General features: G+C 42.5%; 1 protein-coding gene, 1 long non-coding RNA gene, 1 other non-coding gene and 1 pseudogene across 5 annotated transcripts in view; 2 read left to right on the top strand and 2 right to left on the bottom strand.

Moving 5' to 3' along the window:
* Window positions 1–42,066: 42,066 nt before the first annotated feature.
* On the bottom strand, window positions 42,067–42,139 carry TRNAM-CAU (transfer RNA methionine (anticodon CAU)). Its single transcript has one exon. It is a non-coding gene; the product is annotated as a tRNA-Met (tRNA).
* Window positions 42,140–51,977: 9,838 nt separating this feature from the next.
* DDR1 (discoidin domain receptor tyrosine kinase 1) lies at window positions 51,978–131,245 on the top strand. 2 transcript variants are annotated; one of them, XM_034421578.3, is made up of 18 exons: window positions 51,978–52,505; window positions 88,553–88,665; window positions 95,050–95,152; window positions 97,404–97,632; window positions 98,326–98,473; window positions 99,633–99,735; window positions 101,218–101,404; window positions 101,995–102,241; window positions 106,895–107,047; window positions 107,166–107,323; window positions 110,239–110,437; window positions 115,308–115,418; window positions 115,862–116,100; window positions 119,035–119,162; window positions 122,551–122,751; window positions 124,570–124,804; window positions 125,539–125,688; window positions 126,797–131,245. In XM_034421578.3, exons 1-18 carry the CDS (start codon window positions 52,201–52,203, stop codon window positions 126,935–126,937), a joined length of 3,150 nt encoding a protein of 1,049 aa, XP_034277469.2. In that variant the 5' UTR covers window positions 51,978–52,200; the 3' UTR covers window positions 126,938–131,245. The 2 variants fall into 2 exon arrangements, with proteins under 2 accessions (XP_034277469.2, XP_034277470.2); XM_034421579.3 differs by lacking the exon at window positions 115,308–115,418 and having other exon boundaries at window positions 52,128–52,505.
* Window positions 87,191–89,656, bottom strand: LOC132711618 (uncharacterized). The gene is made up of 2 exons (XR_009622427.2): window positions 89,573–89,656; window positions 87,191–87,357 (listed from the first exon to the last, which is right to left on the bottom strand). It is a non-coding gene; the product is annotated as an uncharacterized LOC132711618 (long non-coding RNA).
* A 4,427-nt stretch (window positions 131,246–135,672) lies between the features above and the next one.
* The window catches only part of LOC117668032 (zinc-binding protein A33-like), a 29,152-nt pseudogene continuing 20,645 nt past the window's right edge, over window positions 135,673–144,179 (top strand). The window contains exon 1 of the transcript XR_015732706.1: window positions 135,673–135,830. The product of XR_015732706.1 is annotated as a zinc-binding protein A33-like (transcript). The remainder of the gene's footprint in view (window positions 135,831–144,179) is intronic.

The raw sequence follows: 144,179 nt of genomic DNA, 5'->3' as shown, positions 1-144,179 counted from the left end.
CGGTTCTTGGTAGCCATGGTGTGGCTTGGTAGGCGTGGCAGGGGAAGGATATTGCAAAATCTCCATTCCCACCCCACTCTGGGACTAGCCAGAGGTGGTATTTGCTGGTTCTCCAAACTACTCAAAATGTCCGCTACCGGTTCTCTGAACTACTCAAAATGTCCGCTACCGGTTCTCCAGAACCTGTCAGAATCTGCTGGATTTCACCCCTGCTGTGACCAGCTCAGTATACAGGTTGTCCTCCATTTACAACAGTTTGCTTAGTGACTGTTCAAAGTTACAACGGCACTGAAAAAATGTAACTTATGACCATTTTTCACAGTTACAATCTTTCCAATATCCCCATGTAATCAAAATTCAGATGGTTGGCAACTGGTTCATATTTATGACCATTGCTCTGTCCAAAGATCACGTGATCTCCTTTTGTTGAGAAGAAAAGTCGATGAGGAAGTCAGATTCATTTAACAACCAGATTATTAACTTATCAACGGTAGTGATTCACTTAACAACAGAGGCAAGAAAAGTCATAAAAAGAGGCAAAATTCGCTTAACAAATGTCTCACTTAACAACAGAAATTTGGGGCTCAATTGTGGTTGTAAGTTGAATTCTCCCTGTACTCTTATAATTGGTTTCTGGGAGATCTCTCAGTGCTCCTTTTAGGGCCTGGAAAAAAAGGCAGAATATCAATCTAAATCATAAAATTTATGTCTTTACTTGACAACCACAGCGATTAGATTTCAGCCTCTGAAACCTGATCTCCCATATTTAACATTTGACATTCAAGGGCTGTTAGTATGTGCAGCGCCTGGGGAAATCCAATGGTCAAACAGCTGGGGGAACAATTTGTGGGTAGAATTTTCTTCTATTTTTTTCTTCTCTAGGAAATGTTTCATTTTGTTGAACGACAGAATGACTGACTCCAAAGTGGAGTAAAAAGCTTGGAGGTGAAAAATATGTATTGGTTCCAGAAATGCCTTTTTCCGGGCACAAAGTTTTGGTCTAGTGGTTAAAGCACCTGGCTAGAAACCAGGAGATTGTGGGTTCTAGTCCTGTTTTAGTCAGGAAAGTCAGCTGGGTGACTTAGGTCAATTACTAGGAGATTGCGAGTTCTAGTCTTGCCTTAGGCATAAAAACAGGCTGGGTGACTTTGGGCCAATCACCTGGAGATTGCGAATTCTAGTTCCACTTTAAGTATAAAAGCAGTTTGTATGACTTTGGGCCAATCACTCTCTCTCAGCTCAACTCAACGCACAGGGTTGTTGTTTTTAGGAAAATAAAAGGAGGAAGAAGCAATGGGTGGAAACTAATCAAGTAGAGAATCAAAACTAAGGAGAAATTTCCTGACAGAACAATTAATCAGCGGAACAACTTGCCTCCAGAAGTTGTGAATGCTCCAACACTGGAAGTTTTAAGAAGATGTTGGACAGCCATTTCTCTGAAATGGTATAGGGTTGTCCTGCCTGAGCAGGGGGTTGGACTAGAAGACCTCCAAGGTCCCTTCCAACTCTGTCTATTCTATTCTATTCTATTCTATTCTATTCTATTCTATTCTATTCTATTCTATTCTATTCTATTCTATTCTATTCTATTCTATTCGGTATGTTTGCCACCTTGAGTTTTTTAATGAAAATAATGAAGGCGGGATATAATTAACAACAATAATAATTCCATAGATTTCCTTGCCATGTTCCTGCATCTAAATGTCTTTTTAAACGTCTGGTCTCACTCCTTTTCTGTGAGCTTAGTTCTCTCTCTCTCTCTTCTCTCGTTTTCTTTCTCTCTCTCTCCTTATTCCCCATTCCCTTTGAGCTATATTTAACCACATGAAGCCTCTTCACTTTACAAGAGATAAATTATCTGGTTTTAGCAGTCGCCTCCTCACTCTTGATCCCTGCCCAGCTCTTGTGAGAGGTTGAAGAGGTAGGCTGGGATGCAGATGGAGACCGGAGTGTGGGAGTTGTGGGTGGGTGGAGGAGGAGACATCCAACTGAATTCTAGAGAAAGGTGGCTATGCCTTTATTTTCCCATTTCCCTTCCCTCAAAAGATAATCCCCCTGGGAAATCAGAGTTTCCATTCCAAACCAAAAAACACTCCTTCAGCTGGCAGTCCAGAGCCTGGATTGGGTCCTGCACCATCACTCTTCTGCATTTAGAGAGGAAGAGGAACTGCAGAAAATGGAGGGAGGAGGAGTTGTTTCTGTTGCTCAGAGTTGTGTGTGTGTGTGAATGTTTGCATGTGCATAGTCTCCGAGGCCCTGTTGGCTGTTTCCAGTGGCTCTCAAGGTCATTTTTTCCCCCTTTTTCTCGAAGGAGTTGTCATGTTAGCTTAAAAACGACCAAGAGTTTTATGACTCCATCGAGGGTTGCATATTTATGACTGCATATGCTTTCCTGGACTGTAGCCCAGGATATTAGCTATATGGGGAGTTCTCCTAAATTAAAGCTATGGATGGATTCATATGTTACCATCATACAATGGCATTTTTATAGAGGCAGTTTTTTTCTAGTGGTTAAGACTCCAGGTGACTGTGAGTTCTAATCCCGCTTTAGGCATGAAAGCTGGATGGGTAACTTTGGGCCAATCGCCAAGAGAGTGTGAGTTCTAGTCCCACCTTAGACATGAGAACCGGATTGGGGACTTTGGATGGGTGGCCAATCACGAGGACACTCTGAGTTCTAGTCCCGCCTTAGGCATGAAGGTCTAAGGCACGAAAACTGGATAGGTGACTTTGGGCCAGTCATTTTCTTTCTGACCAACCCACCTTACAGAGTTGTTGTTGTGGGGAAAACAGGAAAATTAAATATTAGTCATGTTCACTGCCTTGAGTCGCTTATAAAAATTATAAAAGTGGGATATAAGTAAAATAAAATTTACATGGGGCTCTCTACATGGGGCTCCCCTTGAGGAGCACCCGGAGGCTCCAACTGGCACAGAGTGCGGCCGCGCGGATGGTTATGGGAGCGACATGGCGTTCCCATGTAACACCCCTCCTGCGCGAGCTGCACTGGCTCCTGGTGGTCTTCCGTGTGCGCTTCAAGGTCTTGGTTACCACCTTTAGAGTGCTCCATGGCTTAGGACCTGGTTATCTACGGGACCGCCTGCTGCCACCAGTAGCCTCCCACCGGCCAGTATGCTCTCATAGAGAGGGGCTCCTCTGGGTGCCGTCGGCCAAATAATGTCGACTGGCGGCCCCCAGGGGGAGAGCCTTCTCTGCGGGGGCACCTACTATCTGGAATGAGCTCCCCCTGGAGATACGGAGGATCCCGGATCTACGCACCTTCCGCCGCGCTCTCAAGACATTTTTATTCCATCAGGCTGGCCTGGCGTAATTTTTCCCTTTTTTCCCTTTTTAAAACGCAAATTTTAATTCATTTTTAATTTATTGGGGTGTTTTAAATCTGTCTTTGGCCAAATTGTTTAATTCGGTTTTATTCTGTTTTTAAATTTTGTATTTATGTGTTTTTATCTTGTGGCTGTTCACCGCCCTGAGTCCTTCGGGAGTAGGGCGGTATATAAATCAAATAAACTATAAAACTATAACTATAAAAAAAATGGATTCGAAAAAAGGAGTATCAAAGAAAAAATTGCTTTTCATTTGTGTGTATGTAGACTAGGAACTGGTCAGCAGGAAGCCCGTTACCGAAATAGGCTCTTTTGAGGTGCGTATATATTCTATCCCGTTGCATTAAACTGAAAACATTTTTTAAACATTAAAAATAGCTGAAATCTGTGAGGTCATCAGATCTCACAGGATGTTCACAATTTGAAGTGAGGTTATAGAAAAGCTTGTAACTTTGCTCCACCCCTTGAGATATTAGCAATTTGGTGTGACATTTATGAGATTTTGAAGCAAGGTCACTGAAATCAAAGAGACATGTGGGGAGATATTTTTGTGGGTGAGTGTCGTAGTTGTGTGTTTGTGCATGCCTTCGAGTCCCCACAGCTTGCTTGGCAAGAGTTTCAGAAGTGGTTTATCACCGCCTTCTGCCTATAAACGGAAAGCTGAAATAATAAGCCAGTTATGTATAGTGGTTAGGGGGCTGGCCTAGAAACCGGGCGACTGTGAGTTCTAGTTCCACCTTCCGGTGGGAAGCCAGCGCAGGGTGACTTTGCGCCAGTCGTTCTCTCTCTCTCATCCCAACCCACCTCACAAGGGTTGTTGTGGGGAAAATAGGAGGAAGAAGGAATATTAAATATGTTCACCACCTTGAGTTATTGACAGCAGTAGTAAATAAATAGTATTATTTGTTTTAATAAAGTTGCCAAGGTTGAGAAACTCTGGGCTAGAGGCTTCCTCTGACGTTAGCTTGAATATTGCATGCTCAGCTCTAAAAGGTAGAAAGGTAGAACGCTGTTACCTTCCCACCAAAGGTGGTCCCTATTTTTTCTACTTGCATTTTTTTTTTACGTGCTTTCAAACTGCTAGCTTGGCAGAAGCTGGGACAAGTAACGGGAGCTCACCCTGTTACGCGGCACTAGGGATTCGAACCGCTGAACTGCCGACCTTTCGATCGACAAGCTCAGCATCTTAGCCACTGAGCCACCGCGTCCCTATATACTCAGCTCGACCCTCCAATAAATGGGGGACTCAGGAACCAGTGGGGACAGCATCATTCCCCCCTCCCAGCATCGGCTGCCCACAGACAGGGTCTCTTTCTCACCAGTAGAGAACCAGTTTGGAAGGCACCCCATTTCTGCTTCCCAACAGGGAATACTCCCCCCTCCCCTTTGTGGGGCCTGTTCCAGTTTCGCTGTCCTCTTCTGGCCTTCAGTCAGGCATCGTCTTGGCTTTTCCACCCCTTGTCCTCTGCCTCCCCAGACCTTAAATTAGTCACACCCCCAAGCCAAGCCAGGCCTAACAATATCTCCATTGTCCTGCCTCCTTTCTCATCCCCGTTGCAGACGCCTCACCCAGCCATCGCTTGGCAGTGCCCTCGGCTGGATCTCACCCCTTTTTCTGTGCCAAAGAGCAACAGGGAGGGAGGGGTTGCCAGGCAAGGAATCTGGGCACCTTGCCCTCTCCTGCCTGGGCTGCTGCTGGCAAGGTCCCTTCGCAGGGGAGTGTCTGGTACAAGACAAAGCAAGGCAAATGGGAGAAACGATTGCCTGACAAGTTAACTCTCTGCTGCCCTGGAATGCCCCAATCGAGGTACGTTAGAGCAAGAAAGCAGGAAATAGTCCTCTATTTACGACCACAATTGAGCCCCAAATTTCTGTTGCTAAGTGAGGCATTTGTTAACTGAGTTTTATTCCATTTGACGATTTTTCTTGCCACGGTTGCTAAGTGAATCCCTCCAGGTGTTAAGTTAGTAAAACGGCTGTGAAGTCAATCTAGCTTCCCCTTTGACTTCGCTCATCAGAAGGTCGCAAAAGGGGATCACGTGACCCTCCCGGGACAATGTAATGTTCATAAATATGACCCAGTGTCTGAATTTTGAACACATGACCATGGGGATGCTGAAACGGTCGTAAGTGTGAAAGACGGTCATCAGGCCCTTTTGTCAGTGCCGTTGTAACTTCTAATGGTCACTAAACGAACTGTTGTAAACCGAGGAGTACCTGTAGCACTTTGCAGCTCAGCTATTGCCTTGCCAACCGAAGCTGCACTTGTGAGATTGCCAGGTTTCCCCACTGCAAAGGGAAGGTTTGATTCCTTGCCCAAATTCTGGAGAGTCAGACAGGTGGTCAAATGGGGGATACGTACCAGTGGTCAGTTGCTACCCGTTCGGCCCGAATTGACCAAACTGGTTAGTGGCAGTGGCGCCCGCCTGGACGTCTCTGTGCATGCACAGAACCAAACCGGTAGCAAACGAAATTGAAACCCACTGCTGGTACATGCCAGTGGTGGGTTACCCCCAGTTCGCACCGGTTCTATAGAACCTGGAGTAAAACCGGCGGGAGGCTCCACCCACCGACCCGACATCATCACAATGCTTCTGCGCTTGCGTAGAAGAGTGCGAGCGCGTGCAAGCAAAGCAAGCACGTGTGCACGGCCCCGTTGCGAATCGGTAGTAAAGGTAAGTAGAACCCACCCATGATACGTACCATCTATCATGCTAGCCGATGGTTTGTCGCTTAATTATGGTTGGTTGCAGTTGGTTAAATTCACACCCACAGCTGAATAGAATAGAATAGAATTCTTTATTGGCCAAGTATTATTGGACACACAATAAGAATAAGAATAAGAATAATTTTATTTCTATACCGCCCTTCTCCCGAAGGACTCGGGACGGTGTACAGCCTATTAAAAGCACAAGACAAACATCAATTAAAATAATTTAAAATTATTAAATAATTTGGCTCAATTTAAAACCCCAGAAATTTATCTTGGTGCATACGCCTTCGGAGTACATAACAGAAAAGATACATTCGTCAAGAATCATAAGGTACAACACTTAATGATAGTCATAGGGAAACAGTCAATATAAATCTTAAGGATACCAGCAACAAGCTTACAGTCAGACAGTCATTAGTGGGAGGAGATGGGTGATAGGAACGATGAGAAGATTAATAGTAGTGCAGACTTAGTAAATAGTTTGACAGTGTTGAGGGAATTATTTGTTTAGCAGAGTGATGGTGTTCGGGAAGAAACTGTTCTTGTGTCTAGTTGTTCTGGTGTGCAGTGCTCTATAGCGTCGTTTTGAGGGTAGGAGTTGAAACAATTTATGTCCAGGATGTAAGGGGTCTGTAAATATTTTCACAGCCCTCTTTTTGACTCGTGCAGTATACAGGTCCTCAATGGAAGGCAGGTTGGTAGCAACTGTTTTTTCTGCAGTTCTAATGAAGAAGTTGAGCCTGATTTATTAACCACAAAGCTTGGATTCCTGCAGTTCACTTCACCCAAATTAAACAAATGGCATTCTTGCAAGCATTAAGTGGGAAGGAAGGTGCTTCCTGGACCAGGAACAAGTCCAGATGGTGAGGCTTAGGATAAGTAGTCCTCGACTTACAACCGTTTGTCTAGTGACTGTTCAAAGTTACAACGGCACGGAAAAAAGTAACTTATGATCATTTTTCACACTTATGACCGTTGCAGCATTCCTATGGTCACGTGAGCAAAATTCGGACGCTTAGCAACTGCTTCATAGTTATGATGGTTGCAGTATCCCAGGGTCATGTGATCACTTTTTGCGACCTTTTGACAAGCAAAGTCAATGGGGAATGTTAAGATTCACTTAACAACTGTGTTACTAATTTAACAACTATGGCGATCCACTTAGCAACTGTGGCAAGAAAGGGTCGCAAAATGGAGCAAAACTCACTTAGCAACTGTCTTGCTTAGCAAAATAAATTTTAAACTCAATTGTGATAGTAAGTCGAGGACTATCTGTAGAAGAAAAAGAGATTCTGTACCTTTAATAACTTCATAGAGGAAGGAATTTCAGTGATCTTCATGGACCGGCATCTCTCTGAACTGCCTTTTGTTTTAAAAAAAGATATATTGAAAGTTTATATTCCTTTGCATTGACTTATTGTATCCGCTGATCCGTAAACAGCTTGGGTTGAAAGGAGGCCTTAGAAGAATGCCTGGTCTGGATTTTCTGGCTAAATGAGTTGCATCAAACTCTTATTTCAAAAATTAGTAGAGTGGGAGTACATAATATTTATTTTTTCATTTGTTTTCTCTGGCAGGACTCTTTTGTATTTTAGTTTATTTTAATTCAGATCCTGCTTGCCCTTTCAGGTTTCTCATCATTTTATCCTCACCACAACCTTGTAGAGTAGGCTTAGTTAAGTAGCGATCAGCCCCAAGCCAGTTTTGATTGCTCTTAGTGGAAGACAGGGATATTTGCAAACTATGGTAAAAAAAAAAGTCAGGATAGCTGCTACGATTATGCTGTCAAAAGACATAGCAGTTTTACTTGGTGCCTTATTTATTTATTTATTTATTTATTTATTTATTTATTTATTTATTTATTTATTTATTTATTTATTTATTTATTTATTTATTTATTTATGCTTTAATTTATATGCCGCCCTTCTCTGAAGACTCAGGGCGGCTTACAATGCGTTAAGCAATAGCCTTCATACTTTTGTATATTTTATACAAAGTCAGCTTATCGCCCCCACAATCTGGGTCCTCATTTTACCTGCCTTAGAAAGGATGGAAGGCTGAGTCAACCTTGAGCCTGGTGGGATTTGAATTTGCAGTAATTGCAGGCAGCTGGTGTTAATAACAGCGCATTAGTCCCCTGCGCTACCAAGGCTCTGTATTTCATGCTGCTTTAATTGCTTTTAATTGTTTTATGATGTAAACTGCCCAGAGAATGGCTGGATCACTATGGCATCTTTGTTAACTGTGGACTTCAACACCCAGAATTCCTGAGCCAAACATGCTGGCTCAGGAATTTAACAGAATAACAGAACAGAATAACAGAATTGGAAGGGACCTTGGAGGTCTTCTAGTCCAACCCCTGCTCGGGCAGGGAGCCCGATACCATTTCAGACAATTCTGAGAGTTAAAATCCACAGGTCATAAACGGGCCATAGTTGGCCATCCTTGGCTCAGAGTCACTTGTTGAGATGAGCGGCTATCGAAATTGAATAAATGAAAACAAAATGAGTGGAGTTTTGATGGCATCTTTGTAGTCGCCATCTTGGCTTTTTTTGACCATACCCTGTGGATGACTTTCATGGAAGATGAGTGAACTGGAGACAGAAGGCACCAGAGAATTGACTGAGGGCTCACTAAAGCCAAAGGTTTTACTATGGGGTTTTTAATATAAATTATATACATACATTTATGTATTTTATATTTTTAACTGGTTGTTTTATTGTTGTGAGCCACCCTGAGTCCTCGGAGATAGGGCGGCATATAAATTTTATTAAATAAAATAAAAATAAATAAAATATGTCAGTGACAAGTTGTCACACCAGCTTCCTAGTTTGAATTCTGCACGGTTATTTCACCTTTAGAAGGTTTTCTGAAGGGGCTTCAGCAAGCCAAATGGAAATATGGCCTCTCGCCTTGAGGCCGAAGTTTGGGGTTCGAAAAAGAGATCAGTCTGTGCACAGGTGTTCCACCATGTTCCTACATTATCACATCCTTCTAACTGCTTCCTTATCAAGGTCCAAAAACCAAGAAAGACAAGCTGGGGTTCCTCTGAGCAGTTTCCTTTATTCTTCTTCACCTTCTTTATTCTTCTTTTTCAGTCTGACCTAAGCATAGTACATAAAATTATCTGCCACAATGTACTTCCTGTCAATGACTACTTCAGCTTCGACCAGAACAATACACGAGCACACAATAGATACAAACTCAAGGTAAACCGTTCCAAACTCGATTGCAGAAAATATGACTTCAGTAACAGAGTGGTCAATGCCTGGAATGCACTACCTGACTCTGTAGTTTCTTCCCCAAACCCCCAAAACTTTAACCTTAAAATGTCTACTGTTGACCTCACCCCATTCCTAAGAGGTCTATAAGGGGCATGCATAAGTGCACCAGCGTGTCTACCGTCTCTGTCCTAATATTCCTTTTTTACTTTTCATGTATTCAAATTATGTTTATACTTTTACCTGTTATCTTATATATGCTTGACAAAATAAACTTATGACTTATAGACAGAAATCAACAAATAGACTACTTACATCATTATGCGTATACGGTGCACTGAAAAAGCTCCTAGCGAGGAGCCGTTTCAACACTCTTTCTCCCACAGAAACTATCTAAACTTTGCTGTCTCCTGTTCCTCTGGAATGTATACCCTCCCTTCTGGGAATCTGGATTACTGGAAGACCAAGGGTGAAAATCTATTTGAATTGTTGCTGGGCATGAAATTATTCTGACTTTCAAATGCCTTGTTGGCTACTTGTCTGTGGTACTTAGCTAGAGCAAGGTAGATGTACCAAATTATTTATTTGTTTGTTCGTTTGTTTATCGATTTGTTGATTAATTTGTATGCCACCCATCTGTTTACCAAACAACTCTTGGCAGCACCAATTATATTAGTGATGGAGATTGAAACAACCTAAAAGAGCAGGATGGGGACAGATCATCCTAAAGAAAGTCTATCTTTGCATTTGCCAAGAATCAACATTAACTTGATGACAGTCAGTCAGTCAATCAATCAATCAGTCAGTCAATCAATCAATCAATCAATCAGAAGTTCTGTTTGAGAATCCAAACGTGTTATGCTCCTGACAGTCACTATTTTGAAAAGTTTCTATTACACATGGCTATTTTGAAAGCAGTTAGCAAGGGTAGTGTTCTAAGCACAATCTGAGAATCATTTACTGAATATAGTTGTGTTTTTTTTTTTTGGGAAAAAAATTATTTTTTAAACAAATATAAAAAAAACAAATAAAAAACCATCTTAAATTATACATACAGTGTGTCGGTTGGTTACAAGTCTTTTGTGTGTCTTCACCTTATTCATGTGTATCCATACATTTATTATCCTGATTAATCATATATTTAACTATGGCTGTTTCTTCCCACGTTTCATACCAAATATTCTAAAATTGAATTAATTTATATTATACCATTCATATCATCCACTTAAATAGGAGGAAACATCCTATCTAGATCCGTTCCAGTCGGGTTTCAGGTCTGGGCACAGCACGGAAACGGCATTGGTCGCGTTGGCGGATGATCTCTGGAGGGCTCGGGACAGGGGTTACTCCTCTGTTCTGGTCCTATTAGATCTCTCAGCGGCTTTTGATACCATCGACCATGGTATCATGCTGCACCGGCTGGAAGAGTTGGGGGTGGGAGGCACCGTGTTGCGGTGGTTCTCCTCCTTTCTCTCCGACCGGTCGCAGTTTGTGTTGGCAGGGGGGCAGAGGTCGACCTCGAGGCCTCTCATTTGTGGAGTGCCGCAGGGATCGGTCCTCTCGCCCCTTCTGTTCAACATTTATGTGAAGCCGCTGGGCGAGATCATCCGTGGCTTTGGGGTGAGATACCACCAGTACGCTGATGACACCCAGCTGTACATTTCCACCCCAGGCCACCCCAACGATGCCCTTGAAGTGATGTCCCAGTGCCTGGAGGCTGTGCGGATCTGGATGGGGAGGAACAGGCTCAGGCTCAACCCTTCCAAGACTGAGTGGCTGTGGCTCCCGGCATCCCGATATAGTCAGTTGACTCCATCACTGACTATTGGGGGCGAGTCTTTGGCCCCCACTGAAAGGGCTCGCAATCTGGGAGTCCTCCTGGATAGGCAGCTGTCTTTGGAGGAACATCTGACGGCTGTTACCAGGGGGACCTTTTATCAGGTTCGCCTGATTCGCCAGTTGCGGCCCTTTCTTGATCGGGATTCCTTGTGCACAGTCACTCACGCCCTCGTCACCTCTCGCCTTGACTACTGCAACGCTCTCTACATGGGGCTCCCCTTGAAGAGCACCCGGAGGCTCCAGCTGGTCCAGAATGCAGCAGCGCGGGTAGTGATGGGAGCAACATGGCGCTCCCATGTAACACCGCTCCTGCGCGAGCTGCACTGGCTCCCGGTGGTCTTCCGGGTGCGCTTCAAGGTGTTGGTTATCACCTTTAAAGCGCTCCATGGCATAGGGCCTAGCTATCTCCGAGACCGCCTGCTGCTACCGACGACCTCCCACCGACCCGTGCGCTCCCACAGAGAGGGCCTCCTCAGGGTGCCATCAGCCAAACAATGTAGGCTGGTGGCCCCCAGGGGGAGGGCCTTCTCTGTGGGGGCTCCTACCCTCTGGAATCAGCTGCCCCCGGAGATAAGAAGAATCCAGGACCTCAATGCCTTCCGTCGTTCCCTGAAAACCCATCTTTTTCAACAAGCCGGGTTGGCCTAAGAAGAAATTTTTAAAATTTTAAAATTTTTAAATTCTTTTAATTAGTCTGTGATTCTTAACTTTCGGGCCAAAATTTATATATATTTTTAAATGTTTTAATATTTGTATCCTATGTTTTTTATCTTGGCTGTACACCGCCCTGAGTCCTCAGGGAGAAGGGCGGTATATAAATTGGAAAAAAAAAAAAAAAAAAAAAAAAAAAAAATCGTTCCAATAATAGTACATCTTTATATTATATTTTATATAATTCTACATTACTTGTATTAGAAAAAACATATTTCATTTCCATATTTTTTTATCTAACCATTGGTAAAATAAGTCCCATATCTTATAATATTGTTTATCTTCTTATTCTTTAATTTCAAATGTCAATTTACTCATTTCAGGACATTCCATTACTTTCTTAATAACTTCTTCTTGCTTTGGAATTTTCTCATTTTTCCAATTTTTAGCAAATACAATTCTAGCCGCTGTTAATAGATTCACAATCAAATATCTCAATTCTCTATTGTATATTTCAGGTACAATCCCCAATAAAAAAAATCTCTGGTTTAAAGTCTATATGCTTTTGTGTCATTTTTTCCACCCACATGGATTTTAGTCCAATATCTTTTAGCTTCTACATACGTCCACCACATATGGTAATATGAGCCCAGTATCTGAATTACCAAATATAGTTTGAGCCCCTGCATTAAAAGTGGTATATATCTTTAAAAGATGGGGAAAAAAATACTCAGTTATGAAAAAAAAATGTACTAAGTAATGATTTTTGTCTCTTGTTTTGGCAACTTGAAATGTACCTCAGTAAGACATCATGGTAGGTAGGTAGGTAGGTAGTTAGGAAGGAAGGAAGGAAGGAAGGAAGGAAGGAAGGAAGGAAGGAAGGAAGGGAGGGAGGGAGGGAGGGAGGGAAAGAAAAAGCGGAGGAGGAGGAGGAGGAGAAGAAGAAGACAGCACAAAGAAAAGAGATGAAGTTCCTTTTAGCTTTCAAGTGCATGATTCATTTTTGTTAGCTCCTTGCGCCTATCATTTTCTCTATTTCTAATTGGTCTGCATTGCTTTCATTTATTTAGGAACAGCACACACATCAAACAGAGGGCGCTTGATGCTGGCCAAAATGAAATTATGCAAATAGCCTTTAAAAATAAGAATGTGACTTTTTGACCTTTTAACATTTTCAACATTCATAATTTTATTACGCTGGGGAAACCAAAGACTGCGGGTGAGTTTTCCAAATGTCACTTTTTAAATTTGGTTAGGGTGGAGATTTTTTTTTTTTTTAAGAAAAAATCTTCATGCTTTATGGGTCCCTTGTAAAGAAAGCCTGCTTAAATATCGACATTGTTCCGTTTGTTTTTCACTCTCTCTAGGGAAGCCTTCTCCACTCTGAAATATCAGGCTGATGCAAACAGTGGGGTTATTGAAAAGGGAGAGAGCCAGGGTGGCAGGCAATATTCCATCCCAGAATTTTAATTTGGGTTGAAAAGTCTCTGATTCAGTGGATTGTCAGCGTATCTTATTTCTTGCTGCATGGTTTTTCTGAAAGAATCCTGACTGCATGAATGGAAACATCTTGTTTTGCAGGCAAACACAAAATCTCTTTAATTGCACCAGAGACGGAACTCGGCGCCTCGATCTTCACCGTAATACCATCATAAATTTTTTATCACGTCAAGAAATGAGCTGATGAAAGAAAGTGTAATAAAAAACATATTAGAATGTGCGGAGATGGATAGATTGACACTGAAGATAAAAGAAAAGGAAGAAGCAGAATACTTTTTAACATGGGATATATTTTACCAATGGTTAACTAGCAAAAACAGAGGTTAGAATTTAAACAGAATTCAAAGAGATAATAAAAATTTATATTGAAAAGATTGCAAGATGGACAAACTAATTGTTTTATTATTTTATGATTAATATCGATATGTTTATTAAGATGACTAGTATGATTATGGTTATTGTTGTATCTTTACTTAAAATTAATTAGCCCCGGACAACAAACTGTTCGGATAGACATGGAATTTTTTATATTTTTAATGAAAAAATGTACCAATAAAACATATATTTTTAAAAAAAGAAAAAGAAATGAGCTTTCAGAGTTGCTAATCCTGACGGTCCTGAAAATGATTTGTCTTCATGTCTTCTATAGAGCTCAAATCTTGTGAGCAACCCTTGGCTAATTTGGAAAAAAATTAAGCAGAATCTGACTGAGTTAATACTGTTGAGTTGAGCTTTTCTCCTAGTGAGTGAGAAAATTCATTTCTCGTTTAAAGGCCTGGAGAGTAAAACATACGACGAACGGTTGCAGGATTTGGGTATGGCTCAGAAGTGAGTTTCAGCAGGTTCTGACCAGTTCTAGAGAACTGGTAGTGGAAAATTTGAGTAATTCGGAGAACCAGTAAATACCACCTCTGACTGGCCCCACCCCCATCTATTCTCTGCCTCCCGAGTTGCAGCTGATTGGGAGGAAAAGAGTATTTTGCAGTATTCTTCCCCGGAGTGGGGAGGGAGGGAATGGATCTTTTACAGTATCCTTCCCCTGGAGTGGGGTGGGAATGGAGATTTTATAGTATCCTTCCCCTGCCACACCCACCAAGCCATGCCCACCAAGCTATGCCACGCCCACCAAGCCACACCCACAGAACCGGTAGTAAATTTTTTTGAAACTCATCACTGGTTTTGCTGTTCTAGAGAAAAGAAGGACTAGGGTGACATGATATCAGTATTTCAGTATTTGAGGGGCTGCCACAAAAAAGAGGAGGTCAACTTATTTTCCAAAGCATCAGAAGGCAAGGCAAGAAACAATGGATGGAGACTAACCAAGGAGAGAAACAACATGGAATTAAGGAGAAACTTCCTAACAGTGAGAAAAATTAACCAATGGAACAGAAGTTGCCTTCAGAAGTTGTAGGTGCTTCATCACTGGAGGTTTTTAGGAAGAAACTGGACAGCCACTTGTCTGAAATGGCAGGGGGTTGAACTAGAAGACCTCCAAGGTTCCTTCCAGCTCTATTCTGAATTGATTGAATTGATTTTCATGGACAAAATAGAAGTGGTTTGCCATCAACTTCTTCTGAGATATGTTTTCGACTCTCCAATCTCCCATCCCATTACTAACCTCATCCAATTCTGCTCAACTTTTTTGAGATGAGCATATATAGTTGGTTTCTCTTGATCTTCTTGGACCTTTGGAGAGAATTAAGTCCTGTTTGTCATATCTTGGAGGTAAAATCAGGATCTTGAAGATGATGAACAAAAGGAGCATTGATTCCTTTGAACTTTGGTGTTGGAGAATACCACGAAGAGTTTTTTTAAAAAAATAAAACAAATAGATTGTTGAACAAATCAACCCCACGTTTTTACTCCAGGCACAAATTATCCTACTTAAAGACACATTATGGGAAGACCTAACTTTCTGGAGAAGGCTGTCATGCTGGGAAAGGGAGAAGGAAAGTGAAGAGGATGACTAGCAGCAAGATGGATGGAATAGTAGTGATGGATGCACCATTGGAAAGCCTGAAGGATCATCATGTGGTTGCTAAGCATTGACACCAACTTGATGGCATATACACTAATCAATTTACCAAAGTCAGATTTGGCTAGATTTAGTTGTCAGGATGACCAGAGATAAGGACATGCCCCACTTCCCTTTGATTAGCAATCTTGTCTACTGCAGCTTTTTCTTTTCTTTACCTGTGTTTGCTCTTTCCATCAACATGAATGTCCTTTATATACCTCCCACCTCCAACAACTAAAAGAGAGGACAGCGGACCACCCACCCTTTTATTTGGGGAAGGATTGTTTGCACAACTGCACATGAAATGACATCAGTGGGGAATTTTAAATGCAGCGGTGTTTGAAGTTCAGAGGTTATCTTGCATTGTTATTACCAGTATATTGGTAGAAGCCACTTGAGTGATAGGAAGGGGTAGGGCAGAGTATAGAGTATAGAATGATGGGGGGGGCGGGAGGGAGGGAGGGAGAGAGGGAGGGAGAGAGAGAAGGAGAGGAGGAGGAAGAGGAGAGGGAGAGGGAGGGAGAGAGGGGGGAGAGGAATAGATTGATAGATCAATAGATCGATCGATAGATAGATAGGTAGATAGGCGGGCGGGTGAGAGGATAGATAGATATGGATAGATGGATATATCTATATCTAGATAGATAGATCAATAGATAGATAGATAGATTGAATAGATTGAATAGATAGATAGATCAATAGGTAGATAGGCAGGCGGGCGAGAGGATAGATAGATATGGATAGATGGATATATCTATATCTAGATAGATAGACAGACAGACAGACAGATAGATAGATAGATAGATAGATAGATAGATAGATTGAATAGATAGACTAGATAGATAGATAGATAGATAGACAGACAGACAGACAGACAGACCGATCGATAGATAGGCAGGCTGGCAGGCATGCAGGCAGGCGAGAGGATAGATAGATAGATAGATAGATAGATAGATAGATAGGCAGGCAGGCAGGCAGGCAGGCAGGCAGGCAGGCAGGCAGGCGAGAGGATAGATAGATATGGATAGATGGCTATATCTGTATCTGTATAGATAGATTAGATAGATCAATAGATCGATCTATAGGGATAGAAGCAGTGGTGGGATTCAAGTAATTTAACAACCGGTTCTCTGCCCTAATTATTTCTTCCAACAATCAGTTTGCCAAACTGTTCAGAAAGTTAACAACCGGTTTTCCCGAAGTGGTGTGAACTAGACAGACAGGCAGGCAGGCAGGCAGATAGGCAGATAGACAGACAGACAGATAGACAGACAGACAGACAGACAGAGAAAAGAAAGAGAGAGAGAGCAAGAGAGAGCATGAGGAGATTTTAAGATTGGGAAGATTGTTTGCTCTCCTACCCTAGGGTTATCTCTAGCATACATCCCCCAGTGTCTCGGGGAGAAGGCTTTCTCATCATCTGCTGCCTGTAGCCTGATTCTTTCAACTGGGACTTTCCACCAACAAAGCATCTGCTGTACTACTCAGTTAGCGCTCAGATTCAATTGCTTTGATTGGCCTTGGATTAACAGCGCGTGCCTTTCATAAACCCTTTCCTTTCACTCATTCATTTGAACGAGAAAGAGATCAGATGACTCCATCACAACACGTGGTGTCCTTCCCACGCACTAGTCTTTCTCCCTAAGATCCAGGTTAGATCCATTTGTTCCTTGCTGGAAATTCCCATAGCTGGTCCATTGAACAGCTCTAAAAACTGCAGGAGTTTCCAACCTTGGCAACTTTAAACCTGGCAGACTTCAACTCCCAGAAATCCCCAGCCAGCAAAGATGGCCTGGGATTTCTGGGAGTTGAAGTCCGCCAGGCTTAAAGTTGCCAAGGTTGGAGACCCCTACTAAAAAGGACACTAACACTCTTTTGAAAGGTTAGGAATTTATTGGGTTTTGTATTTGAGGTGTTATTTCTGTACACCGCCTGGAGTCGCCGTGAGTGAGTTGGGCAACCATACAAGTGGTTCTCAACTTACGACCACAACTGAGCCCAAAATGTCTCTTGCTAAGCAAGACAGTTGAGTGAATGTTGCCTCATTTTACGATCTTTTTTGCCACCGTTGCTAAGTGCATCAACTGCAGTTAAGTTAGTAACACCGTTGTTAAGTGACTTTGGCTTCCCCCTTGACTTTGCTCATCAGAAGGTCGCAAAAGCGGATCACGTGACCCCAGGAGATTGTCATAAATACGAGTCAGTTGCCAAGAACCTAAATTTTGACCATGTGACCATGGGGATGCTGGATGGTTGTAAGGGTAAAAAACGGTCATAAGTCACTTTTTCCAGTGCCGTTGTGACTTTGAACAGTCGCTAAATGTACTGTTGTAAGTCGAGGACTATCTGTATAAATTTTCTAAATTAAAAAAAACAAAACAGTGACACATTCTTGAAGATCTAGAGATCATATTTCAAGATCCTACCTTCTTTGCAACTGCACCAGGAAAGAATAACAGAATAAGTTCGCTGGAAGGGACCTTGGAGGTCTTCTAGTCCAACCCCTGGCTCAAGCAGGGGACCCCATACCAATTTACACAAATGGTTGTCCAATTTCTTCTTAAAAACTCCTGTGATGAGGCATCTACAACATCTGGAGGCAAGTTGTTCCGCTGATTAATTGTTCTCACTGTCAGGAAATTTCTCCTTAGTTCTAGGTTGCTTCTCTCCTTGTTTAGTCTCCATCCATTGCTTCTTGTCCTGCCCTCAGGTGCTTTGGAGAATAGCTTGACCACCTCTTCTTTGTGGCAGCCCCTGAGATATTTGAACATTGCTATCATGTCAACCAGTGATGGGTTCCTACTGGTTCACATCGGATCAGGCAAGCCGGTAGTGGCGACGGCAGGCTCCGCTCACCCGCCCGGACACTTCTGCGCATGCACAGAACAGTGGTGGGTTCCTCCCGGTTTGGCCCAACCGGTTCTGCCCCCCCCCTCGGGCCCCCCTCCGTGTTATTCTTACCTTTTATTTGGCCCCACCCCCAATCTATTGCTGTCTCCTGAGTCCCAGCTGATGGGCTATAAGGAAAAATTGTTTAAACTCTTGCCACTGGGCTTCAAAGGGCCGCCCTACAGCTGATCAGTGGTAAAAGGCAGTTTGATGGTAGACCGGTGCCTCCAAAAACAAATGAGTAGACCGGTGCCTGCAAAAATAAATGGGTAGACCAGTGCCTGCAAAAATACATGAGTAGACCAGTGCCTGCAAAAATAAGTGGGTAGACCGGTGCCTCCAAAAACAAATTCGTAGACTGGTACAGTTCTGCAAGCAGTTAAAAGCCTGGTAGACTAGTATCTCTTCTAAATCCTAAAGAATTGTCACATGACCATCAAGCTACACCCACAAAATAAGTCACGCCCACAGAACCGGTAGTAAAAAAATTTAGAACCCAACCCTGGTGCAGAAGCGCTGCGTGCACGGGCAAACTAGTAGCAACAGGATTTGGAACCTGTCCCTGATGTCATCCCTAGTCCTTCTTTTCATTAAACTAGACATATCCAATTCCTGCAACTGTTCTTCATATGCTTTAGCCTCCTCCATTCTTAAGGAACCCAGCCTCTCAGCTCTAGTTCCCTTTTTTCCCTCTTCTAGAAAGCCCTGGTCTCCTTTCCATTTGGCCCCCGTAATTTTGGCCATCCTGAATGGAACATCCGGGTGTCAAGTCCTTCCAGCATTCTTTCCCCTTGCTTGCAGTGTGGCAGATTCCACTCGAGGGGACCTTGAGCGTCCGCTGCCTCTCCCCCTCTTGAAATTCCAGCTTCTGTCTCTTGCTCTCCCCTCCCAGCTGCTCACTGAGTCATCACCAGTTAATCCAGCAGGAGACGTCTAGACCTGCCCCGCGGAAAACTTTGCTGCTATTAAATAAGTCATTTGGGGTTGATGTTTTACCTGCTGGGCCTGCTGCTGGTGCCTGGAGGGGCAGGAAACCTGGGGGGGCGGGGAATGGAATTTTTATAGAGCAAAACACCCATCTATTCATTTTGAGGACTGGGGTGCTTTGCAGGTTGGGAGCAAGAGAGATCCTTCCGCCATTTTCTGTTTTTGTTTGATTGTTTACAAGCAGACAGGTATGCATTTTGGATTAGGGCCCTGTGTTAGAGATAGAAAAAAGCAATTAATTACATGCCCTATAATGTATAATATAAATGTATAATATAAATATTGTAGGAAGTTAGCACCCACCCCTCTCCTAGAAGAATGAAATATTTTAGAAAATATTAAAAAGGCAGAATATTATATTTCCCTGGATAAGAAATGGAGAAACATGTTTTAAAGACAAAGCAGCTTCCTGCTTCCCCCCACCTTTGTCAATGGGCCATTAAGGCCTCAGCCAAACTCACTTATTCTCCCCCCCTACCCCTTTGTCAATGGACCTTCATCTGCAACACAATAGGACCCATCTAGCAACAGAAACTCTGTCAGGAAATTCCTCCTTAGTTCTAAGTTGCTTCTCTCCTTGATTAGTTTCCATCCATTGCTTCTTGTTCTACCCTCAGGTGCTCTGAAGAATAGTTTGACTCCCTCTTCTTTGTGGCAACCCCTGAGATAGTGGAACACTGCTATTGGAACACTACATGACCCGGGACACTGCAACTGTCATAAATACAAATCAGTTGCCAAGTGTCCTAATTTTGATCATGTGACCATGGGGATGCTGCAACAGTCATAAGTGTGAAAAATGGTCATGTCATTTTTTTCAGTGGCTTTGTAATTTTGGTCATTAAACAAATGGTTGTAAGTCGAGGACTATCTCTAAAGGTGTTCCTCAGCTTCTTGTCCTTATTTCCAGATTGAATCTCTCTCTGATGAGCTTCCACCCATTGCTTCTCCTCCTGCTCTCAGGTACTATGGAGTGTAAATTGACACCTTTTTCTCTATGACAATCCTACAAGGATTGGGAGATTGCTTTCATGTTCCTCGTAGAAGCAGATTCCTTAACAATGTCATTCATCTCAGTGTTTCCATGTAGATTTTAAACCTGAACTGTTTTTATTAGGTGTAATATCAGAAAAACTTGATAAGAAAAGTATGTATTTAATATTACATGTCTTAACAGCGGCGAGGATGTATATTCGCACAATATTGGAAAAATGAAGAAACACCGCGAGACAAAGAGATAATTAAGAAGATACTAGATTGTGCCAAAATAGATAGATTGACATTGAAAATTAAACAGAAAGAAGACACAGAATATTATCAAACATGGAATCTGTTGTGACCCAGGCCCAAGTAGGTATTATCAGACGCAAACAGTTCGAAACGAACAGACTATTAGAACAGCTGAGAATTAACTCATTCTCAGTGTAGTCCAAACTAATTCAAAACAAATTCTTCATTACACAAATTTTTCAGCCTTATCACCAACCTTGGTCTAATTGGGCAACCTGCCAAAGGCTTTTCTTGGCAAAAGTTCAGAAGCAGAAGACACCGACAAGAAATAAATGCAGCAAATAAAAGACAAGAAACAAATCTATCAATGTTGTTTTCCGACAAAGAGCCCAAGAGCCGTCGATGGTCTTTTAAGCTTTATGGGAGGGGCCAATCATCTCTTGGCCCAACTCCCGAGTCGTCCTTTTTGCTTCAGCTGTTCTTGCCTCCTGGCAGCTCTTCTCATGCATGCACTAGGAACAGGCTCCTCCTGTTCCTCTGCCTCTCTGCTGTCAGCCTCTGGAGGCTCCGGAGTCCACACATCACTCCCAGATGGCCCTGGCCCCATCTCTGCCTCTGATACAGAGCCTTCATCCGGGCCTTCCCCAGCCTCCAGGACTGGCCCATTGTCCTCCCCAGCCTCCTCACTGTCCAACTCAGCTGCCAGCTCCTCAGGCTGCTGGCGGACCACAACAAAATCTATTTTATCAGTGGTTGGAAAAAAGGAGTGGAGATTAAGAATGTAATCTATATTGCTAAGCAAACTAAATATTCAGACAACATGATGTTTATTAAGCACTAAGAAATGTAATTAATAGAAAATCAATTTAAAAAAAAAAGAATGTAATTCATCCTTTTTTTCTTTTTTACAACACACAACTGTGTCCCAATGTTCAGTTCGGAATTTAGGGCTCTCAACACTCAAAAGAGTTAGATAGGTGCTTAAGGATTGTCTAACGAAGCCCAAAGAAATGCATTTCTGTGCCAACACAGACCAAAGATCCATCAAGCAAAACATTTCTTGAGAACTAGCAGGAACAGATTCCAGGAAAGATTACAATAGGTTTATTCATCTTTCTAACTTGCATCAGGTGGTGAGGATCAGAAAATCTACATGCTTTTCCAGAAAAAGATTTTTTTGAACACAGTAAGGGCTACTATCAAAACAAGCCATGGGCCCAGTTATTTTTTCTGTTGTGCTCTGAACTAATTGCCAGGAATTCAGTTCAATTGTTTGGCCTTGAAATAATTGTTCCATATATTGAAATATAGGTAGTCTGAGATTACCCAAAGTTTCCATTGCTAAGCAACAGTTGGTCAGTGAGCTTTGTCCCATTTTATGACCTTTCTTGCCACAATTGTTAAGTGAATCACAGTTTCTTGCCACGATTATTGTTACTAACACGGTTGTTAAGCGAATCTGACTTCCCCATTGATTTCGCTTGTCAGGATCACTGGCAAATGGTGATCTTGTGACTGGATCACATGACTCCAGGATGCTGAAACTGTCATAAAGAAAAATCCAGTTGCCAAGCGTCCAAATTTTGATCACGTGACCCTGGGGATTTGTTCTGACCTAGGCTTCCTGATATAGTAAAAAGCACACAATTAGTCCCCAAACTCCCTTTTTCTATTTTAATGGCTGTGAATTCCTTTCATTCACAGCACATCACCAAGAGTTTATAAATAGTCCAACAGAAATCTGCCACAGTCCTTCAGATAAGGCTGGTAAACACCCACCTTTATCTTCTTTGACACGCTGCCAAAGACCTAATAGGCAATTATCTTAGCAAGGCCACACGGAAACACAGTCAAAATGGAGCTTCAAAGTACAAACCAACACCATCCACAACATTGCTTCCTGCAAAGGCCCATGTACCTTTGCTCTTCCTTTATGTCTTATGGGAGGGGCCAATCATCTCCAAGCCTTACTCCCGAGTCGTCCCTTTTGTTTTAACTGTTCTTGCCTTCTGGCAGTTCTGCGCATGCGCGCACTGGGAACAGGTTCCCAATGTTCCTTTGCCTCTCTGATGTCCAACTGGAGGCTCCGGAGTCTGCACATAACTCCCAGATGGCCCTGGCCCCATCTCTGCCTCCGACACAGAGCCCTCGTCTGAGCCTTCCCCAGACTCCAGGACTGGCCCATGTTCCTCTCCAGTCTCCTCACTGTCCGACTCTGCTGCCAATTCCGTAGGCTGCTGGTGGACCACAACAGGATTCTGCAATGGCCATAAGTGTGAACAGTAGTCATAAGTCACTTTTTGTAGTGACGTCGTAACTTTGAACGGTCACTAAATGAATGGTAGCTCAAGGAAAACCTGTACACTCCATCCCCAAAGCAGCCCAGGTGGCTGGATAGCTTGTTGCTTGGATGAAGCCAATCTCTCTTAACCTGATTCAGATTATTTTCTGGCTTGCTTGGAGAGAAGAAATACATGTTTGGTAATAAAAGCTCTTCCTTCCTTAAAACCTTTTGGGCAGGGCGATGATCCCACAGCTTTGGCTTGTTTTTATTTCTGACCTTTCTTCTAATTAGATATCTCGGGAATTAAAAATAAAAAAACAGAATCTTGGAGCCATCTGTCTCCAAACTAGACATCCCATGTTCTTCTCTAGGTGCGTTTTTTTTTAATGCACACTGCAGTCTAAATATCAATATTTCCATTATACGTCTTGCAGCTTATAGTTCCTGATGGACGTGTGGTTTAATTTTGAGACTTTTATTTTTAAGCCATTGATGAACTGATCTAACTACAGTGATTTTCTTGATGCCAAAGTACATAAAACCGGCTTTCCCATCTTAGCGCAGCTATGATGACTGCTCCCAGCTAGCTTGGCCAAAGATGCTCAATCTCGTTCAATCTAGCTATTTGAATTTTTAAAAGTGATTTTTTTTTATGAAGCCATTTTTGTTTACATGAAGTTGTAGTTGTTCTATGTTAATGCTGTTGTAGGAAGTTAGCACCCACCCCACTCCTACCTTGTTTCCCTGAAAATAAGACATCCCCTGATAATAAGCCCAATCAGGCTTTTGTGCGCAAGTGCTAAAATAAGCCCCCTCCCCAAAATAAGCCCTCCCCAAAAATATTTAAACGCAGAGCTGGAAATCAGGTAAGATGGCAAGAGGAGCCCAATCTTGCTCCATGTGCCCCACAATAATAAGACCTCCCTGAAAATAAGGCTGTTGCAATATTTTTAGGATCAGACTCAATAATAATATTTAGAGTTAGAGATTCAAATATATTTCTCTTTAATTATAGTAGGCATTCTATATTCACTGAATATTCACAGATAGAAGCAAGGAAAATGGCGAAGGTGGCTCCTTATATATACAAAGGGTGGAGCCAAGAGTAGGAGTGGTGAATTATGAATACATTAGGAAACAAAGAATAAGTTAACCCCTGATATCCCATATATACATTATTTACACATTAGGGAATAAGGCATTTACATCTGACAAATCCCCCTCTAAATGCCGGTTCGCTATACAACACCAATTACATTCTGATTCAGGACAATATAATACATACAATCTGGAAGTTAAGTATTTGTGCTGTTTAGAAGGTAAAGGCTTCGTCAATATGTCAGCTAATTGTTCAGAGGTATCGCAATGTACTGCTTTGATAAATCCATCTTGGGACAGTTGTCTCACATGCTTAAATTTTATATCTATATGCCTGGATCTTTGTCCAATGGCATCGGATCTAGATATTTCAATGGCCGCTTTATTATCTTCATGCATAACAAAAGGCAAAGCAGGTTTTTTCCAAACATCTGAAATTAAATCATTAAACCATACAAGGTTATTTGCAGCTTTAGATAAACAGACATACTCCGCTTCTGTGGTTGAAGTGGCTACCAATTCTTGTTTACCAGTGTACCAGTAAACTGGACAGTCATTTAACAGAAAAATATAACCAGAGGTACTTTTTCTGCATGAAGTATCTCCAGCCCAATCCGCATCTGCGTAACATGTAAGTCTTGGTTCTTTGTTATCACTAGGTTCTAATACTAGACAAAAGTCCAATGTACTTTTCAGATATCTTAAAATTCTTTTGACGGCTTCCCAGTGATACATTGTTGGTTTACTAACGTGCCTTGATAATAAATTGAGTGGTAATGCAATATCTGGTCTGGTCCAATTAGATATATAAAGAAGTGAACCTATTACTGATCTATAGAATGTATTATCCTTGAATTCAGGGGAAGATTCAATAGTATTTCTAAGGAAATCAGTTTGCATAGGAGTGTCGCAGGGTTTGGCATTGTTTAAATTACATTTGTTTAGAAGTTCAATAATCTTATCTTTCTGAGTAAGTTTGAAACCCTTTCTAGTTTTGTTAATTTGAACACCAAGGTATTTGTTTATTTTACCTAGAGATTTCAACGAGAAATGTTCATTTAACTTGTTTACAAAGATTTCTCTTCTCTCTCTGTGTTTTCCTATATATAAAATATCATCTACGTAAATCAATACAAACTCAACGTGATCATCACTCTTTTTGACAAAGAAACAGTTATCAGCAGTGGTAGCTTTGAAATCCATGGTTTTAAGTACTTTTACCAAGCAATCGTACCATCTTTTGCCAGATTGCTTTAATCCGTATAAGCTCTTGTTCAATAGCCAAATTTCATTTTTATTAGTGTATTGACTGTGAGGTGCTCTTACGTATATCTCCTTATCTAGTTTTGCGTGTAGGTACGCAGTCTGTATGTCATATTGGAATACATCAAGATTGAGTGTGGATGCTACTACTAGAGCTGTTTTAACACTCTCTGTTCTTACTGTGGGGGAGTATGTGTCAGTATAGTCCTCCGGATATTTTTGTGCATAACCTTGTGCAACCAATCTAGCTTTGTATAAGGTATTGCCTCCTTCTAGATTCTTAATTTTATAAATCCACCTGGTACCAATAATTGTTTTATCTTTGGGTGCAATCGCAGGTGTGAATACATTTAATCCTTGTAAGCTCTCCATCTCCTTTTTCATAGCTAGTTCCCATTTTTCTTTTTCCTCACGAGGTAGTTTTAATACTTCCTCATATGTATTAGGTGTTATTTGTTCACCATCCATATGCATTATGTAATCTTTGTATTTATTTGGTATTTGATTTCTGTTGTTCCTAATAGTTCTTTCTGGTTTGCTATGGTAGTCATGCAAATATCTTGCTTCCTTTTTTGTTAATGTGTCTGTCTTTATTTTGTGTTTACTATTTGTCCATGTTTTGTTTTTGTTTTTGCCCCTGTTAATATTTTGATTTTTTATCGTCCCTTCCTCACTAGATTTGATATCCTTGCATTTGTTCGGAAATATTTCATTAAGATGTAATTTAGACCAGTTGGCCTGTTCATGGAACACAGCTGTTCTGGAAACTATAAATTTATTATTATTATCAATGAATCTGTACCCTTTGGTGCCAGTTTCATATCCCATAAATCTTAATCTTCTGGATACGTTTTCTCCCTTTCTCCTTAATTGTTTGGGTATGTGTACGTCTGCAGTGACCCCAAATATGTGCATGTGTGCTAATTTTGGTTTCCTATTATACATCACCTCATATGGTGTCTTATTCACAATACTGGACCAGGTTCTATTTTGAGTGTAATTTGAATAATGTAGGGCTTCTGACCAAAATTGTTTGCCTAAACCAGCATCCTCTAATGTGCATCTAATCATGGTTTGTAGTGTGGAATTTTTTCTCTCTGCAATCCCGTTTTGGAACGCAGAAAATGGACTAGATGTGTAATGTAACATCCCTCTATCCTTTAGCCATTGGGAGAATTCCTTAGACATGAATTCACATCCCCTATCTGTCATGATTTGTTTTATTCTGATATTATGTTGTGTTTCTATGCGTTTATAAAATTCCTTAAATTTTTGAAAGGTTTCATCCTTGTGTTTTAATGTGTAAACAAAACCATAGCGACTATAATCGTCTACTATTGTTAGGAAGTAACGTTTTCTATAAGTGACTGATGGAGTTAATGGACCAACTAAGTCCATGTGTACTAAGTCAAAAATTTTGTTAGTAGATCTGGTGGATTTTTTTGGCCTGGGACTAGTTTTTAATTTAGTAGATTTACATACTGAGCATTCCAAATAATTTTCACAATTTTTTATTTTGACACCTTCTGCGTGTTCAATCATTTTTTGTACTACAGGAAAACTTGCATGTCCTAACTTCCTATGTAAGATATGAGCACACTCGTCATGTATTGGTTTACCTATTTTTGGTTTTTTCTCATTGTGTGTATCTGTGTGATCATGAGATATTTTGCATTCATCATTGTCACTGTTACTAATATTTTCATCATCTGCCTCAATGCAATCTTCCATATTTGAATCAATATTATGTAACCATCTTTCTTTTGTTATCAGATAGGGTAGGCCTCCTTTAATCATCACAGTGCCTACATTAGTTTTATTCTTCTCTAAAGTTGCTTTTCCCTTTGAGAAGACTATATTGATGTCAGAATCTCTGCTTAATTTTATGACACTTAGTATGTTATGAGGTATTTCTGGTATTAACAATACCCCCTCTATTTTTCCTAGACCAGGCAAGGTCACATTCCCTCTGCCTAGTACTTGAACTTTTTCTTGGTTAGCTACTTTTATTACAAACTTATCTTCTGTAAACGAAGACAATATATTTTTGTTATTAGTGGTGTGATTAGTTGCTCCAGAATCAATAAGCCAATTATTGTTCTCATTTGGTTGCGTTTTGGTGCTATCTTGTTTATTTAGTCCATTCAGTGAACCAGATTTTCTCTCTTTTGAATTTTCTCTGCCCCCTCTATTTTCTCTGTAATTTGGTGGGCTTCTATATTTATGTCTGTCTGTGGAAGACTGTCTATAATTGTATTTATTCCTATATTCTGACCTATGTCTTTCTTTTGAGATTTTGGGGCAATCTCTTCTATTGTGTTCTCTGGATCCACAATTGTGGCATTTAAAGTTTTCATTATATTTTTCTTGAAAAGCTACCTTCCTAAAAGGTTTGTGTTCTGTGTGATTGCTATAACGATTTTTTCTTGAATTGTCTTCTGCTATCAATTTGTTAGATAGACTTTCTATTGACAAATATCCTAGATTGATGGTGTCTAAGTGTGACATAAAACTATCCCATGATGAATCAAGTGAGTTGATAATAACACTTTTCATTGTTTGATCTGAAATCACTTCCCCCCTCAAATGCAGCTCAGCTCTTATTTTGTTTAAAGATATTAAATGCTCACTTATGGAAACCCCTGGTTTTACTCTGGAAGAAAAGAAGTCCTTAGACATTCTTGTGGTGGTTGCTACACTATCGCTGTGAAACAAATTAAACATGCATTGAATTATTTCTGAGACAGTTAGGTTTGGTTTGATGCTATGATACATTGCAGGAGACACGCTAGATATTATTAAGAAAAATGCCTTATGGTGTAAACAATCTATTTTTAAAGTCCAAGGTCTTCTTGGGGGACTAGTGATAAAGAATAGTAAATTTTCTTTCATAAAGACAACCTGAAGTTGTTGATACCATTCTTGTAAATTAATGCCATCAACTCTAAGTTTTGGGAAGTCATTGGGTAAGTTACCCACATTATTTTGTCCATTACTTACAACCTGAGGCAGTCCGTGGTCTCGTAAGTGTAGAAAATTGCAAAACGGCATGGGAATGCTCGCAACGAGTCTGCGCGGTTCTCTGGCCAGTTCAAGTCTTTCCGGACCGTCTACGTAGTTTCGCACATGCGCGTTGTTCATTTCTTCTTTGACGTCGTCGTGGAAGGTTCTCTCCATTGCAGCTCGCTCGCTTCGTTCCTCTTCAGACGAGTCGGTCTCTGGCTCGGTCTTAGGAGTTCTGATGGCGGCGGCTGTTCTTTTCTTTCTTTTGGGTGCGTTGGCACTTGCTTCGGTCTGCGGTGTAGGGCGGAATCGACATGGCTCTCTGGGCTCGGGCGTCGTCGTTCTTGAAGTCAGGATGGGAGCGTGCAGGTCTTGGAGCATCGGCTTGTTCGCTTGCTTCTTTGTTGGCGCTTTGGAAATTTTTAATTTTGGCCCGAATGCGGCAAAAAGCGTCTTCATTGCTGACTTTACTTGGGATTTCGTTAAGTCGTTCTCATTTTCTGATTCTGGCTCTTCCGAGGAATTTGAATCCTCCTTTTCACTTTCGTTGTCTGATAACGTTTTTGGCGCCAGAAATTTTGAACTGAGCATTTTGATTGGCTCTGCTTCGCTCACTTTGGAGGCTTGTTGAAACCAAGATGGCTGCCATTCAAAATTTCGCGCGGGATCACATCTTTTCTTTTTCATAACGACTCTCTCTGTAGTCACATCACTCACAGTTTTTTGGTCTTTGGGTTTCTCTTTAGCGATGTTTTTCTCTCTCGCTGCTCCGCTGTTCTTCAGCATTTCTTGGAGGTTCGCGATGAGGCTTTCATCATTCTTCTGGCTTTTTAGAATCTTTAGTATCTCTGACCTGAGTTCGTTGTTTTCTATTTCGATTTCTTCCTGGCCATCATTTTCATTTATTAGTTCTTCTTCTTCAGTGGTATATTCTTTGGATTCTCTCGAAATCGCGTTTGTGGATTCGTTGATTATTTCTTGTTCAGTTTCTATTTCTTTGCTGTAGGCCCTGGTGTTGGGCCTATCTTTCTTAGACATTTTAAGGTATTTATTGAGTCAATTAACCATCCTCTGCTACCAGTTTGTTGCAATATTTTTAGGATCAGACTCAATAATAATATTTAGAGTTAGAGATTCAAATATATTTCTCTTTAATTATAGTAGGCATTCTATATTCACTGAATATTCACAGATAGAAGCAAGGAAAATGGCGAAGGTGGCTCCTTATATATACAAAGGGTGGAGCCAAGAGTAGGAGTGGTGAATTATGAATACATTAGGAAACAAAGAATAAGTTAACCCCTGATATCCCATATATACATTATTTACACATTAGGGAATAAGGCATTTACATCTGACAAAGGCCAAGCGCTTATTTCTGGGTTTTATTTTTGGGGAAACACAGTAGGAAAATGAAATATTCTAGGAAATATTAAAAAGGCAGAATATTATATTTTCCCTAAAGGAGAAACATGTTTCTAAAGACAAACTCAGAGTCTCAGCTCCCTGCCTTCCCCAGCAGATATTTTTGTGCCAACCTATCTACAAGACAAAGGCTGGGCCAGCTTATCTACAACACAAAAGACATGGCCCTCAGGACATGATAGGATTAGCCCTCACTCAAGATCTAAACCAGGACAAAGCCATTAAGCCATAATAGGAATTGTCCAAAGCCACTTCATTACATCATCACCCAGCAAGATTCAACCAGGCCTGGGCATGGCCCCATAGTTTAGTTTAGTTTAGTTTATTTGATTTGTATACCGCCCTACTCCCGAAGGACTCAGGGCGGTGAACAGCCGACAATAAAATACATAGATACACAAAATTTAAAAACCAGATAAAATCAAATTAAATCATTTTGGCCCAGACAGATTAAAACACTCCAATAATTTAAAAACAGATTAAAATTTAGATATTTAAAAAGGGAAGAGATTAGGCCAAGCCCGCCTGATGGAATAAAAAGGTCTTCACAGCGCGGCGGAAGGTGCGCAGATCCGGGATCCTCCGTATCTCCGGGGGGAGCTCATTCCAGATAGTAGGTGCCCCCACAGAGAAGGCTCTCCCCCTAGGGGCCGCCAGTCGACACTGTTTGGCTGACGGCACCCGGAGGAGTCCCTCTCTATGAGAGCCTGGAGGAGTCTGACAACCAATCAGAGTACATTTCTTACACAGGAACAGGAAGCCCCAAGGCAGGGCCCAAAAGAGGATATAAATCTCTCTCCCTCTCTCACCCATGTGCTATTTTTTGGCCAGGACCTCAAATACGTGGTCCTGTCCACCATTAAACCATCTTTCCAAGCAATCTCCATATTTCCAGTGTCTTTCTCCCCACTTGGAACTGAACCCAGATGGACATTTCTTCCAACACTGTAATTTAATTTAATTAATTTTATTCATTCTGCAGGATCCAAATTGGGTTGGTCACCACAAGCAGAAGTTTTGTCTTCTGAGTTATCGGACTCGTGCTGGAGTCCATCCTCAGGGAACTTCTCTTCAGCAGAGTATGTGCTGTTCTGTATGTGGTATCCATATGGTGCCTGTAGTATGTGGCTTTATAGATGTTAATTGGGGTATGGTGATGGCTGACTTTTAAATCATTGGCTGTCATTTGCTTGTGCTGTCCATCCCTCACCTTCTGAGTACTTGATAAGCTGGGAGTAAATCAGCACTCCTGTTGGCTGACAAGGAGCCTGTTTCCCAGGTTTCAATCACTTCCCTGCAGGGGTGAAATTCAGCAGGTTCTGACAGGTTCTGGCGAACTGGTAGCGGAAATTTTGAGTAGTTCGGAGAATCGGCAAATATCACCTCTGGCTGGCCCCAGAGTGGGGTAGGAATGGAGATTTTGCAATATCCTTCTCCCAGGAGTGGGGAGGGGATGGAGATTTTGCAATATCCTTCACCCAGGAGTGGGGAGGGAATGGAGATTTTGCATTATCCTTCCCCTGCCACGTCCACCAAGCCACACCACGCCCACCAAGCCACGCCCACACAACCGGTAATAAAAAAAATTGACTTCCACAACTGCTTCCCTGGCTGTTTTTGTGCCTGCTCATCCAACAATCTTAGTAGCTGCAAAATTGAATGTGTGTCCTTGTTCATTGCAATGTGAGGCTACCAATGAGTGCAGGTCTCCTTGTCTGACCCACTCGCTTATATTCTTGCAATCTGGTGGTTAGCTTCCTCCCCATTTGTCCTACATAGTCACAGGGGCAATTCCATGCAGGGAATCCAGTAGATTGCATTCATTCTTATTGTTTGTACTATTTATGGGAAGATATAAATCCAGTAAATAACAATTCTTTATAATGAAGCATTTCCATTCTGCCACTCTTAACTCCCTCCACATAAAACCCTTTTAAAAAATCCAAATATTCTACTGTTTCACCCAATTCATTCATTATAGATGCCACTTTCTTCCCTTCTCCAAATATGCTTTGTGTGAGATGGCAAATCAAAGTTTAATTGCTAGAAATGTAATTGATACCATAAACCAACTTTCCCTAACTTGGACCTGTGCACTTTCTTGGGGTTACCAGTGCCAAAAATCCTGTTCCTGCCCTTGATTTTATAATAGGTTACATAATATCCTGCTGAAAACTCTTGTAAAATTTTCAATGCAATAAAATATGACCCACCATTTCAAGGTCAATGCCATTAAAGGGACAAGATATTTATGTTTTAATTGTTTACTAGCACTGATGATGTTACCTAGTTTGGATAATAAAACATCTGCAAGAAAACAACCAAGCTCAGAGAGTACCAAGGACATCTCATTCAACCCTGAGCTACAAATACTCTCCTTCATTGGCGAACTGATCCTTCTGGACCGCATTGTAAACTCTGAGGTTGCCTCCTGGTTGGGCCTGCATGTTCCCATCTTGTTATTTACAATCACTTTTTTTGAATTTCAGAAAATCACTGCCTACGTTCCCTCTCATCTTCTTTACACCAGGCTGCACCTGTCCTGTCCTTTCAGCTTTTCTTCCTGATAATCATGTATTCTAAACCAGCAATTATCCGGATTGCTTAGTTTCAAATCCTTTCCCCCGCTTAAAAGGCCACATTAGACACAATAACAGGAAATAGGTAACAGGTTTTTCCCAGCTTTTTTTTTTTCTAAATATAAAAGTAGGCTTCAGAAGTTACCTGTTGCCACTTGTTTTCTTGTTTTCGTCCAAATTGGGGTGTAGGATGGGATGGTTATCTTAGGCAGCCAATTTTTGCACAACAGGAAAGGAAAAGGCAGCAAAACATCATTTCCATTCGTCATACGGGTAGTCCTCGATTTACGACCACAATCGAGCCCTACATTTCTGTTGCTAAGCGAGACAGTTGTTAAGTGAGTTTTGCCGCATTTTACCAACTTTCCTGCCACAGTTATTAAGTGAATCACTGCAGTTAAGTTAGTAACTCTTTGGAAGCAAAATGATACAGATAATCTTCAATTTACAACCACAGTGGACCCCCAAATTTCTGTGGCTAAGCAAGGCAGTTGTTAAGTGAATCACTATAGTTGTTAAATTAGTAATGTGGTTGTTAAGTGAATCTGGCCTTCCCATTGATTTTTCTTATCAGAAGGTCGCAAAAGGAGATCGTGACCCTGGGACACTGCAACCGTCATAATCTTCTGAATTTTGTCTGAATTTTGATGACGTGACGATGGAGATGCTGCAATGGTCATAAGTTTGAAAAATGGGCATACGTCACTTTTTTCTGTGCTGTTGTAACTTTGGAGGGTCACTAAATGAACTATTGTAAATTGAGGACTATCTGTATCTCCTTAGAATCATTCTTATCGACTTTCATTTTTTTATCGATGGTTTTTTTTAAAAAAATTACTCTCCTGGCAGAGAAAGTGCCTTTGTTGAGACTCTTGAAATCTTTACAAGACCATTTTTTTTTTTAATTTGATTTATATGCCGCCCTTCTCCGGAGACTCAGTTACAGTGCGTTAAGCAATAGCCTTCATCCTTTTGTATATTTATACAAAGTCAGCTTATTGCCCCCACAACTGGGTCCTCAATTTACCTACCTTAGAAAGGATGGAAGGCTGAGTCAACCTTGAGCCTTGGCCTCTGGACGAACGATAGCAGTTTATCCACACTCTATCAGAGACTCCTGGAGTTTGGTTTTAGAAAAAGATGATTCATTGTAGTTGTTCTTAAAAAGGAGCCTCTTGATCATTAGCAGTGTAAAAGCAGACAAACAATTCAGTCAAAACAAAGATAAAATCTACATCTGAGCGAATGATAAAAACGTAATTAAAAAACCAGCAATTGAAAAAATAAACTGTCAAACCATCCATCCATTTGTATCAGGGAAGAAAAAATAAAATAAAACTCCCACCAAAGCCTAGACCAGATTTTTGTCTTATGATCTCATCCCATTATTTCCCTCTTAATTATCAGACTGGAACATCAATTTCAGAGACCAAAGAGACAACACATTGCATTGAAGGTATTTCTCTGCAGACATCTTCTCTCTCCCTCCCTCCCTCTCTCTCTCGCTCACACACAAACCATACACCCCTCTGACTCCTTATGACTCTTTTTAAGCATAAGTCACTATCAGAAACTGTGGCAAAGATGGGTTCCTTTCACTACTATTATTTCCAACCAGCATGAATGGTTTTCTTAGTTTCTAGTTGCACTTTTACAGGGTGTCAGTCAGGGGTGGGTTCTACTTACTTTTGCTACCGGTTCGCAACGGGATCGTGCGTGTCAGATATAAATGCCTTATTCTCCAATGTGTAAATAGTGTACAGACAGGATATCAGGGGTTAACTTATTCTTCACTTCTTAATGTATTCATAATTCACCACTCCCACATATAGCTCCACCCATTGTATATATAAGGAGCTACCTACACCATTTCCCTAGCTTCTATCTGTGAATATTCAGTGAATATAGAATGCCTAATGTAAATAAAAGAATATATAGTTAAATCTTTAACTCTCGTTGATCTTATTGAGTCTGATCCTGAAAATATTGCAACAAACTGGTAGCAGAGGATGGTTAATTGACTCAATAAAAAGCTTTAAAATGTCTAAGAAAGATAGGCCCAACACCAGGGCCTACAGCAAAGAAATGGAAACGGAACAAGAAATAATCAACGAATCCACGAATGCAATTTCGAGAGAATCCGAAGAATACACCACTGAAGACGAAGAAATAATTGATGACCAGGAGGAAATCGAAATAGAAAATAACGAACTCAGGTCAGAGATATTAAAACTATTAAAAAGCCAGAAGAATGATGAAAGCCTCATCGCGAACCTCCAAGATATGCTAAAGAACAGCGGAGCAGCGAGAGAGAAAAACATCACCAATGAAAAACCCAAAGATCCAAAAATAGTGAGTAATATGACTGCGGAGAAAATCATTACAAAGAAGAAAAACGATGATCCCGCGCAAAAATTTGAATGGCAGCCATCTTGGTTTCAACAGGCCTCCAAGATGAACGAAGAAGAGCCAATCAGCAAGCTCAATTCAAAATTTCTGGCGCGAAAAATATTATCGGACAACGAAAACGAAAAGGAAGATTCAAACACCTCAGAAGAATCAGAACCAGAAAGCGAGGAAGATCCAACAAAACACCAAATAAAATCAGCGATGAAAACGCTCTTTGCTGCATTTGGGCCAAAACTGAAAATTACTAAAAAGACACCAAAAAAGCGAACGAGCAAGCCAATGACTCAAGACCTGCCCGCTCCCATCCTGACTACTAGAGCGCTGACGCCGGAACCCAGAGAGCCCTGCCGATACCGCCCTACGCCGCAGACCGAAGCAAGCACCAACGCTTTCAATAGAAGAGGAAGAACAGCCACCGTCGCCAGAACCCCCAAAGTCGAACCAGAGACCGACTCATCTGAAGAAGAGCAGAGCGAGCAAGCCGCAATGAGGAGAACCTTCCACGACGACGCCGAAGAAGAAATGGGCAACGCGCATGCGCGAAACTACGCTGACGATCCGGGAAGACATGAACAGGAGAGAAGATCATGCAGACTCGTAGCGAGCATCCCCATGCCGTTTTGCAATTTTCTGCATTTACGAGACCACGGACTACCTCAGGTTGTAAGTAATGGACCCAATAATGTCGGAAATTTACCCAGTGACTTCCCAAAACTAAGGGTTGATGGCATTAATTTACAAGAATGGTATCAACAGCTCCAGGTTGTCTTTATGAAGGAAAACTTACTGTTTTTTATCACTAGTCCCCCAAAAAGACCTTGGACACTAAAAATAGATTGTTTACACCATAGAGCTTTTTTCTTAATAATATCTAGTGTGTCTCCTGCAATGTATCACAGCATTAAGCCAAATTTGACTGTTTCAGAAATTATTCAATGCATGTTTAATTTGTTTCACAGTGACAGTGTAGCCACCACCACAAGGATATCTAAAGACTTCTTTTCATCTAGGATAAAACCAGGGGTTTCCATAAGTGAACATTTAATATCTTTGAACAAAATAAGAGCTGAACTGCATTTGAGGGGGGAGGTGATTTCAGACCAAACAATGAAAAGTGTCATTATCAACTCACTTGACCCATCATGGGACAATTTTATGTCACATTTAGACACAATCAATCTAGGGTATTTATCCATTGAAAGTCTATCTAACAAATTGATAACAGAAGATAATTCTAGAAGGAATCGTTCTAACAATCACACAGAACATAAACCATATAGGAAAGTAGCTTTCCAAGAAAAATATAGTGGAACATTTAAATGTCATAATTGTGGATCCAGGGAACACAATAGAAGAGATTGCCCAAAATTCTTAAAAGAAAGATATAGATCAGAATACAGAAACAAATACGATTATAGACAGCCTTCCATAGAAAGGCATAGATATAGGAGCCCACCAAATCACAGAGAGAATAGAGGGGGCAGAGACAATTCAAAGGATAGAAAGTCTGGTTCACTGAATGGATTAAATAAACAAGACAACACTAACACACAACAAAGTGAGAACAATAATTGGCTTATTGATTCTGGAGCAACTAATCACACCACTAATAACAAAAGTATATTGTCTTCATTTGCAGAAGATAAATTTGTAATTAAGGTAGCTAACCAAGAAAAGGTTCAAGTATTAGGTAGAGGAAATGTAACCTTGCCTGGTTTAGGAAAAATAGAGGGGGTATTACTAATACCTGAAATACCTCATAACATATTAAGTGCCATAAAACTAAGCAGAGATTCTGACATTAACATTGTCTTTTCAAAAGGAAAGGCAACTTTGGAAAAGAATAAAATAAATGTAGGCACTGTGGTGACTAAAGGAGGACTGCCTTACCTAATAACAAAAGAAAAATGGTTACATAACATTGATTCATATATGGAAGATTGTATTGAAATAGATGATGAGAATGTTAGCAACAGTGACAATGATGAATGTAAAATATCTCATGATCACACAGATGCACACAACGATAAGAAGCCAAAGATAGGTAAACCAATTCATGATGAGTGTGCTCACATATTGCATAGGAAGTTAGGACATGCCAGTTTTCCTGTAGTGCAAAAAATGACTGAACACGCAGAAGGTGTTAAAATAAAGAATTGTGAAAATTATCTGGAATGCTCAGTATGTAAATCTACAAAACTAAAAACTAGTCCCAGACCAAGAAAATCTACCAGATCAACTAACAAAATTTTTGATTTAGTACACATGGACTTAGTTGGTCCATTAACTCCATCAATCACTTATAGGAAACGTTACTTCCTGACAATAGTGGACGATTATAGCCGCTATGGATTTGTTTACACATTAAAACACAAAGATGAAACATTTCAAAAATTTAAAGAATTTTACAAACGCATAGAAACACAACACAACATCAAAATAAAACAAATTATGACAGACAGAGGATGCGAATTCATGTCTAAAGAATTCTCACAATGGTTAAAAGACAAAGGAATGTTACATTACACATCTAGTCCATTTTCTCCGTTCCAAAACGGGATTGCAGAGAGAAAAAATTCCACATTACAAACCATGATTAGATGCACATTGGAAGATGCTGGCTTAAGCAAACAATTCTGGTCAGAAGCCCTACATTATTCAAATTACACACAAAATAGAACATGGTCCAGCATTATAAATAAGACACCATATGAAGTGATGTATAATAGAAAACCAAAATTAGCACACATGCATATATTTGGAGTCACAGCAGACGTACACATACCTAAACAATTAAGAAGAAAGGGAGAAAATGTGTCCAGGAGACTCAGATTTATGGGATATGAGACTGGCACTAAAGGATACAGATTCATTGATAGTAACAACAAATTTATAGTTTCCAGAACAGCTGTGTTCCATGAACAAGCTAACTGGTCTAAATTACATCTTAATGAGATATTCCCAAATAAACATGAAGATACAAAATCTCATGAGAAAGGGACTATAGAAAAACAAAATATCAACAAATATAAAAACAAAACCAAAACTTGGACAAATAGCCAACTCAAAATAAAGACAGATACACTAACAAAAAAGGAAGCAAGATATTTGCATGATAACGATAGTAAACCCGAGAAAATCATTAGAAACACCAGAAATCAAATGCCAAATAAATACAAGGATTATGTAATGCACATGAATGGTGAACCAACAACACCCAATACATACGAGGAAGTGTTAAAACTTCCTCACGAAGAAAAAGAAAAATGGGAATTAGCAATGAAGAAAGAGATGGAAAGTTTACAAGGACTAAATGTATTTACACCTGCATCTGCACCTAAAGATAAGACAATTATTGGTACCAGATGGATATATAAAATTAAGAATTTAGAGGGAGGAAATACTCTATACAAAGCTAGATTGGTTGCACAGGGTTATGCACAGAAATATCCAGAGGACTATACTGACACGTATTCCCCCACTGTAAGAACAGAGAGTGTCAAAACAGCTCTAGTGGTAGCTTCAGCACTCAATCTAGATGTATTCCAATATGACATACAGACTGCGTACCTACACGCAAAATTAGATAAAGAAATATACGTGAGAGCACCTCATAGTCCATACACAAACAGAAATGAGACTTGGTTGTTAAACAAGAGTTTGTACGGGCTAAAACAATCTGGTAAACGGTGGTATGATTGTTTAGTAAAAGTACTTAAGACCATGGACTTCAACGCTACCACTGCTGATAATTGTTTCTTTGTCAAGAGGGGTGATGATTACATTGAATTTGTATTGATTTATGTGGATGACATCTTATACATAGGAAAACATAAAGAAAGAAGAGAAACTTTTGTAACTAAACTAAATGAACATTTCTCATTGAAATCTTTAGGCAAGGTAAACAAATACCTTGGTGTCCAAATTAATAAGACAAAAAAGGGATTCAAACTTACCCAGAGAGATAAGATCATAGATCTTTTAAATAAATGCAACTTAAACAATGCCAAACCTTGTGATACCCCTATGCAAACTGACTTTCTAAGGAATTCTGATGAATCTTCTCCCGAGTTCAAGGACAATACATTCTATAGATCAATCATAGGTTCACTCCTTTACATATCTAATTGGACTAGACCGGACATCGCTTTACCACTCAATTTATTATCTAGGCATGTCAGCAAACCAACAATGTACCACTGGGAAGCTGTTAAAAGAATTTTAAGATATTTAAAAAGTACACTAGACTTTTGTTTAATGTTAGAACCTAATGATATTAAAGAACCAAAGCTTACGTGTTATGCAGATGCAGATTGGGCTGGAGACACCTCATGCAGAAAAAGCACATCCGGTTATGTATTTCTCTTAAATGACTGTCCAGTTTACTGGTACACTGGTAAACAAGAACTAGTGGCTACTTCAACAACAGAAGCGGAATATGTTTGTTTATCCAAGGCCGCAAATAATCTTGTATGGTTTAATGATTTAATTTCAGATGTCTGGAAAAAACCTGCTCTGCCTTTTGTTATGCATGAAGACAATAAAGCAGCCATTGAAATATCTAGATCTGATGCCATTGGACAAAGATCCAGACATATAGATATAAAATTTAAACATGTGAGACAATTATCTCAGGATGGATTTATTAAAGCAGTGCATTGCGACACTTCAGAACAATTAGCTGATATATTAACGAAACCTTTACCTTCTAAACAGCATAAGTACTTAACCTCTAAGTTGTATGTTTTGTATTGTCCTGAATCTGAATGTAACTGGTGTTGTATAACGAATCGGCATTTAGAGGGGGATTTGTCAGATATAAATGCCTTATTCTCCAATGTGTAAATAGTGTACAGACAGGATATCAGGGGTTAACTTATTCTTCACTTCTTAATGTATTCATAATTCACCACTCCCACATATAGCTCCACCCATTGTATATATAAGGAGCTACCTACACCATTTCCCTAGCTTCTATCTGTGAATATTCAGTGAATATAGAATGCCTAATGTAAATAAAAGAATATATAGTTAAATCTTTAACTCTCGTTGATCTTATTGAGTCTGATCCTGAAAATATTGCAACAGTGCGCATTTGAAGCTTTGCCTCTTTTCTACAAATGAAGCTTAGATGTGATGTCACTTTTGTCATTTTGGGCATCTCTGCTCTGAAGTTGATTGGGTAGGGAATGGGTGTTGTGCTTCGCCAGCAGCCTGCGGAGCTGGCAGCGGAGTCGGACAGCGATGAAGCTGAGGAAGAACATGAGCCAGTCCTGGAGTCAGGGGAAGGCCCGGATGAGGACTCTGCATCGGAGGCAGAAATGGGGCCACAGCCACCTGGGAGTGATGTGTGGACTCCGGAGCCTCCAGAGGCTGACAGTAGAGAGGCAGAGAAACAGGAGGAGCCTGTTCCTAGTGCACGTATGAGAAGAGCTGCCAGAAGGCAAGAGCAGCTAAAGCAAAGAGGACGACTTAAAAGGCTTAAAAGACCAGCAACGGCTCTTGGGCTCTGTCAGAAAACAACGTTGATAGACTTGTTCTTGTCTTGCTGCACTTATCTCTGGTCAGCGTCTTCTGCTTCTGAACTTTTGCCAAGAGAAGCCTTTGGCAGGTTGCCTAATCATACCAAGGTTGGTGATTAGACTGAAGAATTTGTGTTATGAAGAATTTGTTTTGATTTAGTTTGGACTACGCAGAGAATGAGTTAATTCTCAGCTGTTCTAATAAAATCTGTTTGTTTTGGAACTGTTTGCATCCAATACTACCTACTTGGACCTGGATCAGAACAATGGGGGGAAGGACTGACTAATCCATCCAAGGATTATTTATTTAGTTAGTGTATGGTATATCATACATGGAGTAGCAATATTTATTAATATTTCTTCTAGATTAGTAAAACACAATAAGATATAAATGTTAAAAAGATCTAGCTAGCTATTATTAATCTATGTTCAAATACCAATGTCTAGGCCATTTAACCATTGAAGTGTGGCATGGTTTATATTTTTAAAAAAAAAATCAAACGCTGGACCATTATACTGTATACCTCAGCTTACAGCTGGTCACAATGGGATCTATAGTTTGACATGGGTCCCGGCAGTCACACTGAGGGAAGGATACTACGTCTGGTGACATAAGGTATTTTGTTGCGAGCAGAAGAGTGGAGCACTTTTCTTGTGAAATATCTTTGGACACGCTCAATTGTATTAATGTCCGATATGCAGTGCGGGTTCCAGATAGATGAGCTGGATTCAATAATTGGTCTAGCAAATGTTTTGTATGCTCTGGTTAGTAGTGCAATATTACCGGAGAAGAAACTACGCAAGATTAGGTTTACAACTCTTAATGCCTTTTTGGCGATGTTGTTACAGTGGGCTTTGGCACTTAGATAATTAGATATGAGTACTCCAAGATCCTTGACAGAGTGAGGGTCATCTACAAGGCCGTGTCCACTCAGCTTGTATTTTGTGTTCTCATTCTTTTTGCCAATGTGTAAGACAGAGCATTTGTTGGTTGAGATTTGAAGTTGCCAATTGTTTGACCATTCTGACACAAAGTCTAGGTCTTTTTGAAGGGTAGCAGCATTGTTGGTGGTGTTAAATAATTTCACATCATCAGTGAAGAGAACGGAGTTGCTTATAATATGATCACAAAAGTTATTTATGTAAAGTATAAAGAGTGTTGGTCCTAGAACGCTGCCTTTGGGGACACCACTGTTAACAGGTGCAGGATTTGATAGGGCACTCCCTATTTTGACCACTTGTCTGTTTAACAGGAACGCAGCTATCCAATTATGTAGGGGTCCAGAGATGCCATAGGATTTTAGTTTTAGAAGTAGTTTGTCGTGTACCACTGAATCAAAGGCTTTACAGAAGTCTATGTAAATTACATATATTGCTTTGCCCTGATCGAGTTGTGTAGTCCATATTTTTTTGCAGTGTAGAAGTTGTAGATTACGGGATAATTTTTTTCTGAAACCAAATTATTTGTTAGAGAGTCGATTGTTTGTTTCTAAGTGGAGGGTAATGGATTGGTTTATGATTGATTCCATGACTTTGCAGGTGACGCAGCATAAAGAGATTGGTCTGTAATTTTCAACTAGGCTGGGGTCTCCCTTTTTGAAGATAGGGATGGCTGTGGCTAGTGACCATAGGTTGGGTAGGGAGCTGGTCCTGGAAGATTTTTAAAGATTATGCTTAGGGGTTCAGCTATGGTGGAGGAAAGCTTTTTTAAGCAGTATGCAGATAGTCCATTAGGTCTGATAGATAGAGATGGTTTTAGGCTGCATAATGCCTTTTCAACATTATCTTCTGTGAAATCTATTTGTGTTAGATCGTTGTGATTATCTATGGTATGACTAGGAAATGTTGGGCATGAGCCATTGCTGTTTACAAAGACTGAGCCAAAAATGTGTTAAAGAGGTTGGCTTTAATCCTATGCTTCATCATAGGATAATAAGGATAAGGATAATTTTATTTCTATACCGCCCCTCTCCCGAAGGACTCGGGGCGGTGTACAGCCAGGTAAAAACACAATACAAATATCACAATTTAAATTTAAAAATTATTAAAAGTATTACATCATTACATTCTTTACCGTTTAAAGGAAAAATTCTGCCCTCTCTGAGGCTCGAACTCAGGACCTTCAGATTATGAGACTGACGCGCTGCCTACTGCGCTAAGAAGGCACATATATTGCATCATCTTGATTTTCCTTAGAACAGAATAAAAATTGGGATAGTATGAGTTTTTGTCCAGCCTTAGGATCGAAGCCAGCTGGGTGACCTTGGGCCAGTCAGAGTCTCTCTCTCTCTCTCTCTCTCTCTCTCTCTCTCTCCCTTCCTCCCTCTCTCTCTCTGCCTTTAGAAGATGACAAGAGCAATCCATTCCCAAAATCTGCCAAGTACTGTACATTTCAGGGACTTGTTCAGGCAGTCACTGGGAGTAAGCACTGACTCATACACATTAGATTAGTGTTTGTGTCAAACTACACTATATAATCTGTGCAGATTCAGTACAGATTGGAAGTTTCATGAATAGAATAGAATAGAATAGAATAGAATAGAATAGAATAGAATAGAATAGAATAGAATAGAATAGAATAGAATAACAGAGTTGGAAGGGACCTTGGAGGTCTTCTAGTCCAACCCCCTGCTCGGGCAGGAAACCCTACACCACTTCAGACAAATGGTTATCCAACATCTTCTTAAAAGCTTCCAGTGTTGGAGCATTCACAACTTCTGGAGGCAAGTTGTTCCGCTGATTAATTGTTCTAACTGTCAGGAAGTTTCTCCGTAGTTCTAGGTTGCTTCTCTCCTTGATTAGTTTCCATCCATTGCTTCTTGTCTTGTCCTCTGGTACTGTGGAGATAATAGCTTGACTCCCTCTTCTTTGTGGAAGCCCCTGAGATATTGGAACATCATGTGTCTTCTTCAAACTGGTATCCTCCATACAAGCTGAGCTTGGCCTTCAGAAAACTGCTATGGAGAGAATGTGAGGAACGAGGAAGGGGGATAATGTAATACCAGTTTTTTGTTTCAAAGTTGGCAACTTTAAGAGACTTCAACTCCCAGAAGTGACTGCGGGAATTCTGGGAGTTGAAGTCCACTTAAAGTTGCCAAGTTTGAAACAGTCAGACATACATGCAATTTAAGCAGAAGTAATTACACAAAGTGATAAACCACTACAAAAATCGGGTGATTGACAACCACCAACTGGAAATCTGGACTTGTTGAGAAAATATGGGTCCTTTTATATTTGCATTACAGATAGTCCTCGACTTAACAACCATTTGTTTAGTGACATTTGAAGTCACAACGCCACTGAAAAAAGTGACTTAATGACTAATCCTCACACTTATGACCATCGTAGCATTCCCCGTGGTCAAAATTCAGGGGCTTGGCAACTGGCATGCATTTACGACAATTGCACTGTCCTGGGATCGTGTGATCTCCTTTTGTAACCTTCCTGGCCAGCTTTGACAAGCGAAGTCAATGGAGGAAACCAGATTTGCTTAACAACCAGATGATTCGCTTACCAACTGCAGTGATTCATTTAACAACAGTGGCAAAAAAGGTCATAAAACGGGGCACAATTCACTTAACTGTCTTGCTTTGCAACGGAAATGTTGGGCTCAATTGTGGTTGTAAGTCGAGAACTACTTGTGCTACGTTCAGAAGACCGGAAGTATCTGGTACAGTGCAATGATCTGGAATTTTCTGTACTTTTTTATGTATGTATTTATTTATTTGTCAAGCATGTATTTTATGACAGATACAAGTGTAAACATAATTATAAATATCTGATCAGAATCTACTTAAATGCCGCTTTGAATTATGGATTGAAGCTGGAATGAATGTTTGGAATTATCTGCAACTGGCACTTATTTGCAAAGATACAGACGGAGCCTAAAGGAAGTTTGCATAGATTAAATACTCCTGCCTTATTAGCAAACAAAGTCTGCTCCATTCCACTTCAGAACCCAGGAGAAAGCTTGGCACACCTGTGTCTTTTTCCAGTGTTACCCCCCCAAAACCGTCTCTTGTCCCCTTAGCAGGGCCTCTGTTGCGAGCCAGTGAGGAGTGTGGGAAGGGGAGGGGAGAGATGCTCCCCCATCCATTTATTTGACTCCCGTTGTCAAGGACCCGCTGTTGAAAGCAATCAGCTGATCTTCCCAAGAAAAGGGAAGGCGCTTGGTGGGGTTGCTAGGCTGCGCTCCTTCTTTGCAAAACTCCAGCAATAACTTCGTAGTAGCAGAATTCCTTGCCCAGGGTGGGGGAACCCACAGAATTTTATGGCGCCTTAAAGAACAACAACTGTATTATCACGCAGATGTTTGCGAATCAGTCTGTTTCAGCTGCAATGCAAAACTGGGAAGATTCATATATCTGCACACAAATTTGTCTTGCAGGCTTACTTATTGTTCACTCAACCGTGAGTTGCCTAATTAATTCCATTTTCTAGCTTCACTTACCATCCTGAACTACAAATTAAGCACCCTGTTGAGTCTATATCAGGGCTGTTTTAACAGCATTATGGGCCCCCAGGCAAAGCAATGTACTGGGGCCCCTACCACAACTATTCACAGGAGCAAAAATGTAAATGGTTGATAAAATTAAACATATATTTGCATGTTAGTATTAATTTAAAAAATGCAGTAAAATGTAATAAATACGTTGCTGTATTTATATGATACAAGGTGCATGAGCCAAGGTGGCGCAGTGGTTAGAGTGCATTACTGCAGCTACTTCAGCTGATTGCTAGTTCAGCAGATCAGCGGATCAAATCTCACTGGCTCAAGGTTGACTCAGCCTTCCATCCTTCCGAGGTGGGTAAAATGAGGACCCAGATTGTTGGGGGCAATATGCTATTTAGTATACTGTCTTTGGTGTAAGCCGCCCAGAGTCCTTGGAGAGTGGGCGGCATAGAAATACGAATAATAAAATAAAATAAATTGAAGGGTTAACATACACAGATGTATGTTGCCCCTATGCTTGTAGGGCCCACGGGCAAGTGCCCATTAGGCCCATGCGTTAAGACAGCCCTGGTCTATATAACACGCTAGGCTCAACTGTGGTTAGTTACTTCTGTGGAACCCACCATAGGGTTCATGTCCAGGTAAGAGTAAGGTTGCATCCTGGTTTAATGTGTGCTTTCTTATTTCCTGCTTTCTGGAAGAAGCCACTTCATAATACCCACGTATGAAAAAGAGATGGTGGGAGAGAGGAAGTCCTGCAATATCTTATAGTATAACTGATTTATTTTTGTCTTTTCTGTTAATATATCTCCCTGTCACAGTGGTGAAATCCAAATTTTTTTTACTATCAGTTCTGTGGGCGTCGCTTGGTGGGCGTGGTGTGGCTTGGTGGGCGTGGCAGGGGAAGGATACTGCAAAATCTCCATTCCCACCCCACTCCTGGGGGAAGGATATTGCAAAATCTCCATTCCCACCCCACTCTTGGGCCAGCCAGAGATGGTATTTGCCGGTTCTCCGAACTACTCAATTTTTCCGCTACCGGTTCTCTCAACTTCTCAAAATTTCCGCTACCGGTTCTCCAGAACCTGTCAGAACCTGCTGGATTTCACCCCTGCCCTGTCAGGGAATATATGGAGAGAGAGGAAAGGAGATCTAACAGCAGTTAGAACTATTAATCAAATGGAACAGCTTGCCTTCAGAAGTTGTGGGTGCTCCATCACTGGAGGTTTTTAAGAAGAGACTGGACAACTATTTGTCTGAAATGGTGAAGTCCCCTGCTTGAGCAGAGAGTAGACTAGAAGACTTCCAAGATCCCTTCCAACTCTGTTATTATGTTCTGTTCAGAGAACCGAGGCCCAATTGCTACTGGCCCTTTCAGGCTGACTCCCCACTCACTCGGCAACTTAATCTGGTCAGGTTGCGCTCTTCTGATTTTGGGTCTATGTCCATTTATTCATCTTGGAAACTATCATGGATTCATTCGGAAAAAGGAGCATGACACACAGAAGATCTGTATTTGTTTTATATTAAAGACTATCTGTATCTAAAAGACAGGGAGGAAAAGGATGCAACCCCCCATTTCCCTCATGCCAGTTGGATTTACAACCCTGGGCAGGAAAATTCCCAGAGGATGATTTTAAAAAAAATCTCAGAGGGTTGCTACAATGGTATGATTAAAGCTCCACCTATTTTTTCTGCTCGTATGACAGATGTCAAGGTTCCAAGTAATACACCCATCCCAAACAGAACTCCAAGGCAAATAGTCGTCTTGCTTCAAGTCCTACAGCACAGCCACAATGCTAAATTGGCTGGACATTTTGGCTACTTAAAGACAGCCAGGCGACAATTTTGGTGGCCAAAGATGAAAACAGAAATTTGATTGCATTGTTTCAGCTCCCATCTTGATATTTTTGATTATACCACACAGACTTTGGGATTTCCTTGTTGTCTCCCATCCAAAGACAAGAAATCCAATCCTGGCCATGTTTTGCGGTGAGTCATGGTTAATTCGACGCTGTCACTTTGCTGGACCTATGTGACACTAATCGTCTGGTGTCCATTAATCTACCTCTCAGATTGGCTGAAAGGAAGGTTTTGAACTGGGCAAATGCTTTTGTACAGTAATTTTTAATTGTGTCCCACTAACTTTCACTCTTCACCAATTCTGTATCTTCCAGTCCAGAGAGGCATAGCATCAATTCCAGGATGAGAGCAGGATCTAACTCACTTCTCAAGCCAGGAAACAAGGGGTTTTAAGTATAGCATGACTCACTGTGATGTCCCAGATGCATTACTTTTGGCCCAAAATTAAGAGTAACATTTCTGATTGAAAGTTGCAGGCGTCCCACTCTGAAAATCATATTCCCCCAGAGGAAAAAAATGAATTCTATTTCTTGGCCCAGACCAAAAAAAACCACATTAAAATTATTGCTTTCCTCTTCACACTTGAGAATTGTTTTAATAAAAAATGCAAGTAGCATTCACAATGTTTTTTTTTACTACACGTTTGTGTATATGTGTAGGACCATCAAAGGGACCATCTCTGGTCTGGATGTAACATTCTAACCCAATACTTTAAGATAAAGACTATTTAAAATGGCTAACCCTAACCATCGCTTGGTAATTAAGGTGCAATTTGCTCAATTCACACAGCATACATAAATCGAATAAACTGAATAAACCATGCTAGCTTAGCTTGAAGCCCAACCCCAGGCAATGATTTTAGTGTACATTCTGCATGGCGTTACCACCCTGCGTCCCATTCTTTGTCTAAATTGGTGTCTTGTGCCATGGACACTTTACTGAATTCACTGTTAGCTATAATCTTTGGCAATTCCCAGTTCACCAGGGGTAATTTCATTGCCATTAAGACACTGTGTTCCTGCACAAAAGATTAATGGCATCAGGGAGTTTTATTGGCGTTCTTCCTCATGCCTTCTCTAAACATCCTGTGTATCAGGGAAGGAAATCTTCGATCCTCCAGACAGGACTGAACTACAACTCCCAGAATCCTACCGGTGGGGGTTATAGTTCAGCAATACCCAGGTCAGTTTCCCAGCTCACTCTTCAGTGCAGAAATATATTGCTTACAAACATCACAAGTAATAAATGGGCTGGGTGACTGTCCCTAGGTCACCTAGACAGTTTTCATGCCAATGGCAGGAGTAGAACTCAGAGCTTCCTGGTGATTAACCTGGCTCAGTCAGCTTCATGCCTAAGGAAGGATTAGAACTCCCTGTCTCCTGTTTCCAAGCCAGCACCTTAACCACCAGACCAGGGGTCTGCAACCTTAAACACTCAAAGAGCCATTTGGATCCGTTTCCCACAGAAAAGAAAACACCGGGAGCCACAAAACCCTTCCCGTGCCTGACTGTTTCTTGAGCTGCCACAAAACTAGCATATGTAGTTGAATTAAACGTTCTGATTTCTTCTGAAACTTTTCTTTTCTTGGATTTATCCATGATTGGCCTACCGGGATTGAAAAGCTCAATAAATCACGTGCCAGTGGGTGTCGCACATTGGCAGTTGTGACCATATTTTCAGTGACAGGGAGCCACAGCAGAGGGTTGAAAAAGCCACATGCGGCTCCAGAGCCGCAGGTTGCTGACCCCTGCACTAGACCAGTATTGGTGATCCTTTTCGGCACTGAGTGCCAAAACAGGAGCCCTCGCGCGGGGGTGAGGAACACCGGAAACCAGAAGAGCAGCTCCCTGGCGTGCATGTGCGGGAGCGCCGGAAACCCGAAGGTCAGTTCCTCAGTGTGAGCTTCCAGTTTCTGGGGTGCACATATGTGCCGGTCACCTGGTCTTCCTGTTTCTGACGCGCACGAAGACTAGCTGGACAGCGCACATGCATGCAATGGAAACTCAGCTTTCTGGTGTGCACATGTGCACCAGGGAGCTGCTCTTCCGGTTTCCAGCACTCCTGCGTGCATGAAGACCAGCTGGCTGGCACACATGTGCATGCTGGAACCCGGAAGAGGAACGGGCGACGGCTGGCGTGCCTGGAGAGACGGCTCTGTGTGCCATTTCCGGCATGCGTGTCTTAGGTTCGCCAACACGGCACTAGACCAAACTGGCATGTCAGTGGGTAACTGAGCAAGTACATGAATTGATGAATGAGAGGCAAACAAAAACACTAAGTAACTTGTATGCTTGTAACCCAGAAAGAAAGAGGAAGGGTAAGATTCATCTGGGTGTAAGTAAAATGGAGTTGTTGAAAAGGGAAATGTTGAATTTTCACACTGTCCTCCAAGGCTACCAGAAGATGCATCTAGTATGTGCTCCTTCTTTTCATGTTACTGTCAGTCATATAAGACAGATCAGACTAAGAAACCAACATCATATAGATCAGGATTACTTTTACAGATAGTCCTCATTTAGTGACTGCCGCATTTAGCAACTGTTTGCGGTGATGAGGGTGATGCAACAACCAATCCTCGCGTGTGCGACTTTCGCAGGTCTGTAAAGCAAAGGAAAGCTGAAGTGAGATCAGTCACAGTTTTCTTTAGTGATTGCTTTGCTTAACAACTGAGTTTCCAGTCCCAATTGAGATCGCTAAATGAGGACTGCTTGTATTGGAACAGCTTATGAAAAGAGAAATAGATCCATTGGAAAGTTGCAGGTAATAAGGCTTAGGAGCGGACTTGCAGGCCTCACTGAACCAAAGTTTTAAACTAACATAATTGCAAAATGTACCAGACTTATTTCTAATATGCTGACTTGTGTGCTGTATTTTCTGCAAAGCATGTAAAGGTAAAGGTTCCCCTCGCACATATGTGCTAGTCATTCCTGACTCTAGGGGGCGGTGCTCATCTCCGTTTCAAAACCGAAGAGCCAGCGCTGTCCGAAGACGTCTCCGTGGTCATGTGGCCGACATGACTAAACGCCAAAGGCTCACCGAACGCTGTTACCTTCCCATCAAAGGTGGTCCCTATTTTTTTCTACTTGCCTAGCTTTCGAACTGCTAGGTTGGCAGAAGCTGGTACTTCTTGTATGGATATATTTAGAGCAGGAAGAATGAGACGGTGGGAAATGAGGAACTGAAAAGTAACAAATGAGAGCTTCAAATATACACAAATGTACACGAGAGTGACGGTTTAGTAAGAATGTAAGAAAGAACAGGGAAGTGAAACTATGGAATGCTTATACCTTAAGAAGGTATAAGAAATGTGACTTGAGATGGGAATGGTGTCATTTGCCCAATAGCAGTCCTGTGTCATTGGACCCCATTGCAATGGTTTAATAATTTAAGTTTTTTTCATGAAATTGATGATGGCTGTTCATGTTCCAAATTGCTCATGAAATAAACCTCTGAATCTTAAAGTAAGATTTATTGCTTGTGGTTTCCTCTTTGGTTTTTTTGTTGGGATATTTTTATAACAAGCTTTAGAAACCGAATATTGCAATTCTGAATGTGCTTTCCTCTTCTTCCCTTTTATCTTTTTGTGAATTAGGGATGGGGCTTGTCTAAGACATTTTCTCAAGTTATTTTCTTGATCAGGCAAGAAAGCAGTCCTTTCACTCAGAATTCAACGTTTTCCTTTTCATCAACTCCATTTTACTTACACCCAGATGAATCTCACCCTTCCTCTTTCTCTCCGGGTTACAAGCATACAAGTCATTTAACGTTTTCGTTTGTCTCTCATTCATCAATTCATGCGCTTGGTCAGTTACCTACTGAAATGCCAGTTTGGGCTTCCAGATAGAATGGAATGGAATGGAATGGAATGGAATGGAATGGAATAGAATAGAATAGAATAGAATAGAATAGAATAGAATAGAATAGAATAGAATAGAATAGAATAGAATAGAATTCTTTATTGGCCAAGTGTGATTGGACACACAAGGAATTTGTCTTTGGTGTATATGCTCTCAGTGTACATAAAAAGAAAAGATACGTTTGTCAAGAATCATAAGGTACAACACTTAATGATAGTCATAGGGTAAAAATAAGCAATCGAATCATACTAGGAAACAATCAATATCAATATTGATAATATTCAATATTAGTATTAATATTAATAGATAATCTTCATGGTCAGCCTTGCATGCAGCACCTTGCATGAGTCAAGCAGTCAGGTGACTAGGGATTGAGTTGACATAAAGTTTACTTTACTGCGGAAGATGCACTGCAAGTAACTTTTTCAGTGCCATTGTAAGTTGGAACAGTTGCTAAACAAATGGTTGTAAGTCAAGGACTATCTCTATACTGTCCTAGGTTTTATTTTATTTTATTTATATCCCACCTTTATTATTTTTATAAATACTCCTACTTCCTTACTCTTTATAGTAGGCTTTGCAACTGGAAGCTTCTTGGGGGGCAGCAATCCTTCTTTTGCAATTTGCGAAGCTCTCCCCGCCCGGATGGCACTAAATCAAACCCTTTATATAGTAAATTAGGCGCTTTCTATCCCTTCCCTTCAGTTGTGTATTGGTGTGTGTGTGTGTGTGGGGGGGAAATCCAAGTCGTGGAGGACCCTCCTCTTTTTTCCTGAGCCAGATTGTGTGGAAAATCTATAAGAAAGATAAATATAATGTCCCGTCGTCTCACAAGGAAGCCCCGGGAGGGAACCAGGCGGAGTCCGGGGAAAGCCAGAAGGAGACCCGTTCGAGCGTTGGAGCGGCGCAACTTGCTTTTGAGGTCCCGCTCGGTTCTCCCTTCCTCCTTCGCAGCCACACGCCAGCGCCCCCCAAACCAGAGGCCCCCCTGACAGCTGAGCAGGAAGGCGCGAGTTAATTTCAGAGCCGAGAGAGAGAAAGAGAGAGAAAGAGAGGGAGGGAGGAAGAGGAAAGGAATGGAAGGAAGGAAGAAAGAAAGAGAGAAAGACGAGAAGAAAGAAAAAGAACAAAGGAAAGAAATAAAAGAAAAAGAAAGGGAAGAGAAGAGAAGGAAGGAAGGGAGAAAGAGAAATAAAGTGAAAGGAAGGAAGAGAGAAAGAAGGAAAGAAAGAAAAAAGAACGAAGGAAAGAAAGAAAAGAAAAAGAAAGGGAAGAGAAGAGAAGGAAGGACGGGAGAAAGAGAAATAAAGTGAAAGGAAGGAAGGAAGAGAGAAAGAAGGAAAGAAAGAAAAAAGAACGAAGGAAAGAAAGAAAAGAAAAAAGAAAAAGGGAAGGGAGGGAGGGAGAAGGAAGGAAGGAAGGAAGGGAGAAAGAAAAATAAAGTGAAAGGAAGGAAGGAAGAAAGAAGGAAAGAAACAAAGAACGAAGGATAGAAAGAAAAGAAAAAAAGAGGGAAGAAAGGGAGAAGGAAGGAAGGGAGAAAGAGAAATAAAGTGAAAGGAAGGAAGGAAGGAAAGAAAAAGAACGAAGGAAAGAAAGAAAAGAAACAGAAAGAGGGAAGGGAGGGAGAAGGAAGGAAGGAACGAAGGGAGAAAGATTAAGAAAGAGAAAGAAAGGAAGGACGGAAGAAAGGGAGAGAGAAAGAACGGAGGGAGGGAGGGAGAGAAGGAAGGAATGAAGAAAGAAATAAAAGAAAAGCAGGAAGGACGGAAGAAAGAAAGAACGGAGGGAGGGAGAGAGAGAAGGAAGGAATGAAGGGAGGGAGGGAGAAAGAAATAAAAGCAAGAGGCAGGCAGGAACGGAGAAAGGGAAAGAAAGGAACAAAAGGAAGAGAAAGAAAGAAAGAAAGAAAGAAAGAAAGAAAGAAAGGAAAGGAACGGAGGGAAGAGAGGCGGGGAGGCATCCCCGGCTCCGCATTCGCCGCCACCCGGCCACTGCTGAGCGAGTCCCCGCCTCGCCAGCGCCGCGAAAAGGGGGTTTATGCAAATCCCGGATGAGATCAGCCGCGAGCAACTGGCTGCCAACTCCGGAGCGGCGCTCCCTCCCTCGCCAGTTACGTGCCGGGGGGCAGCGGGGAACGCGGCGCTCTCGGCAGGGCCGGTTCCCACGTCTCTCTTTCTCTCGTTCTCTCGCCCGGGCAACTTCCCACCGCCGCTCCTCGCCTTGGATACCCCGCGGGCGGGCCGGGGCCGAGAGCCGGAGGTGGTCTCGGCGGAAGGGATTCCTGGGTTTTTCCAGCCGTCCGGGAGCTGGTCGGATTTTACGCCCCGCTGTTGGAGAGGCGAGGCGAGGCAAAAGGTAAATCGCGGGGCTTCGGGCGACCTCGGACCGTGAGTGGTGGGGCTCGCTCGCTTCCCGGCGCCGCCTTGGTTTGAAACCCAGAGTCCACCTGCTGTGGACTTAGCGGCGGGGACGGCGGTGGAAGTGGACTCCGAGCGGGAAGAAATGAGGGCGGCTGGGCGCGACTTGAGGACAGACTTTGCTTCGTGTCGCGTTTTTAACCCAGAACGCGCGCGGGGTTCTTGAGGGAGACAAGTGCTCCTGACCATGGGCAGAGTGCCTTCCTCTCAACGTTCGGAACTAAGGGCCTGTGGAATAGATTCTCAACCATCCAGGTCGTGGTTGTCCCAAGGGGTTTTTTTTTTTTTTTTTTCAAGAGGGCAACTGGACTTTCTGATTTTTTTTTTTCCTTTGGAAGGTGTCCTTCTTCAGAGCTGAAGAAGCTTCTTGGATGAGAAGCGAAACGTCTTCAAAGAAAAAACAGAAAGTCCAGTTGCCTCTTGGAAAAAAAAAAAAAAGCCCCTTTGGGTTCGGAACTAAGGCAAACATGACCAGGAATAGGCAGCTTCGTTGAATGAGGACCCAGATTGTGGGGGCAATAAACTGATTTTGTATAAAAAAGAACACAGCTTTTGGGGGGGGGGGGGGCGAAAGCCCTACTAAGCAGGTATATACAAAAGTATGAAAGCTATTGCTTAACGCATTATAAGCCGCCCTGAGTCTCCGGAGAAGGGCGGCATATAAATGGAACCAATAAATAAATAAATAAATAAATGATTGGCACACACTTGGGCTAAATCATCATGGGTTTGATTTGATTTTTGGTTTGCCATGCTGGGGGTACCCAGATTGATGGTTTAAACAGAGATCTCTTTTGCCTGGCCTTGAGTGGTTAATGAAATCACAGTTCCCTGCAATAGACCCGAGTTGGGTGCCTAACTTGTTTTGTCACATAAAAATACTCAAAATTATACCTGCTGGAAAGCAACGCCTACGCAAAATGGTTTCAGGTGTATCTGGGGCAGATTCGCGTTCTGTGCTTCGTTTCGCTGAGGGCCGTTTTTGTTGTGTTTAATTCCTTATTAAAAAAAAAAAAGGGCTACAGGGAAATACTGGAATGTGTATTTACATATAAAACCCACGTGAGGTGGAGTTGCTCACCCATTTGCACAGGGAGTTTTATATCTAAAGACAACCTTAGCTCACCACAGGCAGCCCTTCCCACTTTCTCTGCTTTCCTGCATTTTGGGAGATAGATGGTTGAGGGAGGCGTGACTTTCTGTACCTGGATTGAGAAATCAATACGGATCTGCAGTTCCCACAGTGGGAAATTTAGACTGGCTTCCACACCCTCTAATCTAATCTAATCTAATCTAATCTAATCTAATCTAATCTAATCTGGGGGATTGAACAGATGGGAGGGACCAAAAGGTTATCGTTTCCAAGTTTTCTTTCATTTCCTTTTTGTTTGTTTGTTTGTCAGTGAGGCCATCCGTTTTTCAAAAAGCAGGTAGATTCGCAACTTTTGCCCTTCCTTATTGTTTTGTGTATGTGTGTGTTATTTAGTCATTTGTATAGGAACAAAAAAGTTTATATTAGAAACCTACCTTGGATCGTCAGTAACTGAGTTTAAACCTGCTTGGGATAAAACACATGTCGACCGTCTGACCAAGATTTAAAAAATCAAATAAAAATAATAATTAAAAATAGTGAATGAATAAGTCAATAAATAAATACAGAAAACAAAAACAACCATAAAGCACGAGAGGAAACTCAGTGGAGCACTGTATTTATTTACTGCTGTCAGCTTTCTGTGTTTCTGTTTAAAAATTCACTGGTGCTGCGAAAAAGTTTAAAAATTAATGCTTTTAATATAGGAGAAGCTGGGCTAGTCTGCCCTTCAGGGTGGTCATTCCATTTATTTTGGAGATATGGTAGTGACTGCAATCCGAGTACTTCTGTTACACATAATTATTAATTAGCACTGGAACGTATATAATGAATGTGTGCTCATGATCACAGTCCAGATTTTAACCACGTGGTTTGCAAATTAGCATGGCTAAAAAGGAGCAAAGTGATTCTTTGTGGTTGCTTTCTTCTTCCTGAGGGTCTGCAAGTGCCAAACCAGATAATGGCTGTTTTTGATGCAGGATCAAAAATGATGATGGTGTCCCAGGATTGAACCAAAGGGGTTATCTGTAAGATTAGCTTGCTTCCTGCTACTTTGCTGGCCCCATCTTTATGTATGGGGATCTACTAGATCCATGATGGCAAACCTATGGCCCGTGTGCCACAGGTGGCACGCCTAGCCGTATAGGTGGGCACGCGAGCTCAGTTCCAGTGTGTATGTGCACGCCGGCCAGCTGATTTTCGGGCCTTCTGGGCCCACTGGAAGTAGGGAAACAGGCTGTTTCCTGCCTTCCGAGGGCCTCGAGGGGTGGTGGGGAAGGCCTACTTTTTTCTCTCCCCAGTCCCCAGAGCCTTTCTAGGAGCCTAGGGAGGGCAAAAACGGCCTCCCCCCTCGGAGGCCCTCCGGAGGCCAGAAATGGCCCCTTTGCCTGGGGAGAGAGAAAAACGGGCCCACCATGCCGTCACGTGCCAGGAGCGGGGGGGGAGGGAGTGGGGGGGGGTCGTGCACGCATGCGCGGGGTGCATAGAATTATAGGTGTGGGCACGCGTGCCCGCGACACCCCCCCGCTCCTGGCACGCAATGGCAAAAAGGTTAACCGTCATTGTACTAGATAGTTTTTTTGTAGCAAGTAACCCCTAATAATAGAGTTGGAAGGGACCTTGGAGGTCATCTAGTCCAATCCCCTGCTCACACAGGAGACCTATACTAGGGATTCGAATCGCCGAACTGCCAATCTTTCTGATTGACAAGCTCAGCGTCTTAGCCACTGAGCCACCTAGCCAGGCATATGAATACTGTTATTTGTAGTGCAGGCCTCCTCGAATTGCAACAGTTCATTTAGTGACAGTTTAAAGTTACAAAGGCAGTGAAAAAAGGGATTTATGATCATTTTTTCCACTGTTATGACGTTTGCAGTAATCATGTGATCAAAATCCAGCCACTTGGCAACTGATTCCTAATTATGACGGTTGCAGTGTCTCAAAGTCATGTCATCCCCTTTTGCAACATTCTGACGAGCAAAATCAATGGGGGAAGCCTGATTCACTTAACAGCAGGTTTACGAACTTATCAACTGCAGTGTTTCACTTAACAACTGAGGCAAGAAAAATCGTAAAATGGGACAAAATGACATTGAACAAATGTCTCACTTAACAACAAAAATTTGTGGGCTCAATTGTGGTCGTAAATTCAAGACTACCTGTATTATTTGGGGAGAAGAGGACCAAGAGGTATTTTTTTTTGGGGGGGGATTTGAAATTGGTGAGAAATGGGCAAACTGTAGGCACAATGGTTTTCACCTCTGAACCTATAGTAAACTAATTGTCAATGTTAGCAACTTAACATATGTGGACTTCAACTCCAAGAATTCCCCAGCCAGCCATTAGTTTATTTATTTATTTATTTATTGGTTCGATTTATATGCCGCCCTTTCTCCGGAGACTCAGGGCAGCTTACAATGCGTTAAGCAAAAGCCTTCATACTTTTGTATATACCTGCTTAGTAGGGCTTTCGGCCCCCCCTAAGTGATGTTCTTTTTTATACAAAGTCAGTTTATTGCCCCCACAATCCGGGTCCTCATTTTACCTACCTCGGAAGGATGGAAGGCTGAGTCAGCCTTGAGCCTGGTGAGATTTGAACTTGCAGTAATTGCAGGCAGCTGGTGCTACTTAACAGCACTTTAGTCTGCTGCGCCACCAAGGCTCTTTAAAGAGTTCACATATCCACATATTGTTGAAATTCACATATCCTAAAGTTGCCAAGATTGAGAAATATTTATATAAGAACTAGTATCAGATAATGTTGCCCTCCCAATCTGATCTTTTGGGGTACAGATACTGCTCAATTTACACCAATTTGTTTACTTATCGTTGGAAGCTAACAGCAGCACTGATAAATGTGATTTTAACCAGTTCTTGCACTTCATTGTTGCAGCATCTCCTCAGTCACATGATCAAAATTTGGGTGCTTGGCAATTGGCATGTAGTGTCCTGGGGTCATGTGAGCGCCATTTGCAATCTTTGGAAGACTCTAGATCTAGAAATATGGAAGAGTAAGCCCATTTGGATTTTCTTTCCCAAAATTTTAGCATGGGAGGCTTTGCAAAGCCAATAGAACTTTATAAAATACATTAAAGAACACAAGTAGTGGCTTAACTGCTTGGCAATGTAGCCCATCGCAAAAATTTTAGTAGGACATCCTTTTTAAAACCTGAAAACCTATACAGTAAAGTAGACAGGGGGAGGCCTCATCCTTTGTGCATGAACTTTTAAATTTAAAAAACAAAAAAACAAAAACTGTGGTCCCTCCAGCATAGTGAGTTACTTTTAATCCACTTGGCTTTCAGACCATGAATTCTAAGACAGTGTAACAGCATTTCTGAATTTCTGACCTGGATGATTCCAGAACAGTAAAATACAGAAATGATCAATTTTCTCTCTTATCACCATCCAAGGCCACTGAATCTGGCCTGCTAATGTAGAAAGGTTGTTGTTGAGGCAGAAAACCCCAATTTCAAATGGAAGTTTATTGCTTAGCCTACCCTGTTTTTCCCAAAATAAGACATCCCCTTATAATAAGCCCAATTGGGCTTTTCAGGGCATGGCAATAAGGCCGACTGCTTATTTCAGGGTTCAGAAAAATATATGACAGGGTCTTATTTTCGGGGAAACATGGTATGTTAAGAAATCTTGTATTTACATGTTTTGGCACTGTCACAGGTGCCATCTTGTCTGTTTTGACCAACCGCTGCAAACATCCTTGCTTGGTGATCTGTCTTCCAAATCCTAAATAGACTAAGGAACTGAAGGTTCAGCGTTCCTGTCTTTTCTATCCTCACCATTGCATGGTTATAATTCCCAGCTCTCTATATAATTGTCCAATGAAATTGTTCACTCATCCACTCTATTAATAAAAGTATTGCTTGATGGAACAGGCCCTTTGCCCAGTTCAAGTCATCCGGCAGAATCAGAGGCTGCTTCAGTGGAAATCTGCCAGGAGCTGAGCTGAAGTTCTTTCTGACATGTGGTAATTACCAACATGAACCAGGATTAAACCAGCATCTTGTTCTCAAAGACACTGTATTTTGGAGGCCTACAACTGTGCCCCGTGGTAGCCAGGGGTGAAATCCAGCAGGTTCTGACAAGTTCTGCAGAACCGGTAGCGGAAGTTTTGAGTAGTTTGGAGAACTGGCAAATATTACCTCTGGCTGGTCCCAGAGTGGGGTGGGCATGGAGATTTTGCAATATCCTTCCCTCAGGAGTGGAGAGGGAATGGGGATTTTGTAGTATCCTTTCCCTGCCACGCCTATCAAGCCACGCTCACCAAGCCACACCCACAGAACCAGTAGTAAAAAAATTTGGATTTCACCATTGGTGGTAGCCATATGTTTAGGCCTCAAGGTCTTGTAGAAGATGCCACCAAACTGCAATTTGTGAAGTGGCTGAAGAGGAAAATTACAAAATAGATTAGTTAGTTAGGTTCAAATTTTTTTTAGTTAGGTTCAAATTTTAATTCAACCAAATACAATTCCTGCCTAACATAGGGAGAAAGTTCTTGCCAGGCCTTTCAAAGGCTAACTATCTTTTAGCTTATGTTGCCCTCCTCAGGGAACACAGTATACATGTGCATAAAAGTTACCTTTCCTAACTTTTTCCGACAACAGCCCTGTGAGGTAGGTCGGGCTGAGAAAGAATGAAGAAAGATTGGGAGTTTCCTTGACTGAAAGTCTGTCTCACTATTTCTCCTTTGTCCTTGACACAGATTGAGTTTAGCAACAAACAGGTAGCCTTCGACTAACACCATTCGTTTAGTGACCAAGGTTGCAACAGCACTGGAAAAAGTGACTTGCGTCTTTTTCACCCTTATGACCATTGCAGCATCCCCATGGTCACATGATCAAAATTTGGACACTTGGCAACTGGCATGTATTTATGACGGTTGCAGATCATGTGATCACCTTTTGCAACCTTCTGACAAGCAAAGTCAATGGGGAAGATAAGATTCCCTTAACAACCGAGTTATTCATTTAACAACTCAAGTGATTCACTTAACAAATGTGGCAAGAAAAGTTGTAAAATGGGACAACACTCACCTAAGAAATTTCTCATGTAACAACTTAAATTTTGGGGTCACTTGTGGTTGTAAATTGAGGACTACCTGTATTTAGTTAATGTGGCTCTCCGCCATGTAATGGTATCGCCTGTAAAATTGGCAACCCAAGAAGTCTCACGTTTAATGCTTTTACAAAGCACATTTCTTGCCTTTAGTTTTTGCAAAGACAGGCTTGAACATGTGGAGGAGGTGAAAGGAATTCAGAGACAGAGCTTTAAAGACAAACCTGATTTATTTGTTCTGTCCTCGTACATTATGTGGCTGGAACCTGTGTGATTTGTTGTGTCTACAGGAGGTGGGTAGATTCACAAACAGCAAGATGTGGGATGTACTATTGAGATCCAGTTCAGAACTTTAGTGCATGTGTGGGTGCAAAATTGGGATTTTGATTGTTTATGGTAGGAGATTGTTGAATTATATGTTGATAGATATATCAACAGATTATTATAATATAAACCATCTGCAGCAGGGGTGAAATCCAATTTTTTTCCCCTACTGGCTCTGTGGGCGTGGCTTGGTGGGCGTGGCAGGGGAAGGATATTGCAAAATCTCCATTCCCACCCCACCCTGGGGCCAGCCAGAGGTGGTATTTGCTGGTTCTCCGAACTATTCAAAATTTCCTCCACCGGTTCTCCAAAACCTGTTAGAACCTGCTGGATGTCACCCCTGATCTGCAGTGTTCCTTAATCTCTGCAACTTTTAAGGTGCATGGACTTCAACTCCCAGAATTTCCCCATGGTTGGGGGGATTCTCAGAGTTGAACTCCATGCACCTTAAAGTTGCTGAGGTTGAGAAAACAGCTCTAGAGTAGGGGGTGTCCAACCTTGGCAACTTTAAGACCTATGGACTTCAACTTCCAGAATACCCCAGGCAGAGTCTCTGAAATGGGCAGTGTATGAACTGCGGTATAAATAGATTTTGGCTTTGGATTCTGTGTAGTTTATGACTCAGAGAGACATTTGATCCCAACGATTGGTATCTTGTTCAAAAAGGTATGATTAAGCAGAGGCTACTCTATGTAAACCATGTGTCTGACACCAAAAGCATGTTGCATAGTGTGTAGCTCTTTCTAAAATGACTGGAAAATGTGATTTCCACATTCCGAGATTGTCTATCTCTGGGTACCAGATGTTAAGGAATGATAATCGTGATGATGATAAAAATACGGCATCTTCAGGTATTTGTTTGGCTAAAGCACAACCCTGCCTACAATGCTTTGGCCAAATATCAGAGTTGGTACTTTTTTCCATGCCTAGAACAAAGCATACTTTTCATTTAGTTGTGGTTTCCCTTCTATTTATGTCTGTGTATTACAGTAGTTTGTACTGGGTAATATTAAATATTTATAATTTTATAAGAAGTTCTGTACAGGACACTCTGTTTTTTCACTCTTAATTGTCTTGCCTTGCAAACTGGTCATTTTTTTGGGCTGGATTTTAGTTGTCAAGTGATTTTAATACTGGGATTTTAAAGTCAACATTTACAATGTTTAAAGGCTGCTTTGGTTTGTTAAAGGTTGTTAGTTGCCTTAAGGATTTCATGGGGTAGAAAAGAGCGAGGGTATGGATGTGTGTGTGAGTGTCTGGATTGGCACCGAGTCAAGCACATGATTAAACTGTAAAATTTCAAGAACAGGGATTTCCCAAACTCCTCACACACTCCTGACTGATATTGTGGTCTGGAATATTTATTTGAATTATATCCCAGCTCATGGTGCTGTACTCCTTCCTTCCGTTTTATCTCACAACACCCTCACAAGATGAGGTGTGATGAGAGAGTGGCCCAAAGTCCCTCAGGGAGCTTCTGTGGGTAAATGGAGGCCAAAATCTGAATCTCCCCAGGGCCATTTTGGTTTCTTAACCATTATACAGGTAGTCTTCAACTTACGACCATTCATTTAGTGACCACAGATTCTCATTTATCCTAAGCAAAGAGCAAACAAACCAGTATTGGCTGCATTCTGATTTGCACAGGTTGTAAAGTCGCCATAGATGCCCATCCCTGCCTTAAACAGGGCCTGGTGGCTCAGCAGACTGATAGCATTATGATTAACACCAGCTGTCTGCAATTACTGTAAGTTCGAATCTCACCAGGCTCAAGGTTGACTCAGCCTTCCATCCTTTCTAAGGTAGGTAAATTGAGGATCCAGTTTGTGGGGGCAATAAGCTGACTTTGTATAAATATACAAAAGTATGAAGACTATTGCTTAACGCATTGTAAGCCGCCCTGAGTCTCCGGAGAAGGGTGGCATATAAATCAAATTTAAAAAAAAACAAAAACAGACAGTAGACTCTCAGCTACAAGCTCCAGGATCTGGAAGTGGCAAGATACCAATTTTTGGGGTGGGTGGGAAGAATAGATTTGGCCTTTGAGTACCTTAAATACCAAGATATTCTCCAAGAACTAATGGGAGACGTCAGGGCAAAAATGGCCTTTGATTTGATTCCAATGACATTTAAATGTAATTAAAACTAAATAGCTTTGGTAGGATTACCCTACTTGTAGTTAATAAAAGTCCATTTTGTGTCAACAATCTTTGGAGGCTGGGGACTGAGCTCAGGTGGTAGATGTCTGAGAGAGACTCATTAGAAGGTTCCAGGGCAAGACAACAGATGCCATTTACTGGAGCTGTGTCCCATTTGTGTTAAAGCAGTGAAGGGAAGGGTCTCCACCAGCATTCCAGGTGCCTCCCAGATGTATGGATTTCAACTCCCAGAATTCCTGAGCCAGCAAAATTAAGACGACAGTTATCATGGAATTAAAGAGATGCGCATAAAATAAGATGAGACTTTGATTTCATAGCTATACCCACCATTAAGACCAGTGGTGAAATCCAAATTTTTTTACTACCGGTTCTGTGGGCGTGGCTTAGTGGGCATGGTGTGGCTTGGTGGGCGTGGCTTGGTGAGCATGGCAGGGGAAGGATACTGCAAAATCTCCATTCCCACCCCACTCTGGGGCCAGCCAGAGGTAGTATTTGCCGGTTCTCCGAACTACTCAAAATTTCCGCTACCAGTTCTCCAGAACCTGTCAGAACCTGCTGGATTTCACCCCTGATTAGGACCCTTTTCTGCCTCCTTGCCCCATGGATATCCACGCTGAGAATTCTGGGAGTTGAAGTCCACATAGCAGAAGGACGTCCAGATTTGTGGCCTTTCAAAAGATGTCAGCAGGTGAAAAGAATTGAAGTGGCCTCCATCCGTCTTTGATTTAAGACTATAATTCAGCCTGGAATTATGGTTGTAAGTCATGCCGGTCATTAAGCAGGTCATCACATGACCGATCTGATTTTGCATTGTTTTTTGTTTGATGTCATTAAGCAAATCACCATGATTTGCAGCAAATGCAGCAGTTGTTAAGTGAACCCATTGTCTGCAATGGGCAATTTTTGCCTGAAACTGGAAAGTAGATAAGATAAGATAACCTTTATTGTCATTTTTTACTGTGAGCATACTGGCCCACATCAAAAATGAAATTCTGTTGCCTGCTTTCAAAACAAAGTATATATCTACCATATACATACATAACACATATACACATGCTATATACACCCATGTGTGTGTGTGTATATATATATATATATATACATACACACGCATATAAATATTAATCACTGTCCATTTTGAATACATAGTGGAAAGAGGAAACTTGAGAGTTCACAAGGTTGATGCTATATGGAACAAAACTGTGACTGAATATTCTGCTTCGGATAGCACGAAGCCTCCTCCCCAAAAGTTAACAAGGAAAACAGGTCGTGAAGAGGACGTGTAGCATCCCAGACAATCCTGCAGAGCCTGCTCAAGCATCGTTTATGTGCTATGTCCTGGATAGAAGGAAGTGATGAATGAACTTTTCTGCCATCCTCACCACACTCTGCACCACCTTCCTCTCCGAAGCAGTGGTGAGGATGTGGTTACTTCCAAACCAGACAGTAATGCAATAGGACAGGATGCTCTCGATCGTCCCTCTATAGAAAGTGGTAAGGACAGGAGAAGGAAGACCTAATTTTTCTCATGCGATGCAAAAAATGTAGGAACTGCTGTGCCTTCTTCACCAGTTTCTTATAAATGCCAGTTTTTGGAAACAATTGTCATAAAGCACAGTCCAATGATTGCGGGATGCTGCAAATGGCCGTAAATGCAGACTGGTTGCCGAGTGCCCAAAATGTGATCACATGACTGTAGGGGGGAAGGGTTGGTTGTCTGAACTTCAAATCCAGGTCACAAGTACCTTTTAGGGCAAGAGTGTCAAACTCAAGGCCCACGGGCCACATCCGGCCCGCAGCGTGCTTAGATCTGGCCTGCAAGGCTACCCTGGAAACAGTGAAGGTGCCTCTGCCAGTGAAAACAGAGCTCGGGAGGGCCTCCCACAGCCCTCACAAGGTCCGTTTTCACTGGTAGAGAGTTGCAGAAGGCCGTTGGGGCCGAAAACGGAGCTCGGGAGCCTGTTTTTGCTGGCAGAGGCTGGGGCCGCCACAGGTGCCCCCCAAATAGTAACATCAAGCTGGCCATTCCCACCCTGGCCCCCAGAGATCAAACACAACCCTGATGCGGCCCTTAATGAAATCAAGTTTGATACCCCTGTTTTAGGGGATACGTTGTAACTTTGAATGGTCACTAAGCGACCAGTCCTAAATCGAAGATTACCTATAGTTCTTCTCCTTCCCCTTCATTGATTCATCATCCCTAGATAATTTTTGTTCTCTCCCAGTATCCTTCTTCTCATGTTGAGGCACTGCTGTTTGTGGAGAATTTGGGGTGTGTGTGTGGGGGGGAAGGGTTAAGTTTCTTGCCCCTCTGTGATCCTCTTGAGACTAAAATTACATCCGTCTCCCTCCACGATTTATAGATAAATTATAGCAGACATGTGAACAAACAAATACGGCTCCCGCCATTATGTCTAGCCTGGAATACGCAAAGTACTTTGGACATTTCTGATGCAGTTCATAAATGTCGGCATTTCTTTAACCCTCCAGCATTCTGGGCTCTCTGTTTTTTAGATTGAGAAAATTAATCTGTGCAAAATGAGGCAGATGCTTTAAATCTTTGTTTGGAACGCTTGATGGAGAGATTTTTTTGAAGGAAAAAAAAAACGGGAGTGAAGAAAAACAGGTGGGGAAATTTTTTAAGGGACATTCTTCCCTGTAGATTTTTTTTTCTGGCATTTTTTTTTGAGTGAGCCATGGCAAAACTCAAGCCTTGAATTCTCTGTGCATGGGAATTCTCTGACACTCTGCCTAACCTAAAATGTCCATTTTGACTGAAGAAGTTACTTGGATGATTAACGAAATGTCTCGGTTTAATAAATTTCGGTCCAAATTGCCATGATTTAACCATTTTTAGATGATTTTGGCCTGGATGATTGAGTCTTCATTTACATTTGCAATATATTTTGGGGAGAAACCCCTTCAGTTGGTATGGCAAGAGTTAGTACACTCCAACAACTTTCTGCCTAAACTAAAATTTTCATTTTGACTGAAGAAGTTACTTGGATTAGTAACGAAACGTCTCAATTTAATAAACTTTAGTCCAGTCGCCATGGTTTTAACCTTTTTAGATGCTTGAATTCTCTGGGGGTTTTTTTTTGCCTGATGTTAGACAGTGTCGCCCTACAAGGTTCAGAGCAATCCAGAATTGGAGTTTCTAAAGAGGAAGACGCTGAGGCCACCTTCGGTAGGAGGAAGCAAAGGTCATCCTAAAATTAGGGAGGCATTGCTGTGGGATGACACTGCATGGAGGAATGTATAGAAAAGTCACATAATCCTGGACTGCTCCGTTTTTTTGCTGTCCTATTTCCCCTCCTCCCCGTCAAAAAAGAACACCAGTTGTTCAAGTAAGATGGAACCAAGCTCTCATATTGGTGTTGTGCTTCAGAAAAACACACATTTTTTTTTCTTTATGAGGCAGGGCGAGGATGACATGCCAGCAGAATCAAATTAAGCATTTTCTAAATTTTTGACATGCCAAACTTCAAAGGTTTCACCATCATTGGTCTGGAGTTCCAGTTGAAGGTCTTCTGCAAGCATTTACTACCAGATCCTTTGAATGGGAGATGCCAAGGATGACACAGGCTGCCTGCCACTTAATTTCCATTCTCTCTTTCAGTATCTATACCAGAGGTGGGTTTCAGCAGGTTCTGACCAGTTCTGGAGAACCGGTAGCGGGAATTTTGAGTAGTTTGGAGAACCGGTAAATACCACCTCTGATTGGTCCCGCCCCCATCTATTCTCTTCCTCCCGAGTCCCAGCTGATCGGGAGGAAATGGGGATTTTGCAGTAACCTTCCCCTGGAGTGGGGAGGGAATGGAGATTTTACAGTATCCTTCCCCTGTCACGCCCACCAAGCCATTCCATGCCACGCCCACCAAGCCATGCCCACAGAATCGGTAGTAAAACATTTTGAATCCCACCACTGATCTGTACCATTTATGACCTGGTAGTATGTGATTTTCTCTGTTTGATTCCTGATTTCTACAATTTTGGTGGAGTGGTGAACATGAAAGCTTCATTCATGTAACAATCATGTAACAACTGCAGTGCTTCATTTAACAACGGTCGCAAGAAAAATCGTAAAATGGGGCAAAACTCATTAACAATTGGATAGGTACCCCTCTAGTATCATTGATTCAGACACTTAACGTTAATAGTTAGTAGAGGAATTAGGAAATGGATTGCTTCTGCTTTAGATTGTTAACTCTGCTTGTGCGACTACGTTCCTTCCAGTTTATCAAACTAAATTAATTGCTGATGAAAGAGCTGAACAGGAAGAGGGATCTAATTAAATTGGTGATATATATGGGTATTTCACTGCTGATTGGCTTAGGCTTTTATGTGGCCTATTATGAAATATCATGCCACTTTGTGACTTTTCAGCTTTTTTTTCTTTTCTTTTTAAGTGACAGCAGTATGAGGTTGGAGCCTGCTGCAATCCATTATATAGCCTGCCAAACAGAAAAACTGTCTGGTTCCTTGGAAATAGACTATAACTTTGTTATAAGCTGAATTCCTACTCTGCATTACAGATATTATTAAACATTATTTTTTTTCTTGCTATCAGCAGTATTCTTTTGATACTTCGGTTAAAGAATTAGGTAAGAGATTGGAAACATTAATTTGCAATATGTTTTTTTTGTAAAAGAACACCTTTCTTCACCCCTCCAAATCTCTTACTTTCAATATTTTTGTCTTTTGTTCTTTAACTCTTAAAACTGAGAGCGGAGCATATAATGGAGATGATCCAGAGTCTGGCTGTTGCAAAAACATCCATGTCAGAGATTGTTAGAAAATAAAACTACCTAATCTCATAAAGCTTTTGTACATATTTGTGATGTATCTACAAATGAAATACTGTTTACAGGTCTAGTTGTTGCAACTTGAAAAAGACAAGGTAAACAAAAAAGTGGAGAAAAATAGGGTGGAATGGTGATAACATTTAGACTTTTAGTTTTAGAAAAAAAGTGAAGAAGGAGCATAGAATTATGTAGAATAGAATAGAATAGAATTTTTTATTGGCCAAGTGTGATTGGACACACAAGGAATTTGTCTTGGTGCATACGCTCTCAGTGCACATAAAAGAAAAGATATGTTCATCAGGAATAGTGTATGCTATTGATTTGTCTGTTCGCCAAAAAAACAGTTTTTGGATTGGACTTCCTGCATGGGGTAAATTTTAGGCAGAATTTTCAGGCAGAGATCTCAATAAGCAGAAGAAAAATATTCTGCCTTTTACATGTAGCACCTGAACACAGGTTCATCTAATGAAGCTGATGGGTGAAAGTTGAAGGGTAGACTACAGGTGCTCACCTTTTATGGATCAGTCAATTTGGATTCTTGCACTTAGCATGGACTTGTATTTATAAGTCTTTCATAGACCATTACGAAGTCTGTACTGTATTTTAATGGCTTTGCAGGAAGAGCCTTGGTGGTGCAGCAGACTAAACCACTGTTAAGTAACAACAGCTGCCTGCAATTACTGCAAGTTCAAATCTCACCAGGCTCAAGGTTGACTCAGCCTTCCATCCTTTTGAGGTAGGTAAAATGAGGACCCGGATTGTGGGGGCAATAAGCTGACTTTATATAAAAAAGAACACCGCTTAGGGGCCCCCGAAAGCCCTACTAAGCAGGTATATACAAAAGTATGAAGGCTATTGCTTAACGCATTGTAAGCCGCCCTGAGTCTCCGGAGAAGGGCGGCATATAAATCGAACCAATAAATTGGTAGTGCAGCAGACTAAAGCACTGTTATTAACATCAGCTGCCTGCAATTACTGCAAGTTCAAATCTCACCAGGCTCAAGGTTGACTCAGCCTTCCATCCTTTCGAGGTAGGTAAAATGAGGACCCAGATGTGGGGGCAATAAGATGACTTTGTATAAATATACAAAAATATGAAGGCTATTGCTTAATGCATTGTAAACTGCTCTGGGTCTTCGGAGAAGGGTGGCATATAAATCAAATTTTAAAAAAATAAAACAAACAAACAAATAAATAGTCCTTGACTTGGGACAGGATTCCTGGTTGGAAGTCATTACAGTTGTGAGTCTTATTAAACTTCGAGGAATGGTCCTAAGTCCCTTCCTGTAACACCTTCATAATTTCAAATAGTTGCTGAATGATCGGTCATACCTTGAGCACTACCTATATTACAAAAACAGTATGAATCTTTCATTTCAATAAATTACCATTGTAATGTCATCAATTTTCATCTCAGTAGGAATACTTTGGGAGATTTTCAAAAACATTTTACCTCATGTAGATAATCTTTTAAGTCAATTTAAAACCTATTGTGATAGGTAATGGGTTTGTGGGTCATTATTCAAAGAAATACCCCTTTCCCCCAATTTGAGTTAATTTACGCAGGTTTGGGAAGCACTGTATTAGAAAAAAAATCATGCAGGATAACTCTGTGGCTATATGTTACTGCAAGGATCAGAAACAATATTCCCATAATTTCCCATAATTGGTATTACATCACAGGGACTTACTATATCAGTGTTTCAAGCAGGACGTAGAAGTGCTTGATTTAATGTACCAAATATTTTCTTTCATTAAAAATTTAGTGGGGAAGAGGGGAAGGTATATGACATGATGAGGAATATGTTTACTTAGAACAGTATTTCTGACAACTTTAAGCTGTCTGGACTTCAACTCCCAGAATTCCCCAGCCACTTATTCTGGCTGGGGAATTGTGGGAAATGAAATCCACACATCTAAAAGTTGCCAAAGTCGAGAAACACTGATTTAGACTCAACGTTGTCAAGGACAAATTTGTCTGAAATGTAGATCTTCATCAGCTTTGCAGTAAATGTTGACATGAGATCTAATGAAAATAGAAAGGAATGACCTTCTCCTCTTAATGAATTCAGAACCGAAGCCCAAGTAAATCACAGCAAAATCTGACGTGATCTATATTTGGGAGAATGTATTTGTGGAATTCTGAAGGACAAAAAATCTATAAAAGAAACTAGCAAATTATGTTAAGTAGGAAATTTTGTACGTGGAGCCGAGCCAAGTTCGTCATAACAACTTGGCAAAAGCTATGATCGTGAAATGAAGGGTTATTAGATGCTTTTTTTTTTTTGATCAGCACTTTCTGAACGAGCAAGAACTGTTCATACTGGGGAAGAGATATGAAAAAAAATGTGGTGCTCTTTGGAACCAAACTTACAATAATAATGGACCCCCACATTTCTATGGCTAAGCAGGGCAGTTGTTAAGTGAACTGCCTGATTTTATTACCTTTCTTGCTGTAGTTGTTAAGTGAATCACTGTAGTTGTTAAACTAGTTATGTGGTTGTTAAATGAATCTGGCTTTCCCATGGACTTTGCAAAAGGGTATCTTGTTACCCTGGGACACTGCAAACATCATAAGTATGAGACAGTTGCCAAGCGTCCGAATTTTGATTGCGTAACCATGGGGATGCTGCAATGGTTGTAAATGTAAAAAATGATCATAAGTCACTTCTTTCAGCGCCATTGTAACTTTGAACAGTCACTAAATGAACTGTTGGAAGTCGAGGACTACCTGTATTTCATACTTGTGCAGACATTTTTACTGCTCTTTTTGTTGGGATCCAACTACGTCAGAAGAGATTTTCGACTGCTCTGTATCTAAAACTATCTTGAAATGTAAGGCATTTCTTTTGGCCAAGGTGAGACCACCTATACCTGCAAATCAGTGAGGAGCAGTGGAAGGAGACATGAGGCCAAAAAAAGAAAAGGCGGGAAGAAGACGACATGAAAATGAGCAGGGACATCTGTCAAAACCAATCAGTCCTTTCATTTCAGCCAATACTTCGTGCCTGTGTCTTAGATATAAACTAAGACAAAGGTGGCGTGATTTTATGAATGGGAATTGATAATGATATCTATTGATTTAGTCAATCGATCAGAATAGATCTGGAAGGGACCTTGGAGGTCTTCTAGTCCAACCCTTGCTCAAGCAGGAGTCCCTATACCTGTGATGGCGAACCTATGGCACCCGTGCCACAGGTGGCACGTGGAGCCATATCTGTGGGCATGTGAGTGTTGCCCTAGCTCAGCTCCAGCACGCATGCGCACACCAACCAGCTGATTTTCGGGCCTTCCGGGCCCATTGGAAGTCAGGAAATGGGTTGTTTCTGGCCTCTGAAGGGCCTCCAGGGGGGTGGGGAAGGCCGCTTTTGCCTTCCCCAGGCTCCTAGAAAGGCTCTGGAGCCTGGGGAGGGCAAAAAACGGGCCTTCCGGTCCCACTGGAAGTCAGGAAACGGGCCATTTCCAGCCTCCGGAGGGTGGGGAAGGCTGTTTTCACCCTCCCCAGGCTCCAAGAAAGCCTCTGGGGCCTGGGGAGGGCGAAAAATGGGTATACAGGGGGAGTGTGGGGGGGTCGCACGTGCATGTGCGGGGGAGCGGGATGCATTGAATTATGGGTGTGGGCACGCATGCGTGCGACCTCCCAGTGGTCCCTCCGCTTTTGGCATGCGATGGCAAAAAGGTTAGCCATCCCTGCCCTATACCATTTCAGACTAGTGGCTGTCAAATCTTTTCTTAAAAACCTCCAGTGATGAAGCACCCACAAATTTCTGAAGGCAAGCCATTCAATGGGTTAATTAGTCTCACTGTTTGGAAGATTCTCCTTAAAACCAGGTTGCATCTCTCTTTGATTAGTTTCCCTCCATTCAGTAGTGGGTTTCACTTACCTTCTCTACCAGTTCGGAACTGTGAGCTCGCGCGGGGCGCTTCTGCGCAGGTGCAGAACCTTCTGCGCATGCGCATAGCGTCCATGATGACGTCTGGGCAGGTGGGCGGAGCCTCCCCCTGCCACCGCTACCGGTTTGCCCGAACCGGGGAGAACTGGTAGAAACCTACCACTGCCTCCATTGTTTCTTGTCTTGCTTTCTGGACTGGTGCTTTGAAAATAAATTGACCCCCTCTTCTTTGTGGAAGCCCCTCAAATACTGAAATACCGCCTATTATGTCACTCGTAGTCCTTATTTTATCTAGAATAGCCCTACCCATTTCCTGCAACTGTTCTTCATATGATTTAGTCTTTTAATCATCCTACTTGCTCTTCTCTGTACTTTTTCCATAGTCTCAACATCTTTTTTGTAATGCAGCGACCAAAACTGGATGCAATATTCCAGGTGTGGTCTTACTAAGGTTTAAGGATTAAGTTGTGGCTTGGATAACAGCTAGAATATTTTTAAAGTTAACTAGGGTAACCGTAACGGTTGAAATATTTTTAATTCTTTAATTCTATAATGTGATGTAAGTAGAAATGATTAATTGTAATAATTGAAATACTTTCAATTGTATATTATGTTGAAAGCATAAATGGCTATAATTAATTGATTTGTAAGGAATTGGATTGCATGGAAATAACTGGAATATTCATGTTTATATATATATATATATATATATATATATATATATATATATACACATAATATATATATATAAAAGATAGTTATATAACTAACTGATCTATACTAAAATGTTGGATTTGTATTATCAAAGTTAATGTACGTTATAAAATAAGCGGATTTATTATTATTATAAAAATTAAACAACTGTAACATTACATAACTAACCAATGTGAGGATAGATATACAAATAGATGACAAGGGGAAGGGGTATAATATAGATAGAAGGGAAAAACTGAATTTGATTAAGATTAGAGATGAGAATGAAGGGTAATATTGGTTCTTATAAAATAGATGAGAAATGAATATGGCAAAAAGGAAATGTAGAAATTGTAAATTTAATTGAAATGACTAAACATTGTTTAAATTTGTGAACCGGCAAAATATTCTGTTCAAAGAAAATACAGTGTATGTTTGTATATGTGTTTGTCTAAAAAATTAAAAAAACTTGATTAAAAAAAAGATTTTATAAAGTGATACTCATACTTCACGTGATTTTGATTCTATGCCTCTGTTTTTGCAACCAAGAATTTTACTCACTTTTTTGGCTGATGCCGCATACTGCCGTATAAATGGGGCAGCCATATAAATATTTATATTTATAGAGCTGCCCCCATCCCCTAGTGACTTAAGACAGAGAACATAGTTTAAATATAGAAGCCATGAGATAAATGACCATCTAAAAAATATGGAATTCAGAAAAAGAATAAAAACTATGAGATATGAAGGTACTAAAACATACATCGGTTGTATGAAAGTAGAGATTCGTAAGTTGATGATAGTGTTGCATGCTGCACTCCAGCAAATGAAGGCAATGAGAGATAAAACAATTTGGTTTGGGAAAAACATGCAGAATTTTGACGGAAAGTATCCAGGGAACAATACAAGTGGTGAAATCCAAATATTTTTATTACCGGTTCTGTGGGCGTGGCTTGGTGGGCGTGGTGTGACTTGGTGGGCGTGGCTTGGCAGGGGAAGAATACTGCAAAATCTCCTTTCCCACCCCACTCCAGGGGAAGGATACTGCAAAATCCCCATTCCTACCCCATTCCTTGGAGAAGGGTATTTCAAAATCTCCATTCCCTCTCCACTTTGGGACCAGCCAGAGGTGGTATTTGCCGGTTCTCCGAACAGCTCAAAATTTCCGCTACCGGTTCTTCAGAACCTGTCAGAACCTGCTGGATTTCACCCCTGAACAATACATGGATGACAAGAATAGATGAGTGAGAACAAAATCACAGAGTATAGAAAAAGGGATCAAGCTACTCAGAGATTGATGAATGAATGATCATGGGAACTATTTGGTGAGATGCACTTTGGTGCTAAAAAAAATCTGTTTTGAATATGTGATCTAATCCTAAATCGACACATGTATACCCAAGAAAAAAGGGATGGATTAAAAAACAATTTGATCGTTTATGAGGAACAATTGAGATGATTCACAGAGGATATGATAAGAAGTTCTTAATGTGGAACAGGCCATTATTGGATAGCATCGAGCATAGTTCCTGGAAAAAAATGGACCCCAAAGAAAAGGATAGAAGTGAAAGGAATATGGATGAAAATAGAATGATTGCAGAAAGTTTGAGTCCTGCATGAGAAAGGATTAGAAATTAATCTCCCAAAAGAATGAATGGAAAACAGATGTAAGAAAGATGATGTGGAAACAGTGTGGAAACGTGTGGAAAGAATGGCTGCAACGGGTTGCAGAATTGTAGGGAGTTACTTTCATAGTAAAGGTAAAGGTAAAGGTTCCCCTCGCACATACGTGCTAGTCGTTCCCGACTCTAGGGTGCGGTGCTCATCTCCATTTCAAATGGAGACGTCTGAAGACGTCTCCGTGGTCATGTGGCAGGCATGACTAAACGCCAAAGGCGCACGGAACGCTGTTACCTTCCCACCAAAGATGGTCCCTATTTCTCTACTTGCATTTTTTATGTGCTTTCGAACTGCTAGGTTGGCAGAAGCTGGGACAAGTAATGGGAGCTCACCCCGCTATATGGCACTAGGGATTCGAACTGCTGAACTGCCGACCTTTCAATCGACAAGCTAAGCGTCTTAGCCACTGAGCCACCACGTCCCTACCTACTTTCATAGGAGGGATGAAAAAAGTTGATTGGTTGGAATGATGAAGAGCAAAAAAAACCCCATGGATAAAAAAACCCTAAATTGACAGGGTTGAGAGGAAGAGGTAGGTGTAGGTAGTCCGTGACTTACAACCTTTACTTAGTGACCATTTGAAGTTACAACGGCATTGAAAAAATGTGACATGGCCATTTTTTACATTTATGACCATTGCAGCATCCCCATGGTCACATGATCAAAATTAATACCCTTGGCTCATTTTTTTTTTTTTAAAAAATGATTTATATGCCGCCCTTCTCCGAAGATTCAGGGCGGCTTATAATACGTTAAGCCAGTGGTCCCCAACCCCCGGTCCACGGACCGGTGCCGGGCCGTGGAGTACCTGGCACCGGGCCGCGCAGCGGCCGGGGGACATGAACGCTGCAGCGCAAAGGCTCCTGGGCTGTGCGCAAAAGCTCCTGGGCCGTGCGCAATGGGCCGTGCGCAAAAGCTCCTGGGCCGTGTCCCCACCCCTGCGCGCGCTCAGCGGGCCGCGCGATAAAAAGGTTGGGGACCACTGCGTTAAGCAATAGCCTTCATACGTTTGTATATTTATACAAAGTCAGCTTATTGCCCCCACAAACTGGGTCCTCAATTTACCTACCTTAGAAAGGATGGAAGGCTGAGTCAACCTTGAGCCTGGGGAGATTCGAACTTACAGTAATTGCAGACAGCTGGTGTTAATCCCAATGCTATCAGTCTGCTGAGCCACCAGGCCATATTTAGGACGGTTGCAGTGTTCCAGGGTCACAAGAAAATCTTTTGCGACCTTTTGACAAGCAAAGTCGATGGGGAAGTCAGGTTCACCTCAGAACCGTGTTACTAACTTAACAACTTCCGTAATTCACTTAACAACTGTGTCAAGAAAGGTCGTAAGATGGGGCAAAACTCACTTAATACCGGTCTTGCTTTAGCAATGGAAATTTTGAGCTCGATTGTGATTATAAACTGAGTTCCTTTATATAAGGTGTATGGAGAGAGAAATAGAGTTTCAAAGAATGTAGCCAGAGACCAAGAAATGTTTAAAAGAACAAGAAAAGGCAGAGCAATTTTAGATAAATTGGGAAATTTGTGAAGAGGATTAATTAAGTTGTTTGCAGTTGAGGGAATGAAATTAAAAAGGAAAGTTATAAAATTTTTAGGCAGGAAATTGAGGTGAGAGAATGCTGGAAGGACTAGTTTTGATGACAATTTAATGATGATTCTGGGTGATTTATATAGGATAATGACTCCTACAGAGTGGGATTAAAATGAACAATGTACATTTTATTATTATTATTATTGCCTTTATTGTTGAAGAGTGAATGCAAAAACTATGGGAGATATCTTAAGGGTGTCTGGAAAGCCATTTCACAAAGATAACAACCAAAATTTAGGTACCTTTATGTACGTAAACCTGAGATTTGCTCTTCACCAGGTCATTGAGAAATGTGTGAGTTGAGAACGGGTGGGTTCTAATTTTTTTTACTACTGGTTCTGTGGGCGTGGCTTATTTTGTGGGCGTGGTTTGATGGTCATGTGACAATTCTTTAGGATTTAGCAGAGGTACGGGTCTACCAGGCTTTTAACTGCTTGCAGAGCTGTACCGGTCTACCCATTTGTTCTTAGAGTGTTCCGATCTACCCATTTGTTTTTGGAGGCACCGGTCTACCCATTTGGTTTTGGAGCGCACCAGTCTACCACCACACTGCCTTTTAATTCTGATCAGCTGTAGGGCAGCCTTTGAAGCCCTGCGGCAAGAGTTTAAACAGTTTTTTTCCTTCTAGCCGATCAGCTGGGACTCGGGAGGCAGTGAATAGATTGGGGGCAGGGCCAAATAAAAGGTAAAGATAACGCGGGGGGGAAGGGAGGGCCCAGCTCCTGAACAAAGAGAACCGGTTCGGTGATGTCATTTGTCACCACTACCGGCTCGTCCGAACCTGGCCAAACCGGGAGGAACCCACCACTGGTTGAGAAGGAATATTTATTGTACATTTGTGAATTTGGAGGAAACACAATAAAGGGAATAGATGTAATCATATTTTGAATGGATGTAACATTCAGGATTGTTGGCTGAATATGTTAAGAGCAGGATATACTTAGCAAGTGGTTTAACACCCAGCGGGGATTAGGACAAGGATGTGAGATATTCCCTTGGATGTTTAATGTGAAGAAATGTATAAAGGGATTCAAGTAGTGACTTTAGAAGGGTGTTGGCCAAGAGTGTGAACTTATGTGTACTTTTTTTATATGGGTGATGCCGTGTGGCTGTTTAAATGCCTAAATGATTTTCAAGGAATATTAGATAAATAGTATAAGCTGCCGAATCTAAAAATTGAAAGTATCAAAAATGGTTGGATTTGCCCAGGAAAATAAAATGGACTATTTATTGCAAGTTATACAGACGTAATGAAAAATTAAAGCAAGCAGATGAATTTGAATAACTTTGTAGAATATTTACTAAAAACGGGGAAATGTATGGCAGTATTGGAAGCATGGCCTTCTCCAATTCCAAGAGACACTTGTTCGGCAGGCTGAGGCAAAGAGGCAGTCCCAGAACCAGCAAAATTTGGGTGCTGAGCAGGGGACAGAATATATCTGCCCTCAGTGTGGAAGGGGTTGCCACTCTCAAATTGGCCTTTTTAGTCACACCAGATGCTGTTTTAGGATCTCTTTCCAGAGCACGATACCATAGTCTTTTGAGACTGAAGGATGCCAATGATTAGAAGACATACAACTGCTGGTACAAAGACAGTAGTAAAAGTAGTCCTCGATTTATGACCACAGTTGAACCTAAAATTTCTGTGGCTAAGTGAGACATTTGTTAAGTAAGCTTTGTCCCATTTTGCGACCTTTCTTGCCACAGTTGTTAAGTGAGTCACTGCAGTTGAAATGTTAGTAATATGGTTAGGGTTAATCTGGCTTCCTCGTTAACTTGGTTTGTAAGAAGGGCGCAAAAGGTGATCACATGATCCTGGGACACTGCAATCACCATAAATATGAGTCAGTTGATCACGTGACCATGGGGATGCTGCAACTGTCGTGTGCAAAACGGGTCATAAGTCACTTTTTCACTGCCGTTGTAACTTCGAACGATCACTAAGTCAACTGTTGTAAGTCGAAGACTACCTGAAAATGGTCTGTTGCACAGAATGAATATTTGTCAGAAGCCAACGTCAGGGGTGAAATGCTACTGGTTCAGACCGGTTTGACTGAACCGGTAGCGGTGGCGGCACATAGTTTGGAGAACCGGTAGCGGCGGCAGCACGAGGCTCCGCCCGGATGTCATTTCTTCCTGGTTTTAACCAGGAAGTAACCTGTTTTTGACCCTCTGCGTATGTGCAGAAGGCTTTGCTTATGCGCAGAGGGTCCAAGCGTGCATTTCCGAACAGGTAGGGAAGGTAAGTAGATTTCACCCTGGCCAATGTGTGTGTGTGTGTGTCACTGGTGGATTGCCCCCAGTTTGGATTGGTTCGTAAGAACCTGTAGTAAAACTGGCGGGAGGCCCCATCCACCACCCCGGATGTCGTCATCGGCGATCTGCGCATGTGCAGAAGCAAGGCGCGCACGTGTGCAAACGAAGCAAGTGCGCGCGTGCGCAATCCCGTTGCAAACCGGTAGTAAAGGTAAGTAGAACCCACCTCTGGTGTATGTGTGTGTGTGTATGTGTGTGCTGCTAACCATTTTGTGGTAAGAAAGGGAGAGTTGAATGTGTCAAGAGAGAGTTGAATCCATTTGGAATTTGGTTACTTAAGAATTAGATGTAATTAAACGAGAATGAATAGATGCTGAATGAGTGTGGGTTACAGTGAGGTAGTTTGGTCATACAGAGAATGAATCATAAAACAAATACATGCAGGCACAGTTAAGGGGAAGAATGAGAAGTAATTGGATGGTGTTAATGAAATGCTCAGAATAAGTGAATGAGAAGTTTAAAATCAAAACAAAGAAAGCGTTAGGAAAAAAAACAAAAACCAAAGAAAGTATACGAAACAGGATATGAGTGTACTCAAAACCAGAACGAAAAGGTATGCAGAAATTGCATAAATGGGGTTTGTGTAATCAGATTTAGCTAATATTTCCTCTTCTTCTTTATGAATTTTGCACATTTATATAGCCACCTATCTGAATAAAAGGGTCTATGGGTGGACTGCCAACACAATAACAGTTAAAAGCAGTATAATGATCTTAATTCACTGAAACGGGATTAAAAATAAGAACATTAAAAACCCAAGATTGCAAGAAAATACAAAGTAATCTAACATCATAAGCTTGCTGGCACCCACGGGATCCCCCAGGTTAATGAAATAACCACATTTTGGGTTAAAAGGATTTAAAGTTTAATATCTTTTAAAGTGCTTTCTCTTTCTCTCTCTCTCTCTCTCTCTCTCTCTCTCTCTCTCTCTCTCTCTCTCTCTCTCTCTCTCTCTCTCTCTCTCTCTCTTTCTTTCTCTGTCTCAATATTATTTGCCCCGAAAGAGAAATGTGGGATGGATATGAATATAAATCACATCCAGTGAGGAGGAATGTGTATATGTGGGTGCACCCGAAATCTTCCGTAGCAAAGAATTCTTAGCACCCATGACAAACTGGGTAACTCGGTTATTAAATTATCAACCCTAAATTACTAACCCATCGACATGGGAGGAGTCACAGGTGTTAAACCAGGCACCAGAAAAGTGCTTTCAAATGGACTTGAATTTGCAATTCATCTGTGGTAAAAAAGAAATGGAATCCTTAAAGAGGCGTGAGAGTGTGCATTCCTTACGAATAATTCCTTAGTAATCAGGCTAGCAACTGAGAGATTGTGAGTTCTAGTCTCACCTTGGACGCAAAGCCAGTTGGGTGACCTTGGATCGGTCTGTCTGTCTGTCTCTCTCTCAGTCCTAGGAAGAAGAAGCAAGAAATGGCAAACTAGTTTTGATATCTTGCAGGAACTTGTCCAGGCAGTCATCAGGAGTCAAAAAAACTTGATTTGAAGGGACTAAAAACAAACAAATAAACAAACAAGCACACCCATAAAGCTCTTTCTGAAAAAAATAATTCAAAGAGTTGAGCTTTGATACCTCAGTTCATGTTATTCAAGTAATCTTAGGGGTTTTGCTTTATGGATTATTTAATTGGATGGTTAATTGGTTCTTGGCAGAGGCTCAAATTTATGGGGCATCCACTGAATTTTGCAGCTTTCTGCAAACAGGCCCGTTGGCCGGGTTGGCACTGCCACTCAGCTGCTTGGCATTCTTCATACATAACTGGAATTCCTTGCCCCTTTGGACACCTTATGTCTCTTTCGCTCTCCTTCCCACCATCCCCCTCTCTCCGAGCTGGAGAGATTTCTGGGTTGCAGGGGTTAAAATCCAGCTGGGCAAAATGAGGACACCCAACTTGTTCAGCTGCTCTTGAGAATGAGGACGAAACCAATGGGAGAGGAGAAGGGGAAAAAAAAAAATCCAAAACGTAGTCTGCCAACTTTGTGGCTGCAGTAAATATTCTTAAATCCAGACAAGGCTTAATATGAGCTAGGGCTTTAACTCCAGAAATGTAGGACTTTTTAAAAAACATTTTCAGCCCGGGGTTAGAATTTAATTAGTTTTCAGCATCAGGAAGATTGAGGATGAGATGAGATCTGTAGCTGATTTTTCAGGCTAAATCTTGACCATCTTAGAAGGTTGGGTGGAGAATTCTGAGAGTTGAAGTCCACACATCTTAAAAGTTGCCACGGTTAGACAAAAGCCACAAGATTTTTTATTTCTCTCCCTCCCTCCCTCCCTCCCTCCCTCCCTCTCTCTCAAGTATTTTTGCTTCCCATAAAAGTTACTATCACAACAACCCTACAAGGTAGGAGAGGTCAGCCTGAGAGAAGCGAGCAGAAGATTGCTGAGTTCCTGAGCAGATTAGAGATTGAAGCTAGGTGATTTCTACCTCAATTCTTTCATCTTGTATTGGACTGGTTCAATAATTTTTAGGTTCATTTTTTTTCAATAATAATGTTTATTAAACTTTAAATATAAAAAGATAAAAAAAACTAAGAGAAATTAAGGAATATATAAAAAGTAAAAAAAATTATTGAAAAGTTCAGAGGAAAAAAATTTAAAAAGATAAGATTTTTTTTTTTTAAAAAAAGGTATAGAGGTAGGCCTTGATTTATGAGCAGACCATTTGTTCAACAAAGATTCAGAATTAAGAGTGGCTTTGGAAAAAGTAATTTATGTATGTCCTTGCATTGACAACTGTTACCATCCCCATGGTCTTGTGATTGCAGATTTCTTCTCATATATCTTAGCTATAAACCAGTGTTTCTCAACCTTGACACTTTGAAGATGGGTGGACTTCAACACCCAGAATTCCCCAGCCAGCTCTGCTTAATGGACAGCTCTGCTGGCTGGGGAATTCTGGGAGTTGAAGTCCTTCAAGTTGCCAAGGTTGAGAAACACTGCTATAAACTCTTATAAAGCCTCATCATTCAATCTTAATCAGCGAAAGCCCATTAAGATTTACCAGAAGTCACAAGATATATAACCCTAACATATATAACATACAGTATATAGCCCTAGTGATCAAATAAATCAGTTTCATAATCCTTTAGGTTTAATAGAATAATTTATCATATTCTCTAAAAATACAATAAAAATGATTTCTTCCCCTATTGTATCTCTTATCTATAAACAGATAAAGCCTCATCAGTCAAGAAAAATCCATTAAGAGCTACCAGAAACAGCAATTTATTAAAAATCTTAGCCTTTAATCCTTCAAATTGTATTCCACAAATTAATTTCTTATCATTTTCTCTTTGTCTCTTCTCAGAAACTGCTTTGCAAGTTTAACACATACCAGAAATAACATCTATATTTTAACAAAACAACTTCTTCCTCTCATATATTATCTATAAACAAATCATTGTCTTTGTCATTCAGTCCTGGTCAAGAGGAACCCATTAAAAGTTACTAGAAAGAATATCATAATTGTTGCCAAATATCCTGCCCACGTGTTGTGTGCTTAAGGAGTTTTCGTTGTGTCTTCTGACTGTTAGTTGGTGTTGATGGATGCACTGGGCTAAACTTCTGCTTGTCTGTCCTACATAGTGGCTATCACATACACTGTTGTAGATGACGCCAATTTTTCTTTCTGGGTCTTTTGGTTTACTTAAATCAAGGGTCAGCAACCTGCGGCTCTGGAGCCACATGTGGCTCTTTCACCCCTCTGCTGCGGCTCCCGGTCACTAAAAATACGCATCACAACCACCAATGTGTGACACCCGCCAGCACGCGATTTATTGAGCTTTTCAACCCCCGGTAGTCCAACCATGGATAAATCCAAGAAAAGAAAAGTTTCAGAAGAAAACAGAATGTTTAATTCAACTGCATATGCTAGTTTTGTGGCTGCTCAAGAAACAGTCAGGCACCGGAAGGGTTTTGTGGCTCCCGGTGTTTTCTTTTCTGTGGGAAATGGGTCCAAATGGCTCTTTGAGTGTTTAAAGTTGCAGACCCCTGACTTAAGTTATTTAGGACTAAGGGGAAACTAGGGAGAAATTTCCTGACAGAACAATTCATCAGTGGAATAATTTGCCTCCAGAAGTTGTGGGTGCTCCAACACTGGACATTTTTAAGAAGAGATTGATTGGACAATCATTTGTCTGAAATGACATAGGGTTTCTTTCTTGAGCAGCGGGTTACAGTAGAAGACCTCCAAGATCCCTTCCAACTCTTGATATATTGCTTTTCTGTTAGGAGGGCTTTAGTTGATTTGTGTGCTAGGTGTGGTTGTAATTGTTGGTTGTTTCTGAGATCTTTTTCATGATTAATTAATCTATGGCCTGCTTTGCAACTCAGCGGTCCTGCTTGCTCAGCCCAAGCTTCCAACGATAAAATCAATTAAAGATACGGGGAGAATTCACCTCCTTTGCTATTGAATTTGTTCTGTCGGGTATTTTAGATCAAGAGAAAGGGCTGCTGTGTTTTCAAGTTGCCTTTTTTGGTGTGATTGGTACCTCCCTGCCACCACCACCCAATCCCGGTCTCCTGGCTGATTCTACCCTGCTTCTTTAATTTCTTTGATTTCTTTTAACTGCTCCTCCGCCTCCATACCTAAAGCCCTTGAAAAATTCAGGAATTCCCCTATGCAAAGTTACTATCCAGCTTCACATGACATAATTGGGAAAAATTTCCTTTCCTTGCTCTATCCAGCTGGGCCAAGGATTAAACTTGGAGCATTTTGTGTGCAAACTATGAGTTGTATCCCCGAGCAATGTTGTAAAAGGTCCTGATTTTGAGGTGTGTGTGTGTGTGATCAATGCTTTGATTCATTCCCCCCTTTGCCTTTTGCATTGCCCGCTGTCTTCCCCCTTTCCCCAAATTATGGCCTGTCAGCTGCTGTTGCTGGCCTTAGATCAGGCAGCTGTTAGAAGGGACATTCCAGCAAAGGATTGTGGGAGCAGCTGGCCAGCCTCACAGACAAACACACACACATACACACACACACATCCTACAACACTCTTCCCAAACTATGGATTAAGGCACAGTGAAGGGCGAGTGAGCATACTTCCTGAATAATGTGTGTGAGACTTCCTGGGAAACTGTGTGTGTGTATTCTTGTCTCTGCGGCAGAGGTGGGTTTCAGCAGGTTCTGACCAGTTTTGGAGAACCGGTACCGGAAATTTTGAGTAGTTCAGAGAACCGATAAATACCACCTCTGACTGGCCCCGCCCCCATCTATTCTCTGCCTCCCGAGTCCCAGCTGATTGGGAGGAAATGGGGATTTTGCAATAACCTTCCCCTGGAGTGGGGAGGGAATGGAGATTTTACAGTATCTTTCCTCTGGAGTGGGGTGGAAATGGAGATTTTACAGTATCTTTCCCCTGCCACGCCCACCAAGCCATGCCACGTCACACCCACCAAGCCACACCCACAGAAAGAGTAGTAAAAAAATTTGAAACCCACCACTGCTCTGCAGGGACACTGCATCAAGGACTGTGGAGATTGGATATGGTCTATGGGCAAAGCATGTTTGCAGGCAGAGGTGGAATTTACTTACCTTCCCTACCGGTTCACAGATGTGAGCATGTGTACATACGCAGTGCTCACGCATTACATCCAGGTGGGTGGGTGGAGCCTCCTGCAGTCACCACTACCGGTTTGTCTGAACCGGACAGAACTGGCTGAATCCCACCTCTGTTTACACGGCTTTATAAGGAAGTCTTTGCCAACCTAATGCCTTCCAGATGTGTTATGTTTGTTTGTTTGCCTAATGCCACCATTATTTCTACAAATAACTCAAGTGGTGAGTATATTCAATAGACCTTCCTCCTCCTCCTGTTTCCCCCACAACAACAATCCTGTGAGATGGGTTAGGCTGGGAGAGAATGACTGGCTCAAGGTCGCCCAGCTGGCTTTCATGGCTAAGGCAGGACTTGAACTCATGGCCTCCTGCTTTCTAGTCTGTGTCTTAACCACTAGACCAAACTTGTGGATGAATGATGTTGGAAATCTAGGTGGTGATTTGTGGGGGGGGGGAGGGGAAATTAGGGAAGATCTAAATTTGCTTTGGATTGGAGTGGAGTAGGTAGGTAGGTAGGTAGGTAGGAGGGATGAATTGATGGATGGATGGAAGGATGTAGAGATGGATAGATAGATGGATAGATAGATAGACAGACAGATGAATAGATAGGTAGGTACACTGTTTCCCCCAAAATAAGACATCCACTGATAATAAGCCCAAATGGCAATAAGGCCAAGCGCTTATTTCAGGGTTCAAAAAAATATAAGACAGGGTCTTATTTTCAGGGAAACACGGGTAGGTAGGTAGATAGCAGGGGTGAGTTCTACTTATCGTTACTATGGGTTCGCAATGGGATTGCGCAGATCGCAAATGACGACATCTGGAGTGGTGGGTGGAGCCTCCCACCGGTTTTACTACCGGTTCTTGTGAACCAGTCCGATCCGGGAGCAACCCACTACAGGTAGGTAGGTAGGTAGGTAGGTAGGTAAGTAGGTGGATAGGTAAATAGGTAGATAAGTAGATAGGTAGATAGGTAGATGGTAGGTAGGTAGGTAGGTAGGTAGGTAGGTAGGTAGGTAGGTAGGTAGGTAGATAGATAGATAGATAGATAGATAGATAGATAGATAGATAGATAGATAGATAAATAGATGAGATAGATACCAGCGCAATGTTTAGTTCTGGTTCTTAAGCAGTCTAAATTGATAACAATATCCATAGTGCTGAGGAATATGGGAACTGGACCTCTGCAAGGAGTTATGCTGAACTTGAGACCTGGATGTTGTAACTGTATGACAGTCCAAGTCATCTATTTATTTATTTATTAGATTTTTATCCCACCTTTATTATTTTTATAAACAACTCAAGGTGGAGAACATACTGGATGGACATAATATAAGGGAGTCTTCGCTTTGCAATCCCATTGGGATCAGAATTTCCGTTGCTAAGCAAGGCAGCACTTAAGCTAGAGTCACCGCCCGACTTAAACCATTTTTTGCCATGGTTGTTAAAACAAATGACTGCATTCGTTCAGTGAATCGTGCATTGGTTAAGCCAGAGGTCTTCAAACTTGGCAGCTTTAAGACTTGTGGACTTCAACTCCCAGAATTCTGGGAGTTGAAGTCCACAAGTCTTAAAGCTGCCAAGTTTGAAGACCTCTGCGTTAAGCAAATGTGGCTTCCTCATTGACTTTTGTTTGTTGGAAGCCAGCTGGAAAGGTTGCAAATGGTGATCACCTAACTCCAGAATGCTGCAATTGTTATAAATACATGTCAGTTGCCAAATGCCCAAAGTTTGATCATGTTGCTGCTACAATGTTGTAGGTGTGAGGACTGGTCATAAATCACTTTTTTCAGTGCCGTTGTAACCATTTCAGGCAGTTGTGAAATGGTTATAAGTTGAGGACTACCATCATAGGAACCAGAACCAGCTGTGTTACTGACTCAACTATGGCCTATTGCAAATCAATATGAACCAGATAAAAGTCAATCAAACTAATGACATGTGTTGGCTGTGACTCATTTATTGCTTTTAATGGGGTTTAAAGTCAGGTTAATATTACCAAAAGGCACACTTGTCCAAATGTGGGAACTCTAAAAGCAGGGGTTCTGACAGGTACTGGAGAGCCAGTAGCTGAAATTTTGAGTAGTTCGGAGAACAGGCAAACACCACTCTGGCTGGTCCCAGATTGGAGTGGGAGTGGAGATTTTGCAGTATCCTTCCCCCAGAAGTGGAGAGGGAATGGGGATTTTGCAATATCCTTTTTTTTTTTTGTGCTTTAATTTATATCCTTCCCCTGGAGTGGGGTGGAAATGGAGATTTTGTAATATCCTTCCCCTGCCACACCCACCAAGCCATGCCCACCAAGCCGCGCCCAAAGAACCGTTAGTAAAAAAATTTGAATTTCACCGTTGCCTAAAAGTGTCTCATCTTAACATCCTAGCTCTTTTATTTAAAAATAGATTAATAGATGAAAATGTTATAGATTGTTTTTTTAAACGATAACCTTACAAACAGCGGTTGTAACTACAGGCAGTTGCTAAACAAATGGTTGTAAGTCGAGGAGTACCTGTACTCCTTTCTTGCCCTGTTTACCTCACGAGAATAACCCTGTGAGGTGAGTTGGGCTAAGAGAGAGTGACTGACCTTATTGCAAATGTTTTCCTCTCAAGCAGTGGATGGAAACTAATCAAGGAGAGAAGCAACCTAGAACTAAGGAGAAATTTCCTGACATTTAGAACAATTGAGCAGTAAAACAACTTGCCTCCAGAAGTTGTGGGTGCTCCATCATCGGAGGTTTTTAAGAAGAGATTGGACAGCCATTTATCTGAAATGATAGGTTTCCTTCTTGTGCAAAGGGTTAGACTAGAAGACCTCCATGGTCCCTTCCGACTCTGTTATTCCATTACACTCATTTCCAATATATTTGGGGATAGCGTGAATGAATTTCCAAAGACTGTAAAGGATTATAGTTGACCTGGATCAACATATTGATGAACTTGGCTAAAACAAAAAGTGAAAGAGAAACAGATATTGAATTGAGAGTCTAGGCCCGTGATGGCAAATCTATGGCACGCGTGCCGGCCAGCTGATTTTCGGGCCTTCTGGGCCCACCAGAAGTAGGGAAACAGGCTGTTTCCTTCCTCCGGAGGGCCTCAGGGTGGTGGTGGGGAAGGCCCGTTTTTCTTTCTCCCCAGCCTCCAGAGCCTTTCTAGGAGTCTGGGGAGGGCAAAAACGGCCTCCCCCACCGGAGGCCCTCCGGAGGCCGGAAATGGCCTGTTTGGCAAATGGGCTATTTCTGGCCTCTGGAGGGTCTCCGGAGGGCCTCCATGTGGGCTGGGGAAGACCGTTTTTACATTTTACAACCATCATGACATACAATCATAAGAGCCATGGTGGCGCAGTGGTTAGAATACAGTAGTGCAGGCTAACTCTGCTCGCTGCCAAGAGTTCAATTCTGACCAGCTCAAAGTTGACTCAACCTTCCATCCTTCCGAGGTCGGTAAAATGAGGACCTGGATTGTTGGGGGCAATTGGTTGACTTTGTAAACCACTTAGAGAGGGCTGTAAAGCACTGTGAAGCAGTATATAAGACTAAGGGCTATTGCTATTGTTAATCGGCAGGCTCCATTATCATTGCATGTTTAGAATTACATGTATTTATTGCTCTGAAGAAATCCGAGGTGGGACATGCTGTGCAAGAAATGTTCTTCCTGGGTCAAGAAGATGTGACCCTCCAGGTATCACAGAACTCCAACCTCCAGAAGCCCCAGCCATCCAGTCTGGCTGATGGTGTGACATGCTGGAAGTTCTCCGGAAAATCACTGAGTCTTATCGTGGTTTAAAATTTTCCCCTTTCAAAACCCCTTTTTCACGGAACAGTGCTGAGCTTTGCATTGAGACTGTGTTCACGAAGGGCTCTAAGCCACAATGAGGTTTTTTGCTTGGTTTGGGTTTAACATAATGACATATTTATATGGGTAGATTTGCATGTAAGACAAAGCCAAAAGTAAACAAACAAACTCCACCTTGATTTACCACTCATCCTATCTTCTTCTGCACTTTCTCTTTTTATGCTTGCTTTGTCTTATTTTTAATTTGAGGAATGACATCACTGAAAAAAAAAATCCGTGCCTGGAATTCCAGGATGAACGCCAGGGGAGGAGAGCTTGACTATCTATTGCATATGTTTGTATTTCTATTCTTAGTTGTGAGTAATAATTGATGACACTTGCTTCACTGCAGTAGCTGGGCTGTAATTCTGATGAGCCGGGCAGCTTAAATGTCTAATAGTGCCTGGTAAATTGAATCTCCATATTCAGAGGCACTACAGGTCGTCTTAGGACTACAATAGGGACTGTAATTTTGGTCATAAGTCATTGTGGTTGTAATTGGAGGCACCATGTGACCAGACTCGATTTTATGGCCGCTTTTATGATGTTCATTAAGTGTATCATTACAGTCGCTGAGCAACTGCTACGTGGCTGTTATGTGAAGTACCTGGTCACAGGCGTGAGCTCATTTTATCCAAAGGGCATTTTTTGTGAGAAAACAGCTGTAAATTGTAATAGTGATTTCAGTTTAACAGAATAACAGAGTTGGAAGGGACTTTGTAGATCATTTAGTCCTGTGATGACGAACCTATGGCACGCATGCCCAAAGTGGCATGTGAAGCCATGTTGCCTGGCACGCGTGGCCTTGCCTGTTTGTCTTCTGGGTTTCTGGCACGCATGCGCGCACAACTATCAGCTGTCCTTTCCGCGTATGGCAGTGCCAAAAACTGGCGTGCACATGCCAGCTGATTGTCGGGTGCACATGCGCGCCAAAACCCGGAAGTTTGGCTTTTCAGGAGCGCAGCCCCGACGAGCGCGCACGCACGCACAACATTTCTGCACAAGTGCCAAAAATGTTCGCCATCACTGCTCTAGGATTAGCATTATGGATTGTATACAGCTAGTCCTCAATTTACAACAGTTCATTTAATCAGCATTTGAAGTTACAATGGCATTGAAAAAAGTGACTTATATCCATTTTTCACATTTACAAACATTGCAGCATCCTCATGGTCACATGATCAAAATTTGTACACTTGGCAATTTATATTTATGACGGTGGCAGTGTCCTGGGGTCAAATGATCCCCTTTTATGACAGTCTGACAAGCAAAGTCAATGGGGAAATCAGATTCACCTAACAACCATGTGACTAATTTAACAGCTACAGTGATTCACTTAACAATTGTGGCAAGAAAGGTCATAAAATGGAGCAAAATTCACTTGACAACTGTCTTGCTTAGCAGCAGAAATTTTGGACTTAATTGTGGACGTAATTTGAGGACTACCTGTATGACTACAAGGTGCTCTGTAGTTAACATGAGTCTGCCTGCTTCATTCCTAATAAATAAGATCATGGTTTCACTCTACTTGAGCTTATTTCACCAATATTTAACTGAAACTTAACTGAAACAACCAAGTTATTTTTTAATCAATCCCATGACTGGCTCTTTTATTTACAGGGTGGATTTTCCCAGAAGCAAAGTGTATGAGGAGCCACAGATTTGGCTTGTAGCCCTCTTTGTCCGCAATGATTATGTGTTTTAACGCTGCTGGTGTGTCACTTCCAGTCCCTTCTGGCTGGAATCTAGGAAAATAAAGACAATAGCAGCATGTGAGTGATTTCCTTGCCTGGAACGTGTGGTATTCATTAGAACCGATCAAGGGCTTGAACTAGGAAATGAATAAGGCTGCTAAATCAGGTTGAAATCACTCACCATCAAGCTGAGTGATGGAGGAAAAGACCCACATAAGGTTATGAACATAGAATAATAGATTTGGAAGAGACCTGTGAGGACTTCTAGTCCAATCCCCTACTCGAGCAGGAGACCCTATACCCATGATGGCGAACCTATGGCACGCGTGCCACAGGTGGCACGTGGAGCCATATCTGTGGGCACGCGAGTGTTGCGCTAGCTCAGCTCCAGCGTGCATGCGCACACTAGCCAGATGATTTTTGGGCCTTCCGGGCCCAGTAGAAGTCAGGAAACGGGCTGTTTCCTGCCTCTGGAGGGCCTCCGGGGGATGGGGAAGGCCGTTTTTGCCTTCCCCAGGCTCCTAGAAAGCCTCTGGAACCTGGGGAGGGTGAAAAACGGGCCTTCTGGTCCCACTGGAAGTCAGGAAATGGGCCATTTCCGGCCTCCAGAGGGCCTCTGGGGTGGTGGGGAAGGCCGTTTTCACCCTCCCCAGGCTCCTAGAAAGCCTCTGGAGACTGGGTAGGGCAAAAGATGGGCCTACTGGGCCCACCATGCCACCGCGTGCCAAAAGTGGGAGTCACGTGGGGGGGGGCGCGTGCATGCATGGGGGGCAGGGCACATTGAATTATGGGTGTGGGCATGCACGTCCGCGATCCCCCCCACACTCCCCCCGCTTTTGGCACGTGATGGCAAAAAGGTTAACCATCACTGGCCTATACCATTTCAGACAAATGATTGTCCAGTCTCTTTTTTTTGAAAGCCTCCAATGATGAAGCACCCACAACTTCTGAAGGCAAAGCCGTTCCATTGGTTTATTGTTCTAACTGTCAGGAAATTTCTCCTTCGTTCTAGCTTGCTTCTCTCCTTGGTTAGTTTCCATCCATTGTTTCTCATCTTGCCTTTTGGTGCTTTGAAAAATAGTTTGACTCCCTCGTCTTTGTAGGAGCCCCTCAAATATTGGAACGCTGTGGTCATGTCTCCTTTGGTCCTTTTCATTAGACTATCCAATTCCTGTAACCGTCCTTCGTTAATTGCTTCTTCGTTAGCTGCTTCATTAACTCCTTCTTTCTTCAACTTTTTCAACAGGCATGAAAGTTCAGTTATCGATGTAACCAGCCTACTGGTCAGAGGCAGGATGCTTTGGTTTTTGCTCCTGATCTCCATGGGGACATCGGAATTGGAAGAGCACTTCGATCCAGGTAAGAAGCAGAAGCCGAAGAGAGAAAAGGGCAGAGGTTCAAAACAGCTGGCTGGCATCAGGGTTCAACTCTGATTTCAGTTGTAGGAGAAGCAAGTGAATTAAGTCCCTCAAATCCACATATCCTGGATTTACCAGAAGAGCCCTTCGTGCACACAAACACTGCACAGTTTGGGGAAAGGATGAACTCCTCAAATCTGGGAAGTTAGCGGGAGGAGGAACTTCAGCCCAGCTTCCCTCATAGGTGAGGGAAAATAGGAGGAGGAGAGCTCTGTGTGCTGCTTTGAGCTCCTGAGTGAAAGACAAAATATCAATCAAATAAGTATATTCCACAATGATCCCAGCTATTTGCATGAAAAGTAGCCAGTGGTTAATGAGAATGATTTTTTTTTTGGGTAAAGTTTTTATTTATATTTTTGAATGTACCTCAATATCAATACATGAACAGTGAGGCATCTGGGTGTCATTCATTTGGGCATCCCCAAACCGGCAGAGCGGCAAGAGGTAAGATCTTTTTCTTTTGGGAGCTTCTGTTTCATCGTTTTCAGAAGCTCACGAAAGAAACGCCACGGAGATCTGACCTGGGGCGTGCCAGCAGCGAGGGCTCTACGTGCCACCTCTGGCATGCATGCCATAGGTTCACCATCATGGTCTGACAGTATCTATCCAGAGGAAGCCGCCTTCTGAATTTTAGTTTGCAGCTGATATATATACATATGTCAGTCTATGTGTGTGTTTAAGTATGTGTGTATTTAAGTATGTGTGGGTGCCTATATATACACATAAATACACACACACACACATACATACACACACATATACACATACATACATATATATATATATATATACATATATAGATTAATCACTGTCCATTTTGAATACGTAGCGGAAAGAGGAGAGCTCACAAGGTTGATGCTATAGGGAACAAAACTGTGGCTGAATCTGGATGTTCTGCATCAGATGCCACGAAGCCTCCTCCTCCCAGAAGGTTAAGAAGGGAAACAGGGCGTGAAGAAGGCGTGTAGCACGAATGCTGTGCCTGGAGACAACTGAAGCAACATCCTTGCTGAAGCTAAGATGGACTGATGGGATCGATACCCAGGATAAGAGACCCCAGGAATGTTCAAAACATTCCGTCACGGAACAGTCTGACCTTGGAACAGGTTGCCCTTCTCAGTGTTCCAGAACCCTTGGAATGGCCTGTTCCCTGTTTGGAGTATTCCGTGATGGAATGTTTTGCAGGCCCCTCGAAGACGTCCTCCAGCCCATTAAAGTGTCATGAAGGGGAAAGGAAACGAGGTTCCAATTGGGGTGTTTGCTCTCCCATAAACATTCCATGGGACACACTGAGTACTGTTGTGGCCTGATGTGTCAAGTGGAAACAAAGTGGTCAGTTGATCACGATCCAGAGCTGCTCCTGCCTGGAATATTTCACATTCCTCTGAGATTTTTATTTTTATTTTGGCTGTTATTTTCTCAGGCTGACAAGTAGTGGCAGAGCATCACATATGTGCACCGCTACAGGAGAAGAGAACTGAGAGTCCTGTTTCCAATCTTGGAAACAGAACCCTCTGTAGGCCCAAGTAATCAAGCAACCTAGAACTAAGAAGTAACTTTCTAACAAGGAGGACAATTAACCAGTGAAACAGATTGCCTTCAGACGTTGTGGGTGCTTTATCACTGGAGGCTTTTCAGACTGGACAGCCACTTGTCTGAAATGGTGTAGGGCAGTGTTGGCGAACCTTTTCGGCACCGCGTGCCGGAAAAGCAGCCGCACATTGCGCATGCGTGCACCGGGAAGATGATCTTCTGATTTCCGGCACACCACCTGGACTTCCGGTTTGTGGTGTGCATCACGTGCGAAGACCAGCTAGCCAGTGTGCATGTGCGTGCCAGAAACTGGAAAAATGTCAATGAAGTGCCCCCCCAGCCCACCACCAAGAATAAGCCAGCGCAGCCTCCCCTCACCAATTCTGCCGAGTGTGACCTCTTCCCGGCCGGGGCACCTCTTACCCCGGCGCCGTACAGATGTTCCTCCCTGCCAGAGCGGGCGTCTTGCATGGCCCGAGCCCTCCAGCCTGCGGCACTGACACGCATCTGCAGTCTGGAACACCTAGGTGGCTCAGGGGCAGCAGGGCAGCGTTTGCTTGCTGGGTGGCTGCTGCGGCTGCTGCTCTTCTGCAGTGGCGGGGCTGCACAGGAGCTGAGCTGCAGGGTGAGGGGCAGGAGCGACCGGCCAGCCTCTGCAGCCACTCCCCCACCGGCAAGCCGGGCCCTCCACAGTATCTCCATTCATGAGGAGCTGCGCTCTCCTCCAGCCCTCCTGGGGCACCTCGCCTCCCTGACAACGGTTCCTCCTCCTCCAGCATCCCGGCCAGAAGTGGCAGCGCTAGAACTGCCGCCGTCCCCTCGCTTCTGGTGGTGGCAGGAGCAGCGGGCAGGGTGGCTGGCCACTCCGCCACCAAATACTGCCCTGCTGTCCCATGCACCCGAGCTGGCCAGGCGTTCTGGACATGTGTTGGTGCTGCGGGCTGGCGGACTCGGGCCACGCAAGAAGCCTGCTTGGGCGGGGAGGGAGGGAAGCCCCAGCCCACCCATCCTGGCCAACACCTCTGCTCCCCCAGGAAGCAACCACCGGGATCCCCTCTCTGTGTCTTTGGACACGCTAGCCATCGCCTGTTGCTCTTCTGGGCTTCGGTGTGCTGGCCATCTGGTTTTCGCATGTGCATGCGTGCCAGAAACCAGAATACCATGCGCACCAGGCGGCTGCTCTTCCAGTTTTCGGCACTCCTGTGCATGGGAAGATCAGCTGGCTGGCATGCCGGAAACCGGAAGAGCAACGGGCGATGGCTCGCGTGCCCAGAGAGATGGCTCTGTGTGCCACTTCCGGCACTCGTGCCATAGGTTCACCATCACGGGTGTAGGGTCTCCTGCTTCAGCAGGGAGTTGGACTAGGAGTCCTCCAAGGTCCCTTCCAACTCTCTTATTCTGTATTCTGTCTCTGTTGAGGAAGAGAGCAAAATCCATCAGTGAATAATGTGTTTGACAACAGAGCTTTGTCTTTTCTTCTGTACTGAATGCTACCACCAAACAATTTCAATATTTTTTTTTGCAATTTTTTTTTAAAAACACACAAATAAACATACAATGCATCTTTTTGGAACAGAGCATTGATCCGGTCATAAATTTGTTCAACTTTTTGTTCACCTTTAACAAAATTTTATATATTCTATTTTTGCCATAATACTTATCACATATCTCAACTATTCCCATCTTATAGAAAGCTAACTCATATTAACTTGATCAAAGCAATTGCCCTTCTATTAATCCACCTTAAATCTTAATTCAATTAATACCTCATAATCAGGGTGGATAAAAATCAATTATTTTTTTAAAAAAATCAAAAAAATCAGATTTTTTTGATTTAAATTGGATTTTTTTATTATCAAATTTAAATTTTAATAAAATGCTTTTGAAGTAAAAATCTATCTAAAGATACTCTTCTATTTAAGATACATTAATAATTTAGTTTATTCAGCATGAAATGGAGCTTAGTTACGTAGCATGAGGCTGTATATTCTGTAATATTGGGACTGTTGGCGAATCAACAGCAGGTCAGAGGAGGAGCCGCTGCGGGACAGAGATGACAGTTGTTCTTTAAAAATTATGATTTAAATCGAGTTGATTTAAATTAAGCCTTTTTACTAGTGATTTAAATCGACTTGATTTAAATCAAATCCACCCTACTCATAATACATTTCACAATTCTTACCCTAAATGACAATACAGTTCAAACATGTTTATATTTCTAAATCTTGTTTCCATTTCTAAAACTTAATATTCATTAAATCTTTATTTAATTATTACTTCCTCAAATTTAAGTCTTATCTCTAATCTTGAAACTATACCAATTTGACATTTAAACAGAGTTCTTAGTTCAAATAACACAATGTAATACAATTCATAATTATTTCCCTAAATTCTGTCTATTTAACAATACCATTCATATCAAAACCAGTTATTTAGTAAATCATAATCCTATATCAATTTCAATTTTATTCTGGAGTCACTCTGGTTTTTTTTCCCTCAGGTGTTTTTCAATTTACCTTTTGAGCTGAATTCCAAAAAGCTTCCAGCATTTGATACTGGAGGGGAATCTTGAAAGAATCCAATTTAACTTCTGAGTCATGCTGTTGTTTATTGAATCAATTAAATTACCTTTTGGATTTTTTATATTTCGATTCAAATTTCTGTTGAAAATCACTCAACTGGTGGCCTCCCTCTTCTTGTATGTGAAATTAGAGTGCCTCCTAGTGGAAAATACAGAAACATCAGAATCTTTGAAAGGAACCAGTTAGTTAGCTGACTCCATCTGACTCTCTGCTTGGTATATGAATGTGGGTTAATACAATGCCAGACATATAAAGCAAAATAAATATATTTTAAAAAAAATACAATGCCAGACAGATGTCCCGCCTAGCTTCTCTTTGAACGTGATCAAAATTCAGAGGTTTGGTAACTGACTCATATTTATGACGGTTGCAGTGTGCAGAGGGTCATATGATCCCCTTTTGCGACCACCTGACAATCAAACCCAATGGGGAAAATCAGTTTCATTTAACAACCGTGTTACAAATTTACCAACTGCAGTGATTCACTTAATGACGGTGGCAAGAAAAGTCGTAAAGTGGAGCAAAACTCTTTCACTTAGCAGCAGAAATTTTGGGCTCAATTGTGTTCGTGCGTTGAGGACTCACTTCATAAGTCGCCTTGCTTAGCAACTGAAAATTGTAGTATCAATTGTGGCCGAGGAGTACCTGGAATGTTTTTCAACCTTGGCAACTTCTTAGTCCAAGATTTATCAAGAAATGCCTCTTGGTAATATTAACTTGGCTTTAAACCCTGTTATAAGCAGAACAGAATACCAGAGTTGGAAGAGACCTAGGAGGTCTTCTAGTCCAACCCCCTGCTCAGGCAGGAAACCCATATACCATTTGAGACAAACGGTTGTCCAACATCTTCTTAAAAACTTCCAGTGTTGGAGCATTCACAACTTCTGGAGGCAAATTGTTCCACTGATTAATTGTTCTCACTGTCATGAAATTTCTTCTTAGTTCTGGGTTGCATCTCTCCTTGATTAGTTTCCACCCATTGCTTCTTGTCCTACCCTCAGGTGCTTTGGAGAATAGCTTGACTCCCTTTTCTTTGTGGCAGCCCCTGAGATATTGGAACACTGCTATCATGTCTCCCCTAGTCCTTCTTTTCATTAAACTAGACCAGGGGTCAGCAACCCGTGGCTCTGGAGCCACATGTGGCTCTTTCATCCCTCTACTGCGGCTCCCTGTTACCGATTGGCTCCACAATTGATAGGGCTTTTGGTTAGGACAGGTAGAGGAAAAAGGACATCGTGCTAGGAGGAGACTTTATGATGGGGGAACCAGACTTCTGGTTGGCTCCAGAATTTAACGGGGGGCTTCCAGTTAGGACCTTTGTGGCTCTTTGAGTGTTTAAGGTTGCCAACCCCTGAACTAGCCATATCCAATTATAGCAACCGTTCTTTATATGTTTTAGCCTCCAGTCCCCTAATCATCTTTGTTGCTCTTCTCTGCACTCTTTCTAGAGTCTCCACATCTTTTTTACATGGTGGCAACCAAAACTGGAAGCAGTAGTCCAAGTGTGGCCTTTATAAAGTGGTATTAACACTTCATGTGACCTTGATTCTATCCCTCTGTTTATGCAAACCAGAACTGTGTTGGCTTTTTTTGGCAGCTGCTGCACACTGCTGGCTCATAGTTAAGTGGTTGTCCTCTAGGACTCCAAGATCCCTCTCACAGTTACTACTATTGAGCCAGATACCACTTATTTTACACTTGTGCTTTGTCTTGTCTAAATGCAACAAATGAGTCAGACCCAATATATGCCGTTAGTTTTATTGATTTTCTTCTGGCTCTTAATTCATTGCATTAGGTCATAGTTGAACCAGTAACATACCTGATTCCTATGCTGGTAGTCCTCAACTTATCTCCATTCATTTAGCAACTGTCTGAAGTTACAACAGTACTGAATAAAGTGACTTAGGACTGATTCTCACACTTACAACCATCGCAGCATCCCCACGGTCACGTGATAAAAATTTGAATACTTGGCAACAATATTTACAGTGGTTGCAGCATGCTGGAGTCATGCGGTTTTGCCATTTCCAACCATCCTAGTTGGCTTCCAACAAGCAAAGTCAACTCACTTAATAATCGCCTTGCTTAGCAATGGAAATTCTAATCCTAATTGTGGCCGTAAATCAAGGATTATCTGTAGGTGTGTATCTGGGGACTTGCATTCGCTAACAGAGAATATTTTTCAGCCTTTCATGTTTTTCCTTCAACAGCTAAGTGTCGGTATGCGCTTGGTATGCAGGATCGCACCATTCCAGATGAAGCTCTTTCAGCCTCAAGTTCATGGCATGATTCAACGGCGGCAAAACACAGCAGGTGAGGAAGGAATCCGCTGCTTAATTTGCATGACGTAATTGATTCACACATTTGTTTATCGATGCATACTTACTCAGAGCTCTGTCCGTTAAGATGCAAGTTCTGGAAATCCCCGTTTGGCATGTACACATATTCAAATGTACCGTGTCTTAGGAACTGGGCCCTTATTTACATTTAAAACATTAAGTTGGATTGGTGCCCAGTATAAAAATGTCTGCAGTTTGAATGATTTGCATAAATGCCTCTAAGGTACATACCTGCTGTTGTAATCTGTTTACTTGCATTGGTAGATATTGGCAACTGGATAGAAGTCTTATGATTTCTCACATATAGTTTCTAGGCCAGATTCGTTTTCATATGATGTTTGTGTGTCTATATTTTTCTTGACTGTATACCGCCTTGAGTCCTACGGGAAAAAGGCGGTATAGAAATATAATAAATAAATAAATAAATAAATAAATAAATTTATGAAACTTAAAGTATCCGTTGTGCGAATCAATTTATAAAGGATAACCGCAACGTCCCTTGACATGTCAAGGAATCAACAAAGATTTCTTTTTTTTTTTAAATCAGTGATCTATCAGATTTGCTGATTGGGGAGAACTAGCTAATATCAACAGTATCCATAACAATCCACAGGAATGTTTAATACGTCTATTTGTAGATCAGGATGCCATTGGGCAAAAGACACAATGATGTAAATTACAGAAATTTTATTTATTTATTCATTTAAAAAGTATGTATGACTGCCCAACTCAATCACAGTGACCCTGGTGGCTAACAGAAGAAACACCCCAAATACAAAATCCAATAACACCCCAACCCCACCAGCAACAGCAATGAAACAAACCGTAATTGATTCGCTCTGTATCACCCTGAGATCTCCAGGCCTGCTGGCCAAACCATGTCAAAATATACTGTATCATGATGGGGCCAATCTTATTTCTACAGGGATAATGTTCCAGAGAGAGGGAGCCACCACAGAAAAGGCCCCTTTTATTTTTGGTCTCACTAGATGGACCTTTTTAAGAGAGGGAGTCTACAACATACCCTGCCTCCCTACTCTGGTGCGTCACACTGATGTAACAGGGAAATGACAGTCCTTCAAGCAGTTCAGATTGTGTTAAGATGTCCGGGCCAAGTAAGGAGTCATATCATTTGTGCAATAATGTCATGATTCATGAGCCAACATTCCCCCTATTCCCCAGAGGCTCATGGCAAGCATTCTAAAAAAACCAAACGAAGTTCAAAATGAACTGGATGTGTTAAAGAAGAAGTCTGCCCTACCCACTTTAAAAATAACTCCTGACTCCTTAGGTTAGTGTAGTGTTTCTCAACCTTGGCAACTTTAAGATGTGTGAACTTCAACTCCTAGAATTTGGGATCAAACTAAAATAAGGCACCCGACTAGAAACCAGGTGTTGTGGTCCGTCAGCAGCCTGCAGACCTGGCAGTGGAGTTGGACAGTGAGGAGGCTGGGGAGGACAATGGGCCAGTCCTGGAGTCAGGGGAAGGCCCGGATGAGGGCTCTGCGTCGGAGGCAGAGATGGGGCCAGGGCCATCTGGGAGTGATGTGTGGACTCCGGAGCCTCCAGAGGCTGACAGTAGAGAGGCAGAGGAACAGGAGGAGCCTGTTCCTAGTGCACACATGAGAAGAGCTGCCAGAAGGCAAGAACAGCTAAAGCAAAAAGGGCGACTCGGGAGTAGGGCCAAGAGATGATTGGCCCCTCCCATAAGGCTTAAAAGACCAACAATGGCTCTTGGGCTCCTTGTTGGAAAATAATGTTGATAGACTTGTCTCTTGTCGGCGTCTCCTGCTTCTGAACTTTTGCCAAGAAAAGCCTTTGGCAGGTTGCCAAAGTAGACCAAGGTTGGTGATAAGGCCGAAGAACTGTGTTATGAAGAATTTGTTTTGATTTAGTTTGGACTACGCTGAGAATGAGTTAATTCTCAGCTGTTCTAATAAAATCTGTTTGTTTAGAACTGATTGCGTCTGATAATACCTACTTGGGCCTAGGTCACAACACCAGGAGACGTGAGTTCTAGTCCTGCCTCAGGCATGAATGCCGGCTGGGTGACTTTGGGACAGTCTCTCCCTTTCAGCCCAATTCATGAATGAGTCGTCTACATCTTAGCTATTTTGAGATATTACAAAAATAATAAAGGTAGGATAAAAATAAATAAATAAAATGAGCTCTGTGATACGGGCAGTCCAAAAGGCTTATTTCACATCTCCCTTCTTGTTGTCCAGGCTGGGCCTGAGTGAGGGCGATGGAGCTTGGTGCCCTGCAGGACCCGTCTATCCCAATGATGCAGAGTACCTGGAGATAGACCTGCGCCGGCTGCATTTCCTAACCTTGGTGGGGACGCAGGGCCGCCACGCAGGTGGCCACGGCAAGGAATTTGCTCGGTCTTATCGGCTCCATTACAAGCGGGATGGCCATCACTGGATGCCTTGGCACGACCGGTGGGGCAATGAGGTAAATAGGGAGCTTTATAACTTCTTCTCTAAGGTGGGATAACATGGAAACAGGTCATTTTGTGGAGAATGCAACTGTGTCTAATCCATTGTTTCTCAACCTTGGCACCTTCAAAATGCATGGACTTCAACTCCCAGTATTCCCCAAGCTGTATGGCTGACTGGGGAATTCTGGGAGTTGGAGTCCATTCATCTTAACGTTGCCAAGGTTGAGTAGAGGTAGTCTTTGACATTTCTTTAGTGACTGTTTGTAGTTATAACGGCACTGGAAAAGTGACTTATGACCACTTTTCACATTTATGACTGTCTAGCATCCCCATGCTCACATGATCAAAATTCAGACACTGGGTAACCAGCTCATATTTATGACGGTTGCAATGTCCCGGAGTCATGTGATTACCTTTTGCAACCTCCTGATGGGCAAAGTCAATGGGGATGCCAGATTTACTTAATAACTGTGTTACTAATTTTAACAACTGCAAAAAAATTTAACAACTGTGGCAAGAAAAGATTGTAAATTGGAGCAAAACTCACTTAACAAGTGTCTTGCTTATCAATGGAAATTTCGGGCTCAATTTGGTCGTAAATCGAGGACTTGCCTGTAACCACTGCTCTAATCAATAGGTCAGGCAAAGTTGACTTATTAGACCCTATTCAACCCCTCTTTCACTCTTCACTCCTCCTTTTCTCTTAGGTGATTTCAGGCAATGAAAACACTGAAGATGTGGTGTTGAAGGATCTGGGTCCTCCCATCATTGCCCGGTACATCCGCTTCTACCCCCGTTCAGACCGTGTCATGAGTGTCTGCTTGCGAGTGGAACTCTATGGCTGTGTCTGGAAAGGTGAGTAAAGCAGTATTTGCATTGTTTGAGAGTACAGTGTGTTTTAGCAGTTTTTTCAGGCTGGGTGAATAGAATGGAATGGAATGGGAATGGGAATAGGACACTGGTGGGTTTCAATTTTTTTTACTACCGGTTCTGTGGGTGTGGCTTGGTGGGCGTGGCATTGCTTGGTGGGCAATGGCAGGGGAAGAATACTGTAAAATCTCCATTCCCTCCCGATCAGCTGGGACTTGGGAGGCAGAGAATAGTTGGGGGCGGGGCCAGTCAGAATTTGTATTACCTGTTCTCCGAACTACTCAAAACTTCTACTACCGGTTCCCCAGAAACTCACCTCTGGAATAGGATAATAACTTTATTGACACTTTGAATGTACACTAATTGGCATACATTAAACTGAAATTTTGTTGCATACAGCTCTCAAAGGGTCACCACCTCCAATATACACTATATAAACATGACAAAATAAATAAATACAAAATTATGCATATACCCACATATATTATATGACACAGAGAAATAACACAGTCTAGCTCGGATGTATATATGTACATGGCGAGAAAAGTGAATTTTGCGAGTTTACCAGTCAGAGGGCATAGGGAACAAAGCTGTTACAGTGTCTGGCAGTCTTGCTAGAAATACTTTGAAACCTCTTCCCAGAGGGGAGCAACAGAAACAGACCGTAAAGTGGGTGTGTGGGGTCTCTAACAATGATTTGAACTCTAAGCACATAGTACTTATAAGCAGTATCATGAATAACAGGAAGTGAGCTTCCTATGATCTTCTTGGTTGTCCTTACCACTCTCTGTATGGACTTTCTGTCTGAGGCACTGCTGCCTGGTCATGACTTTTTAAATATACATTGCTGGGTTCACATCATGTACCACGCTAGCCAGTCTCTCTAAACACGTTATACTCAAATGAAACACATTATATCTGGGGTCCCTAACCCTTGGTCTGTGGACCAGCCCTGGCCCGTGGCATGCCAGAAACCAGTCTGCGCAAACAAGCGAAGCCCCACTTGCAGGATGTAGGCAGCACGCAAAACCACACCCCCTCTGATCCGTGGAAAAACCTCTCTCCACGGAACCCATCCAAGACTTGCATCTAATGGTATAACAAGCTGGAAACTTACCTTTGAATGCCTGGTGTCCTTCCACAGATGGCCTTCAATCCTATACGGCCCCTTTAGGTCAGGAGATGATTTTGGTCCCGGAAAAGGTCTACCTGAATGACTCCACTTACGACGGGTCCAGTGTCAGCAAGTGAGTGAGTAAGAGGCTCCTGAGCGGTTTTCAAGCATAGCAACTGGGGTTGAAATAGTTGTTTGTTATTCAATATTTTCATTCTCTATTGGCTTGCAAGATCATGTCAGTTCAACCCTTCTGGTGTTCTCCAGAGATATGTAATTACAGGTTTCCAGGGTTTTGGATCTTCAGGCAGCTAAGAGTTCAGAGAGTTTTAATCTTTGGCTGGGGAAATCTGGATTGGCATTCATACCAGTGGTGAAACCCTCCCTGGTTTGCCACTGTCTCGCTGCCCACACATGCGTGGTGCACGCCAAATGAACGCTGTGCACATACATGCGCAGTGCACACCAAACGCACACTGCATACATGTGCATGCGCAGGGTGCACCAAATGTACACTGTGCACACATGGGCAGTGTATGCCAAATGCATGCTGTATGTATGTGCATGTGCAGTGTGCACCAAACGTGCCCTTCGCGCAGAAAAAGGAGGCTTGGGAAGGTAAGTAGAACAGCGAGTGGGGGGAACAGCTGTGCCGCGCGATTTAGATTCGTTAGAAAGCCGGATTTCCTGTTTTCTAGCGAATTTAAATCGTGCGGCACAGCTGATAGTCGGAAATACCGATTCCGACAAACTGGTAGCTTTTTTTTTACTACCGGTTTGCCTGAACCGGTATCTTTTATCACTACCGGTTTGCCCAAACTGGTGCGAACCGGTAGCATTTCACCCCTGATTCATACCCAAAGTGTAAAGGAAAATGTATTTTTAAAATTTATTTGTAAGTGATTTTATGCTGTTTCGGTCAAAGCCAATCTAAGCGACTCACTTAGGAATAAACCATAAATAGGTATAAATATCCACAGTTCAAATTCATTATAGTAGACTTACTAACTTCCAATGGGCAACCCTACGTCATTAATATTTCAGCAGCTGAAATACCTATCTAAGCAACCAAATTTTCAGCATGTTCCTAATACCAACAGAAGAGAACATTTGTAGCTCAGAGTTGAATTGTGGGGTCTTTGGCGCACTCTGAGCTTGATTGTTTGCTTGCAGACAGTTCACTAGGTAACATCAACAATGCTAGGAAGGAGTCTCTTCAGTCCATTGTAACACTGATGGTGTTACCTAGTTGGGTAATGAAACATCCAAAAGAAAACAACCAAGCTCAGAGAGCCTGAAGGACCCCATGTTCCTAAATATTAATGAAGATCTTATTTCTGTGGGGGAGTGGATTACAGAAGAAGAGGGAAGCTCTGTCCAAGAATGTTCACTTCTGGATCCCACTTGTTATACATTGCAGAGCGTGGACATTCTTAGCTCGGTTACTTCATTGTGTAGCTGAATTTCATTTGTAGAATTTAAAGAAACCTACTCTTCACAGAAGCTCCATAAAATTACTGGAATTAGTGCTGTACGTAAGAGTTTTGAGGGATCCTAGACTTCCTTTTCCTCATCCTGTTTTCCCTCTTTTTCTTTGGGATCCTTTCTAATGCAGGTTACACTTTGGGGGTCTTGGCCAGTTGACAGATGGAGTGGTGGGACTGGATGACTTCACCCAAACCAAAGAGTTCCGGGTTTGGCCTGGATACGACTATGTGGGCTGGAGCAAAAGAACTTTTCCTGACGGTTTCCTCAAGATGGAGTTTGAGTTTGACCGACTCAGATCCTTCACATATATGAAGGTAACAGCATTTTTCTGGAGAGGACCCGATTGGGTGTGAAGAACCTGGCAGGATTAATGGGCTTGGCCAATTAAAAGACAGATTCCTAATACTGATAGTCCTCAGTTTACAACTGGTCTCATACTGCTAGAACAGGGGTCGGCAACCCTCGGCTCTGGAGCCGGATGTGGCTCTTTCATCCCTCTGCTGCAGCTCCCTGTCACCGGATGGTGCCACAATTTTGAGAGGAGCTTCTGGTTAGGGGGGAAAGCATGGCGCGCCAAGAGGAGAGACTATGGCAAGGGGCAGGTTTTCTGGTCGGCTCCACAATTAATAGGGCTTTCGGTTAGCACAGGTAGAGGAAAAAGGACGCCGCTCTAGGAGTAGACTCTTCGTGGAGGAATTGGACTTCTGGTCAGCTCCAGAATTGAACAGGGGGCTTTTGGTTAGGACCTTTGTGGCTCTTTGAGTGTTTAAGGTTGCCAACCCCTGTGCTAGAATATTAACATGGGAAATGGAAATGAGCGTGCTTCAGAGTTGACTGTCTTTTCTATGATCCTGCCCTTCTCCACTTCCCATTCCCATTTTTTCTCCTTCACCTCAATCTCCAGGTTCACTGCAGCAATATGCACACGCGTGGCGTGAGGATCTTCGAGCAGGTGGATTGCCTCTTCAAGCACAGCCTTGCCACAGCTTGGGAGCCTGTCCCGGTCTCCCTACAGCTTTCGGTGGATGTCAGGAACCCCAGTGCCCGCTCTGTCACCATACCCCTGGAGGGACGAATCGGCTTGTTCGTCCAGTGCCATTTTTACTTTGCCGCCGAGTGGATGCTCTTCAGTGAAATCGCCTTTCTCTCGAGTGAGTTGGGTCTGGGACCTGGGTGATTGCTTGAGGCCAATGACCCAAAAGTGGAAAGTAGAATGAAGCCTTCAAAGATGTCACATAATTGTTGTTACTCATTAGTGTCAGTCATACTGACAATACTGGCTAGGAGTCCTAGTGGACAATCATTTAAATACGAGCCAGCAGTATACTGCAGCTGCCAAAAAAAGCCAACGCAGTTCTAGGCCACATAAACAGAGGGAAAGAATCAAGATCACATGAAGTGTTAATACCATTTTATAATGCCTTCGTAAGGCCACACTTGTAATACTGCATCCAGTTTTGGTCGCCATGATTTAAAAAAGATGTTGAGATTCTAAGAAAGAGTACAGAGAAGAGCAACAAAGATGATTAGGGGACTGGCGGATAAAACATAAAGAACAGTTGCTAGAATTGGGTATGTCTAGTTTAATGAAAAGTAGAGGTGACATGATAGCAGTGTTCCAATATCTCAGGGGCTGCCACAAAGAAAAGGGAGTCAAGCTATTCTCCAAAGGACCTGAAGGCAGGGCAAAAAGCAATGGATGGAAACTGATCAAGGAGAGAAGCAACTTAGAACTAAGGAGAAATTTCCTGATTGTTAGAACTATTAATCAGTGGAACAACTTGCCTCCAGAAGTTGTGAATGCTCCAACACTGAAAGTTTTTAAGAAGATGTTGGATAACCATTTGTCTGAAGTGGTGTAGGGTTTCCTGCCTAAGCAGGGGGTTGGACTAGAAGATCTCCAAGATCCCTTCTAACTCTGTTATTCTAAATACTAGAGTTTACACGCAAATGTTCTAGGTTCAACACTCCATGATTTCCTCTTGAAAGTGTTCCTCTTGGGAAAGAAAAATCTGTATCTGAGACTTTTGAAAGCTCTGGAGAACATTTTTTTAAAAAAATTTATTTTATATGCCGCCCTTCTCCGGAGACTCAGGGCGGCTTACAATGCATTAAGCACTAGCCTTCATACTTTTGTATATTTATACAAAGTCAGCTTATTGCCCCCACAAACTGGGTCCTCATTTAACCTACCTTAGAAAGGATGGAAGGCTGAGTCAACCTTGAGCCTGGTGAGATTCGAACTTACAGTAATTGCAGACAGCTGGTGTTAATCACAATGCTTTTAGTCTGCTGAGCTACCAGGCCCATACATACAGATAGACCTCAAGTTATGACCATTTGTTTAGTGACTGTTTGAAGTTACAACAGCACTGGAAAAAATGACTTACCACTGATCCTCAGGCTTATAATCATTGCAGTGTCACATCATCAAAATGTGGGTGGCTCAGCAACTAAAGTATTTATGACAGTTGTGAGGTCTCTGGATCATGTGATCACCATTTGCGACTTTTCCCACCAGGTTCTGAGAAGCAAATGGGACAAGTCAGACTCGCTTAACAACTTAAATTCACTTTATTCACTCGCAGGGATTTGCCTAATGACCAAAGCAAAAAGGTTTTAAAATTGAGTGCACTCACGTAACAACTGCCTTGATTAACAACAGAAGTTCTGGTCGCAATGGTGGCCGTAAGTCAATTGTACTACTTGTACAATTTTAGACCCAAGGCTTGATCAGAAGAATGGAGCTTCATTTTTGCCTTTCAGCTTCAAGGCTGTGTTTTTGTCTGGTCCCAGAAACCTATTTATTTATTTGTCAAACATGTACAAGATAGCAGGTATAGGTATAAACATAAACATAAACAAAGGAAATGGATACAAATAAATGGGGACAGTAGGACAGGGACAGTAGGCACGTTGGTGCGCTTATGCACGCTCCTTACAGACCTCTTAGGAATGGGGTGAGGTCAACAGTAGACAGTCTAAGGTTGACGTTTTGGGGGTTTGGGGATGAAACCACAGAATCAGGTAGTGCATTCCAGGCATTGACCACTGTTGCTGAAGTCATATTTTCTGCAATCGAGTTTGGAGCAGTGTACCTTAAGTTTGTATCGATTGTTTGCCTGTGTATTATTGTGGTTGAAGCTGAAGAAGTCATTGTCAAGTAAGACGTTGTAGCAGATAATTTTGTGTACTATGTTTAGATTGGACTGCAGGCGGCGCAGTTCCAAATTGCCCAAGCCCAGAATTTCAAGTCGGGTGGCATAAGGGATTCTGTTGGGAGTAGAGGAGTGGAGTACCCTTCTTGTGAAATACCTTTGAACCCATTCAATCATGTGTTAATATCTGATACACAGTGTGGATTCCAGGCAGATGAGCTGTATTCAAGAATTGGTCTGGCAAAGGTTTTGTATCAGTGGTGGGTTCCTCCCGGTTCGGCCCGGTTCTCCCGAGCCAGTAGCGGTGACGACAATCTTCGCAAGATTGAAGTTTGATTGTCATTGCACTCAAAGTACAATATCCCTCTGGATGACTCCACTTAGATCAGCATTGCCTTTTTCAAGGACTGATAGGAGGGGGAAGAAGGAAACCTCCGAGGGAGGAGAATCTCTCTTCCCCCATCCTCCTACCCCCATTGCTTTGTGGAGAGTTTTGCATTTGTTCCAGCCATTTTGCAGCTGTTGTCCTGCCTGGAAGAAAAGGAGAAAAGACAATGCCAAGAGAGCAGGGCATTCCTTCCGTGCCTGAAGGAAGGGAACAAAATCAACCCTCTGCAGCTGTGACCAGCAGCCAGATTCTCCGGCATTTATTCTCACCTACCTCCGCTTTGCAGCTGGTGTCGGGGGAGGGCTGGGAGCCTGGTTAGGAGATGACATGGACTTTCCCCCAATTTACCTCCCGAGAAATACTATTAGAAATGTCCCCCCCCCCCCAAATCTGTTCTCCCTCTGCATGTTCTGGACATCTGTTACAGATCTGGGCTGTGTTTCCAGGCCAAGGAACCGCAGGGTGGGCAGTCATTGGGATGGGAGAGTGGCAGGTTGCAGGGAGGTTGCTTAATCACCAAACTTTCCCCAGTAACCCAGCCTTCCTCTTGCAAAAACTTAAGACCAGCCCTGCTGGTTCAATGCAGGACTTTGTTCCTACGAATGGGCCCACAGATGCTTCTGGGGTGCTTGCAGATAGGAAATGGCGACAGCTTTCTTTCTCTGATCTTCGTTCCCTCAACCCAGGAAGCCTTTTGTTCTTCAAGATCAGTCAGTCAATTTCTATAGCCGCCCATCTCAATGAATGACTCTGGATGACTTACAATTCCAAAAATACAGTAGAAAACATTTTATTAACAGCAGCCTATTGCCGAACGGGATTGGCAACAGGCTGTAGCAGACCTGGAGGTTTCCCCAGCCACAGGTCAGGCAGCTTTTGATGTAGGCCCAGGGGTGAAATGCTACTGGCTTGGACTGGTTCAGCTGAACTGGTAGCAGCAGCAGTGGGTGGTTTGGAGAACCGGTAGCAGCGGCAGCGCGAAGCTCCACCCACCTGCTCGGTTGTTGTTACTTCCTGGTTTTAACCAGGAAGTAACCTGTTTTTTACCCTCTGCGCATGTGCAGAAGGGTTTGCACATGTGCAGTGGGCCCAAGCGTGCATGTGACGCGCAGCGCCTGCACTTCCAAACTGGTAGGGAAGGTAAGTAGATTTCACCCCTGTGTAGGCCTCAATGTCCTTCTTCATCTGTGGCCACCAGAACTGCCTATTGGCCAAGTGGAGCGTCTTCAGGAAGCCGAAGAGACCGGCTTGCTTGATGTCATGGCAGTGTTGCCGATCCCGTTCAGCCCTGGGAGGAGATTTCCATGGATTTCATTGTGGAACTCCCAGAGAGCTACGGGAACACGGTGATATGGACAGTGACAGGCCTCTTTTCCAAGCAGGTCCACTTCATCGCGTTCCCGGGCTTCCCCTCAGCCCACAAGCTGGCCAAATCGTTCCTGACCCATACCTACCAGCTACACAGCCATTGATGGTCCTCTGTGAAGATCTCCAGTCCACCTTGGAAAACTGTCCAAGCTGGTGGGCATACTTATACTTTATGGCAGCGAATTCCATGTTTTGATGAAGTGCCGCAAGAACAATTGCTTTCTCTGATCTGTTCTAAATCTGCCCTTCTTGTTGCCTTGATGTGCCATACCTAATTTCACAGTGGGTGGAAGAAGCAGGAAGGAGTTTGCAGAGCAAAAACTGTAAAACGGGAGAGGAAAGGTTAAATGATCTCCCTGCATATCCTCTGGATCTGCTTATCACCAATTCCCCCAGGGGTGAAATCCAGCAGGTTCTGACAGATTCTGGAGAACCTGTAGCGGAAATTTTGAGCCGTTCGGAGAACTGGCAAATACCACCTCTGGTTGGCCCCAGAGTGAGGTGGGAATGGAGATTTTGCAATATCCTTCTTCCAGGAGTGGGGAGGGAATGGAAATTTTGTAATATCCTTCTGCCACGCCCACCAAGCCACACCCACCAAGCCATACCATGCCCCCCAAGCCATGCCCACAGAACCGGTAGTGAAAAAATTTGGATTTCACCACTGATTTCCCCACACTGAAACTACTGCTAAATTTTCCAGGGCCATTGTGGCATCAAGATATACCTATAACATTCCATAAATAGATAAAAGTCCAGCCATTTGGTCCAAGGCCTTCCTGCTTTTGTTGTATACGGTGTCTTCTTTCTGGGTTTTGCACTTCAGTTGATGGATACCTTCTTTTCTCTTCCCTTGTTCCCATTCCCCTTTCTATTTTCTTTCCATCCAGATGTTGTGGATGACCCTTCTCTTGTTGTTTCAAGTCAGTATCCGGCAGTGGTGGCCCCACCTCACCCTTCAGGCCGCAACGTTCCCATCTCTCCGGCTCTTGGTTCCTCGCTCAATGACAGAGCCGACGGCACCTCGAACCTCACCCAGGCAGGTAGGTAGCTTGCAAATCAGAGAGCACATCTCTAAATTTTCTTCCACTACCACCAGTTACCAGAAAAACATAGTCACGTGTTCCTAAACGTCTTTTTCTATGCTTCTTTCCTGGTAAGATCTCGAAGGCGAAGCGAAATCTGGCCAGCCAATTGCGAAGGATGACAATAGCAACACCTCCATTTTGATTGGCTGCTTGGTGGTCATCATCCTCCTTCTCCTGGTTGTCATATTTCTCATTCTCTGGCGTCAATATTGGCAAAAGATTTTAGGAAAGGTAAGACAGGCTGACTCGAGGAAAACTGTGCCTCTGTTTGAAAGGAATTAAGAATTTTTTTTCTCAGCCGAGGTCTGCTGGAGTTCTCATCTGTTACTTTACAATATGAGAGGGAATTTATTTATAGAAAAATCCGCCCGGTCTTCTAGCATGGCACAAGAAAAGATAGTAACTATGTAGTAGAACTTTTTATTTGAAAGAAATCAGATTAGGTTCCGGTCTCTCTCAGGAGTCCTTCAGGGGAAGGATGCTGGCATCGCCTGCTAAAAAAACCCAGAAACAAACAATAAACATCTATAGTAAGTCAAGAGAAACATTACAGAGCTACAACGATAAGAGTCTGAATAGCACAAAGCAGCTTTCTAATTTGTCTTCTGCTCCATCAGTGTCTATGGGGATTCTCAATCATCTAAGTCATGGTTGTCCCAAAGGTGCTTTTTTCAAGAGGCAACTGGACTTTCTTGTTTTTCTTTGAAGACGTTTCGCCATTAGAATAGAATAACAAAGTTGGAAGGGACCTTGGAGGTCTTCTAGTCCAACCCCCTGCCCAGGCAGGAAACCCTACACCACTTCAGACAAATGGTTATCCAACATCTTCTTAAAAATTTCCAGTGTTGGAACATTCACAACTTCTGGAGGCAGGTTGTTCCACTTATTCATTGTTCTGTCATAAAATTTCTCCTTAGTTCTAGGTTGCTTCTCTCCTTGATTAATTTCCATCCATTGCTTCTTGTCCTGCCTTCAGGTGCTTTGGAGAATAGCTTGACTCCCTTTTCTTTGTGGCAACCCCTGAGATATTGGAACACTGCTAAACTAGACATACCCAGTTCCTGCAACCGTTCTTCATATGTTTTAGCCTCCAGTCCCCTAATCATCTTTGTTGCTCTTCTTTGCACTCTTTCTAGAGTCTCAACATCTTTTTTTACATCGTGGCTTCTCATCCAAGAAGCTTCTTTAGCTCTGACTGGATGGTGGATCCCTTCCATCCAGTCAGAGCTGAAGATGCTTCTTGGATGAGAAGCGAAACGTCTTCAAAGAAAAACAAGGAAGTCCAGTTGCCTCTCGAAGAAGCACCTGTGTTCCATCACTGCTACCCTCAGGTCTTGCAGCTTTCATCAGAATAATGAAATTAAAGTCTCAGCATCATGCTGTAAGCTCCACTCCTGTGTGTACAATATTGTGAAGTATAGAAAAGGGGTGGGGTTTGTGTTGTGATGCTGTAATACTCCATGCTCATGTTGACTACTACTACCCAATATCCTGGTTATTACTGGGCAACATTTTTAGATTTTGGACGCAAGATAAAATAACATTTAATTAAAATGACGTCTGGTAGGGTGATGTATCCTTGGTCTTGACCTCAAGAGCCTTCAGCAGAAGCTTCTGAGGTGTCCTAGAAAGCCACCAGAGAGACTGGAATTAATTTAATTAATTTAATTTAATTAATTAAATTTATATGCCGCCTCTCTCTGAAGACTCAGGGTGGCTCACAATACATTTTAAAAAATCATTATAAAAAGACATTGAAAAATTAAAAACATTAAAAACATTAAAAACTCATTCACACCATTCATGGCCGGATCTCGCCAGATCACAAGAGCGAGATCAACGGCCCCAGGCCTGCCGGAAAAGCCAGGTCTTCACCGCTTTTTGGAAGGCCAATAGGGTGGGGATGATCTGGACCTCAGGAGGTAACTGGTTCCAGAGAGCTGGGGCAGCCACAGAGAAGGCCCTCCCCCGCGGGCCCGCCAGCTGACATTGTTTAGATGACGGGACCCGGAGGAGACCAACTCTGTGGGATCTTACCGGTCGCTGGGAGCTATGTGGCAGAAGGCGGTCTCAAAGATAACCTGGCCCTGAGCCATGTAGGGCTTTAAAGGTAATAACCAACACCTTGAATTGTGACTGGAGACCAATAGGGAGCCAGTGCAGCTCGTGGAGAATTGGTGTAATGTGGGTGTACCTAGGTGCACCCACGGCAGCTCGCGTGGCTGCGTTCTGGACCAACTGTAGTCTCCGAATACTTTTCAAGGGTAGCCCCATGTAGAGCGCGTTGCAGTAATCTAACCGTGAGGTGACAAGGGCATGAGTGACTGTGAGGAGAGCCTCCCGATCCAAGTAGGGTCGGAATAACCATCTAAGGTGCAATGAGAATGAAGAAAGTGCTAGATATGGGGGCTTCCCTTCTTTCCAACAACAGCTTTGGTAGAATAAGTGTCTATAAAAGATTTTCAATTGTCCAGGTCATAGTTGTATCAGAGGTTGTTGCAGAAATCACATCCAGAAAGCACACACAGATAACTGATTCAGCAGGATTCATTAACTTCTCTTTATATACATAATAACACATACAATACCAACAGCAGATTCTTCCAACGTGGTAGAGAGTTACAGGCAAAAAACAACAGGCAGAGGAGAGAACAGCAGAGATGAGTTTCAGTTTCAATTCAGAGAGCAGACTAGTTTTGTTCCTTTTTTGCACAGAGAGCTACAGAGCCACGCCCGGGCTCCTTCCAGTTTCAGTTTCCAAACAGTCCTCATTGGCTGACTTAGTTTGCTATGCCTATTCATTGGCTGACCTTGTTACCATGTCTCTGCCAGTCATGAATTTCTCCGACAAGTTATCCCAAAGGGGTTTTTCTAAACGGCAAGTGGACTTTCTCGTTTTCTCTTCCTTGAAAATGTTTCACTTCTCATCTGAGAAGCTTCTTCTTCATTTCTTCTTCAGAACTGAGCAGCTTGAATGAGAAGCAAAACTTTTTCAAGTAAAAAAAAAAAAATCAAGAGAGTTCGCTTGCCTTTTGGAAAAGTCCCTTTGGTATTTGGAAAAAGAAGTGTTTTTCAAAGGTGGGGGATGAAAACTGCCATCTGGACCTTAATAATCTTCACTGTTTCTCAACAACCTTGTTGCGTAGGCTCAACGCCGCATCTCTGACGATGACCTCACTGTCCACCTCTCTGCACCGAACGACACGATTGTCATCAACAACACAATGAGCTCCAACAGGCACTCCAACCGATATGAGCGGATCCTTTCGGGGGAAACAGAATACCAGGAACCCAACAGAGCACGCATGAAACTCCCAGATCTTCCTCACAGTGCCGAGAATTCTGGTGAGAGGCTGTTGGTGGAATTCTTTTATGTATAATTCTTTTGTTTAAAGTTGCAGTTATTGCAGGCAAATTCGGCCCACAGCCGGGAGTTTGAGCCTGACAGGGCTCAAGGGTGCTTTACTATCCTTCCAAGGCAGGGGTGAAATGCTCCCGGTTTGGACCGGATCGCCCGATCCGGTAGCGATGGCGGCGGGTGGTTCAGAGAACCGATAGCAAAAATCCCTGCCCCCCCCATGCCCAGCTGAGCCGTGCGATCATCAGAGGCGTTTTTTTTTTTTTACTTTTAAAAGCATTTTTTCTTTGGCCAAAAAAATGCTCTTAAAAGTTAAAAAAAAAAAAGCCTCTGATGATCGTGCGGCTCAGCTGCGATCGTCAGAGCCTTTTAAAAGCATTTTTTCTACAATCTCTTCGGCTGATCACATGACCATGGGAGATGATGCAACAGTCGTAAACGTGGAAAACGCTCATCGGTCACTTTTTTTTTGATGCCATTGTAACTTTGAGTGGTCACCAGTGGTGGTATTCAGCCGGTTCGAACCGGTTGAGGTGAATCGGTAGCAGCGACTGCAGTTGGGCCTGCCCCCCCCCCGCCTTGGTGTAATGCCATCCTATTTAGCCATATTTTCGAGGCCAGCTGCATGTGCGAAGGTGCGCATTAGTGGTGGGTTTCAAACATTTTTACTATCGGTTCTGTGGGCGTGGCTTGGTGGGAGTAGCTTGGTGGCCATGGCAGGGAAGGATAATGTAAAATCTCCATTCCCACTCCACTCAAGGGGAAAGTTACTGCAAAATCCCCATTTCCTCCTGATCAGCTGGGACTCGGGAGGCAAAGAATAGATGGGGCGGGGCCAGTCAGAATTTTTACTACCTGTTCTCCGAACTACTCAAAATTTCCGCTACCGGTTCTTCAGAACTAGTCAGAACCTGCTGAAACCCACCTCTGGCGCACATGCGTGTGTGGGGCGAATTGGTGGTAAGAATATGTGAAATCCACCTCTGGCGGTCACTAAACAAATCATTGTAAATTGAGGACTACCTGTATATCCCTTTTAATTATTATAACTAATTGATTTCTTTTGTATGTCCAATATAACAGCTTTTTCATATCATTTTTGTAGCCTATCATTTTTTAAAATCCACTTTCAGATCAATCTCAATCTAGTCACAGGTAAAACTTGTTCCTCTTTCATAACATCTTTTAAGCACAGCCTATTCTAAATGTTGTTTCTCTTTTCATTGTAATATTTAGTTCCTTCTGGTTTCCTCTAGTGTTCAAACTTCAAAGTTTCATCCTGACAAGTTTTTTAAAAAGAGAATTCAAAACAAACCCAATCAATCAATCAATCAATGCAAGAATTCTTATAATTAATTCCAAAATCGTATTTCAAATCCATCAGAACCATGAATATGTTTGTAATTTTCCAAAATCAAAGATCTAATCACCTTTTTTGGTATTTATTTATTTATTTTAAAAAAGATCTTAAACTTGTATTTAAAACTTCTCTCATTAAGCATTGAAAGGAACTCGCCCAGTGCCGTAAAACATGTAGATTCAAAGGTTACTTAATAGGTGAAAATTCACAATTTCCAAAATCGATTAGAAAAGAAGTATTCAAATCCAGTGTTCTTTTGAAGGTGTTGACGATGATTTGAACAAGATGGCTATTTCCTCATTTCCCTGAGTGCTGAACCTATGGAAACCGCTATCTTGCTGTCTCCATGCGAGGAGCAGTTGTAAAGAATTCTTATGGGTGATCGCCAGTCCTCTCCTTGTCCGGAGAGTAATTACAAAGAGCTGGTCAGCTCCACTTTTAATGGAACTATCTTCAATTCACCATTTCTTCCCTCAAAATCCCTATTGTTGTGCATTTAGTGTGAGTGTGTGTGTGTTTGTATTTCCTTGCTTGTGTCAAAAATACCAAAAGTAAGCTTTTGTTATAAACTGCAAGCTGTGAATTGCGAATCAAGAAAGGGAAAAAAAAAGGAAGCAGTCCATTAATGTTTTGTTAATGGTTGGTTTCATTTAAAAGGGAAGTTTAAATTTCTAGCAAAATCGAGTTATAACCTGCTCCTAAATTATGCTGATTTATGGCCTGCTTTTTCAATACTGCAAACTGCAAATGGAGAACTAGCACTCAAGAAAAGAAAGCTTGGTTTCTTCCTGAAGTGCTTAGTTTCTAAATGCAAGGAGGTATCTTTGTATCTTTTTTCTTGAAAGAAAACAGTAACGCAATGCCACTTATCATCTGAAATGGAAAAATCTGAGGAAATATTTTTTAAATTCTTCGAAGCATGTAGGTTTGCTTAAATTTGAATAGGAAACACAGGCAAGGGAAGTAAAAGAGGAAATTAAGAAAGTCAGGTAATCCTCGGTTTACAACCATTTGTTTAGCAACCGCTCATTATGACGATGTTGGAAAAAGTCCTTGCACTTAAGACTGGGTCTTGCACTTATGACCGTCGCATCACTCTCATAGTGACACAATTGTAACTCAGGTGCTTAGCAACTGGCTCAAGTTTCACAACCGACTGCAGGGTCCGGTGGTCATGTGATTGCAATTTTTGGAATAACCGGTCCACGCTTACGACCACAGTGAAACAGCCATGTATTTGTTTAATGACCGTTGTAAAAATGGTCATTAAGTCAGGTCCTACTTGACTTACTACTGCAGCAATTTAGAGTGGAAATTCCACTCCAAATAGTGGTCAAGGACTACCTGTAGAAGAGCAAACCCTGACTTCTGGCAGATGGAGTTGATCAGAAAGGTCAGCAGTTCGGCGGTTCGAATCCCTAGTACAGGTCTCCTGTGTGAGCAGGGGGTTGGACTAGATGACCTCCAAGGCCCCTTCCAACTCTGTTACTGTTACTGAGTCCCTTTTCCACCACAGTTCATAAAAATTGTGGTGTTTTTTTCTTTCTTTCTCCATTTCATATTGTACTACCCAGCCCAAAACATGAGGCCTTCTCCGAAGTGGTAGTTATTCCTATGGTGTAGGTAGATGGTGAAATGGTCAACTTTGTGGATCGTAAAGCTTGTGGATCCTACTATTTCATGCTACTGAAGAAGATTTCACTTGATGCTTAATATGAGGAAGAGAGCACGGGTAAACCCAGGAGATAATTTCTCCAAAATATTTCTCCTCAGCTTCATGCAGGTTATTACGTTTTTTTTTGTGAGGGAACTTTCAGTCATTTCTTTCTGAAATCTAGAGTCTGCCAAGTAATGATTGCATTATTTCACATGCACTTGAAGAAGGTTTTTAATTCTTTCTCCTGGAGGTCCTTGAGTCATTTTATGGTTTGCTTTCTTCCAATGGTTGGAAAGATGGAGGAAGAGTAGGGAAGGAAGAGCAACAGGAGTTTAAGTTCTGGGATGGGTTTCCTCAGCTTTGCGGCCTCTAGAAGTTTTTGACTGGAATATCCATTATCCTGAGGTGGGGTAGTGGGGATTTGTAGCCTGGTACTTTTGGAGAGAGCCAGATTGAGGAAATCCAACCTTGGTTAATTCCTTTGAAGAAGACACAAGCAGGTGTAATGGAATGTGCAGCTAGAGAAGGAGTGGGGAGAACTTCCGCAGTCGCACAAGTTTCCCATGGAGGAGGTGACCAGTGATGAAATTCAAATTTTTTTACTATCGGTTTTGTGGGCGTGGCTCGGTGGGCATGGCTGGGTGGGCGTGGCAGGGGAAGGATACTGCAAAATCTCCATTCCCACCCCACTCTAGGGGAAGAAGTTTGCAAAATTTCCATTCCCACTCCACTCTAGGGCCAGCCAGAGGTGGTATTTGCCAGTTCTCCGAACTACTCAAAAATTCCAGTCAAAAATACCGGTTCTCCAGAACCTGTCAAAACCTGCTGGATTTCACCCGTGGAGGTAACCCATTCCAGAAAGAGACCTAAAATAAGAGACTCCTCAGCCCTGAACTGGATAAGGGAAGGATGAAAAAGTTGAGGGTAACCACATTGCGTAGAACAGGGATGTCCAACATTGGCAATTTTAAGACTTGTGGACTGGCTGAGGAATTCTGGGAGTTGAAGTCCACAAGTCTTAAAGTCGCTAAATTTAGGCACCCCTGCCCTATAATCTCCCAGATACATCTTAGAAAGTTACAGATAGTCCTCGGCTTATGACCAGAGTTAGGACCAGAACTTCTTTTGTTAAGCGAGGTGGTGGTTAAGGTAGCTGCGCCTGATTTTTATGACCTTTTTTTTTGGCCACCGTTGTTAAGCAAATCACTGCATTTGTTAAATGAATCACGCAGTTGTTAAGTGAATCTGACTTCCTCTATTGAGTTTGCTTGTCAAAGCCAGCTGGGAAGTCACAAATAGCGATCATATGATTGCTGCAACCCTCATGAATACAATGCTGGTTGCCCATGGGTATGCTGCGACGGTCATAAGTGCGGGGGCCAGTCACTTTTTTTCAGTGCTGCTGTAACTGAGAACAGTTGTAAGTCGAGGATTCCCTGTAGAGCTTTAGTCTGGCAAGATTCTGTCTGTTAGGCATAAGCAAATAAAGAACTGGACTCGATTGGCCGTCACTGGCCGTCTTTGGGCTTAGGCCTGCCATTAGGTGAGGCCGTCTGGAGATGTCAGGATTCTGGGTCGCTTCCTTCTGTCCAGCGATACTAATGATGGCTGGTTCCCATCATTAAACCGCATGTCATTTGGTGTCTGCGTCTCTTGCTACCCTGTTTGGGATGTGAAGCTTAAAAGAGGGGCAGGAATCCCTAAAGTGCTGCCTGTTTTCTGCGTCACGCCTTACCTTTCGTATCCATCTCTCCATCCGTCTGTCCGTTCCTCATCCGTCTGTTTGTCCACTCCCCCCCTCCCCATCCCCTCCCTCCTTCCCTCCCCCTTCTCCCGACAGCTCTGCTGCTCAGCAACCCGGCTTACCATCTCCTCCTGGCCACCTATGCCCAGCCAATGGGAAGGCCTGCTTTCCCGCCACCCAGCCAGGTTAAGCCAATCAACACCAATGGTAAGGAGGGCGCTGAGCTTGTGCGGTGCGGCTGGGAACCCCGGGTGACCTCACTCCCTGCTCAGAACATCCTGCCTTCTGCAGTTCCTCTCCCTCGCCTGCCAGGGGGTGCTGTCTGTCCGTCTGTCTCCCTCTCTCTTTCTTCGCCATGTCTGTCCCCCCCCCTGTACATCTCCCTCTTGTCGGCCCTGTGCATGGCTAATACCACCTTCCGCTTTGCAGGTTCTGCGATGTTGCCGCTTCTGGAGTGGTGGGGAGGGAGAATGCGGTTGGAGCAGGATGTGATATCTGGACTCCTTGTGTCCAAAGCAGAGCTCCGGCTGGCTCTGATGGCTGCTGGATGCCTATGAGTTGCAGCACGTTAGGGGTTGGGCAAGTCCTCCATGTTCCTTTCTCCACCTCTGAACTGATTCTCCTTTTGTCTTTTTCTTCTTCTTCTGCAGAGTGTGGGATTGACTACATGGAACCAGAACTGGCTGCCAGCCAGCCAAGTTTCCAGAACAACGTGCCACATTACGCCGAAGCCGACATCATCAACCTGCAGGGAGTGACTGGAGGGAACACATATGCTGTCCCTGCTGTTGCGGTAGATGCCCTTGCCAGCAAGGACATGGCAGTAGGCGAATTTCCCCGGGAACGGCTGATCTTCAAGGAGAAGTTGGGCGAAGGGCAGTTTGGAGAGGTAAGTCCAGTTTCGCCTGCAGCAGAGGTTGGATTGTGGAAGTGGAAAAGTAAGATACTGTTGTGGCCCGCCAGCGGCCAGCAGAGCTAGCAGTAGAGTCAGATAGTGAGGAGGTTGGGGAAGAACATGGACCAGTCCTGGAGGCTGGGGAAGGCTCGGACGAGAGCTCTGTGTCGGAGGCAGAGAGGGGGCCAAGGCCATCTGGCAGTTATCAGCTGCCTCCGGAGCTAGACAGCAGTGAGGCAGAGGAACAGCTGAAGCCTGTTCCCAGTGTGTGCATGCGCAGAGCTGCCAGAAGAAAAGAACAGCTAAGAAATCAGGGTCGACTTGGGAATAAAGCCACAGGTGGATGATGAATGGCCCCTCCCATAGGAAATAAAAAAGGAGCGAAAGGGGAGTGGTTTTTTTGCAGGAAACAATTCATTCGGTCGGTCAGAGACTTATTCAGGAGTGCGAAGATCTGTCTGTGAATCTCAGAGACTCTGTGCCAAGTCTTTCCTTGCATAGCACCGTATTTGGAAAATATTTACATGGCAGCTTTCCAAGCTAGATAAGGTCTGTGGTCATAAATTCACCTTTGAAAGACTGTTTGCCAGGCCTTTGATGAATGTGAATGAGAGGAATTCACATTTGTTTAATAAAAGGGGTTTTGTCGGGACCAGGATTCTGCTTCGTGCTTTTTGGGGAAGCCTAGATCAGAACAGACACACATTTCCAGTGAGTAGTAAAGTAATAGAGGCATGATGGTAGATGCCACCAACGCTTCAGATTTAATTGTGGCATCTCTAAGCCACAGTTTAGAGTTCTAACTCAAGGCACAAATGGTCAGGCTCAAATTATTAGATTTTGGACACATTGCGTGACGAAAGCTCATCTGTATATGTTTGAAAGGTTGGGAAAGATGGAAGATAGACAGGAGTGAAATTCAAAATTTTTCCCTACCAGTTTTGTGGACGTGGCTTGGTGGGCGTGGCAGGGGAAGGATACTGTAAAATCTCCATTTCCACCCTTCTCCAGGGGATGGATACTGCAAAATCCCCATTCCCTCCACACTCCTGGGGGAAGGATATTGCAAAATCTTCATTCCCACCCCACTCTGGGGCCAGCCAGAGGTGGTGTTTGCCAGTTCTCTGTACTACTCAAAATTTCCGCTACCGGTTCTCCAGAACCTGTCAGAACCTGCTGGATTTCACCCCTGAAGGTAGAGGAAGAAGAGGACAACCAGTAGTGATTGGTGCCCTGTTGGAAGACTTGAAGGGTCAAGCTGGGGCCAGAACATTCTGGACAAGGTGTATCTATGTGGTCAGGAAGAGTCAATACTGAGTTAATGGCATATAACCAGGCAATCAAACTTTCCAAATCAGTTGGATTAGAAGCCAGGAGACTAGACAAGTTCTAATCCTGCCTTAGGGACAAAGCCAAGCTCGGTGACTTTGGTTCAGTCATCCTCTCAGACCTAGGAAGAAAAATATTGCGAAGCTATTTCCAAAAAGATCACAAAAACGTCATGGATTTGTTCCTGTAGACCAGGGATCTCCAAATGCTTAGCTCATCGACCCCTTCATGAAGTTCAGATTGTTCATCAACTTCCAAATGTTTATTATATGTAAATAATAAATGCTACTTTAATAGCACTACAAATAATAGGTAATAATAGCAATAATAGAGACAATCAAGGCCACTTGCACCGGTGGCTGACCATTCAACTATGTCTTGCCACTAACCACCTCATCTTCAGGACTAGATGTCTATGGAGATTCTCAGTCATCCAGTCATGGTTGTCCCAAAGGTGCTTTTTCAGGGGGCAACTTTCTTCTCATGAGAAGCGAAACGTCTTCAAAGAAAAACAAAGAAAGTCCAGTTGCCTCTTGAAAAAGCACCTTTGGGACTTCAGGACTAGAGACTAGGGTGGAGCTCTACAGGCACCCCAAAATCGAATCGAATCGAATAACTGAGTTGGAAGGAACCTTGGAGGTCTTCTAGTCCAACCCCCTGCTACGCAGGAAACCCTACACCACTTCAGACAAATGGTTATCCCACCTCTTCTTAAAAACCTCCAGTGTTTGGAGCATTCACAACTTCTGGAGGCAGGTTGTTCCACTGATTAATTGTTCGCACTGTTAGGAAATTTCTCCTTAGTTCGGAGAACCAGTAGTAAAAATTCTGACTGGCCCCACCCCCATCTATTCTCTGCCTCCCGAGTCCCAGCTGATCGGGAGGAAATGGGGATTTTGCAGTAACCTTCCCCTGGATTGGGGAGGGAATGGAGATTTTGCAGTATCCTTCCCCTGACATGCCACCAAGCCACACCCACAGAACCAGTAGTAAAAAAATTTGAAACCCACTACTGTTACAGCGGCATTGAAAACAGTGACTTATGACCATTTTTCATACTTACGACCCTTGCAGCATCCCCATGGTCACATGGCTTAAATACAGATGCTTGAAAACTGGTTCCTATTTATGACGATTGCAGTGTCATGTGATCCCCTTCTGTGACCTTCTGACAAGCAAAAGTCAATGGGGAAGTCAGATTCGCTTAACAACCGTGTTACTAATTTAACAACTGCAGTGATTCACTTAACAAACCGTGGCAAGAAAAGTGGTAAAATGGGGCAAAACTCACTTAACAAATTTCTCACTTAGCAACATCAATTCTGGGCTCAATTGTGGTCATAGGTCGAGGACTACCTGCATTATATTCCGCCACGCTGCCACGTGTTAGAAAGAAATGCGTGGCAGATGGATTGTGGCTAATGGAAACATTTCCTCCAACATTTGTGTTAGCTGACTGGGGAATTCTGGGAGTTGAAGTCCAGACATCTTCAAGTTGCCAAGGTTGAGAGCAATGCCTTACTACATTCACTGTGCCATTATTCACTGTGTCCTTTATGATTCCATAATGGTTCCCTGTTTCCTCTCTCTCCTGGAAAGGTCCACCTGTGTGAGGTGGAGAACCCCCAAGATCTGCCAAGCTTGGAGTTCCCTTTCAACGTGCGCAAGGGACGCCCTCTGCTAGTTGCTGTGAAGATTCTACGCTCGGATGCCACCAAGAATGCCAGGTGGGTGCCTGAGGATGGAAATAAAAATATGCATTGTTAAAGCACAACCCACTGTATATGTTGTGGCCCGCCAGCGGCCTGCGCGGATCGTGACTGTTCCTGACGACGAGGAGGCTGGTGTGGTGTCGCGCCAGCAGCCTGTGCAGCCGGCACTCGTGTCGGACAGCGAGGAGGCTGAAGAGGATATGGTGCCAGAGGCAGAGACTCAGCCAGGGCCTTCAGAACCTCCAGAGGCTCCTTCAAGTGGAGAGAGCGAAGTGGAGGAGCCTCTCCTCAATGCTCGAGCACGCAGGGCTGCCAAAAGGCAGGAGTGGCTACTCAGGAGGAGGAGGTCTCCTCGAGAGTAAGGCTTGAGGATAATTGGCCACTCCCTTAGCCTATTTAAGTCACATGCCGTTAGTAAGTTTCTTGCTAGAAACAACTTGTAATTATCATCAGAGCATTTTTGGAAAAATCTTATCATATCTTGTTTTCTGGGCTGGTTGCCAACCTTTGCCGGACTTTGGTTTATTCTTGCTACTTAATAAATTTGATAAGGACCGTTGGTGTGTGTCAATATCCTCGGGAATCCAGAGCTGGGGCAGAACAGTATACCTTTTGCCAACCTGACCAAGAACCGTGGTGGCGCAGTGGTTACAATGTAGTACTTCTGCTGACTGCCGGCTGACTGCAATTTGGCAGTTCAGATTTCACTAGGCTAAAGGTTGACTCAGCCTTCCATCCTTCCGAGGTCGGTAAAATGAGGATCCAGATTGTTGGGGGCCATATGTTGACTCTGTAAAACCGCTTAGAGAAGGCTGTAAAAGCACTGTGAAGCGGAAATAAAAGTCTTAAGTGTTATTGCTATTCTTCAGCATCCTGCACAGCTTTCTGACGTGTCGTTTTCAATGCCGGAAGTCATGTCAATGGTCAAAGTTTGGGCTGTTTTAAAAACTAGACCTTCTTAATCTGTTTGACCATTGCTAGGACTTCTGGGGTTGAAACCCACATGTCAGAAAGGTGTTCAGGTTCAGGAATGATAAGTTATGCCATGTGTTCCTAACCCGATTCACTCCAGATAAATGTTGACGTAAATGTCCATAATAGAATGTTCTCAGCCTTGATGGACTTAATATTTTATTTACCTGTTTTAAACGTTAGCTCTAGCTTTGCCCATACGTCTCAGTGGGAATTTGTTTGTGACTGCTGACTTTAAGGAAGTAGAAACCCCTCTCTGCATTAATTTGAACTTCCCATTTATTTATATGCTAAAGATTTCTCATTTAGGCTTTACCTGGGAGATAATTTAAAAGGAGTATGTTGCCACAAACTCCGAAAGGCAGCGTTCTGTCAGATAATTCCCTAGGATTAACTTTGATACCAATCCTAAATTCAGCGTTCATTACTGAAATGCCTACTTCAATACAAGTAGTCCTTGACTTATGACCATTTGTTTCGTGACTGTTCGAAGTTATGACTGCACTGAAAAAGTGACTTACGACTGGTGCTCACGTTTATGACTGTGACAATGTCCCAGTCATGTGACTGTCACAGGCAGTCACGTGATTGTGATTCGGGTGCTTGGCAGTGTCCTAGGGTCACATGATCACCATTGGTGACCTTCCTAGCTATCCTTTGAGGAATCTACCTGCTTCGGAGTTTTGCTTGCTATGGATCTATTATTTAGAACCCTGACATGGAGTCTAACAAGCAAATGGGGGAAGATGGATTTGCTTAATAGCTCTGTGGTTTGCTAACAATTACAGCAAAAGTGTTGTAAAATAGGGTGCCTCTCACTCAGTAATGACATTGCTTAGTGATGGAAGTTCCCAATTGTGGTCATAAATTGAGGACTACCTGTATACTTATATCAGGAAGTGTTAGAGATTATCAGGAATCTGGGAAATGAATGGAAGAAAATACACACATAAACAATAAGAAATAGCATAGGACAGTGATGGCTAGCCTTTTTGCTGTCACGTGCCACAAATGGGAGGAGCGTGGGGTGGGGGTCACGCATGCCCGTGCCCACACCCATAATTTAATGCCCCCATTCCCCGCCCCCCGCACATGCATGCATGGACCCCCGCGCTCCCACTTTTGGCACGTGATGGCAAAAAGGTTACCGTTGGGCCCGTTAGGCCCATTTTTCACCCTCCCCAGGCTCCAGAGCAGGGGTGAAATCTAAAATTTTTCCCTACTGGTTCTGTGGGCGTGGCTTGGTGGGGGGGTGTCCTGTGACTGAGTGGGCGTGGCCAACTCAATGTCACTCACAGCTACGCCCACTCAGTCACAAGACCCCCTCCATCAAGCCACGCCCACAAAACCCAGTAGGAAAACTTTTAAAATTTCTATTCTGCTGGCGTGTCCTTACCTTTCTCCCGCGGCTCCGCCCACCCGCCCCATTCCCCGGAGTTGGGGAATGCACCATTCCCCGACTCCGTCCTTGCCACAGAGCCTCTGCCTACTCACCCTTCACCATACAGCTCTGCCCACCCGCCCCATTCCCTGGAGTCGGGGAATGCACCATTCCCCGACTCCTACTGCTCACCTTTCTCCCGCGGCTGGCTGTCAGGGAAGGCAAGCGGCTGAAAGTTACCGGAGTAACTTCTCCGAACCACTGGCCATCATCGCTATCTACTCGTTTGAGCCGGTCCGAACTGGGAGCATTTCACCTCTGCTCCAGAGGCTTTCTAGGAGCCTGGGGAGGGTGAAAACGGCCTCCTCCACCCGCCCAGAGGCCTCCCGGAGGCTGGAAACGGCATGTTTCCCAACTTCCGGTGGGACTGGAAGGCCCAAAATTCAGCTGGCCAGCGCACACATGCCCACTGGAGCTCAGCTAGGGCAACGCTCACGTGCCCATAAATATGGCTCTGCGTGCCACCTGTGGCACGCGTGCCATAGGTTCGCCATCATGGGCAAAGAATAAACCTGATAATAGCTTATTTCACAAAAGGGAGTTTAGCCCAGGTGTGGAGAAATTGGGAAGAAGCATTTCAAAATATACAGACAGACTCTGCCTTAATAACTTCACTATAAATGGAAGAAAAGGGAAGATGAGGACAATCGGCAGCAAAGGGGGTGGACTTAGTTACAGTGGTATTGGTGGCATCATAACAACACCTGGATAATCAGGTGAGAGGCAGACCATCACAGAGAAAATCTATTTTTGTGGTTGCTAAGAGTTGACACCAATTTGACGGCACATAATCAATATGTTTACATTCATAGGAAGACTGTATTGTACTTTGTAAATTGCCACGGTACTTCGATGGCAAAAATGAGGGGATTTTTGATGGTTGAGGGAAAAAAATGGGAACGAATAAATCATTTGAGCCACATGTCCTCTCTTGAGACCTGTCAACTACCTTCCTCATCTCCCTGTCCATGTCTTTTGTTGTCCACACAGGAATGATTTCCTGAAGGAGGTGAAGATCATGTCTCGCCTGAAGGACCCTAACATTGTGAGATTGTTGGGTGTGTGCGTGCGGGACGATCCGCTGTGTATGATCACGGAGTACATGGAGAATGGGGACCTCAACCAGTTCCTGAGTGGACATGAGCTGGAAGACAAGCTGGGTGGCAGCCCCAATGGGAGACCAACCATCAGGTACCTATTCCAAATTTCTGAAATCCTCTTCCAGCATTTTTTCCCCACTTCAGTTTCATTCTCAATTATTTTATCATTTTAGGTTTAATTCCTTTCCCTGTGCCGGGTTAGCTCTTTTCATAAACTTCCCCAACACTTTTGTTTTCAGATTGATTTCAAAATCTAAAGAGAGATTTGTGTCAGAGCGGTTTTGGTGATGTTAACCTCTTTTTCTCAAAATGGTCACCCCGATGCCACAGAATAGAATCACGTAATTATTGTTAAGTCACAATTCCCGGTCGTGTTAAATGTCACTATACTGTAAAAGCGTATAGTGACACCTAACACTACTGGGAATTGTGACCAACACTTCAGCAATAATTATGTAATTCTTTTTTATGGCACCTTGGCGACCATGTTGATAAAAAGAGGGTTAACGTCACCAAAAACTCACATAGAAAGCAGTGGTGGGATTCAGCCGGTTCTGGCCAGTTCTGGAGAACCGGTAGTTAAATTGCTGGCTGGCCCTGCCCCGCCCCTTCTAGGAGTCCGCATGCACCCCATTTTTGCTCCCAGGAGGCTGCAGGGAGGCCTACTAGGCCCAAAATGGGGTGCGGGGGTGCGGCCTCCCTCTCGTGGGGGGGGGGTTGCAGGAGGCCGAGTGCTGCCTGTCACACCCCCTAGCCACACCCACCCAGTCGGTCATTAGGGCAGAGAACTGTGAAGAGCCTTGGTAGTACAGTGGTCTAAAGCACCCTGTTATTAAGACCAGCTGCCTGCAATTACTGCAGGTTCGAATCTCGCCAGGCTCAAGGTTGACTCAGCCTTCCATCCTTTCTAAGGTAGGTAAATTGAGGACCCAGTTATGGGGGCAATAAGCTGACTTTGTATAAATATACAAAAGGATGAAGGCTATTGCTTAATGCACTGTAAGCCGCCCTGAGTCTCCGGAGAAGGGCGGCATATAAATCAAATTAAAAAAAAAAAAAAAAACTGGTTTTTAAATTATTTGAATTCCACCACTGATAGAAAGGTAATAAATATAGCCATTGACTCTTAAACCGCTGCGTAAATGCTGATGCCTTTCATCTCTAAAGAGCTCAGAAATGGCTCATATTTTAAAAGAAGCATTTGAAACTCAACAAGATGGATTTTAGCTTGGAAATCCTGAAAAAAAAAAATCCAGAGATGGAAGTGCCCATTTCACTAGGAAAAAAGGATGAGAATGTGAGGTGATAATGTTTCACTGAATTTAGTGGATCATTAAAATCTTGAGATGGCTTCGCTCTGATTCCTTTGTATTTTAGCTTGCTTGGTTTAAGTACCAAGCACTGTCCCAATGCCTGGTGGGAATATCTTCTGCACAGGTAGTCTTCGATTTACAACAGTTCATTTAGTGACCAAAGTTAACAACAGCACTGAAAAAAGTGGCTGATGGCCATTTTTCACACTTATGACCGTTGCAGCATCCCCACAGTCACATGATCAAAATCCAGATCCTTGGCAATTGGTTCCTATTTATGACGGCTGCAGTGTCCTGAGGTTATGTGATCCCGTTTTGTGACCTTATGACAAGCAAAGTTCAATGGGGAAGCCAGGTTCATTTCACAACCGTGTTACTAACTTAAGAACTGCGGTGATACACTTAACAACTGTGGCAAGAAAAGCCGTAAAACGAGGCAAACTCACTTAACAAGTGTTTCACGTAGCAACATAAATTTTGAGCAACATAACTCAAGGACTACCTGTATTTGCTCTTGTAGAGGGGCAGAGAGTGAGATACGCATTTTTTAAATTAACATTCTTGCCATTTTTTCTTCCTTTCCCCCCACTTCTCAGCTATCCCACTTTGGTCCATTTAGGGGCTCAGATAGCCTCAGGAATGGCGTTCCTTGCCTCCCTCAATTTTGTGCACCGGGATTTGGCAACCCGAAACTGCCTGGTAGGTGAAGGCTTCACCATCAAGATCGCAGACTTCGGCATGAGCCGGAACCTCTATGCCGGAGATTATTATCGCATCCAAGGCCGAGCTGTGCTCCCGATCCGCTGGATGGCTTGGGAGTGCATTCTCATGGTGAGTGTGTGAAGTGACGAGCTTCAAACACAGGTAGTCCTCGCTTAATGACAGTCCTGACTAGCAACAATTTGAAGGTATGATAGTGCTGAAAAAAAAAGGACAGACCTGAAAAAGAGCAAATCTAAAAGAGGTTCATTAGGATTTTTAAAAAATTGCTTACGTTATACAAAAAATTGTATATATGTTTATAACTTTGCTTTATAAAGGAACATTCAAGAGCAGCACCAAGAAAATAAATAGATAAAGGTCAGCTTTCTGAAATCAAGCACTGTCCTTTATAATAAAGGACATATATTCCCTGTAGGTATAAGAGTAAGAGGAAGAAAAAAATAATCAGACTTGCAATGTTTATCTTATTATAGCCTATCTTAATGAAGTTATAGTAGGTGGCTCAGTGGCTAAGACACTGAGCTTGTCGATCAGAAAGGTCGGCAGTTTGGCGGTTCGAATCCCTAGTACAGGTCTCCTGCGAGAGGAGGGGGTTGGACTAGATGACCTCCAAGGTCCCTTCCAAATCTGTTATTGTTAAGGTTAGGCCTTCCAGGAAAAAAAAAGCAGCAGCACTTTCAGCCCCTATGAGTCGTGGAAGCTGTTGTGATGTTTTTTTACTTGGGATTTTATATTTTCGATTTGTTTTTCCGGCTTGCCCTGACCAGAGCCCTCAAAGGTTGAAACATGTTGTAAAACTGGTTTAATAAATCCAGGAATGTCATTTTTTTCCCTCCCCTCAGGGTAAGTTCACCATGGCCAGTGACGTTTGGGCATTTGGAGTTACGCTGTGGGAGATTCTAATGCTGTGCCAAGAACAGCCATACAGCCAGCTCACGGATGAAGCTGTAATCGAGAACGCCGGCGAGTTTTTTCGGCATCAGGGCAAACAGGTAAACAATGTGACTGTTTAACAACATGCCTATTATACCCTGTTTCCCCAGAAATAAGATCCAACTGGAAAATAAGTCCTAGCATGATTTTTCAGGATGCTCGTAATATAAGCCCTACCCCCAAAATAAGCCCCAGTTAAGATTGTCAGCCAAATCAATAGAGCCCTGGTGGCGCAGCAGACTAAAGCACTGTTATTAACATCAGCTGCCTGCAATTACTGCAAGTTCAAATCTCACCAGGCTCAAGGTTGACTCAGCCTTCCATCCTTTCTAAGGTAGGTAAAATGAGGACCTGGATTGTGGTGGCAATAAGCTGACTTTGTATAAAATATACAGAAGTATGAAGGCTATTGCTTAATGCATTGTAAGCCGCCCTGAGTCTCCGGAGAAGGGCGGCATATAAATCAAATAATAATAAAAAAAAAGGATGCATTTAGTACCATATTTGCCCTAAAATAAGCCCTAACCAGAAAATAAGCCCTAATGCATCTTTTGGAGCAAAAATTAATATAAGACCCAGTCTTATTTTCGGGGAAACAGGGTATAAATGTATTTATATAATACATTAGACTAGGACTCACACAGGTACATGTATAGGCAGTCCTCAATTTACGACTACAATTGAGCCCAACATTTATGTTGCTAATTTGTTAAGTGAGTTTTGTCCCAATTTAAAATTTTTCTTGACCCACATTTGTTAAGTGAATCATTGCAGTTCTTTCTTTTAATCTTGCAATTACACATGGTTATTAAGTGAACTTGGCTTCCCCATTGACTTTGCTTGGCGGAAGTTTGCAAAAGGGGATTCCATGACCCCCAGAGCATTGCAACCGTCATAAATGTGAGTCAAGCATCACATGACCATGTGGGGATGCTGCAGTGGTCGTAAGTGTGAAAAATTGTCATAAGTCACATTTTTTAGTGCTGTTGTAACTTCGAGGTTACTTCAGGATCAAACTCTACACTGTAGGCAGGCACAGTACATTCTAACCACTGCGCCACCAAGACCTTGAATCTTTTAAGATTAAGCTTTAAGAAAATCCAGGCTCTGTCTTTGGCTGGCTGATCTCAGAGCCATGTCACACTGTCTCTTTTCCTCCATCTTCAGGTCTATCTCTGCTGTCCGTCCACCTGCCCCTTGGCTGTCTATGAGATGATGTTGAGATGCTGGGCAAGAGAGGCCAAGGACCGCCCATCCTTCCAACACCTGCACTGCTTCCTGGCTGAGGATGCCCTCAATATGGTGTGAACCAAACTAGCACTGGCCATCGGAGGCTGTGTTGAGAAGTTGGACAGCACCATAGAGACTGCTGGAGACTGGATGCGGCTCAGAGGCCTTCATGCTCCAGAGCATTTTTGTGGGACATCTGGTCGTTCAGCCTTTGCTCATCCAAATCTCACCATTCACCTTCCGATATGTGGTTCTCTTTCTCGACTCTTTTTTCTTTTTGCCTGGTCATCTCTTAACTAACTTATTTCATCACACGATCCAAAATTGTTATTCTGACATTCTTACCCGATGGTTTGTTTTTCCACTCGTGTAAAACTCCTATTTCTCCTTGTCCTAAATCAGCTTTAAACCAACTTGGTGCCTTCCTGCTTTGTCTAGAAACTACCATTCTCAAAGTTTTTTTTTTAGCATTTATCAACCACAGAGTAAGCAACCGGGGGCCCCCCATGAGTCTGTCCCATATTCCGTCAAGAACATTTGCTGCAAAGGACAGTTGTAAGTCCAAAACATCTGGCGAACATGAGCTTGTCTGTAGCCAGAGACCATGTTGGCTAGAAAGGCTGAACACATCTGGGAGACACCCAAGCAAGGAAGCTGCTCTGTCAAATGTAGCCCTATTCATCCTGCCATAATTGGAAGAAATATTTTATGACTTGTTCTTCCAAATGTTTTTTTTCTCTTGCATCATTCTAGGTCTTTCTTCTGTCCTTTGATCTCCAGGTTTTGAGGGTGAGCTAAGGAAGCAGGGTTAGTGGCTAAGGTATTTACTGAAGCCCCCTTTTTCTGTTTTCCTTCCTTCAGCAGCAAACTGGGCACAGTATAATGTTCTGATTGGGCTATTCATGTCCTTTCCATCCATTCAGTGCTAGCAGCTCTATAAGCAGGTCTCCTACAGAGGACTGTAAACTAGAGGTGAAATCCAGCAGGTTCTGACAGGTTCTGGAGAACCGGTAGCGGAAATTTTGAGCAGTTCGGAGAACCGGCAAATACCACTTCTGGCTGGCCCCAGGAGTGGGGTGGGAATGGAGATTTTGCAGTATCCTTCCCCTGCCACGCCCACGCCCACCAAGCCATGCCCACAGAACTGGTAGTAAAAAAAAAATTGAATTCCACCCCTGCTGTAAACCCAAAGGACCTCGTCCCCCAATTTCACAGTCAGACCCATCCCTAAGTAACCCTAGATTTCAGCCCCTCATTGAGAAGATGAGGAGAGGATATTCACGTTGGCTTGCTTAGCAGGCGTCTGTAAGGATGGCTGCAGTAAAATACCTAAACATTTTGAACAATCGAGCACCGTACAATATGTGCATTTTGCCACTTTGAATACTAACACTCCCTTTTTTTTTTTCATACCCTCCAATTCTTTCCTTTGACACTCCAGAGAAATTGTGGGGGAGCACTCTTCCCCCCCCCCTCCGTCCTTCACACACTCCTTTAGCTTGCCAAATTAGATTTGGGGGTTTTGAATGCTCTTTAATGGGATCCTAACAGAAACATTACACTGGATTTATAAGCGAAGTTGGGGTGATTGTTCCATCCATTGCTGAAAGCTTTTCCTTCCTTCCTTCCTTCCTTCCTTCCTTCCTTCCTTCCTTCCTTCCTTCCTTCCTTCCTTCCTTCCTTCCTTCCTTCCTTCCTTCCATATGATTTCAAACTGAACTGAACACATATCTTTTGTGGTTAAAGGTTGGATTCATGCACAGCAACCTGTGTAACACGGTGTGCAAGGGTCTCTCCGGATCTTCCATAAAAGCTATTGGTGTTGGTATGGGGGCTTGGATGAGAACATGGGAGTTGTAATCTATCAGAGCTGGGAAGGCCTAATGTTAAGCAAGGCTACCGTGCACTGTAATTCACTAACATTGAGGGAAGGGGGTGTGAACTGGATTTCATTCATAACCTTTGCATAATGGAAGATTAGCGTTCCATTATGTAGCGTTCCACTGTTTGTGTCTGATGCCTTTCTCCAGAAAGTCTGTCTGTCTATCTCTCTGCCTCTTTATCTGTCTCTGTTTCTCCCTCTCCCTCTTTTTTGCTGTATTCCCCCCCCCCCACCTTCTCCTTTTCTGTGAAAGTCTGCATGTGTCAAAAGGGATATTTTGGGCCTTTGACAGACTCCATCTGAGGGGGCTGCATTTTCAGCTTTAGATTCATGGATTAACACTGGCAAAATAACTGGGACCATCTGGTCCAAGCACACTGGGATTAATTAAGCACTGGATGTTTGGAGAAGCTGGAAGAAAGAAGTGGCTTCAAAGATACTTTACGAATCCATGGTTGGCCAAGAGATACCTGGTTCTCGCTGTTGTCAAGAGTGGACAAGAAAAGAAGGAAGGAACTGAGATTGGCCGGATCTGACGTGGCACCGACCGGACTTTGATCTGGATGTGTTCATGGACTGAACCGAAAAAAAGAATGGATGCTGGTTCCTCATAAGGACCAGTTTTGCCATTCCACATCCTCCAGATCATCCCAAAATATGAGGACTTGGCCCTGTTCTTTGTACACTTGTTTGTTTGTTTTTTTCCTGGAGACTTGAGGTGACCTGATTGTAGATACTGTACTGTATAAAAGGGTGGTTGGAAAAAATGCACTTTTCCAAACTAAAGAGAAGAGTCAGGAAATCAGTGCGCGAGTTTTTCTTTTCTCCTGTGATTCCATGATAAAGATGCCACTCCAAAAGTGCCCTGGAAGTTAGCCATGGCATCCGGGCACATTCCTAGCTGCCATCTGCGTTGGATCACACAGGCAACTTCTGACAGGCAACCTATGCAATAAATACCTTGGTGGAAAGGAGACAAAAGGACAAAAAGACTTTCTTTTTAGCCTCCAACACAATATTGTTTAATGTCTTAAGCAATAAATATATTTTGTTAAGTAATTAATTCACCAAGCCTCTTTCAAAGTTGTAGAAAGTTGCAGAAACGGGAATTCCCAATGTCCTCAATAGGTCCTAAAATAATTAAGAGCTTTCTATGCTTTTGGTGGAGGCATCCTTTATCAGAAAAAAAAAAAAAACCCACAACCCAAGTTAAAACATAAGTGACAAACATTTGTTGAACCTGGTCCTTCAGAAGTTACCGTTGTGCAGCTCAGTCTTACATGTTTTTGCTTAGAGCAGGGGTGTATCAAACCCGCGTCGTCATGTGGCATATTACGACTTTTTTCCCCTTTCCCTAAACCGGGAGTGGGCGTGGCCAGCGCATGACAAATCCGGCCTGCGGGCCGCGAGTTTGACACTCCTGAAGATTTGTAGGGTTCGTTGACAACTCAACGATTGTATAGACTATATAGAACGTCCTATTCTGTTAAATTGATTGCATCCAGATTTATGCAATTGAAAGAAATTCTAACACTGAAAACCAAGGACAGGGTTCACGCACAGTAGTAACCCAGGGCTTGTTTTAATCATGGTTTGTTCGATGGTCTGAATGCTCATGTTGCAAGCTGTAAACCATGACTTATAAGCCACAGTGGCTTGGTATGTAAAACATGCGTATTAAAAACAAACGGAGCTGTTGTTTTACGATATTGTCAGAAAGTGCAAAAGGTTGTGTGGTGGTGTTCTTTGGCAGACATCTTGAATAGATTACCATATTTGGGCTGTAAAAATCTAGAGAACTGCTAAAGGCAGCAAGCAGTAGGTTTCATGTACCTCTTTGCTTCCTCTGACTGTTCATCTGGATTTTTTGCAGTCCAGAGATGATAGTCCTACTTGTGCAAAAGAGGGTGTAGTGTGTGATGCACTTCTGAATTTTAGTTCTTGTGTCTTTTTTCAAATATGTACAAATGCGAGAAAAGCTTTTCCATACATAGAATGATTCCCTGGAATCAGCGTGCAAAGGGAGGTATGCTACGGTTATATTTCTATTCTCTCAGGAGGAAGTACCACAAAGCTGAATGTTTTTTTTCCAAGAAATTGTATATAGAATTGTAGCTTTAGTCATGACTAACTGTTGCTTGATGGGGGTAAGCTAATGTTTCAAGTATTTTCAATTGTTTGAAATTTACCCGTCTTAATTACAGTAGATGTATATTTCTGTTTGAAAATGTTTCAGTGGTACAGTGTGCCTATAACAGCTTCTTTTTTGTTTGTTTGTTTCATCATCTCTCCATTTATCCTGTCAAATGCCTTTTTTTGTGTTTTCCTGGGAATACTTGTAGCTGTTTGTTTCTTTATGTGTATCGGGATGTGTATATATTTGAAGAGCAGAAAAAAAAATAGATTTTTTTACATTAATATATAGAAGTTTGGGGGTTCGTTTGTTTCTAGTTCCTTTCCATTTATGTGGTGAAATAAAACGCTTTGCATTTTGTATACTACCACAATTGGTCTGTGAAAGTCAGCCTTTCTACTCACAGAAAAGAGAATGAAATTGCACTGGAGGATGTGCAAAAAATTAATTTATGAAAAGAACCCATATCATATTTGAATGTAGCTGTATAATGATATAAATTCAAGGGTTAGGAAATGTCAGCGTATAGGTATACAACTAGTAGTCACTAAATGAATGGCCATTAAGCGAGGACTACCTGTGTAGCTATATGCTTAAATTTCCCAGCCCTTAAATAGACCATTTACAGCACAAAGCAGTTCATTTGATCACATCTACGCAATCACACACACACACACACACACATATCAGGATGAAATGCCCTGAAGTCTGCTACCGGTTCGCTTTGCTACCGGTTTGCTTCATGCGCATGCATGCGCAGTGCGTGGCAAACACGTGCTTTGTATGCATGTGCACTGCATGCGCTACCGCGCAGCGCTGAAAAAGGATTAAGAAGCCTTTTCTGAGTCTGCAAAGATAAGCAGAAAGCGAGGGGTGGGACAGCTGTGCCACACGATATAGATTCTAAATCCAATCTAAATTGCATGGCACAGCTGATCATCGGAAATACCGGTTCGCCTGAACCTGTAGCATTTATAGCATTTGCATAATAAATATCATTTTATTACTACCAGTTCGGGCGAACCGGTCCAAACCAGTAGCATTTCACCCCTGACACATACACACATCCTGCTCAGCTCTAATATGATTTTATTAGATTTTGACTTGGAGTAACATGGGGACCTACCCAGGCATTGTGGCTACTTCAGCAAATTGCAGTTTAACAACCACCAACTTAACAATACTTTTGCATGACTATGCCACATTATTCTCGTTTTGGAGGTTTAAGGGGGTAATTTTCTTTCTTCTAGTAACTTCCTCTTTTGGACTTCCTATTTGAGCTTTGCAGTGGTGTTCTCCTGTGAGGCCCAAAACCAAGAATGACATGGGGCAATTCTTCCAAAGAAGGTTCTTTATTGTTTCACACCTATAGACAGAATCTTGCCAGATTGAGGTCTATTGTATCTGCATCTATACTATACTCTGGGAACTATTAAGGAGCAGTTGTCTTCATCCTTTTTCTTCCACACATGATAATCTGGCCTGGGTTGCCTCTTACACCACCGGAATGCCTCCCTTCCCTCCTGGGGATTCCCTCCTATGCATCCCATCCCATCTCCTCTAATAAAAGCCAGTGAGCCCTCCGAACAAGCAAACGAAGAATCCAAAATAAATAAATAAAATAATTCAATTATTTTACCAAAATGAAGATGGATTTTGTGCATGTGTAAAGTACATTTTACACGTGTAAGGTGATGATGGGTGTGCTGTTGGAAGATCTCAAAGGTCCAAGTTGGCAGCAGGTTGCAGAAGACTTTCCGTGTGGTCAACAAGAATTAACACTGATTTGGTGATATATCAATTCTCAGCCACCTATTGTTGATGCTGAAATAAGTCACCTGTGATTGGGTGAATTGCTCTGATGTCAGAGAATGCTGATGAATATCCGAGCTGCTGGACACAATTGTTAGAGTTCAACAGCAAAGAATGTTTACAAACAATTGCTACTTTAAGGGTGAGTGAAAAGGTAAAGTTTGCATGCTGCAGTGGATAATCGATTACTGGGTTATTGATAGTTCACAGATACGGGTTGTCTTTAGCTGACGGCTGCAGCTGAACCCAAAATTTCTCTTGCTAAGCAAGACAGTTGTTAAGCAAATGTTGCTCCATTTTATGACCTTCCTTGCCACAGCTGTTAAAGTGAATCACTGCCGTTGTTAAATTAGCCCCATGGTTGTGAAGTGAATCTGACTTCCCCCTTTGACTTTGTCAAAATGTCACAAAAGGTGATCACATGATCCTGGGACACTGCAACCAGCATAAATATGAACCAGTTGCTAAGCATCTTGAATTTTTTATCATGTGCTGTGGGGATGCTGTAATGATCATAAGTATGAAAAATGGTCATGCCACTTTTTTCCAGTGCTGTTGTAACTCTGGTCACTAAACGATCTCTTGTAAGTCGGGGACTACCTGTACTTGAAAGGATGGGAATTCTGCAAACCATTCACATTTAACACCAAGGACTTGGCGGTTACATTTTGTAACATGCTGAAGGGTTAACTTAATGTGTTGTATGGGAGCCGCATGGCGCTCCCATACAACACCTCTCCTGCGTGAGCTGCACTGGCTCCCAGTGGTCTTCCGGGTGAGCTTCAAGGTGTTGGTTATCACCTTTAAAGCGCTCCATGGCATAGGATCTAGTTATCTTCGAGACCGCCTGCTGCTACCGACGGCCTCCCATCGACCTGTGCGCTCCCACAGAGAGGGCCTCCTCGGGGTGCCATCAGCCAAACAGTGCAGGCTGGTGACCCCCAGGGGGAGGGCCTTCTCTGTGGGGGCACCTACCCTCTGGAATCAGCTGTCCCCAGAGATAAGGAGAATCCAAGACCTCGGTGCCTTCCGCCATGCCCTTAAAACCTTCTTTTTCCAGCAAGCCGGGCTGGCCTAACATTTTTTAAAATGTTTTTAATTGTTTGTTACTGTTTTTAATCATGGGGCCAAATTTATATATATCTTTTTAATTGTATTTTAATGTTTGTAGTTTATGTTTTTACTTGGCTGTTCACCGCCCTGAGTCCTCAGGGAGAAGGGCGGTATACAAATTTAACAATAAATAAATAAAATCAGAATAGAGATGGAAGGGACCTTCGAAGTCTCCTAGTCCAACCTCCTGCTCAAGCAGGAGACCCTTTACCAGTGATATCTAACTTTTTTGCTATCACGTGCCAGGAAGGGGGGGAGCAAGGGAGATTTGTGCATGCGTGTGCCCACACCCATAATTCTATGCACCCTGCCTTGTGCATGCGCGCACAACCCCCTTCCCCCCACTCTTGGCACACGATGGCCCAGTAGGCCTGTTTTTCTTTCCCACCTGGCTCCAGATCCTCTCTATGCATCTGGGGAGGGTGAAAACAGCCTTCCCCACCCCCTTGGAGGCCCTCCGGAGACCTGAAACGGCCCATTTCCCAATTCCCGGTGGGACAGGAAGTGACTTTTTTGCTTCCCCAGCCTCCAGAGCCTTTCTAGAAGTCTCTGGAGCCTGGGACTGCAAAAATGTCACTTCCTGTCCCACCGGGAGTTGGGAAATGGGCCATTTTAGGCCTCCGGAGGGCCTCCAAGGGGGTGGGGAAGGCTGTTTTCACCCTCCCCAGAAGCATAGAGAGGATCTGGAGCCAGGTGAGAAAGAAAAACGGGCCTTCCCCCGCCCCCCCAGGCCCTTTGGAGGCAGGAAACAGCCTGTTTCCCTACTTCTGGTGGGCCCAGAAGGCCCGAAAATCAGCTGGCCAGTGCACACATGCGTGCCGCAGTTGAGCTGGCATGCCCACTGATATGGCTATGCGTGCCACCTGTGGCACATGTGCCATAGGTTCACCATCATGGCCCTATACCATTTCAGACAAGTGACTTTCCAGTCTCCTTAAAAACCTCCAGTAATGAAGCACCCACAACTTCTGGAGGCAAGCTGTTCCACTGGTTAATTGTCCTCACTGTTACGCTGTTTCCCCGAAAATAAGACCTCCCCGGATAATAAGCTCTCCCTGAAAATATTTAAACACATGCGCAGCCAATCCCCGCCATTTCCTCTGGTTAGGGTTTGGGAGAGAGAACTGGAAATCAGTAAGATGGCAAGAGGAGTTCCACACACCCCAAAATAATATGACCTCCTCAAAAATAAGGCCAAGCACTTATTTTGGGGTTCAAAAAAATATAAGACAGGGTCTTATTTTGGGGGAAACACGGTAGGAAGTTTCTCCTTAATTCCAGGTTGCTTTTCTCCTTGCTTAGTTTCCACCCCTTGTTTCTTGTCCTGCTTTCTGGTGCTTTGGAAAATAAGTTGATCCTGTCCTCCTCCTGGCAGCCCCTCAAATACTGGAATACTATCATGTCCCCCCTGGTCCTTCTTTCCTCTAGACTCGCCGTACCCCAAATCCTGCAACCGTTCTTCATACGTTTTAGTCTCCAGACCTTTAATCATCTTAGCTGCTCTTCTTTGCACTTTTTCCAAAGTGTCAACATCTATTATTATTTTTTTGGACATGGCTACATTGTCAAATCCTTTTGTTCTGAGCCTTCACATCTGACAAGTTAACCCATGTTACCAATAACTTTTTGCCGGGGCTGTTTCCTCCTTCCCCATCAGTTGCCACAATCGTTTGATCCACCCACTGATGCCCTGTGTTAGCATCATTACTGGCCTTTCTGTCCAGCTCTTTCTCCAACCCCTCCCTCCCTGCTCCCTCCCTCCCAACCTGGATGCAGTAGTGTTAATGCAGTGGTGTGAAAAAAATGCTGATGCAGCTTTGCTAGCATGCTGAGGGTTTGCAGAGGTGGAAAAATGCTGCATTATCATTGCTACACAGAACCCAGCTACAGTTTTCAGTTCCTGAACTCTTCCCTCTCCCCTTGAAGCTGAGTGCCAAGAACAAGGACGAGCTGGGCAGGAGACAAGAACTACAATGGAGGAAAAGTGGGGGAGAGCCATTCAAACTAGAAAAGAGCATTTCAACCCAAGGGTAAGAAAGCAACTTAACTATTTACTTCAGCTGATTCTTTGCCTCTGAAGCCAGGAGGTGGAGAAGGGGAAGAATACCTGATATTTCCTGAGAAAGTTAGGAGGTTCTAAACATACTTAATGGGAAGTGAATCTATTTTAATTCAATGGTTGCTTACTCCTGAGTCAACTTGACTCAAACAGCTTTGCTCTTCCCTTGCAAAACAGACTCTAAAACTGAAAGAACTGAATAAAAAGTTGGAATAGAAATAAATATACTTTCAAGTGGTCCGTGTGAGTTATAAATACTATTTTCACTAAATTTATTGCATTAAGCGAGTTCCTGCAAGACATTATTTGTTGCTGTGGTGATTTTTGGAATGAATTCTGATCTCTTGTTAATCTTGCTCCTGATGGATTTTCCGTACAGTTCCAAAAGAAGTCAAATTTCAGTTAAAATCCTCCCTGGAAATCTGTGTTATTAGCAAGTGACTTTGGGGTTTAGTAGAAGGTGGGTGGAATTCTCTACAGTGGCTCAAAATCTTGGTTTGAATCTCTCTCAAATCCCAATCTGGTGAGATACTGTATAAATCTCTCCTCCACCACCCTCCATGGCTGAAAAGTGATTCTGCTGTGCAGATTTAAGATTTCTTAATAGAAAGCATGCAAAGGACTAGCCAGGCTCTAAATAGTGCTGGATTAAATGCTTAATGTTGCTGGACATTGATTCCATGCTAGCAATTTGTTTATTATTGGCACCAGGTTTCCGGATTATGTAGGAAGAGGCTGATATAGAAAAAAATGGGAACAGGAGGGTTGATTTCTTCTAAAGCAAGTTTTCTGAAGGATTAGACCTGGATGATTCGGAGGAACTCAACATTCCAGGAAACAAAAGTAATAAGTTCTACCTTGAATTTCTAAAAGGAGAATTCGGGGTTATGTTCCACCTCAATCTCCAAGCTGGGATTTGAGGACCCAGAGTATAGAAGATGGGATTTGGCATTTTCTTTCTTTCTTTTTTTTTTTTGTAGCCTTAGGAACTCGAATGCACTCCGACTGGCATAACTTCATTGACTTCAGATAGATTAACAGAGTTGGAAGGGACCTTGTAGGTCATCTAGTCCAACCCCCCGGCCAAGCAGGAGACCCTACACCATTTCTGACAAATGGCAGTCCAGTCTCCCCTTGAAACCTCCAGGATGAAGCTCCCACAACTTCCGAAGGCAAAGCTGTTCCATTGGTTGATTGCTCTCACTGTCAGAAAATTTCTCCTTATTTCCATGTTGAATCTCTCCTTGATCAGTTTCCATCCATTATTCCTTGTCTGGCCTTCAGGTGCTCTGGAAAATAGGTTGACGCCCCTCCTCTTTGTGGCAGCCCCTCAAATATTGGAACACTGCTATCATGTCTCCCCTGGTCCTTCTCTTCATTAGACTGGCCATGTCCAGTTCCTGCAACTGTTCATCATATGTTTTAGTCTCCAGTCCCCTAATCATCCTGGTTGCTCTTCTCTGCACTTTTTCTAGAGTCTCAACATCTCAACAACATTGCTTCTCAGTATCTGCTAGACATCTATTGGATTAATTTCAGCCCCCTTCCTTGACTTCAGAAGCAAAAAGCCGCTTATATGGGAGATTTCCTTTTATTTTATTCTCTATTTTGTGAGGTAGGCCAGGTTGGAAGAGAACTACCGTCTGGCCACCTAATGATCCATACAATAGTCTTTGACTTATGACCGCAGTGGAGCCCAAAATTTCTGTTGCTAAGCAAAGCAAGTGTTCAATGAGTTTTGCCCCATTTTATGACCTTTCTTGCCACAGTTCTTAAGTGAATCCCTCCAGTTGTTCAGTTAGTAACACGGTTGTTAAGTGAATCTGGCTTCCTGGTTGACTGCTTGTTGGAAGGTCGTGAAAAGGTGACCATATGACCCTGGGACACTGCAACTGTCATAAATACACGCCAGTTGCCAAGCCTCTGAATTTTGATTACCTGATTCTGGGGATGATGCAACAGTCGTGTGAAAAAGGGTCATAAGTCACTTTTTTCGGTGCTGTAGTAACTTTGAATGGTCACTAAATGAATGGTTGTAAATTGAGAACTACCCTGTTTCCCCAAAAATAAGTCCTCCCCGGATAATAAGCCCAATCAGGATTTTGAGCACATGCGCTAAAATAAGCCTTCCCCAAAAATAAGCCACCTCCCAAAAATAAGCCCTCCCTGAAAATATTTAAGTGCCATTTCCTCTGGTTAGGGTTAGAGAGACAGAGGTGGAAATCAGGTAAGACGGCAAGAGGAGCCCCGTCTTGCTCCATGTGCCCCAAAATAATAAGACCTCCCCCAAAAATAAAACCAAGTGCTTATTTTGGGGTTCAAAAAAATATAAGACAGGGTCTTATTTTCGGGGAAACACGGTGCTTGGAATTTCGAGGAACACTAGTAAAATATTTATGGATGGGTGGTACAACAGGAAAGAAACATGCAGGATTTCTCAACCTCAGCCACTTTAAGATGTGTAGACTTCAACTCCCAGAATCCCCCAGCAAGCAAGGAGAATTCTGGGGAAGGGTGGCTGGGGAGTTCTGAGAATTGAAGTCTGTACATCTTAAGGTTGCCCGAGTTGAGAAACACTGAAATTGGAGCACAATGCATTTCTGTTGGAGGAGTTTTTCATGCAGCAGAACAAACCTCAAGTTACTTTCCCACTCATCCACTCACTCACCCACTCATCATACTTTTAAGAGTTATTGTCTTAATAATAAAAAGAAACATATCAGTTGTCATAGAAGTTTTGATAAGGATATCGAGAAGCAAGGCTTCAATTAACACACATTCCTTCTAAGCTTCTATCTTGCTAAGATGTCCCAAGAATTTGTTTTCCTCACAACCCTTAGGACTATGGAATTATTCTTCAGGTTATCTTTTCATTCATCTGTCGATTCATGCAAGAGATCCACACCAAACCAGAAACCTGAGTTCTGTGGTTGCTTAGGAAAGAACTGGGGATGCATAATAATTCAAACGATTTAATTCAGAATGATTTCTTTCTTATTTCAAAGTAGAAAAAAATGTTGTTGTTTTTTTAAAGGGCTTCATGGACACTGAAATATTCTTTAAATGACAAAGGCTGAAATAATCATAATAAAAAAAAAAGCTTTCCTGAAGATCCAGAAAAACCTGGTGTTAGCTGCCACCTTATACTTGCTTGTGCTTCCACAGACTGCCATGAATTGTGGGGAGGGAGGCGGGCGGAAGGCAAGGGGGGAAATGAAAATTAAGTTTCAGAAGCAGGGAGGAAAGCAGGAAAAGTAAAGTTAAGTTCTGAATCTCTTGGAGTTGCTGTTTCAGTCACCTGGCATACCAGCTGCATATCTTCCTGTACACAACTGGCCATTACAAAAACATCCTGCCTGAACTTGGTTGGTGGCACAGGGTGAGTGATGGGAGGGGAAAGTTAAACTTAGGGCTTTTGGCATGTGATGCTCAGTTCTGGCTACGCATCACTGCAACGCCCTTCTAATAAAACGATGCCTTTCTCAATAGGTGGAGCCAAGGATGGTTTTTATTTAGAGGTTTAAGTGGCGGCAGGTCTGACACATTGAGGGGTTTGCCTGCCCTGCAAAGAGCTGTGAGAATCACTTCGAGGAAGAGGAGGAAGAGACGCAGCCCAGACAAAGGTGTGATAAAAAGTTTCTGTGTGCAAAATAGGAATGCAATTGGAGAAAACGTCTCAGGGTTTCTCCTTCCTGGTTCACTTTAGGATGAAGGCAGGAAGCGCCTTCAGACTCTGTTTCTGTAACCCTGTAAGAAAAGTAGTTTTAGTGTTCATGATTTTGGTGTTCAAGGCTGATCTGTCTGGGATGGCAGACACCCAGTGGTGGGATTCAACCAGTTCGCACCACTTCGGGAGAGCCGGTTGTTAACTTTCTGAGCAGTTTGGTGAACTGGTTGTTGGAAGAAATCATTAGGGCAGAGAATCGATTGTTCGATCACTTGAATCCCACCACTGCAGACACCCCTTCGCCTCAGTCTTCCAGTACTTGAGGGGCTGTCACAGACAAGAGAGGGTTGACTTATTCTCCAGAGCAGGACAAAAAGTAACAGATGGAAACTTGTCAAAGGAGAGATCCAACCTAGAATTAAGGAGAAATTTCTTGAAAGTAAAAACAACCAGTGAAATGCTTGCTTCCAGAATAGAATGGAATGGAATGGAATGGAATAGAATAGAATAAGAGGGAAGGAAAGGAAACCACTTCAGACAAATAGTTATCCAATATCTTCTTAAAAACTTCCAGTGTTGGAGCATTCACAACTTCTGGAGTCAAGTTGTGCCACTGATTAATTGTTCTGTCAGGAAATTTTTTCTTAGTTCTAGGTTGCTTCTCCCCTTGATTAGTTTCCACCCATTGCTTCTTGTCCTGCCTTCAGGTGCTTTGGAGAATAGATTGACTCCCTCTTCTTTGTGGCAACCCCTGAGATATTGGAACATTTATATCATATCAGCCTTAGTCGTTCTTTTCATACACATACCCAATTCCAGCAACCATCTTTATATGTTTTAGCCCCCTAATCATCTTTGTTGCTCTTCTCTGGACTCTTTCTAGAGTCTCAACATTTGTTTACATCGTGGCGACCAAAACTGAATGCAGTATTCCAAGTGTGGCCTTACCAAGGCATTATAAAGTGGTGTTAACACTTCATGTGATCTTGATTCTATCCCTCTGTTTATGCAGCCCACAACTGTGTTGGCTTTTCTGGCAGCTGCTGCACACTGCTGGCTCATATTTAAATGGTTGTCCACTAGGACTCCAAGATCCCTCTCACAGTTACTACTATTGAGTGAGGTACCACATATATTGTACCTGTGCATTTTGTTTTTCTTGCCTAAATATAGAACCTTACTTTTTTCATTATTGAATTTCATTTTGTTAGATAGGGCCCAATGTTCAAGTCTGTCAAGTTCCTTCTGAATCTTAAGCCTATCTTCTGGCTATTCCTGGTAGTTTGGTGTCGTCTGCAAATTTGATGAGTTCCCCATCTATCCCCTCATCCAAATCATTGATGAAGATGTTGAAGAGTACTTGGGGTACTCCACTGCATATTTTCCTCCATGTAGATGCAGTTCAATTGAGGACTACATGTTGGGTGTGGTTGATCAGCCAGTTACGAATCCATCTGGTGGTGAGGCTGTCTAACCCACATTTTTCTATCTTATCAAGTAGTAGGTTATAGTTTACTTTATCAAATGCCTTACTGAAGTCCAAGTAAATTATACTGACAGCATTCCTCTGGTCCCCTAATTTTGTCACTTTCTCAAAGAATGCAATAAGATTTGGTATGATCTGTTTTTGACAAACCCATGTTGGCTTTTGATTATTACTTTGTTTGCATCTAGGTGTTCGCTGATTTGTTTCTTGATTGTCTTTTCCAGAATCTTCCCTGGTATTGAGGTCAGGCTGATAGGTCTGTAGTTTCCTGGATCTACTTTTTCCCCTTTTTTGCAGATGGGAATTACATCAGCTCTTTTCTAGTCTTCCGGCAGTTCCCTGGTGGTCCAGGATCATTGAAAGGTATAATTCAGTGGTTCTGAGATCTTGTCTGCCAGTTCTTTCAGAACCTTGGGATGTAATCCATTTGGTCCTCGTGATTTGAACTTGTCTAGGGTAGACAGGTGCTTACTTACCATTTTCTTCCCTATTTTAACTTGTGTTCCTAATCTGTTTTTTTGTGATGCTGTTTTTGATAGATTGGACTGTTTTTTCCCTTTGTGTAAAGACAGATGCAAAAAAAAAAAAAAAAAAGAGTTAAGAAATTAAGTAGCTTTCTCCCTGTTGCTTGTCACCTTCTTGCCATTTTCTCCCAGCAATGGACCAACTGTTTTCTTGTCTTTTTTTCTTGTTTTTAACATGATGGAATAAGCTTTTTTGGGGGGATGGGGGTGGGGGGGTTATTTTTTACTTTTGTCTCAAGCCTTTGTTCATTGTGAGCTTTAGCTTTCCTCTTTGCTGGCTAGGGCTATTTGCTGATATTCTGCCTTAGTTATATGCCCCTCTTTCCAGTTTTTATATTTGTCCTTTTTGTCTTTTAATTTGTCAGAGAGTTCTTTATGCAGCCATGCTGGTTTCTTTTGAGATATATTATTTTTCTACTTCATTGATATTGTGCTAGACTGGGCTTTTATAATCTCACTTTTCAAAATTTCCCAAGTTTCTTTTTTTTTTTTAATTGAAAAAGTTTTAAAACAAACACAATTTCCCCACAACCCCCCCTCCCAACCCCCCTCCCCCTCCCTGACTTCCCAGAGCAGAACACAAGGTATTTCTATTGACCTTTAACAATAAACTAAATTGCATAACCAATCATTAAACTAACACCCCTAAAAAAATTTTTTTCTTAACCCCCCCATATATAAAATCCTATTTCTTAAACATAATACTTCTAATATCACTTATATAACGCTTATACAAATAAAAGAAATCATTCATAAGCTATTTGATATTTTTTGGTCTGATACTTATTTTGTATATAATCAATCCATCTTCTCCAGTCCTGTATGTACCTTTCTTGTGTGTGATCCTTCAGATATGCTGAAATTTTAGCCATTTCAGCTAAATTAGTTACTTTCAGTATCCAGTCATCAATAGTAGGCAAAAAGTCCTTCTTCCAGTGTTGTGCTACCAACAATCTTGCTGCTGTTATCAAGTTCAAAATCAATTTAGTCTCTGCAACTGTACAGTCCGTAGTTATACCCAGTAAGAACAACTGTGGAGAAAATTTCAGTCTCTTTTTAAGAATATTCTGCATCACCCACCAAATCTTTATCCAAAATGCTTTGATTTTTCTACAAGTCCACCATATATGATAATAAGTTGCATCATCACAGTCACATCTCCAACATTTAGCTTGCACATTAGAATACATACATGATAATTTTTTAGGATCTAAATGCCATCTATAAAACATTTTATAAAAATTTTCTCTTAAATTTTGTGCTTGTGTAAATTTCACATTTCTAATCCAAATCTTTTCCCAAGTCTCCATCATTACTGGCTCTTGAAAATTTTGTGCCCATTTAATCATACAGTCTTTAACCAATTCCGTCTCAGAATCTATTTCCAATAAAACATTATACAACCTTTTAATATGCATTTGTTTTTGATCTCTAATTTGTTTTACCAAATTCTCCTCATTTTGCACAAAGCCAGTTTTTTGATCTTCCTTCCATCTAGCTTGAAGTTGACTGTACTGAAACCATGTATAAATTATACCTTCTTCTCTCAGTATATCTAAAGATTTCAAATACATTACCCCCCTTTCCATAATAAGAAGCTCTTTATAGGTAATCACCTCCTGTTTTTGTTCTATATGTATATTTTCTATTGCATGTCTAGGATTTGCCCATAAAAGTATCTTATAATTTAACTTATATTGATATTTTTTCCAAACCCTTAACAAAGCATTTCTTAATATATGAACCTTAAATACTTTATCCACTTTTTTGTCATATAACAAATAAGCATGCCATCCATATAACAAATCATAACCTTCTAAATTCAAAATTCTCCCCTCAGTTAAATTAAACTAATCACTAATTTGTGATAAAACCGCTGCTTCATAATATAATCTTAAATTAGGCATTTTAAGACCCCCTCTTTCACGTGTATCTTGTATAATTTTCATTTTTATTCTGGGTTTTTTCCCAGCCCAAATAAAAGTATTAACACCTTTCTGCCATTCTCTCAGATTTTCATCTTTCTTAAGCACAGGTATCATTTGGAACAAAAATAAAAATCTAGGTAAAACATTCATTTTAATTGCTGCAATTCTTCCCAATAAAGACAACTGTATTTTTTTCCAATTTTCCATAACCTTCTGTACCTTCTGCCAAAGTACCTCATAATTGTTTTTGTATAATTTTGTATTTGAAGCTGCTATGTATACCCCTAGATATTTAACCTTTTTAACTATTTCAAAATCTGTTAATCTTGCTAGTTTATCTCTTTCAAGTATAGTCATATTTTTAACTATCATCTTTGTCTTATGTAAATTAACTTTAAATCCTGATACTTTCCCGTATTGATCAATTATATCCCATATATATGGAGCCGACTCTATAGGTTGGGATAAAGTAATAACCAAGTCATCTGCAAATGCTCTTAATCTATAATCTTGTTGTCTAATTACAATACCCTTCAATTTTTCTGATTCACATATCTTATTCAATAGTACCTCCAAAGTCAAAATAAATAATAGTGGGGACAGAGGACACCCCTGCCTTGTTCCTTTCTCAATTTTAAAAGCCTCTGTTAAACCTCCATTAACTATAATTTGTGCTGTTTGCTGCTGGTATATCGCTCTAATTGATTGTGTAAAA

This window comes from Pantherophis guttatus, chromosome 2 (assembly GCF_059756535.1).
Source record: "Pantherophis guttatus breed Tessera chromosome 2, ASM5975653v1, whole genome shotgun sequence".
In the NCBI taxonomy this organism is placed as follows: Eukaryota; Metazoa; Chordata; class Lepidosauria; order Squamata; family Colubridae; genus Pantherophis; species Pantherophis guttatus.
The sequence above is the reverse complement of the archived record's forward strand: the minus strand, read 5'-3'. Positions and strand labels throughout refer to the sequence as shown.

Excerpts from the sequence above, each read along its gene's own strand:
- DDR1 (XM_034421578.3), top strand. The coding sequence starts at position 52,201 with ATGAGATCAGCCGCGAGCAACTGGCTGCCAACTCCGGAGCGGCGCTCC. Across the intron at positions 115,419-115,861 it reads TAAGCCAATCAACACCAATG|AGTGTGGGATTGACTACATG; the intron begins GTAAGGAGGGCG and ends CTTCTTCTGCAG. Across the intron at positions 124,805-125,538 it reads CTTGGGAGTGCATTCTCATG|GGTAAGTTCACCATGGCCAG; the intron begins GTGAGTGTGTGA and ends CCCTCCCCTCAG.